This window comes from Apium graveolens, chromosome 2 (genome assembly GCF_009905375.1).
Source record: "Apium graveolens cultivar Ventura chromosome 2, ASM990537v1, whole genome shotgun sequence".
In the NCBI taxonomy this organism is placed as follows: Eukaryota; Viridiplantae; Streptophyta; class Magnoliopsida; order Apiales; family Apiaceae; genus Apium; species Apium graveolens.
In genome coordinates this window covers 10,711,122-10,850,012 of record NC_133648.1, presented here as the reverse complement: position 1 = coordinate 10,850,012, position 138,891 = coordinate 10,711,122, and the positions used below count along the sequence as shown (strand labels likewise).

Sequence of the window (138,891 nt, the reverse complement as noted above, 5' to 3'; positions counted from 1 at the left end):
ATATCCTCGATACCAATTCTACCAAAACGATAACAATCCCTACTCATACTTATATGTACTACTGTAATACAATAACACACATAACAGTCAGGGTTCACGTTCTCGAGAAATCGGTTCGGTGTTCGTTTTCAGAAAATACGTATACTCGTCATTTTACGAAATTAGGGTTATTGAATTTTAACAAAACATTCACCACAACATACAATCACGTTCCGCACAGAACATATGCACATACTTATTTATACTTGTTCGACGTTCCGATAATTACAGGGTATGTCCCGAATTTCTGAATTTAATTTACAAAAATTCTGGCAGCACCTCCACTGTTTATCGGCCTACCGTCGAACAACTCGACGTCAAATTATAACAACAAACAATCCAACAATTCATTCCACCAATACAACCGAAATCCGTCTCATAAATCCCAAACACCAATTTAACCAACTAATTATTATTACATCTTATACTCATACTCACATTTATTTATTAATTTGTAGGACTCAGAACAACGTCATCACCGTCCACCGTCGGCTCGCCGAGGCTCATCGCCGACGGCGGCAAAAATTCGCGGGTACCCGTATAAATTGGGTTTCCATCACGAATTTTCACCGTTTAATTGTAACTTTCGAAATATAACTCGAGTAATTATGGTAATTTATTCAAAGTATTATTCCAAATAATATATCTACTTCAAATCTTTAGAAATTAATTGAATAAATCACCAAAATACACTCGAATTTCATCACTGCAATTCATCATAAAATCAGAAAATAATAAAAAAAATTATGTCATCACAAATGACACACGCACACGCGTGTATCAATAACACATGAAACCCGAACATGGACATAAACGAAATGAAGCAGCTGCCTGGAGTACAATCACAACCGGAAACATAGAACATCAGTACCCAGCTGTACATACACACATATATATACAGCACAAAAACCCACTGAAACCATACCACATCAATAACTCCGCCGAAAAACGGGAAAAGGCAGCGGCGGAGAAAGACACAGGCGACACAGAGGAATCGCAACCAACCTCCACCCTCCTCGCGGATGATACACACACATACATGTATATGTTCGTGTGTATGTCAGCCAAGCAGAGGTCGGACAAGGAATCACAAACGAAGGGGCAGTCGGCGTTTAGCCGGAATTAGGCGGCGATGAAACAAACAAGACAGAGAGGAGAGATTACTGAAAATACAGGGATAAAAGAATTGTATCTATTTGTTATTTGTTTTTTTTTCTTTTCAACACTCCTGCTGCTTACACGTGTCTGAGGGAGTTATAAAAATTAGACACGTAGCCCGCTACTCGATATAATCCTCTTGTTGCCCCGCTTCTGATTCGTTTTCCCCAATTTAACACATAAAGGCACAATTAAATAAAACCCGTAAAATTACGAAAACAATTTTAAAATATTACAAATATCTCGGAATAAATAAAAACATAAATTTTGTAGAGTTAAAATAATTTCTGAAATTGGATTTATACCCGGTTTTATCAAATAAACGAATCTACACGCGTTTGAAATTAATTCCGAAAATTTTCAAAATAATTTTAAAATTCTCGGCATATTCCCAATTTAAATAAATATGAGTTTCATAATTTTTGAAGAATTCTAGAATTAAATACGGATTTTACAAATAAAGGCACTCAGAAAATCATACAGGGCTAAATAATTGATAAAATATTTATTTCTAAATTTTATAAAATCCCAAAAATAATTATTGTAATTATGAAACCATAAAAACAACTTCAGAGATATTTCAAATATTTATGCAAATAAATTTGCACTAAATTCACTTTTAAAAGTGAAAACGACTCAATACAACTCAATAGTTAATTACGCAAACAACCCGGTACACCCTAATTTACACAGAGATCATTATAAAACAACACATAGCGATCGAAACCAATACACATATTTTATTTAACCATTTATTTAATAATTACACTTTTAAATAATATAAAAGTATATGAGTCGTTATAGTCTGCTCATTTGCATTTTTACAGACTTTAAGTGTTACAAGTACAAAATACAGATTAAGATAACAATACAACTTACTTAGGGTTGACAAATTGTCTTAGTCTTATTAAAGTACATGCATGTCTTTCACAACAATCTCCCCCAATTTGTGAGAAGATTGCTTCACATAAATTCATGCCTGTTAACAAAACTAACCCCAAGTTTAAAATTGATGGAAGATAAAATTAAAACATAAAGCTTGATAGGATTACAGCTTGTACAACATAAGAGTCACCAGGTTCCAAGATTACAAGAATCAGGTAAAGACAGTTTTTACGTCTGTTTCTTCTCTAAGTTTATCCTTCAAGTGATCAAGAATTTCAAGTTCTTCTATGATGAGTGTTCCACTTAGAGATTCCACAAGTTTTTGCCTTGCTGCCTTAGGGTAACCCTGGTCCAGATACTCTAAGCTGAATCTTGAGAATCCACCAATTTTGATGTTTAGAAATCTACCATCTTTAGAAATTCTGCTCATTCCTTTTACTTTCAAATCTTCTAATCTTTTTATAAACATATATATTTCTTCATCATGTATCCTTATTCTTTCTTCAGCTTCAGCCTTATCTCTTTTCTTTATTTCCTCCCTTTCAATCAACCATTCAGCCAAAGATGATCTCCAAGTCCTTGTAACAGTGTCCTTGCCTTTTAACAAACTTAACACTCTCTTAATTTCTGCAGGAGTCAAAGAATCCATTAAGTTTTTATTTAGAAGAGTGAATGTACCATCCTTAAGATAGACTCTAACTTCTCTCAGGGATACAACCCAGATTTTAACAATTTCCTCAGCTGGATGTTGGAAATGGTCTTCATCTGAGGTGCACCAATTTAGAGGTAGAAAGTCAGATTCTTTAAAGCAATTACAGATGGCCCTTTCAGTGACTTCCACTTCCTTTACAGGTTTGACTTTCTTAGTCTTTCTCCCAACGGATTTGAGCTTGAATTTTAGTGAAGGTTTGGCTAAAGGTAGGGTTGTTAATTTCTTGAGATTTGTGAGGCTTGAGGTGATTGGAAATTATAGGAAGGAGTTGTCAGTTTGTCTATAAAGAAATTTTAGCTTAGATGTTTGGGAAGGTTTGATGTTAGAGATAGTTGATGTTGTGGGTTGAGCTAAGGTTTGAGATGGTTGTATTTGGATTTTTAGGGTTGTTTGAGTTCCTGAATCATCATAAGGTTTTATGCTCTTCTTCTCCCCTCTCCCCTTCTTCTCTTCATCTTTCTTGTCATCCTCCTTCTTCTTCTCTCCACCCTTGCTACCAGATGGCTTACTACACTGACTACACTGATTCGGATTTGAGCCAGAAGGATTCTGATCACACTTCTTGTGCTCATCATCATCCAAGTCATCATTGTTAAACTGAGTTTTGGGCAAGTTGACTTCTGCATTATCCAGATATCTCCTTAGTAGCTTTATCATTTCCAAATCATCATAGTTCTTATTTTTCTTAGCTTTTAAGATCGTTCCTAGGATCATGATAAGCTTCTCATTGCTCCTGACACATTGTTTAGGGATATTGAAAAATCTGAATTGTTTAGTGATTGGACAGATATATGCTATACCCTTGCTCGGCTGAAGGTATGCTTCAGGAAAGGTAGCTACATGAGCATCTTTCAGTACAGTTAGTAGCTTGGTATCTTCACGAGTTATAACTCTAACTTTGATGATAAAGATATCCAACTCAGATGCCCTCCTTGAGACAAGGCAATTGAGGGACACCTGCATACATCTGTCTGTCCCTGAGTCATTTGCATTAACCACTATCTTGTCTTCCAGAAAGTTGTCCTTGTTGACTTTGATCACTCTTATGAAATTTATTGTCTTTTCCAGGGCCCTTTTATATGTGAAGTGATTGTTGTTGAGAGAAGCTTTTAAGGCATTGAGTAGTTCTTCAAACTCTCTGTTCAAACTAGGTCCTTCAGCAGACCTAATAAGTCTCTCTTTGTCAAGATCAACTTCTTTAGTTTTCTTTCCAGCACCCTGAACTTGATGTTGAGATGACCTTGATTATGCCAACCTAGCATCTATCTCCCCCTTAGTCTTGTTGACAGACATGAGAAGGGGAGTAGGGATTTCAGGCCTTACTTGTTCAGGCAAAGAAGGTAGTGGTATGTTGAGTTTACCCATGATGTCTCCCAAAGCTATAAAATTCTGCATTTGAAGATGCTTATGGGAATCCACCAGAGTTTGGATATCTGTTTGTTGGCTTTTGACAAGAGATGTCAAAGCCTCTACTTGTGCAGTGAGAGAGGAGTTGGAGTTTTGCAATGCTGTGACTTGACCTTGTCGAGACTGAATTTGCAGATTTGTTGAAGTGGATCTAGGCTGATAAGAGCTGCTAGACGTGCCAAAGTGTTCTTCTATAGCCTCTTTGATCCCTTCCATTAGCAAAGCTGAGGGTTTAAATCTGCTCTGGTGAAGTTGATCCAGCTGAACCTTGGTCTCATTTGAATGAGTAATTTGTTTCTGGATCATTTCATGGAGATTGGTGAACGATTGTTTAAGGTTTTTGACTTCCTTCTCAATGGAGGCAAGATCCATCCTGGTCATTTGCTCAGAATTTTTTTTGAATTTAGAGGAGATCTGCTCTTGAGATGGTATGATCTTGTCCATTTTCTCATTCACCAGTTTCCTGATCTTGTCTTCATGGCCAGTAAGTTTGATTTCAAGAGCCTTTCCAAACAGAAGAAATGCTTTGAGCTGAGCTTTGTATACATATGTAATGGCATCATAGACAACTTCTGGATTCAAGTCTCTTGCATTGCTGCTCAGAATAGTAACATAATCTTCTCGAAATCTGGCCAGAACTTGATTCATCTCTAAGGCAAAGTCATCAGACAGCCATGCATCCACATTCTCATCTAGTTCAGCATCATTAACAATTTTCTCCTTTTTCTCCTCAACCTCTTCATTGTAAGAAAGCATGATAGCTTGATTGTCTTGGTTGCTCATGTCTGAAGTTAGAAGATGCTGTGAGATGTTGGCCAGTCCAGAGATATGTTCTATTAGTAGATCACCTACAGAAGTTGGTTGAGAGGAAGATTCTTGTAGCCACTGAGAGAGTATGTGAGGTTGTTGAGGTTGAGAGGTTGATGGTTCATCAGAAACTCATGTGACTGAGATCACAGTTTGACTCACAGATTGCTCTGTGGTTTTGACAGTGTATTATCCTCCACTTATAGTGGGCACCTCCAATTGAATTAGAGGGGATTTGACTGGGTTACTGTCATGTGCACCAGCCTCAAACCCTTGTGTGTCTTGCAAGACACTGGCACTTGAATGTGCTATGCTTGCCTCCCCTATAACAGGATCACGGGAAAGTGTACTCCTAGCTTCAACTGCAGAGACAATTTCTGCTAGGATTATAAGGGGAGTTGTTCCTTTATAAGGAACCTCCAATAGAATTGGAGAGGATTTAGATAGCTCCCCCTCAGGAGTACTACCCTCAAACCTTTTAGTCTGTGAAGACTGTTTCGCACATGAAGGTGCATTAGAGGTATCCATGGGGTCTTCAGTAAAGACTGATGAATCCCCCATATTTGTGATGGTGTCATTAAGGTCTACCCCAGCATGTAGTCTTTCACCATCTAAATGAGGTGTCTGGGTGGTGAGCAAAGCTTCTTGAGCTAAGTCACTTGATTTTTGGTGCACTGGAGAAATGGATTCAAGTGGAATTGGAATAGAATAGATATTAGATAGAAGAGATTGTTGCTCAGTTGTGAGTGTTGGCAGCTCCCCCTGAATAGATGAGGGAGTTTCAAGAGATGTGCTCTCACAATGTGTGCCTTCCTTATTTCTCCTACCATACACTTGAATTGCTTCTTGTGCAGGCTGTGCAGACTCACTCCTGGTTGTTTTTACAACTGCATCCTGTTGACAGGATGTAGAGGAGGATAGAGTGGTCAGCTCAGTTTGTTTACTCCTTTTGGATCTTTTGACCAGAGGTGGTTCTTTTTCAGCTCTCTCCTCACCACTCTCAGTTATCACAACTAGGTTTATCCCATTTCTCTTCCTTTTACTGACCTCACCTCTTTGGGAAGATGAGGTAGTTGGTTTCCTAGCTTCTAAAGGTTGTGAAAGAATGGTTGCAGCTTGGGAAGATCCCTGTTGGTAATCCTGTGTTTGTGCTTCCACAGGTTCAGGAATCATAGTTGTACTAGATTGTGCATTAGATCTCATGTCAGGCATATGATAAGGATAAGTCCTAAATCTCTCCAACACAAATGGAGTAATTTGCAGACTTACATTCACCGTATTCTTTGTAGTGAGCCAAATATTATTTTGGACACTTGCTTACAGTTGCCAATTTTAGTACTATCTATACCATTCAGTAGGTGAATGTCAGCTACTTTATTATTTAAAGTGGACATAATAAATCTAGGAAAGAAAATTTCCTTACCTCTAGCTGTCAGAGGCATAATCAGCCTGGTTGCAAGTTCTTCCTGGATCAGTAGACCAACATTCAGGTGTCCGTTGTGGGCAATTGAATACACCAGCTTTTGCACAACACTTGAGATATTGTCATATCCTGTTTTTCTGCAAGTAAAGGCCCTCACTACAGAGTCAAAGATGAATGACCACTCCTTCCTTAGATTGGTTCTGTTTAAGCTTGACAGGTTGATTCTCCCATCATAATTGATGAAGTCCATGAACTCAGTCAGCTCATCAGGAGTTGGTACCTCAACCACATTCTCAGTTGGCAGCCCCAAGGCTCTATTCACATCTTGGTCATTGAATTTTATTCGTTGGCCTCCAATTGTGCATGCCACCACCAAAGAAAGAAAGTTGTTAACATTAGTCCTCACTATAGCTGTAGTCCAGAATTCATGCAGCACGTCTAGATACAGTACGGGATTTGCAGTCAAAGCACCTGCAAGATAGGATTCAGACAGCAGCTTTACAAACCCCTTGAAGCTATCAGGAGCTTGATTTGCATCAGTGAAAGCAAGATATTTGGTTCTTTTCTCTGGGACAAATGTACTAACAACATTTTGGGCCATGGTTTATTGATGAAAATGAATGGGTAAGAGAAATTTATGAGAATGAATGAAAAATGAGAGAGAAAACGATTTCGGATTGAAAGCTAGGTCACTTTAGATCTCGAAAGTTGTAAGTAAGAGTATGTATCGAGAAGTCTGGGTATTTATAGTAAAAGAAGATGACTTGTCGAGAACTCAAAAATAGACATTTGGAGTTTGTCTATTGAGAAGTCATTTAGAGAAGTGAAGTACATATCGAGAAGTAATTTTAAATTACTCTTATAGAGAACTAAAACCTGACTCATTGAAATGTTAAATAAATACCCAGTTTGTCCAAAAGATGGACTGAATTAATTCTAACTTTTTTTGAATAAATTCAAAATAAAATTAGAATAAATTTTCCAAAAGTATTTTACCAAAATAATTTATCAATTTAAATTATCTCAGTTCTGAGTTATTGATAAGTCAAGAATTTTACTTGTAGAGAACTCTGTGAATGAACACTATTAGAGAACTCTACAAGGACGTATCGATAAGTCATTTTAAACCTATCGAGAAGTCACTCGAGAAGCCAGTAAATTGACTTATCGAGGACTCGCTCGAGAAGTCCTAAAATTACTTATCGAGAAGTCAATTTATACTTATCGAGAACTCAGTTATCTAAATACTTTTGGTTATTGTAATTCTACCTTGAGTTAATTTTACATATTAAGGATATAAATTAACAACTAAGCAGTTTACTTCAGAATTTGAAAAATTCCAAGTTAATTGAATTTGAAAAACAAATATACAGAGATTTCTGAAATATTTTATAATTCATATTTCAGCTAATTTCCAATTTAATCAAATCAATTTTGATTTACTGGAGATTAATCTGTTGCAAAAAATTAGCTCAGTTCTTGCCTTAGGATGAATAATTGAGCATTCCAATTTCACTTACAAGTCTAGTGAAAGTTGCTTCATCCAAAGGTTTAGTAAAAATGTCAGCTAATTGTTTTTATGTTGGTACAAAAATGAGCTTCTTTACAGTATCTGAAGACTCTCTTTCTTCCCCTGAGGTTGTGCAATCAAACTCAGGTAAATGTGATGAGCTTCCATTTCCATGATTCTCTTGTTGAGTAGTTTCTTCATTACCTGAGTCTGGCAAACTTCACTGACTTCAACTTGAGCAAGCTCCATCTTAGGCATGTCTCTTACCAACTCCTTTTTGACAAGGTGTTAATTTTCTAGAAAATCAAGTGAGACAGATTTTTAAGCCAGAGCTTGTTTATTTCTCCTGATATCTTGGCGTAGAAGTAACAAATACCATCCTTATTTATCGAGTCAAAATCTTCAACAAACAAGCTTCCTTTCTTTGCTCCCTTCAGAGCAACTTCACTGGTTTTCATGTTGATAACAGTGCAATCTTCTTGTTGAATATGACTTGAGACTATTCTCTACAATATGCTAATTCTGAAAAGATTCACTTCAAGGTCAGCTACCAGTGCTACATCATTTAAAGACAACATTTTCAGAACAATCTTGTCATATCCCATTTTGAACCCTTTGCTGTTGTTTCCAAAGGTCACCAATGGGCCAGCTTTCTCCGCAAACTGTGATAGTAGGGCTCTACCACCAGTCATATGCCTGGAACATCCACTGTCTATGATTCAGATGACTTTCTTCACTTGCCCTGCACACAATGAGTCTTAAGTGTGTTTGGAAACCCAAGCAGTGTTGGGTAGTTTCTTCTTGGTAACTTGTTCAGTAGAGGTAGAATGAGTAATTTTAGAGGAAACATAATTCAGTGATTGTTGTGCATGTTTTCCTTCTGATGTAGACTCATTTCTTGATTCTTTAAGGTCTACTCTCAGATTGTGGCAACTCTTCATTACCTTCATGTTGCAAGGAATGTAGTCAAACTTGTCACAGAATGAATAGGGATCATTAGAATTTGCTTCATTGCATTTACAAGTTCCTTCAGCTGGCTTGCTAACAACCTTTTTACAAAGGTGAGTTAGATGATTTGAAGAGCCATATTTTTCACACTTATTTCTAGGAGCATTTGCAACATAAGCAAAATTATTGCTTTTGTTTATCCCTATTTTCCCATTTCTATTTTTCTTTCTCTTTCTTGCATCTTCAGTTTTGGTTTCTTGAACAGGAGTCTTGGGACTTTGTTTGTTCATGAGTTTATCTTCAGTATTGGAAGACTGAACTGATTCTTCAGTTTTCTTCTCTTTATCTTTATTAGCAATTTCTTGCTTGATACTCAATTCTTCTTCACTGAAGTTGACTACACATGCTTTGAATATAGGTGCATTAACCTCTTTCAAAAAGGTTGGAGCATTCTTAGTCTTCTTGGCTTTTCCTTTGTCACCTACAGTTTTCTTTCTGTCACTCATGTCATCATAGTCAAGTCCAATAGCAATGTTTGCACATGGCTTATTCTTCTCATGATACTGTTCGACCAGTTCAGATGCATTTCTGAAAGATTTCATCATTACTTCATTCTTTTCTAGCTTCTCCCTTAACACTACTTCAATTTCATTTGCACACTTGAGCTTGTTCTTGAGATAAGCATTTTCTTGTTTTAAAGCTTCAAGCTCAACTAGCAACAGTTCAGTTTCTTGCTTCTCACTCTCGAGCTTCTTATTTATCTTTGTTAATCTGCTAACTTCTTCATTAGCAGCAACCATACTTGTGTGAATGTGAAATATTTATGTGCTCATCTTCTCAACAATTTCCTTGTATTAATTCATGTTTAAATCAGTAGTGGTAAGAGTTGGTGTCTGTGCTTTTGATGAGGATGATTCACCTTGCTCCAAAGCCATTAGAGCATAGTTTCCAACTTCCTCATCTTCATCATTATCTGAATCATCCCAACTCTTTCCCTCCGCAATATAAGCTTTGCTCTGTTGCTTTTTCATAAGATCTTCATACTTTGCTTCCAGTTCAAGATAAGCTTTGTCTTTCTTTGCCTTCTTGGGTTTCCTGCATTCTATAGCAAAGTGGCCTAGTTCATCACAATTGAAGCACCTTATATTAGATCTGTCAACAGATCCAGTTTTGTAACCACTCTTGCTGTCAGAATTGTATTTCCCTTTCTCTTTCCAGCTGTTGTCTTTGTCGAAGGATTGTCCTTTATTTCTGAAGTACCTTGGCTTCTTTACTCTAATGTTAGAGAATTTTCTAGCTAGATAAGCCATTGACTGATCTAGCTCATCCAGTTCTTCAAGAGTGTAGAACTCATTTTTTTCCAACTCTAGTATGACTTGCTCCTGTGAATCATTTATTCTCTGCTCACTTGTTGAGGCAATTGAAGTTTGGGATCTAAGTTCATCATTGAAGGAGTGGCTTTCATTTACAATTAAAGCACTTGAGCCATCCACAACATGTCCTTGACCAGACCTCAACGATTGCCTTTGAATCATCTCTAGTTTATATGTTTTGAGAATTCCATATAAAACCTCCAGAGTTATTCTGCTCAAGTCTCTCCCTTCCCTGATTGCTGCGATTTTCTGTTCCAAATAGTCAGGGAGAGTAAGCAAGAACTTTAGATTCACTTATTATTCTTCATAGTATTTTTCATGAAGCTCCAAGTCATTTATTAGCTTATTGAATCTTTCAAACACATCAGTTATACTTCCCTTAGGCTTAGCCATGAAACCATCATACTGTGAAATCAGTATCCTTTTTTGATTAGATCTGACTGTTAGGCACAAAGCATGCGCTAAATAATTCACACAAGTATACGCGTTCGCAAGTAATATAGAATGATTTCTAGTTCATTCCCACAGAGACTCTGATTAATTATATTTAATTAACACTTACTCACCAATGTATGATTATTCTTCAATGTCAAGATAATTAATAATTAAGATTGGTTAACTAATATTAACTACGAGAATTAAACACTTGAATTAACAATATTAAACACACATGAGATCCTAACTTCATTACTACTTCATTCAATAGTTATTATTATTACCCTTAGCATGTAATGGTGATGATATTAATCGAACAACACGAAACTGATAAATGCCAACTTTCTTTGTACGAATACCATTCTACCAAGCATCCACAATTAAGATAGAAGTTGAATAGGCATCAATTATGTTGAGACCCTATATGTCTACAGAATTTGACAATATAATGATTTAAGCACAAGTTATTCATGATGATTACACAGGGCAAGTAAAACGGTTAGAGTTACCCACTAATCATGCATACAATACACGAACCTATGCTAGCATGGCAAGTTCTAAATCTCAAGATTCATTGTCGCTTCACAAGAGATTAACAGGCTATCTTACATGTTCGAGACGCACATAAGACGAATAAGCACAACCTATGCTAGATATCATACAATCACCACATACCAAGGTATTAAATAATTAACTAAAGAAATCCATAGTAATTCCGCTAGGATCCCATGATCACGATTAGCCCATAATAGAACTCATCATCACCATGGGTTCATATGAAAGCATGATAATAACACAACAATATAAAGTAATAAAAATACTTAATAAATAATGAAGTACGTCACAAGAGTATTAAGGTTCAAAGGATAAAGAAAACTAGCATCCACTGTTATAACGAATTAAAAAAATCACAAGATAAACGTATGCTTCCTCTTCTTCGTTGTTGCGTGCTAAAACGGTCTTCTCGATCTTCTTGCCTTCGCTCTCGATAAAGAAAACGTCTTCCCATAAGGTTTATATAATAACCCAAAAGAACTAGCATCAACAGAAGCCCAATCGTACTCGAATTATAAAATCCAGATTCTAATTTTCCGCACACAGGCGGCCGCCTGCATCCTCCACGCGGGCGCCTGCTAGCAGGCGGTCGCCTACTCCAATCAGGCGGGCGCCTGCAACCTTTCTGGAAAAATCCTTAGTTTGCTTCTGTTTTTTCTGATTTCTTCGCTCATCACCCCTAGACTGATTCCAAGCACTTCCTTAAGCTTTATTCGATGAAAACCACATATCTAAGCAAGTTATACCCTGAAAAGTAAAAACACTCGAAAACGCGTCAAATACATAAAATACTTGAGTCCAAGACACCAATTCAAGCCGTTATGAGACGCTCTAAGTGGTATAAAATGCCACTTATCACACCCCCAAACTTAAATCGATGTTTGTCCTCAAGCACCTCAGACTCAAACTCAGAATAAAACATGCATGCATGCAAATTATATGAATGCAGTGATCCCCATCGCGATGACTAAACCAACCAATACATGACATATCAACAAATGCAATTAGGCGACTAAAGATCGATGAAATCACGCAAGCTAACATACAACTAGAAATGTGGTGTATGCGAATGCTTAACAGATATGCTTCGAAACTAGATCAATCACCATAACTTAATTATCCTCAAGGCAATCACAAGCTTATACGAAGAATATATTCAAGACACAAAATGACTTATAACACTACAAGATTATTGGAGTTTATTACGGAATCATGCTTTTATTCAACACATAAAACATATGCTTATTTGACCGTGCAATGAGTGAGGTCCACAAAAGACTTATACAATGGTACCCATTTAGGGAGCGTTAGGTTAACGGATCCCAGACTATAAAAACCTTAGGTCACTAGGCTCAAAGTCCCCTAAGAACTTAATAACTCGAATACCAAAGAGCCCACTCGTGATCAATTGTGCATTAAACCATATTTTTTTTCTTTCTTTTCTTTTTTTTTCTTTCATTCTTTTTCTTCTTTTTTTTCAATTTCTGAGCAAGTACGTTTCGCACCATCTTGCTCAACCCTACACTACTCGTATACAATACGAGCCGACTACTAGCCATTTGTCCCCTAGCCACAACTAGCAATGAATTCCAATTTTTTTTCCAATTTTTATCTTTTCATGTCTTTTATCATTAAGAGTCTATCATGCATTCTAAGCATAAGCAATAGATTAACCTCAAAAACCATCAAACCATGACAACAATCTAGTCCTTAAGCATACTCTAAGACTTAGTGAAATTACAAGTGTTTCTAGCATGAATGTCAACCTAACAAAATTCAACATCACTCTAACGCTATCACTACACTCGCATCAATATCACATATTAATCGATAAAGCAACACAAAGGGATCATGATATATGCACGAGCTATATGACATGATAAATAAAGCTTATAAAATAAAATAAAATAAAAAAACTATATATATATATAAACTATATGCCAAAAATATGCAACTATATGAACTAAACTAACATGAAAATGCAACTACATGACACACACACAAATATGTTCCTTAACTACCACCCCCAAACTTAAAATCATCACTGTCCCCCAGTGAAGGTAATAGAAAGGAACACAGGGTATACCTACTCAGACGAATCATCATCATCATCACCCTCAGAGGGTGGGGTGTCAGAAGGTGGCTAAGTAGAATCCTCACCATAGACGGGCCACTGGATGTTAGCTCTAAGGCCTCTAAATGCAGTCCCAAGTGCTTGGGTGAGCTCCTGCGCAAACCGACTCTGCGACTCATACATCGCATCCATCCTCCTGGAAAGCCTCATGTACTGGACATCAGCCAATCCCGAACCATCTCCTCCCTGGGCTCTCGAAGAACCTTCCTCTCCCTGAGCCTGACTAGGCCTAGCCATGGTAGCACCAGCTGCTGGAACTCCTCCTGGAAGCTGATATCCCAAACCCTGTGACTCGGGCTCTCCACCCATCCACTCCTGCATCGCATTTAACATCGATGAATTAATAGGAGTGGCCGGCATCTGTAGCTGCTCATAAGAAGGCCACTGGACTCCACATGACTTACAAAGCTTCGTGACAATAGAGGTATACGGGATAGAGTACTGCGATTTCCCCCTCAAAAACTTCAAAATCCCTTGGTAGATGTACTCACCAAGGTCCACATAATACTCATCATTCAGAATCCCCTATAACAACCTCGCCCTCTCTACTGTAACCTCATGTGCATGCGAAGAAGGAAGAATATTAACACATATAAACGCATTCCAAGCATGAGCATACCTGTTCATCACGATAGCAGGGAAAGAACGATAATCGTTGGATCCCCTTTTAAACTTCCACACTGTGCCCGACTAACAGAAAGTAGCAATAATCAAGTCCGAATCAAAATCTTCAGGGGCCTTTGCATTCCAATTCTCCTCCTGTGGTTTCCTTTGTCGATGTCCAATTACACGGCGAATCGCCTCGGGTTGATAATTAACAGTAAGCCCACGAACAACAGAATACCCATTCTTGTCGGCCTTGGAGTTCGCATAGAACTCGCGAACAACACTCATCGGTACCGCCTTAGGTGACTCGCAGAATGTAATCCATCCCTTCTCAGCAATCATCGGTAACAACACACCGTCCCTCCCTGATGGCAAAAACCCCCTCTCCTTCATAATCGGCTTAGTAAGAAGCATGGTATACTCTTCTTCAGCAGCCTTATCCAACAATCGGGGCCTCGCAACAGTATTCCTCGAAGAATCAGTAGCAGTCGGATTGGTGCTGCTGCTACCCACAGTTCGTGATCTCTTTGGGGCCATGAAAACTGAGAATAAGAGTTAGAAAGTTTGTGTTTGGTGTGTAGGAGAGATTTTGTAGAGTTGAAAGTGTATGGGATGTGTATGGAGAGGTTGTATGTATATATATAGCAAGATTAGGGGTTGAATTTGATTAGGAGTGGGGATTGTGGCTAATATTGGGGAAGAAATCGTGGGTTAATGGGGTAATGGGTGTTGTGGTTATTATTTTTTTTGGTTTTTTGTGTTTTTTTTATATAGGCTGAAAATGATTTTTCAAAATTCAGGGGCACAGGCGGTCGCCTGGCACCAGCAGGCGGGCGCCTGCTAGCACGCGGCCGCCTAATCCTCGCAGGCGGGCGCCTGCAAGGCTTCTGGAAAAATATTTTTCTGCCAACATTTTTCTGAGTTTTTTGGGTTTTTGGATAAAGTACTAAATTCTAAGGTGTCCTATAGTCTCATATCTTGGGTTGCCTCCCAAGAAGCGCTTCTTTTACGTCATTAGCTTGACGTAGAGTAATGCGATCAAGTTGACAATAAAATGGCGCTAACCACTTCACGGTTTGCCGTATCCCCATAATAATGCTTCTATTTATGACCATTTACTTTAAATGCTTGGCCCGGATCATTCTCAAAATCTCCACCGCTCCATGTGGAAACACAGTTTTGATGATAAATGTCCAGACCACCTTGATTTCAACTTTCCAGAAAAAGTCGGAGACGAGAGTTGAATAGAAGAACTTGTTGCCCCGACACGAATGACTTAGGCGATAGCTTCCTGTCATGCCACCTTTTCACCTTTTCCTTGTACATTTGTTGTTTTCGTACGCTTGAAGTCGAAATTCATCAAGTTCATTTAACTGAAGCATTCGCTTCTTCCCAGCTGCATCTAGATCAAGGTTTAATTCTTCAATGCCTAATAAGCCTTATGCTCAAGCTCCGCAGGTAAATCACATCCCTTACCATAGACAAGTTGAAATAGGGACATCCCAAGTGGAGTCTTGTATACTGTTCTATAAGCCCAAACAGTTTCATCGAGCTTCAAAGACCAATCTTTCCTTGACGGACAAACGACTTTCTCTAGAATGCGCTTGATTTCTCTATTAGACACTTCAGCTTGACCATTAGTTTGCGGATAATAGGCAGTAGCAATGCGATGATTCACATTGTATTGTTGCATCATAGAAGTGAACTTACGATTGCGGAAATGCGACCCTTCATCACTTATGATAACTCGTGGTGTTCCAAACCTTGTGAATATCTGCTTATGAAGAAAAATCAACACTACCTTTGCATCATTAGTCGGTAGAGCCTTGACTTTTACCCATTTCGAGACATAGTCAACTGCCAGTAAGATGTACTGATTATTGCAGGATGGAATAAATGGTCCCATGAAATCGATTCCCCAAACATCGAAGACCTCAACTTCAAGCATCATATTTAAAGGCATCTCATCCTTTCTGGTAAGATTCCAAACTCTTTGGCAACGATCACACCTTAAAATGAACTGATGTGCATCCTTAAACAACGTAGGCCAGAAAAAACCTGCTTGAAGAATACGAGTTGCTGTCTTTTCACCACCATAATGTCCACCATAAGCTGTGGAATGACAGTCTAGTAATATCCCCTCCGTCTCACAGAATGGGATACATCTCCTGATGATCTGGTCAGCTCCTTGTATAAATAAATATGGTTCATCCCACATGTACCACTTCATCTCATGCAGAAACTTCTTCTTTTGAGCCGCATTCATATTAGGAGGTATTATATTGCTAACAAGATAGTTCACAATGTCTGCGAACCATGGCTCTTCCTCTTGAATTGCGAACAACTGCTCATCTGGAAAAGATTCATTGATCAATGTCTTATCATGTGAAGTAGACTCGGGATTCTCCAATCTAGAGAGATGGTCAGCTACTTGATTTTCAATACATTTTCGATCCTTGATCTCTAACTCGAATTTATATAGCAAGAGAACCCAACGAATAAGTCTAGGCTTCGAATCCTTCTTTGAGACCAGATAGTGGATGGCAGCGTGATCAGTGAACACTGTCACCTTTGTCCCAAGTAGATAAGATCGAAATTTTTCAAAACCAAAAACTATAGCCAAGAGCTCTTTCTCAGTAGTGGTGTAGTTCAGTTGGGCTCCATTTAGCGTCTTACTAGCATAGTAGACCACATGAAAGATATTAGTCTTTCGCTGCCCAAGAACTGCTCCCACTGCATAATCACTTGCATCACACATCATCTCAAAAGGTTCTCTCCAATCAGGTCTCGTAATAACTGGTGCAGTGATTAAACTCTTCTTGAGAGTCTCGAATGCTGCCAAACATTCATCATCAAATTTGAAAGGCACATCTTTCTCGAGCAAGTTGCACAACGGCTTAGATATCTTAGAGAAGTCCTGGATGAAATGTCGATAAAAACCCGCATGACCGAGAAAGCTACGGATTCCTTTCACAGAAATAGGTGGCGGAAGATTTTCAATGGCGCCCACCTTGGCTTTATCCACCTCAAGACCTTTACTGGAGACCTTATGCCCAAGAATGATGCCCTGTTGCACCATGAAGTGACATTTTTCCCAATTGAGCACCAGATTGGTTTCCACACACCTTTTGAGCACCAAACGGAGATTATTCAAGCATTCATCATACGAATGTCCAAAGACGGAGAAGTCGTCCATGAACACTACGACATTATTTCCAATCATATCGGAGAATATGGCCATCATGCAACTCAGAAAAGTGGCAGGTGCACCACACAAGCCAAAACAAACTCTGCAAAAAGCAAACGTGCCAAATGGACAAGTGAAAGTAGTCTTTTTTTGATCTTCAGGTGCAATGCAAATCTGATTGTATCCCGAATAGTCATCCAGAAGATGATAATACTCATGACCCGCCAACCTGTCAAGCATCTGATCAATGAATGGAAGAGGGAAGTGATCCTTCCTCGTGGCTTTATTCAATTTTCTGTAGTCCATGCATACCCTCCATCCTGTGACTGTTCGAGTGGGGATGAGCTCGTTCTTCTCATTTGCTACCACAGTAATACCTCATTTCTTAGGTACACATTGCACGGGGCTCACCCAAGAACTGTGAGAAATAGGATATATGATTCCTGCATCAAGCCACTTTAGAATTTCTTTCTTCACCACTTCTTTCATGATAGGATTAAGCCTTCGCTGTTGCTCAACAATCGGCTTGATACCTTCCTCTAGCAGAATTTTATGCATGCAGTACGAAGGGCTGATCCCTTTTATATCTGCTATAGTCCATCCGATGGACGATTTGAATTCTCTCAAAATCCTCAAGAGCTTGTCCTCATCACTACTTGAAAGGTCAGATGCAATAATAACATGCAAAGTAGATGCATCACTTAAAAAAGCATACCTCAAGTGTTCAGGCAATGGTTTAAGCTCCAAAGTAGGTGCTGTTAGGAATATATGTGCATTAGTTTGATGATATGTTTAACAAAACACTTAAGTAGAAATCTAGTGTTTGTAGCCTCAACGGATAAGACCATTTTGGCTATCCGTTGATGGTGTAGCTTTACTTAGAAATAAGTCTAGTGTTGTAGCACATTTCAGTCTCTGAATTTGAGATATAACTCTTAAATGTTGAGGGAAATTATAAGTCATGTTGACTACTAGAGGATATGCAGATAGGAAGGCCAATTGTAAATATTTCATGCCTTGTAATTTTGTATAAATGAAATGGTGTCAACGGATAACTTAAAGACCTTCAACGGATGAGAAACAAAGCTTCAACGGATGTCTCTAAAGCTTCAATGGATAACATCCTTCAACGGATGAGTGCATCAACGGATAGAGCTTCAACTGCTAACACATCAACGGATAAAGCCATCAATGGATGAAGGCTTCAACGGATGTTCTGTTAAATAGCAGTTGACAAGTGGTAGTTGTACCTACAAACAGAGGCACATGGGTTGACAGAGACAACTGAGATGTGGTAGCCTATTTCAGGAACATCAGAAAAAGCAACCGTTCTACTCTAGTATAAAGAGGCAATAGTCAACAATGCACTGGAGTAAAATGGAGAAGAAACAAGTGGAGAACTTATTTTATTATTATACTTTTTATCTTTGTCTTCACTTGTAAACTTGGTGATATATAAACCAAGTAGCAGCTAGTAATTAGATAAGAATTTTTCTAGAGCTGTTTAGAAAAATCTTGAGAGAAAAATTATCTAGTTTGTACTAGGACGCAGCTGTGATCAACTTCTTGAATCACAGATTTTCTGAAATACCATCTCTGGTGGAACAACAATCCACCAGAAAAGTTTTTAAGGTCTGTTGTGTTCTGTACATTAGTGTTTGAATATATATCTGTCTGTATTAGCTTAAAGCAATTCATACACTTGTTTATCTTAAACACATAGCCTTTGAAACTGCTCAAAACTTGAAAAAGTTTTGAGATTTACATTCAACCCCCCTTCTGTAAATCTCGTTGTTAGTTCATTAGGAATAACAATTGGTATCAGAGCAAGCTCTTGACACACAAAGAGTTTAAAGATCTTGGAAACTAACAAAGATGAGTAAGAAGGATATTGGAGTAAAAATCCCAGTTCTTGACAAAGACAGTTATCACCATTGGAAGGTGAAAATGCACCTTCATCTACTCTCCCAAGATGAAGGTTATATAAACTGCATTGAGAATGGTCCTCACATTCCCCACAAAGTAGCCACAGTTGCTACAGCCACAATTGCTGTTGGTCAATCCATTCCAAAACCTAGAGCAGAATGGACAATGGAAGACACAGAAGAAGTCCACAAGGATAAGAAGGCTATGAACATTTTGTTTAATGGTCTTGACAAGGATATGTTTGATAATGTGATAAATTGCACAACTGCCAAAGAGGTTTGGGACACAGTTCAGCTACTGTGTGAAGGTACAGAACAAGTAAAAGAAAACAAAATACAGCTTCTCATTCAACAGTTTGAGTATTTTCATTTTGAAGAAAATGAATCTTTAAATGACACATTCAATAGATTCCAAAAGCTGTTGAATGGACTGAAGCTGTATGGTAGAGTGTACCAGGTGAAGGATTCAAATCTTAAATTTTTAAGATCCTTGCCAAAGGAATGGAAACCCATGACTGTCTCCTTGAGAAACTCTCAAGATTATAAGGACTTCACTCTTGAAAGATTATATGGAATCTTGAAGACTTATGAACTAGAGCTGGAACAGGATGAGGTATTGGAGAAGGGAAGAAAGAAAGGAGGTTCAGTTGCCTTGGTAGCTGAAAATGAGAAAGAATGCAGACAAGAAACTGTGAGATCAACATTAAACTCCAAAGATGACACAAGCAAATCAGAATCAAGCAAGGGTAAGGAGCAAGTTGCTGAGAATGAAGACAACTCCAGCCAAGATGACTCTGATGGTATTAATGAGCATCTTGCATTTCTGTCCAAAAGATTTGCAAAGATGAAATTTAGGAAAAACACTAGAGCCACTAAACCTCATAAGAACATGGAGGACAAATCCAAGTTCAAGTGTTTCAATTGTGGTATAAGTGGACACTTTGCAAGTAAGTGCAGAAAGCCAACTTCTGAAAAGAAGAAATTTGACCAAGTAGATTACAAAAAGAAATATTTTGATCTGCTCAAGCAAAAGGAGAGGGCTTTCATTACTCAAGAAAAAGACTGGGAAGCTGATGGAGAAGAAGAGGATGAAGATGTGGAATATGTCAACTTGGCTCTCATGGCTGATTCTGAGGAAAATGAAGTTAGTTCATCAAGCAACCAGGTAATCACTACTGATTTAACACAGCTTACTAAAGAAGAGTGCAATGATGCTTTTAATGACATGTCTACTGAACTGTATCATTTGCGTGTGTCTCTTAAATCTCTTGCTAAAGAAAATAGTAGGATTAAAGAGAATAATTTGTTTTTAAGTGATAGAAATGTTGTGTTAGAAGATAAGTTGATTGACCTAGAGAAAACTAAGCTACATTGTATATCTGTTGAAAATGAACTAGCTGAATCTGTTAAGAAAGTAGAAATACTTTCTAATCAATTAGAGAGAGAGCAAGAGGTGATTAAAGCCTGGAAGACATCTAGGGATGTTAGTGCTCAAATTGCCAAGGTCCAATGAATTGAATCATTCTGTGAGACTGCCTGGGATAAAAACAAAAAGAAAATGGAATTAATTGATGGGCTGTCAACGGATGTGGAATCAACGGATGATGAAAATTATCCGTTGAAGGAAGAAAAGGAGCATCCATTGAAGGTTCCTCAATTAAAACAGACAGATGTTTCTAAAAGTGAAAATCTAAAGAAACTCAACAAAAAGTTTGGTTCAACTTCCAAGAACTTTGTCAAAGAAGAAGCAAGCACATCCAAAGATTTCAGTAAGGTGAATATAGGACACATGACCTTAGAACAGTTAAAGAATAGGCTCAAAGTAGTTGAGGATAAAAAGGAAACTAAAAGGAAATCTAATAGAAATGGGAATGTAGGGGTTAACAAACATAACAATTACACACCTGATAAGTATGCTCCTAGAAAAAGCTGTGTGCATTGTAGTAGTGTTAATCATCTATCTGCTAATTACAAATCTATTAAGAAAACTCCCATACCTGTGCCCTCTTCCATGCCTAATATGTCTGCATCACCTCTGCATGCTATGCCTGTTATGTCTCAACAGAATCCTTATGCACATTTTGCAAACATGCCATATTTTAACAATCCTTATCTTGCTGCATTTAGTATGCCTCAAATGCCATACAATATGCCAATATGGAATAACATGCTTGCACAATCCATGCCTTATCAAATTCCAAATGTGCTAAATGATTCTGTGACTAACCCTACACCTCAACCAACTACATCTAAGATCAAGGTTGACTCAAAGTTACCTAAGTCTAAAGATGCAGGAGGAATGAAGTCTAGGAGAAAGGCTAACAAGAATGGACCCAAGGAAACTTGGGTACCAAAATCAACTTGATTGATTTTATGGTGTGCAGGGAAAAAGAAGAAATCTATGGTACTTGGACAGTGGTTGTTCAAGATACATGACAGGAGATTTCTCCCTGCTCACAGAGTTTAAGGAGAGAGCTGACCCTAGCATAACCTTTGGAGATGACAGCAAAGGGTTTACTATGGGATATGGCTTGATTTCAACAAGGAATGTCATAATTGATGAAGTTGCATTAGTTGATGGTCTCAAGCACAACTTACTGAGCATCAGTCAACTATGTGATAGAGGGAATACAATTTCCTTCAATTCAGAAGCTTGTGTTGTCACCAGTAAGAAAGACAACAAAGTGGTTCTAACTGGAGTTAGAAAAGGAAATGTGTACTTAGCTGACTTCAACTCTACAGATGCAGAATCTATTACTTGTCTCTTCAGCAAAGCAAGTTCAGCTGAAAGTTGGCTATGGCACAAGAAGCTATCCCATTTGAATTTCAAGACAATGAATGATCTAGTCAAAAAGGACTTAGTTAGAGGAATTCCTCTTGTTGAATTCTCAAGGGATGGTTTGTGTGATGCTTGTCAGAAAGGCAAACAAAGGAAAGCATCATTCAAAAAGAAGCTTGAAACAACAATTGATGAACCATTACAGCTGCTACATATGGATTTGTTTGGACCAGTCAATGTATTGTCAATTGCAAGAAAAAGATATTGCTTGGTGATTTAGATGATTTCTCAAAGTTTTCATGGGTCTATTTTCTTGGATCAAAGGATGAAGCAAGTGAAATCATTATCAATCACATCAGGCAAGTCAATAATCATCCTGACTTGAAGGTTAGGAATATCAGGAGTGACAATGGAACTGAGTTCAAGAATTTGACAATGAGGCTGTTCTGTGAAGAAAATAGAATCATGCATGAGTTCTCAGCTCCAAGAACACCTCAGCAAAATGGGGTAGTTGAAAGAAAGAACAGATCTTTAATTGAGGCTGCTAGAACAATGCTTGAAGAATCAAAGTTACCAACATATTTCTGGGCTGAAGCTGTTAATTGTGCCTGCTACACTCAGAATATTTCTTTGATCAATCAAGCTAAATGCATGACTCCTTATCAGTTGTTCAAGAGAAGAAAACCAACTCTAAACTTTCTTCATGTCTTTGGATGTAAATGCTTTATACTGAGAAATCAATCTGACCATAAAGGGAAGTTTGATGCAAAGGCTGATGAAGGGATATTTGTTGGTTACTCAGCTGGAAAATCTTATAGGGTCTACAATCTAAGAACCAACATTGTTATGGAATCTGTGCATGTTGTGTTTGATGATAAAAAGATTGATGGACTAACAGATGAGGGACACCATGAGAGACTCAAATTTGACAACATTGAGATATATTGTGATGATAGTGAAGAGGAGATTGATGGAGATGACACTTCAAAAGGGATTCAAAATATGCCCTTGGATAATGCACAGAATTCTGCATCCGTTGAAAGAGGCAATGCAGTATCCGTTGAAAGACATAGTGCATCATCCGTTGAAGTACATAATGAAGCATCCGTTGATCATAGTTCATCAACGGATAATCGATTTACATCATCAGTTGATAGAACTCCAAGTTTCCTGCAAAGGACCAACAACTCAGGGGGAGTTTCAACTGATCAACACTCTGTCTCACATCATGACAATACTGAGGCCACCTCATCTAGAGCACATCTTCCACCTCAAAGGAAATGGACCAAGAATCATCCCTTTGAACTGATCATTGGTGATGCATCATCTAAAGTGCAAACAAGAAGAGCTACTCAAAATGAATGTCTGTATAATAGTTTTCTATCTCAGGAGGAACCTAAGAAAGTGGAAGAAGCCTTAATGGATCCAGATTGGATATTAGCTATGCAGGAAGAGCTGAACCAATTTGAGAGAAACAAAGTTTGAAAGCTGGTACCCAAGCCAAAGAACAAGAGTTCCATTGACACAAAATGGGTATTCAGAAACAAGATAGATGAAAATGGCATTGTCATAAGGAATAAAGCCAGATTGGTTGCTAAAGGCTATTCTCAACAAAAAGGAATAGATTTTGATGAAACATTTGCTCCAGTTGCAAGACTTGAAGCCATCAGAATCTTTCTAGCCTATGCAGCTAATGCCAATTTCAAAGTCTATCAGATGGATGTCAAGAGTGCATTTCTAAATGGGGAATTGGAGGAAGAAGTTTATGTAAGCCAACCTCTAGGTTTTGAAGATCAAAATTTTCCAGACCATGTGTATTATCAATTGAAAGCACTCTATGGACTAAAGCAAGCACCTAGAGCCTGGTATGAGACTTTGTCAAAGTTCCTTCTAGATAATCATTTCACAAGAGGTACTGTTGACAAAACTCTCTTCTTTAGAAATGTTAATGGCTCTAAGATACTTGTACAAATTTATGTAGATGATATTATATTTGGATCTACAGATGATAAGCTTTGTAAAAAGTTTGCTAAATTAATGCAGAATAAATATGAAATGAGCATGATGGGAGAGCTAACTTACTTTCTTGGGTTACAAGTTAAACAAGTTAGTGGTGGAATTTTCATTAGTCAAACTAAATATATTTATGATCTTTTAAAGAAGTTTGACTTAATGGATTGTTCACCTGCAAAAACTTCCATGGCCACTGCCACTAAGCTTGAATTAAACAAGGCTGAAAAGTCTGTGGATATTACAAGTTATAGAGGCATGGTTGGCTCACTTTTATATTTAACTGCTAGTAGACCTGATATAATGTTTTCTACATGTCTCTGTACTAGATTTCAAGCTGACCCTAAAGAATCTCACTTAGTGGCTATTAAAAGAATTTTCAGATATCTCAAGGGAACTCCAAATCTAGGAATTTGGTACCCTAGAGAGTCTGGTTTTGATCTAATTGGCTACTCAGATGCAGATTATGCAGGTTGCAAAATAGACAGGAAAAGCACAACAGGCACCTGTCAATTTCTAGGGAACAAGCTTGTATCATGGTTCAGCAAGAAGCAGAATTCTGTTTCCACATCAACAGCTGAAGCTGAGTACATTGCAGCTGGTAGTTGCTGTGCACAAATACTATGGATGAGGAACCAGTTATTTGACTATGGTATGACTGTTGACAAAATTCCAATATTTTGTGACAACACAAGTGCCATTGCCATTACTGAAAATCCAGTGCAGCACTCAAGAACCAAGCACATTGATATCAAGTACCACTTCATTAGGGAATATGTGATGAAAGGTACAGTGGAACTTCATTTTGTTCCAAGTGAACAATAAATTGCAGACATATTTACCAAGCCACTTGATGAATCAACATTCACAAGATTGGTAAGTGAGCTAGGTATGCTTAATTACTCTTAAAATTCATGTCCTTATTGCAATTTGAATTGAAGCCTGAAATGTATTAGCTGCTAGAACAAATTTGATTTTTAACACAGATTATTCCATCAACGGATATTCCCTATCCGTTGAAAGTCAAAATTGTTCTGTCAACGGATGTTCATTATCCGTTGAAAGACATATACATTTCTGGAATTTTTATCCGTCAACGGATAAAACTGAAGTGCTCTTCAACGGATGACAGTTTACCTTATCCGTTGAAATATCACATCAGTCGATTCAGGTGTTTCACAGCCGTTGATTCTATTGTATTAACCGTTGATACTCATACATACGGCTGTATGTATTTGTTTTAAAGGTAGTTTTTAGAATAATTACAGTTTATTCTTAAACGGCTAAAATTCACTTACATATATTTATTGTTTAATCTTTTATTTATGCTTTTTAATTTGAGAAAGTATATAAGCCCTTCTGATTTTTCATTTTTTACTTTACGCTTTCTTGAAATTTCAAAGCTTTTACCATTTTCTCTCTGCAAAACCTTCAAGTTATTCTCTGCAATTTCTACTCACAACAATGGCACCAGTAGTAAAGATTATGTCTCAATCTGGATTCATCTATGAGAAGAACAATTTCATAGCTTTGGTAGAAAAGAATGAAGCCCACTCCGATTATCACAAAATGATGGACTTCATCAAAAACTGTAAACTTAGCTATGCAATGCTGAAAGCCCCAACGATTTACTGTGAAGTAGTTGAGGAGATTTGGACAACTGCTGAGTTCAATTCAATAGATATGACTATCTCCTTCACCCTCAAAGGTAAAAATCACTGTGTTAACTGTGATGATTTACTAGCATGTTTTAAATTACCTGAGAACAATGCCATGACACCACACACTGATAATGATGTATCCAGCATGTTAGATTCCATAGGTTATTCTCTTAACTCTGCTAGTTTAGGGAGTATTAAAAGAAAAGGCCTTAGAAAAGAATGGAGTTTTCTTGGGGATGCCTTTATCAAGGTTTTCTCTGGGAAAATTAGCAATTTTGATTCCATAACTTCATCTCTTGTTAATATGCTCTATATGCTTGTTTCTGATAGGTATTTTAATTTTAGCAACTATGTTATGCTAGAATTGGGTACTAGATTAGGTAACAAAGCTAATAGATCTAATAACATCTATTATGCTAGATTCTTTATGTTATTGGCTAACCATGTTGCTGAAGGTTTGGTCATAACCAATGAGAATAATAAACTCAAGTGCTGGGCACAAGAGAAGAGAGTTCTTGCAGATTTATTGAGAATGGATCTCAACAGCAGTGTGCCATTGGTATATTTACCAATTATGAATGCACCTCAGGTAAGTGAGGTAATTATTTCTACAACTCCTATTTCTTCCAACCCCTCTATTTCTTTATCTTCTAGTGTGGCCATGGAATCTGTGACAATGCCCCAACAGATTCCTACCAAGGTCACCAAAACTAAACTTTCAAAATCAAAGACAAAGAAAACTACCTCTGTTGTTTCTCAAAAGACAACAGTTGTAACATCTACCATTAACCCTGAGGGGAGTGAACAGGGTGTGAGTGGTGAGGGGAGGGGTGAACATCAAAGAAACCCCCAGGATAAGGAAGGAGAGATAAGTGCTTCCCAAGCTAGCCAAGCCACAGTTTCTCAAAAAGCTGTGGTGGTTGAAAGGGTTACTAGCATATCCCTAGCTGCATCCTCCCAAAAGGATGTAACTATTGAAAATAGTTCCCAACCAGGAACACAGAACAAACGAGGGAGGGACAATAAAGCCAAACACTCACCAACAAAAGCCTTTATTAGAAGAAAGAGAGCCAGAACCCAATCTTCTACACAGGGTGCACACACTGCACAGATACATCCATCTGTATCTATGCCTTCTCAAACTCAGTTTGATGTGGCTCCAACAAATGTGGAGTCACAGCCCCATTCTCTCATAATTAACACACATCAATCACCACACACTTCTTCACCATCTCTAGATGTGGATATGTTATTCCCATCAATTCCTGATTCTCCCTCTTTACAACTCAGGGAGGAGCCCCACTCAAATACAGGTGATCATCATCTTTTAGATGATTTGTTGGATCACCCACAAATTCTTTCAGGTGTAATTGAAGGATCTGTGTCACCAAAACTCATATCAATCTACACAGATTCAACAGTTATATCACTTTCAATTTCAACTTCTTTTCCTTCTTCAACGGATATCACTCATCCGTTGACAAGTGGTTGTTCTTCAACGGATAAGCTTAACAGCAGTTATCCGTTGATACCATCAGTTTCACCTTCAACGACTATTCTGCATCCGTTGATAGTCTCTACACACACAACTGAAACAATTCCAAGTGTAGAAGACTTGATTACTGTACAATCACTTCTAGGACTGAGGGAAGGGAGTGACAATTTGAGTGAGAGGCTGGGTTGCTCCCAGGCAAAAGGAGAGATTGAGAGCTCAAATATGCATGCTATTTCTTCCAGCATGGCAAAAGTAAGTGAGAGGAGTACCACCTTAGTAGGTGAAGGTGAGGGAGTGAGTTGTGTGAGCCAGGGGGAGCCCCTGATGCAAGAACATAGAGAAAATGAGAGAAAGACAGGTACAGCTGATATAAGGATGGATCCAACCATTGCTAGTGAGTCAATGATTGTGAATGATGCTGAAAAGGAAAGACAATTTCAGCAACATTACAAAGCTGTAATTGATAACATTTCCTTGGATGCTGACACTTTTACTCATCCTGTTTCAGCCTATCAATTGTTGGCTGCACAGGGCAATGTGGAGGCAGAAAAGACACTACATCTAGTACATACAACAACATCTCTTCAAAGGGACAAAGCTGCTATTAACAAGATGCCTTCAAAAGCTGGTGAGTCATCTGAAGAATTTGGAGTAAATTCTGATGATGATGACTTTGTTTCTTCAGATGGAAGCATGAACTTAGGGGGAGATGAAGGCCCTAGTTCTATTCCAAATCTACCTGAATGGGCCTTAACAAAGGAGTCTACAACAGGGCAATTCAATGTCTCCTTAGTCAAACAAATTAATACTATCCAACAGGCCATTCAGAAAACTTCTCATGCTGGTACAAAGGCTATCCTTACAGCTCACTTGGACTCACTGCATCTCATGAAGTTGCAGCAAGTAAGACAGAATCTGAGTGTGGATGAACTCAGAAAGGATATTGCTGACTTGAAATCGTACAATTCTGAAAAATTGGATTCAGTCATGCCCTATGGTACAATGCAGGACATTTTGTTGAGATTGAAAAGGAATCACATACTGAAAAGAGGCTGGCCAAATTAGAAGACAGAGTTCAAGTTATTGAAGATTCTGTGGCCACCATTCTTCACAACCAACAATCTCAAACAAATCTACTTATGCAGCTGGCAAAAGCACAGGGCTTGACCCCTCTCCTTGATGATAACAAAAAGGGGGAGAGTAAAAGGGAAGGGGAAGGAGAGCCATCTACAAAAATCCAAATATCTAAAGTGCTAGTTCCTGTCATCACTACTTCTCCAATCATTCAAAACAAAGGAAAGCCTGATGGAATTGATTTAATCCAGCTAGCAGCAGCTGAAATTCAAGTGAAAGAGCAAAGGAGGAGAATTGATGAAAGGGTGCAACAGTTGTTTGGCTCTACACAAGATAAATCAATATATGTGAAACATAGCACAAAGGTTGAACCAATCAATATGGAGCACAAGCCAGAAAGGAGAAATAAGGTTGGAGAGACTTCTTTCAAGAATCTAAAACCTATGGTTCTCAAGCCCAACACTAGATCCAGCAAGGATTCCACAAAGAACCCTTTAGACTTTGCTCAGATGAAAGAAGTGGACTTTCCTCTTTCAAAGCCTGATGAAGACAAAGTTTTGGGTACTAGCATCATAAAACACAAGGAGACCATGGATGAGGCAGTAAGGAGAAACATGGCTATTATCTTTAGAGAGGGAAAGAGCATATGTGTGATGCAAGGACATCCCAAATTCTCAATAGCCAAGAGGGAAGAAACCAAAAGGTTAAAGAAAGAAGCTGAAAAACTCAAGGCTGACAAAAGAGCACAAGCAAAGCTTGAACAAAAGCTAAAGTCAAGTCTAGTTGAAAATGAGAAAGGAATTGAAGTCAGGGGTGAAGACAAGATTGCAAACTTAGATGAGGTTTTTGGGAGTATATTTGGTGAAAGTATGGAGGAAAAAGAGGAATGGCAGAAGGGAAACAGAAGAAAGGCCAAGGCACATAGAAGGAGTGAAGGCAACACTGAAGAAACTAAATCTCTACCTTCCATACCTGAACCCTTTGTTGCTGATCCCACTATAAACATCCATGGTGAACCAATCATCCCAAAAGAGGAACCTATTGATTGGGACACCATCAATTTGCCTACCTTTTTAACCACTCTTCCACTACCAAAGAAACAGAAAAGAAAATCCAAATCTACACCTCCCCTAAACTCTAAGAAATTCACTCAAAAACATAAACCTAACCCTAAGCCACCCATTTCTAAAGATGATTATGTTCACATCTGTGACATAAAAGAAATTTCAGACATTGAACTCTATCTGGATGAGCTGGAGGATGTAAGGGGAATTGCTGCCTACAGACAGCTACCAGAGAGATTGGTGTTCAGATACAAAGGAGTTGGGGAAAGAACATGGCCTCTCTACAGGATTCTGAATGAAGGCTACTCTACCTTGATCAGAGTCTTTTCAGCCATACAAAAGGATTCTGGCTTTACCAGGACTGCCAAGACTGAAATTCTCAACAAGATTGCCAACATAAGGAAAACTTGGAGGGAGCCCAATGCTTTGCCCAGAACCTTACTCATTCAAGAAAGGGGAACTACTATTCACAAATCACCTCATTGGTTGATGGAATTCAGAGATGATAAAGGAGTCAGAAGATTTTTCAGACTTGAAGACCAACTCAAGATTGCCATCAATGAAACTCTCAAAGAAATGCAATCTAAGTTGGATATCAGTGATGAAGATGAAGCTGAATTCTTCAGACAACTCCAACTCCAAATTGAGGAAAATGACAAAGGGCTAGGAAAGAAAACCAGGGATCAAAGAAGAAAAAGATGATTTGCTCAGGCTAGAGGAGCACCCTTGGAAATACTGTAAATCTTCAATTACCTTCTAGTACATACACTTTTGCAGCACTTTTAAATTTCTACTTAGTTTCAGTTCATATATTTGTTAAGTGTTTTGTTATCATCAAGTTAACCTTGAATTTATGTCTACAATTCTTATAGACATAAATAGGGGGAGATTGTTAGGAATATATGTGCATTAGTTTGATGATATGTTTAACAAAACACTTAAGTAGAAATCTAGTGTTTGTAGCCTCAACGGATAAGACCATTTTGGCTATCCGTTGATGGTGTAGCTTTACTTAGAAATAAGTCTAGTGTTGTAGCACATTTCAGTCTCTGAATTTGAGATATAACTCTTAAATGTTGAGGGAAATTATAAGTCATGTTGACTACTAGAGGATATGCAGATAGGAAGGCCAATTGTAAATATTTCATGCCTTGTAATTTTGTATAAATGAAATGGTGTCAACGGATAACTTAAAGACCTTCAACGGATGAGAAACAAAGCTTCAACGGATGTCTTTAAAGCTTCAACGGATAACATCCTTCAACGGATGAGTGCATCAACGGATAGAGCTTCAACTGCTAACACATCAACGGATAAAGCCATCAACGGATGAAGGCTTCAACGAATGTTCTGTTAAATAGCAGTTGACAAGTGGTAGTTGTACCTACAAACAGAGGCACATGGGTTGACAGAGACAACTGAGATGTGGTAGCCTATTTCAGGAACATCAAAAAAAGCAGTCGTTCTACTCTAGTATAAAGAGGCAATAGTCAACAATGCACTGGAGTAAAATGGAGAAGAAACAAGTGGAGAACTTATTTTATTATTATACTTTTTATCTTTGTCTTCACTTGTAAACTTGGTGATATATAAACCAAGTAGCAGCTAGTAATTAGATAAGAATTTTTCTAGAGCTGTTTAGAAAAATCTTGAAAATTATCTAGTTTGTACTAGGATGCAGCTGTGATCAACTTCTTGAATCATAGATTTTCTGAAATACCATCTCTGGTGGAACAACAATCCACCAGAAAAGTTTTTAAGGTCTGTTGTGTTCTGTACATTAGTGTTTGAATATATATCTGTCTGTATTAGCTTAAAGCAATTCATACACTTGTTTATCTTAAACACATAGCCTTTGAAACTGCTCAAAACTTGAAAAAGTTTTGAGATTTACATTCAACCCCCCTTCTGTAAATCTCATTGTTAGTTCATTAGGAATAACAGGTGCTTCATCAATAGATGGTTTGAGCTTTCCCTCAGCATTCTTGAGATCAGTACTACCAAGAGATTCAAATGACATTTCTAGCTTTCGTTTCCAAGGAGAAGCATTCAAATATTGTAACTGATCATTGCCTTCATCATCTTCACTGTCAAAATCCCCCAATAAGGCTTTTTCTAAGGCATCAGACCTTAGCACATGATCAAGTTCTGAAGTAACTGCAGAATCGACCAAATCCACCTTGAAGCACTCCTCATCTTCCGTAGGAAATTTCATTGCATTGAACACATTGAATGCCACATCTTGATCTTGCACCCTCATAGTGAGTTCACCTTTTTGCACATCTATCAAGGTACGGCCTGTAGCCAAGAAAGGTCTTCCCAAGATTATGGGAATCTTCTTATCTTCCTCGAAATCCAGAATGACAAAATCTGCAGGAAAGATGAGCTTGTCCACCTTCACTAGCACGTCCTCCACGATGCCTCGTGGGTATGTAATCGAACGATCAGCCAATTGTAAAGACATGTAGATAGGCTTCAGATTCGGCAAATTCAGCTTTTTGAAGATAGACAATGACATCCGATTGATGCTTACTCCCAAATCGCAAAGGCACTTGTCAAATGACAACTTGCCAATGGTGCAAGGAATGGTGAAGCTACCTGGATCCTTAAGCTTTGGAGGTAACTTTTGCTGCAGCACGGCACTGCACTCTTCCGTCAGAGTAACGGTATCAAGATCATCCAGTTTCACCTTCCTTGAAAGAATACCTTTCATGAATTTCGCATAACTAGGCATTTGCTCGAGAGCCTCAGCGAAAGGTATGTTGATGTGAAGTTTCTTGAACATCTCCAAAAACTTACCAAATTGCTTGTCCAGCTTTTGTTTTTACAATCACTTAGGAAAATGTGGTGGAGGATAAAGTTGTTTCTATCCTGTATTACCCTCAGGTATAGTGTGTTCAACAGTAGTCTTCCTTGGTTCCCCCTCTTTCTCCTTTTACTTTTCTTCTTCATCCTCAACTTCAACTTCTACCTCTTTTGCTTTTTCAGCATCAGCAACTTTTCCAGACCTTAAGGTGATAGCTTTGACTTGCTCTTTAGCTTCCTTCCTGCCTGGCACTTCGGTATCGCTGGGAAGTGTGCCAGGTTGATGATTGAGCAAGGCATTGGCTATTTGTCCAATTTGATTTTCCAAGGTCTTGATAGAAACAGCCTGACTTTTGCACAACAGCTTTAACTCCTCAAAATCAGCACTAGAAGGTGGAGCAACACCTCCTTGTTGAGGATATGATTGCCTTTGAGCAAATTGCTGAGGTTGCTGGAATCCAGGTGGATTAAACTGTTTACTTGCAGCTTGCTGATATGTTTGCTGAACATCATTCTGATTATTGCTCCAGCTGAAATTGGGATGATTTATGTTATTAGGATGATAAGTAGCGGGCACAGGCTGCTGCTGCGGTCGCTGAAAATTGTTCATATACTGAACAGACTCATTAACAAGAGAACACTGATCCGTAGCATGAGAGCCTGCACAAAGCTCACAGACACTAGCTATTTGATTTACTCCATAGTTGGCTAAAGAATCGACCTTCATAGACAGCGCCTGAAGCTGCGCTGCAATAGTTGTAGCTGCATCAACTTCCAGAATACCTGCTACCTTCCCAGACATCATCCTTTAAGTTGGGTTTTGATACTAGTTTGTAGCCATAGTTTCAATGAGATTATAGGCCTCATTATAGCTTTTGGCCCACAAGGCGCCTCCAGAAGCTGCATCGCGCATGGGCCGAGATTGGGCCCCCAAACCATTGTAGAAACCAGTGATCACCATCCAGTCAGGCATACCATGATGTGGACACTTTCTCAACATCTCCTTGTAGCACTCCCAAGCCTCGCACATAGATTCTCCTTGTTGCTGCGCAAACTGAGTAAGAGCACTCCTCATAGCTGCAGTTTTGGCCATTGGATAGAACTTTACCAGGAACTTTTGTGCAAGATCTTGCCAAGTAGTGATGGACCTAGCTGGTAAAGAATATAACCAGTCCTTAGCTTTGTCCCTCATAGAGAATGGGAAAAGCCTCAGCTTGAAGCCTCATCAGTGACACCATTATATTTGAAAGTACTACAGATCTCGACAAAATCCTGATATGCATGTTGGGATCTTCACTCGCAACACTTCCGAAACAAACAGAATTTTGCACCATCTGAATAGTGCCCGACTTGATTTCAAAAGTATTGGCCTGAATAGCCGGATGAATGATGCTTGACTGAATGTCATCAATTTTAGGCCGAGAAAAGTCCATAAGAGCTGGATCAGCTTGAGCTAGACGATCACCCATTGTTTCAGGTTCTTTCTTTTCACTCTCTTTATCCGAATCTTCAAAAACTATCTTCTCCGGAAAGTCAAGAGTTGTATCTGTCTCCTCAGCTTTATCCAGATTCCACTTGCGAGTGCGAGAACGTGTTTGCATAAACGCTCGCTAGGGTATCTGAAACAAAACTGAAAGCAGTAAGTAACAAGTCTTAATCAATGAATCCTAATGACCAATGATGGTAAGTATATAAACTAAACAAATTAACATCGAGTCCCCGGCAGCGGCGCCAAAAACTTGTTAGGCACAAAGCATGCGCTAAATAATTCACGCAAGTATACGCTTTCGCAAGTAATATATAATGATTTCTAGTTCGTTCCCAAAGAGACTGATTAATTATATTTAATTAACACTTACTCACCAATGTATGATTATTCTTCAATGTCAAGACAATTAACAATTAAGATTGGTTAACTAATATTAACTACGAGAATTAAACACTTGAATTAACAATATTAAACACACATGAGATCCTAACTTCATTACTACTTCATTCAATAGTTATTGTTATTACCCTTAGCAAGTAATGGTGATGATATTAATCGAACAACACGAAACTGATAAACGGCAACTTTCGTTGTACGAATACCATTCTACCAAGCATCCACAATTAAGATAGAAGTTGAATAGGCATCAATTATATTGAGACCCTATATATCTACATAATTTGACAACATAACAATTTAAGCGCAAGTTATTCATGATGATTACACAGGGCAAGTAAAACGGTTCGAGTTACCCACTAATCATGCATACAATACACGAACCTATGCTAGCATGGCAAGTTCTAAATCTCAAGATTCACTGTCGCTTCACAAGAGATTAACAGGCTATCTTACATGTTCGCAACGCACATAAGACGAATAAGCACAACCTATGCTAGATATCATACAATCACCACATACCAAGGTATTAAACAATTAACTAAAGAAATCCATAGTAATTCCACTAGGATCCCATGATCACGATTAGCCCATAATAGAACTCATCGTCACCATGGGTTCATATGAAAGCATGATAATAACACAACAATATAAAGTAATAAAAATACTTAATAAATAATAAAGTAAGTCACAAGAGTATTAAGGTTCAAAGCATAAAGAAAACTAGCATCCACTGTTACAACGAATTAAAAGAATCACAAGATAAACGTATGCTTCCTCTTCTTCATTGTTGCGTGCTAAAACGGTCTTCTCGATCTTCTTACCTTCGCTCTCGATAAAGAAAACGTCTTCCCATAAGGTTTATATAATAACCCAAAAGAACCAGCGTCAACAGAAGCCCAATCGTACTCGAATTATAAAATCCAGATTCTAATTTTCCGCACACAGGCAGCCGTCTGCATCCTCCACGCGGGCGCCTGCTAGCAGGCGGTCGCCTACTCCCATCAGGCGGGCGCCTGCAACCTTTATGGAAAAATTCTTGGTTTGCTTCTGTTTTTGCTGATTTCTTCGCTCATCACCCCTAGACTAATTCCAAGCACTTCCTTAAGCTTTATTCGATGGAAACCACCTATCTAAGCAAGTTATACCCTAAAATGCAAAAACATTCGAAAACGCGTCAAATACATAAAATACTTGAGTCGAAGACACCAATTCAAGCCGTTATGAGACGCTCTAAGTGGTATAAAATGCCGCTTATCACTAACCTCCTCAGTTCCTTCACATAGTATCTCAATCTTTTTCCATATCTGCTTGGCAGTGTCACAGTTGACAATATTGTTGTACATCACATTGTCAAGTGACTCAATAAATATCATTTGCAAGCTGCTATCTTGGGAAATTTCTCCTTTTCAGGATCAGAATACTCAGTAGGATCTTTTGGAGCATAATGAGCTTGTATGACCATGTCTCCATCTGTAGATTCCTTACCTCTTACTATAGGAATGAAGGGTCCATTCTTGAGAATCTAAATATAGAATGGATTGACCATCTTGATAAACAGCATCATTTTCTTTTTCCAAAGAGTGTAGTTAGCTTTGTCAGAGGTAGAAATTTTGATGCTACTGATTTTCTGTGTATTCATTTTTCCAAGATCTTGAATCTGTTTACTTTCAGATTTAGCTCTAATACCACTTGTTAGGTAATGAATCACACACATAGGGGGGTGAATGTGTTTTTCTGATTTTAGGTTTTTCTTGAAACTTAATGGTTGAACAAAGTAAATTAAATCTTGTATAGAAAAGTGTTCATGCAGAATTTAAACTTGCATAAAATAAGGAACACAAATCTTCAAAACTCACTTAATTTTTATATTAAAAATTAAGACTGTTTTGTTACAAAATTTCTAAGCTCTTTGATGTTAAAGAGCTCAGCTTCTTCTTGAGAGTGATACAAGAGATTTGATCTAAATTGTTACATCTAACTAGAGGACCAGTGTTAACTTTATAACTCAGTTAACTACTGGTTTACACAGTGGATAATAAACATGCTATTAGCTTTTCTAAACTGTCACTTGTCATTTCTATTTATAGAAAAGTAAATCTTCCATTTTTGGCTTAGCATATCTTTAGCATCCCGTGTTTACTTTAATCTTCCTCTGTCAGTTAATCTTTGTCATTGATCTTGCACACTCTTCAAGCTGCATTTTATAGACTTGTCAATCCATCTGTTGGATTGTTTGTTGATTGTTTATCTTTGATATTGAACTGATCGGCAATTCTATACTTTGAGACCGTACTTCGAGATCTCCAGTTTGAATTAATAGAACACTTGACATCTCGATAAGTACATAGGCTAATCGAGATCTCTAGCATTCCATATAGGGTTTGACTTGTAGAGGTCTTCCGCTTGTCGAGATCTCTAGTCTTCACATCTTCACTATGACTTATCGAAAACTTTGAGTTCTCTAGTGAAGGAATGACTTGTCGATATCTCCAATCTTCAATTCTTTAAATTGGCTTGTCGATATCTTCTTGAGTTCTCGAGTAGCTTTCCTGACTTCTCCACTCCCGGTGGATATTGCTCATCCGTCGAGTAGATATATAGCTCATCCGTCGAGTAGATATATAGCTCATTCGTCGAGTAGATATTGCTCATCCATCGAGTAGATATTACTCATCAATCGAATAGATATTGCTTATCCGTCGGGTACTCTCTGGAGTTCTCGAATGACTTCTCTATAACATTAAATCTGTGACTTGTAGAGATCTTGACTTATAATCTTTTTCTCCAAAGAGATTTATTCAACTCCAAGCTTCTTCAAAATTCTTCCGAGACATGATCTTTTTGATCTTCTTCCAGATAGAATCCTTAGGCTTGATACTGTTTTAGGAAAAAGACTCCAGTCTGCTCTTTTGCATTTTTAAAGACTTCAAGTGTTACAAGTACAAAATACAGATTAAGATAACAATACAACTTACTTAGGGTTGATAAATTGTCTTAGTCTTGTTAAAGTACAGGCATGTCTTTTACAACATAATGTGTGTGTATATATATATTAGTTATATATATATGATTTTCCCCGAGATATGAATATGTATAAAATGTGTGTACAATGTACATAGAGAATTCAGACCGTTAAAATTAGATATAAATATTAATTTTTAATATCTTTTCATTTGTTATGTTTTATGTATAAAATACTTGATAAAAAAGAGGTACATTAATATTATTTGAAGTATCCCAAAAAATAGATTTTTCAAATCCTTTATTATTCTATTATCTCGACTTGTATTAAATAATTTTCATTAAATGGATAAAAAAGTGCTAATTTAAAAAATTGAAAATATTAAATTAATGAGTCCTTGACTTCTTGGAACCAAACAAGCAATAATTTTATTTACAAGTACAACACTAACATATGACTATATAAATTTGAAAAAATGATCAAACTACACCACTTTTCACCTTCTACCGGCCAAAATGCCGCCTAGATGCGCGCGAACCGCCCAAAATACCCACATAATACGTATTTCAGGGATGCGTATTCAACCTTCTAAAATTTAACAATGAATACGCATGTTAAACATGCGTATTCACTTTTTGATTTTACAAAGAATACGCATGTCACAAAAAAAAATGAATATGTATGTTCAACATGTTTTAAAATCTGAATCCGCATCCACCACATGCGTATTCAGTGGGTAAAAAGGGCGGAACATCCCGCCAATAGGCATTTTGGGCAAATCTCCCAAATAGTGGGTATTTTAGTTTTTCACCCATATAAATTAAAGGAGATATTAGGGGCACAAATTGATGAATGAAAATGAACTCCCTTCGTTCATGTCAATAATATGAAATAAAATATTAAATAAGACATATCAAAATGTTAGTCATTTTGTAATATTTATTTGGTTTTTTTATACTTTTTGCATTACTTTAATTTAAATTTTGTCTTCCTATTAAATTTGTCCACAATACATATGCTAATAAATTTATACTATACTATAATAATCGGAATGAACTATAATTTGATTTAACGGTTATTCCCTAATTGCTAAACTTCTAAATTATTAAAATACTAAACATAGTCCACCTATTCTACTAAACTACTACCAGTTTATCCTATTACTTTTATTATAAATATATATAAATATTATATATTTATATAAATATATTAAAATTATAAAACGAAGATGATGAAAACAATAGTACGTAAAATCTAAATTATGAATGCCAAAAATCCTGCAAATAAAATAAAGTTAAATTAAAAACTACCATAAATCTTTTAGACGTCCAAGAACTAAACAATAGAACAACGGTATTTCTAATGAATGCACAAGGGCATACATTAGTTACTAACTTTAATAAAAATAAGCTCTTTTTATTGGTGGAATTGATATGAATGCAGAGGTCATTAACATTTATTAAATTGATGTGAATGCAAGGATCATTAACATTTAATATACAACCACCACCAATAAGAAGAACCATATATGAGAGTTAGTGACTATTGTGTACCGTAGAAAATCACATAAAACAAAAAAAAAACAATTACTACCATATTTTTGTTTTATCTCTAAAATATATTTTTAGCGAAGACAAGAAGTGAACCCAAGGTTTTGGCAAAAGTAGGGTTTCTGCGGATCTTTGTGAAGTTGAGTTCTGTTCTTTTACCCCTTAAATCTACACATCACATATGTATCTGTCTATAAATACACACATTTCATTACATTTCTTGCACATAAACCTAATTTTCTTGAATTTAATTTTCTTGAATTTCAGAACAATGCCTCTATATGATTGTATGCTGTTATTGAAGCCACACATAAAAAAGCCTGATATAATGGATCTTGTTTCTCGTGTGGGCAAGCATATTTACCAAAGAAATGGTGTTCTTACTGATATGAAGTCTATGGGCACTGTTCAATTGGGATATGGCATCAAGAAACTTGATGGTAGACACTTTCAGGTAATACCATTTTCGTGTTTGTGTTTATTTGTGTGTATCGTTTTCGGGTTTTGGTTATTTTTGTTAAAGTTTGGTTCTTTATTGGATTTTGTATTGTTTCGTGAAGGAGGTGGCTTTGGGAGATTTTAGTGTGATTTTTGTTAGGGGATTTCATATTTTTTTATGATTTGTTGCCGGATTTATGTTAGGGGAGTTTTTATAGGGGAAGTGTGGTAGTTAGTTGTTATGATAGAAATGTATACTAGCTTGAAATGTGCGAGAAAATATAAAGTTTGTGCGATGCATTGATCAGTATCGTAGTTATCACTTTGATTATTAATTTGGTTGCTTCTCCTGTGTAAATTATTACTATGTGCAAAGGCAAAAAAGAGACATTTTTGTAGGATTCTATTGTGATGTGTGTGTGTGACATTTTCATTGTTAATATATTGTGGGGGGTTTCGACTGGCATTTGATGAAGTTTACTCTTGTTTTATAGGAAGAGATGTGTACTAACTGAAAGTACTTATTTATGCTTATTTGTGTCTATTGTTTTCGGGTTTTGTTTTTTTTTTCAAACTTTGGTGCTTTATGTGTTTTTGTCTAGTTTGAAAAGGAGGTGTCTTTGTGGGATTTTAGTGTGATTTCTATGTGTATATGATTTGGGGGAGTTTTTTACGGGACATGTAGTAGTTGGTTTTATGATAGAAATGTGAAATAGCTTGAAATGTGCGAGAAAATATAAAGATTGTGCTTTGCGTTGATCAGTATCGTAGTTATTACTTTGATTTTAAATTTGGCGGCTTCGTTGTTTTATTTCTACTGTGTAATTTAGTACTATGTGCTAAGGCAAGAGTGCGACTTTTTTTTGTAGGATTCTGTTATGGTGTTTGTGTGGGAGATGTTGAATTGTTAATATCTTGTTGGGGGGGGGATGATTGACTGGTATTCGATGAGGTTTACTCATTTTTTAGTGGAAAAGACGTGTACTTACTGAAAGGTTGAAATTGAATTTTGTATTGAGCACTTGGGAAAAGTTTACTTTACTTTGATAGTTAAGCATTTGGCAGATTTGCTAAAATGAAAATTGAACCGGAACTATATTTATGGAGGGGGCAGGGGTTGATGTGAAAGAAAAACGATTTGGGTTAGAGATTGATCAAAATCTATTCATGCTTTTAAGAAACTCAAGCAGGGCTGACTTTTTTTGGCTTATTATATTATTTTATAAAAATTGTAAAATGGCCAATAAAATAAATTGTTAGATATACAATGTCTATACTCAGTGAGATGCTACTTAATTTATCTTTTACATTTAAGGAACGTGATAAGATGACTCCTATGTGATCTTTTAGTAAGTTATAACTTGCAAATCTACAATTTGGTTTCTATCGTGTCATTGTTTCGTTGACTTTTGGTAGTTTCTTGGTTTAATTTTTTACTTGTATTGAATCGATCTGCATTTGTGTGCAATCAAGTTGATATGGTAGATGTTTGCTTACAGACAAAACATGTGCCACATTGGTATTAATGAGTTATTACCTAGGAATATTATAAAATACATGTACTAGATTACTGTTAGATCTTGGCTCCCCAGGTTTGTTGATTTCCATCTTTTATCAGTTTAGCAGATTTAATATTAAAATTTGACTCAGCACTGATGTACTGTCCTCAGTGTAGAAGCCTTATTTTCATAATATTTTCGATTAGTTTAGGTAATCAGCTTCTTAAGAAGAGCTACAGGATGCATTTTTAATACAGACTCACGAGAACTTGTGAGTTATGTTCAATAGATAGATCAGTCTACCATTTCTCATATCTACAAAATTGTAAATTTTGTTGTCAAAATGTATTCGATCTGGGCTTGAATAAGAAAAGAAAGAAGTTATTGACTGTAGCTATCATGTTTGAAGAGTTCTTTAGTTTCAGCCACCAGTTTAAAATCTGAACTGCATCTTCAATTACTCCCAGATTGTTCTTCATCCACAATCCATTGCTTTTATTAGTGTAACCAGATCTTAACTTTCACGAAGTTAGAATGGAAATAAATATCAATATAAGAGCATATACTGTCTAAAAACACAACACATTCAAAACGTATTCGGATTGTTTAAAAGTTTATGTATTTCATTATTTTATTTGCAACTTTTTGAGCCATTACTATTTAATTCAGAAACAATGCTTTCTTTTAGTGTTTCAATTTTTTTTACATTTAGTCTATACTCTATAGTTGCATGTCACTGCTATGACAGCAAATGGAAACTAGGGTAGGAGATAAAATTGATTATGGTAGGAACTCTTACCTTGCACTAATATGTATTATATATGTAACCTTTGAAACTGTCTATATTCAATTTGCTCTATTAGAATATGAATACTGCCATTCTAATATGAATCTTGTGACTTACTTAGCCACCCCTCACAATGAGAAAATTAAATAACAAGGCGAGGAACTAGTTATTTAAACATTGCAGTACACTTACACAATGTTTATTGCATAGGGACAACTGTTGCAGATGACAATGATGGCTCCACCTAGCATAAATAAAGAGCTACATTATTTGAACAAGGAAGACAGGTTGCTGCGTTGGCTTTTGGTAAAACATAGAGACGTTAAAATTGGGTTGGACATTCTGCAGGAGGACTACACTGGAAAAATGGAGTTAAGCAAGTTCAGGAGCAGACTGTTTGACAATGAAGATAAAGACATGGATTTTGATGACGATGAAGATGACGACGATGATGAGGAATATAATGTGGACGGAATCATGTTAGATGATTGAATTTTATTTTATTATATTAGTGGCGGGAATATGTCGTTCTGTCTTTGGTTGTGACGGTTGTTTGCATTGGAGATCTAGACGCCTGTTGTATTTGGTGAATTATGTTACTCATTCTATCAAGTTAAAATATCTGGCTGATCTATTTTGACCTATGCTTAATAATCAATGGAGTATTATACCTATTAGAAGTGGTATTACTGTGTTATCCATGGCCAGAGTCTCTTAAATAATATTGCCTGTTATGATTGTTAATTGATTTCAATTAGGGCTCACTGGTAGTATGGCACGACAATCTGGTTATGGATCACATGATCCAACACATAAAAAAAAGCGAACAAGGTGGTGTTGGTATAATGGTTGAGCTCTTCTACTTCTGGACATAAATTCATGGAAATCAAAATGCTTTGCAGAAATACATTAGTTAGATTTCAAGAAAATATGAATTTAATCTGACTTGAGTACACTAAAACACCGAAAATATGTTGTTTCCTTCGAAACCACTATTACTTTGCAACAATCAACAGAAAATAATATCCTTGTTAATGAATTGATTGTTATTTTCAAAAGTTAAATTATATTTAAAGGTTAAATAGTAAAGCTATATGTAGGAGTAGAAAATTTACAATAAATGTACTTGTTCCCTCCTATAAGTAAGAAGCAAAATGCACCCGAGCATCTTCTCTACTCTTTCTCCTTCTCATATTGCTCTCTCCGGTAAAAACATATATAACAATCCTCTATATGTAAAAACTTATTCATTTTAACCGAGAGACAACTTCTACATGCAGAGTCTGTCTTAGAAATATCAATCCCTCTGCAGCGAATATGCTGCCAAATCTTACATTCGACACACTCTATCATCCCCTCTCCATGAAAATCGTTGGCTCCACACTTGCATTTCACGAGAACCCTATGATTTCCGCCATTATACATTAACTCAATTTCAAAAGCAAAGTCGATACCGAAGTTCAAACTCTGGTTCATTTGAGGCTCTCGAAAGCAGACATTCACCGCCAGAAAATACACTATGTTATCTCTCCGTCCTGCCATGACATGGTAAGTATCCCTCAGTCCACACTGGGTATATATCTTCAACTCCCCAACTGTGCAGGACTCATAGAGTACAATGTGCTCCCCAGGTGGAAATCCTCTTGTAAATCTCTCTTCCAACTCTTCTGAACTAGGCCTTACCAAACAACTCAGCCAGAGTAGCTTAACAGACTTTGGTACATAGGGCCATTCTTTTACAAATATTTTAGATTCAACTTTTGTCTTAACAGCCAATTCAACCTCTTTAGAATCTATGCAAAACCTCAACTATGTCAGAGATAATGTCATCTCCAGGCACTATGGGCCGTCTTTTGATTGCAGCCAGCGCTGATAAATCCACTCCTCGATCACTCTGCTTGCCTTCCCTAACTATATATTCCTTCCTACGCGTCTGTGGATTCACAGCACAACAAATAATATTATCACCGACAATACCATTGTTCAACAAATTTAGCACATCGTCAACCAAAGCAGTGTCTCCAAAATAGACACAAGCAGCTCGCCATACTTGTTGACTAGTCATTCCCCGTTACAACTTCCACTTTCTGCTGTTCTTTTATTCAATTCTTTAACAACTAGTTTGGCAAATTGCTCCAGTCTCTCCAGTTTCTTCTTGGGCCATCTATCTTTATCTTCTTGCAATCCCTTTTTTCCAGAGGTTCTTGAGAAACTCGATGGTTCAGCATCAGTTGCTACTCGACTTATCTGTCTGTCTTGGATTTTCAAAGTAAGCATGAACTTAAATAGGTCCTCCAGATTGTTAATGATGAGTCTAAAGTTTTGTACCAACTAATTATCCTAAGGGCATCATTCTCCCAAAAGGGAAGATCTTTAAGTTCTATTGATCTTATCATGTTTATAGCCGCTGCATAATCACTTTCAGAGATTCCGAAGCTCCCTTTGCAGAACTTATATTCCCATCTAGCAAACCATGGACGGCCAAATGCAATTTCGTACAGAAACCTAACAGGCAGTCCCCTTTTCCAGGATGGATCCTGCACTGTAATTGCACTTAACAATGACAGAAAGCAAGTTAATTTGATGTCATCACAAAATCGATCACTAAAGAAATCGAATTAATTATTTTCTTATTATCGAAAGTTTGGTTTACCGGGTGTCAAGATAGGTGCAGACTCTATCCCAGAGATACATAACTTTGTCATAGTCCTGCATGAACTCGGTTCTAGCTTCTGTCCCATTGATACAGATGAGATGCCCAAATCCATTACAATGAATGAAGCCATACAAAATATTGGATTGTGAATCAAAGATACTCGAATCTAGGGGCTTATTCTTCCAGTCATCTTGGGGAATAATCAGATGATACCTCTTTTTTGTTATAAAATGGTGACTCCAACCTATGCAAAACAAAACATGCATGTGAAAGAACAATACTACATGCAGTCACGATCAAGATTGGTGAGAGACTAATAAAATTGGTAAGGATGTTCCTTAATGGTTTTAGACTGACTAGAGCTCCGAGCTCGGTTTAGGAGGGATCCCTTCGAATTCTCCCACCCCGTTTGTTTAATTTAAATATTTGTATTGGTATTGGTACATGTCCAGTTATTTTTGTTCAATCGTACATTAAAGGAGTGTTGAAGAGTATAAGAGTACCTGATCGGCAGCAGTAATCACAGCATTCTTTGGTATTTTCTTTAAAAACATAGAGAAACACATCGTTATTGATATGAGCCACTCCAAGGATCCTCACCAAAATACTCTTGATGCTCGTGGCAGCTCTGGCAAATGTAGTTGCTCACAGGTTGCATCAAGTTCAAGCACATAATATGCTGGTAAACGTTACATATGGCACATGGTATCATTAATTTCGAATCATTATCTGAAGCTCCACACTTGCACTTCACAATCTCTTCTCTACCTTGATACATTAGTTCTGCGACGAAGTTGATCTTCTCAGCTGTAAAGGTGACTATAGTTCCAGGTTCAATTTTATCAGACAGCAGTTCTGCATCAGCTTTTTCTCCTTGAAGCTCTATATCATTGATGAGGACACCTTCCATGACAAAATAAGTATCCCTCATTAATTGCTGCACTATGTGCTTAACCTCACTGATTGTTGTCTGCCTAGATACGAGCAGAAGCTCTGCTGGTGGATATCCCCTCGTCAACATTTTTTGCATTTCATTTGAGGTAGGTACAATCCTACGTAGTAAAGCCATTTGATGATCATCACCTTTGATGTCGTGCCACTTCTTAATCAGAATGTTACCTCTAAGGACTGTCTCTATTATGGGACTCAGAATCCTTGTTTCCATCAGGATGCTGGTGTATGTCTGGCTCGACAACACTAAGAGCAGGTTTCTCCGGAGATGGTAAGGTAGCTCCAGGAGAGTTTCGTGTATGCAAATATGGCGGGCGATACCTCAGCATCACTATCAATAGCTCGCCTAAATTACTGATGGGGGAGAGCAAAGTTCTGTACCTACAAATAAGATGGTTCACAAAATCATCATCTACCCAGTCCCTTAGCTCCACCTGTTTCAACAATTTCATTGCCATTCGGTATTCCTTCTCAGTAACACCAAATCTTCCCTTAGCAAAAGCATATCCCCACCAGCCAAACCAAGTATGCCCAAAAGCTACTGTCTCCAACAGTCTCAGATACCTTCCACCCTTTATTTAAATGTCTAGCAAGGAGACTTCTCTGTAACATGGTTCATCTTAGTACAGTTAAATGCTCAAAGTAAAAACCTTAATGCAAAGACATACCTTGTATGTAGGTTTGTGCATATTCTGTCCCAGAGAACCATAATTTCAGTTCCGATCCAAACAAAAAAGCAGAGCCACCTTCCCTCCCATTGACAATTATTAAATGCCCAAAGCCATATAAATGGATACTTGCAGTCAAGACCGTTTGTACATAATCGATTAAGAGTAGGCACATAATGGTTGTTCCAGCCTGTTGTAAAAGAAGACATATGAAGATCTCCCTAAAAAATTAGGCCAAATACAAGATCACAACAATTTTATACAACAGTTAAAAATTGTTGGTAACAGAAACAACAAGAACAAAGAAACCACCGGAACAATAACACTGCACAGTAATATCGTGACAGAAGCAAGAGCCCAACATGGTCCAGTCAAGAAACAAAACACAACCCTAAAACAGCAAACAAACTCGGAATCGAGTTCCATATGAAACAGTAGTATCAAGAATGTTTATTGTAAACTTACAATGTCAATAAAAAAAACACTACATTATGAAAACAAGAGTATCAAGAGTGGAGAGTTCATCAAAATCAAGAATATATATATATGGTACAGTTACGATTACAATAAAAATTATGCTACATTATGATACAAAAGTATCAAGAATAAAGAGGAATTAAGGCCCCATATGTCACTTTTTGGAGTCAAAAGACTTCGATGTCACTTTTTGAATTTTTGGCCTCAAATATCACTTAAAAACGGCGTTTCGGGTGAAATTTTTAAAAATAGACGAAAAACGCAGTCTCGTGTTGAGTTTTTCTATAACAAATTTTTTTAAATAAAAGAAAAACGCAATTTCCTTTCGTGTTTTTCTTGAAAAACGTGGTTTCAAACCGAGTTTTTGCTGAAAACGCAATTTCAGAAATTGTTTCGGTCAAAAACGCAGTCTCGTCTTGAGTTTATGGATATAAAAACGGCGTTTTAAAATGAGTTTTTCGTAAAAACGCAGTTTCTAACCGAGTTTTTCCCAGGATGAAAAAAAAAATCAAAACACAGATCCAAAATGAGTTGATATGAGAAATTCATCCTAAGATTGCGTTTTGCCCCCATAAACACGAATTGAAGTTGCGTTTTCAATTTTTTTTTAAAAAAAAATTGAAAACAGAACATGAAATCGCGTTTTTCATTAATAACAAAAATTTCACCCGAAACTCCATTTTGGAGTGACATTTGGGGTCAATTATTCAAAAAGTGACATTGAGGATCATTTGAATTAAAAAAGTAATATTTGGGGCCAACATTTCAAGAAAGCACGGGAGAAACTTACGGTGACAAGAGTATGAAGAATGCACAAGAATATATCAAGAAACATACCTGCTTCTTGACAGTATAAGCACACCATTGGCGTTGTTTCTTCAACAGCGAACAAATATAAGTTGCGGCCATTATAACGAACCCGGTAGACATTGTTTCCATCAACTTGATACGGTTGCAGTTGCGCAAACCTGCCAAGAAACTCGATCACTGCAATTCGAAACGTAGAAGATGATTTAATCCGTGGAAAAGTACGTAATTCGTACGATTTTTCTGTGTTTGTGGGCACTAAGGCCATGATTAGAGTTCAAGATAAAAAGAGTGTGATCTTGGATTGAATAATAAGAATGTCTGCAATGGAGTATGATGTGATGTGCGTGTATTTTTGTGGATAGAGAGTTGATGAACGAGTAAAGAAAGTCGTTATATGCAGTTTGTAACAGAACTAATATGAGGAGATTTTTCTTCATTATATTTGTATGATGTATAATTACTTCTGTGTTTGATTTTAATAGTTATGTAAGTTGTACAAATGCCGTCTCCAAATGTATAAATGTACAAACTGGGGCTTTCTATTTTTCTAATTTAAGAAAATGATATAATAATAATTGACATACTAATCATGTATACTCCTCCAAATAAATTCATTGAATATGTGACAAAAAAATTAAGATAAGTAATTTTTTTTCTTAATTAAAGATGGAAGATATTTGATAAATATATTTTTGACTTTGAATGGCGGTGTCCATTTTCATTCGCAATAATTATAGATGAATTCACCGGAGAAATTTAGGATGTTATACCATGGTGTATACTTTTTTCCGATGACATAGTTATTATTAAAGATACAAGATCAGTATTTAGTGAGAAGTTAGAACAATGGAGAGTTACATTGGAAAATTTGGACTTACAGGTTAGTCATTCGAAAACTGAATGCTTGTGAGGAAATTTTAGTAATGAACTAGATGAAGAGGGGTTGATGTCAGAATTGGGGAGCATATATTAGTTTCGAAGAAAAATTTCAAGTATTCTATAATTTATAAAGATGGTAAGATCGATGTCGATATTACTTATGGTATTCAATCAGGAGGTTTAAAGTGGAGGATTGTATCAGGAGTAAGTGTGATAAAAAGACCCCTTTAAGATCAAAAGGAAGATTTTATCGGGTGGCGATTGGACCGACTTTGTTGTACGGGATTGAGTGTTGGGCGATGAAGAAGTCACAAGAGCTACGATTAGAGATAGTGGAAATAAGGATGTTACGTTGGATTTGTGGATATACCATGGCTTTTTTCACAAGGCAATTACAAGTTAAATCTATTATAAAAAAGTAATGGAATGTAGTTTGCGCCGATTTGGATATGTTCGGAGTCCAGTGCGGTGTGTGTAAGGTTTAGTGTTGCTGGATACGAGAAGTAAAGAAAAACCGAGAAGAACTTGGGATAACCTACTTTTACTAGATTTGCGTGCATTCAGTTCGGTTAACCGAAAATCGAACCGGATAACCGAAATAATTTCAGTTCGGTTTAACAAATTTCATATTTCGGTTCGATTTTCGGTAAAGAAATTTGTATATTTCGGTTATTCGGTTATTCAGTTATTAACCACGGTTAACCGAATAACCGGATTAATATAATATATAATAAATATTTATTAAAAAGATGAACATATATGCATATACTAATATATTCTCTTTCTGACTTTCTTTACTATCAATTCTCTCAACCTTGGCAATTAAAAAAAATACTTTGTAACGAATACATAACATCATTCAGCACTTCCACACTTCAACATATTGCAATAATACACAACTCAAACTTAAAGCTTGAGATACAGCAATAAACCATTATTCTTTTCAGTTGATTGGTAGCCAAGATGTACAATGCTGCTTTGAATTTGACTATCCAGAAAACAAAAACCTCTTTGTCTAAATAATTCTGATCTAACTATTACATCTCAGCTCATTCGTTAATTCCTTTTTTGTGTTTTTATAGCAAATACCGGAGTGGTAGGTTTGGTGCTACTGGATTTGCCCATCATCGTGGTCTTTGAGAAGCCTTATTATGACAACGCAATATGGAGACATAGACCAAAAAATAGTGGTTCTGATTTTCTAGCATCTTTTTATTAATTCGGTTTTAAAATCCGGTTTTCGGTTATAACCGAATTAATTAGCTCGGTTTCGGTTTAAAACCGAATACAATTCGGTTCGGTTTTCGGTAGAGCTTTTTTCACCATTTCGGTTCCAGTTTACAAAAAAAAAATTAGTTTCGGTTTCGGTTAACCGAATGCACACCCCTACTTGGAGGCGTCGAATTAGAGTGATTGATTGACTTATATGATTGATGGATCTTGTATTTTGAGGTGTAAGTAGCATAAAATGTGAGTTTATTTCTTTATTTTCATTTTATTATTGTGCTTAATTCTGTTATTATTTTATTATGGGATGCATACATCATTGTTACTAATGCTTTTTTGGTAAATAGAATATATTTTCTTTGAATAATTTTTGAATATATAATCATTTGATTTTCAAAACAGAAGTTCCATGCGTATTTTTTTTAAGTAAGATTGAATTCGAGATATCAAACGTGTTATTATGTGAAATAAAAATAACTTCTAACAGTTAATATTTTGTATTGTGTATTGTATCTTATTTATAGTTATATTTTATATTTTCACATATTCACATACAAGTGGGGTCTTTTGTGCAACAATTTATTCATTTTTTTGAATAATGGGAATGTTAAGTATATCATATCATTTTTTTGAATAAAGGGAATGTTAAGTTATCATGTCCTCCCCTACCCTACTTTTTACATGATATATTTGATTTGGATTGATTTGGTTTAGAAAGTCAGCTATTAAGCGTTTTTTTTTGCCATAAGCTATTAAGCGTTAAGCGAGTGGTAAACTAATAATTTCTTAAATTTATAACTGAAACTCAGTAACATTGTATGAAAAATGACCAATTTTAGATCAAATTAATTTATAATAAATTTGATATTTTACTTGGGTGCCCGATTTGATACTTAAACCTTGTTTGTTAATCAGGACCAGTTTTGTTAATCGGACCAGTCTGTTGTGTCTGTGTCAGACTCATTTTGGGAAAGTACAAACACAAACACAACAATCCAGGACCCCTACTTAAATTTATGTGTGTGTTATTTATTCTATGTTTACTGTATTGTCTTGGTTAAACACATTCTATCTTCCTCTAATTTCATCCATCAGAAAAAACAACCCCTAAAAATCTCTCTTCCTTCTCCTCAAACAATTAACATTTGCGTTCTTCATTGCAATCTCTCTTAAATGTACATGCATGCATAGATTATAGATATGTATGACGTGGAATTCGATCCTTTGATCCTAAAAGATATAATGCAGGACATGTCTGTTGTAATATAACAATGACTTCCCCTGAAGAGTCTCGAAAATTGGACAATGTGAAAGGTGGCGGGGCTGATGCAAGTAGTGAGCCTTTTGAGTATTATGGATGGGTTTATCATTTAGGTGTCCATAAAATTGATTTTTTCCACCGTCGTTTCCTGTGGATTCGAGGCACTTTTCTTCAAATGTTCAAACGTGATCCTCATGAACACCCCGGCGCTGTAAGTCTTCTGCCTTATTCTGCCTTGCATTTTGTTGATACTCGATAGAGGAAACTTTAAATTTTATGTATGGTATAATGGTGGTGTTAGCATTAATCTGGCCTAGCTACTAAAAAAAATGCATGACTCTTCTTGATTTAGGACCAGTTTGGTTATCTTAAAAAAAATTACTTTTGTCTTAAAATGAATAAGTGCGTGTCGCATAAATGATAAGTAAATGAATAATTTATAGAGGTGTTTGGATAAATCTACTTATGAAGTTAGTGAAATAAGTTGGGAAAATAGTAAAGTTGTTACCAACTTCTAACTTATCATCATATTAGTTGAAAAGCTCGCCCCCAAGTGATGTCGCCAAACAGAATCGTTATGCTCGTGTTAGCTTTGAGCATATCTAGTTACCCAAACAGGTACTTATGTTGTGTTTGGTTAGGAAGAAAGGAATGGAATGAGTAAAATTAATGGACAACAATGGAGTTTAAAGAGAAGATTTGAAAAAAGTTTGAGTGAGTGCAAATTTGTCCCGATAGATATTGTGAAGAGAATGGGTATAGGAAGGAATAAAGCATTCCTTCTCAAAATGGAATGCTTGAGCTCTAGTATATGTTGTTTTTTTTGCTAAATACTAGTATATGTTGTTATGAATGGAATGGAGGAAAGAATGAAAAATGCGAATAACTACATATATTTTCATTACATTCCTTTCCATTTTATTCATCCTAGCTAAACACAACATTAGTATTTTGGGAATTTTTGCTTTGGATGTGTAATATTAGCAACCTGGTAAGACATATATGTGGTCAAATTGTCGTATTAGTTAATCAATGTACGTAGTTCTGTGTTTTGTTTGTTAATGTTCAAAAATTATAGCAAAGAACTTGTTAAGCATTGAAAATATTGACACTTGGCGTCTTTCTGATCAGAGAACTGTCAATTTTGATTGTTCAACCATTATTTACATCCAACGACCTTTTGGGCGGTGATGAGTGAGATTTTTGTTGTCGTGCTGCAAAAACGATTAACTAAAAAAAAGCGTCTTGTAGAAAAAAATAAATTACATAAATGATGTTCTTTGCTTTCCATATTTCTGGTACTTTGATCTGTAATATATGACCACTGTTATCATACATGCTTCTTGGCAGTTTGATTTGACTATGAACTTCATTTCTGGCTCACATTGGATTTATTGCAAGATATGTAGTTCACCTCACTTTAAGTGCTATGTGAACTTCATACCTCCATCCTGTTTAAAAGAATTTATGAATTTGCTGCTTCTTATAATATTTCTAATGGCAAGTGGATTAGACTCATATGCTAGGACAATCTTGTCGATAATGCACAAACAATATAATGTCTATGTCCCCACTCGAGATTTATTCTTTGTACCTTTGGATGCAGAAACCTACAAGGAGAGGTTATGTAGGTTACACACTAATGGTGGAGGAATTAGGACATCGAAAAATTAACCATGATGTAAGGCAATTTTGTTGATTTAACTTGTATTTGCCTTTTCCTTAAAAGTTATTTAAGATCTTCATTGCCAACAAACGATGCTATTATCTTGTTTTACCCTGTATATTATAGAGCTTGTGATTAACTTCAACGCTTTTCACACTATTTTTTGTTTTTATCTTTCCCTAGGATGCATATGTTCTTAGGTTCTACAATCGCCTGGATGAGTCAAAAAAGGGAGACGTAAGTTCTCTCTTTTGTTGCTGTGATTATGAGTTATGCTATTGTCGTTATTATATTTTAAGTGTCCATTGAATATTATGAAATTAATCACCTGAACCTAAATTAGTATGTTTATATGATGCCCACTCGCTTAATCAGTTTGGTCAACATGTTCTTTCTTGCTGAACATTGTTTATACATTGTTGCAAGATTGCTTGTACTACAGCTGAAGAAGCAAAAAAATGGATGGAAGCATTTGATCGTGCGAAGAGACAGGTATTGCAGAACTATAAATAGCATTTTCACTTCTTTCTTTGGTGTTATTAAGCTTGGTTCACAATTTAGTGTTTCCATCATAACTGGTTTTAGGGTATCCTACAAGTGCTCTTACAATGTGATACATCCTATAATCTTCTAGTGAAATGAATCCTGAAATGATTGGCATTCTTCAGAATCAATGGTTATATATCATAGCGATTATTTTTGGACTGTTTTTCCTTAAGTTGTTTTAATAACTAGGTTTTGCATTTATGTAATTTGACTCTTAGAAACTGGACTAGTGTAACACCCCAGTCTCAGCGTGACCTTTGTTCAGAATATATGCTTCAAGTCCAACTACTAAGTGCACCAACAGATTATGATCTTTGGGATTGGGATTAGATATGAGTTCTCCCAACTACAGTATTGAGTTGAAGGAATCATTTATGTTCTCTTTCTCTTGTATATATGGCACTCATTTAAGGTCATTTTACAGGATGAATTTTCTTTAATGTTCGCTTCTACTTACTTTTATGAACAGGTTGAGTATGACCTTTCAAAAGGCGGTAATGCAAGAAAAAAACTGAATGAGCAGACCGAGTATGTTAAGACTCCTTCTGATGAATTTACATTATAAAATATGTATACATGAATCAAATGCTTTTCTATGTTGATAACATTAAGATTTAACACTTCATTGCATGAAAAAAAAATCTTAAATTGTTATAAATACTAAATAAAGTAAAGAGACTTCGGATTTGAATGACAGCAGCCCTGCTGGGGCAATTCCTTCCACCACTAATAGTAGCTGATGTACTAACCTTGAACTACTGTTAGTAATGGAAGGCTAGTAAAAGCTCTTCAACTACTATAATTATGTAAAGTGCTACTATTTAAATCTCTGATTGTGAGAACAAAGATTAAATATGCTCTGGTGACCCTTTCTTGGTTTGTACAGATAATATCCTTATGTTTTTTTTTTGATAAATGTCAAGTCTCATTTGATTTTTCTTTTAATCAGGATTGATCTACAAAGGCGTCGACGAAGGGTAAGGCGCTATGCACGTGGTTTGAAAAAGCTAATAAGCAGAGGGCAAGGTGAACCAACTTGGTCTCTTTGTGGTGATACTTAGTACTGCATCAAAACATTTTCTTATTTAAAGCGTGTGTCTAGCTAATAAAGATACGATGATTCATTAATTATATCTCAATTCTTTTGTTTTAAAATAAACTTGAGATGGGCCTGGAAAGAGGTGTTTTAGTTTGGTATTCTATACATCAAATGCACATTACGTTGGAATAATTGCATACTTTTCTCCAAAGGGAAAATGATGGGAATGCAAACAAAAAAAAGACACTTTTAGTGTATATTATTGGAGTATGATTGTATTTGTAAAGGAAAGATTTGATTTTAGGCAATTATGGATTCTATAAAAGAATTAATAATTTAGGATTAGAATTATCATTTAGGAGTGTTCTAGAGTAGGCGTATATATAGTTGTCCTACTTTAAGATAGGTTAGATTTTAGTTTATTGATTATTGTGAATTGTTTTTTTTATATAGTGCAATTAGACAAATTCTTCTTTTTGTGGTTAGAACATCATTGGGGTACATAATTTAAAGAATTAATTCACCAAATCTTATTTTTTTTATTATTTTATACTAAATTCTATGTTGGTGATCATTTCCTGCATCATCTTTTTTAAAATTTGATTTTTGTCATTGAGTATAACATGTGCCAGAGCTAAATGTCTGGACTTGAAGCAAATCTGGTGTCCAACCTTGAGATTTGATATCGTGTGTTGAAAATGATTTAAAATTATCTCCTTTTTAAGTTTGTTCAAATTAAATTGTTATTTGCTTTTACATGTGCCTGTATAATTGAAATAGTATGATGTTTAAGTGTCATATGTGGCCAGTTCACCCAGAGTTAAAGATTTTCTCTACGCCGTGTGCAGGTCAAGATTACTTTCTGCGTCCCCCAATGGAATCTTGCTTAAGAGTTACTGGGGACTTTGAGGGAGATGCTGGGGATGTTATTGAAGCACATGCATGGAGATGTGTCCGCACACTTAATGGTGGTAACATTTTCTTCTTTAACCTTATAGATGAATCTCATCATGGTAGGGTATTTCCTTCCCAAGCATCAAATTTGATGCTGTCTGCTGAGGATTTATGTAGCAAATCGCAGCTCGTCTGAGTTTGAGAATGAGTTTATTTGGTTCAACCACTAGTTAATAAGGACCAAAATAGGCCAATAAATTAAATTTATGCATCCTTGTAAATGTTTTTTAGTATTAATATTTTTTGGAAGTAATATTTTACGGCAAACGGGTGTTGGAAAAAATGACATTCTTCAGGAGTTTTTTGTGTATGGTCTATTAGCTCAATTAAGTGTCCGTTATTAATTCCTGAAAGTCCAATGGCTAACTCCATTCCATTGCATTCAACGTGTAGAAGTAGAAGTGACATAGTAATTTCTATTTCTTGTGTTAGCTTGTTGGAATACTTGTTCTGATTGTTTGGTCTCCGTTTTTTTTTTCACATTTCAGGTGTCAGAATCTTTGAGGACGTAGCAGGGCATAAGGTATATTCTAATTGTTATCATGCGAGTAGTTTAGCGCATAGTAGTCATTGTCAGTTCTATATCAATAATGTTATGTTTACCTTCACAGTTAAGCATCCTTGGGTCAGTGATGAGCCCAAATTGTTGCTCGGCAACAGTAAAAACATGTTAAGGAATAAGTAATATGATGCTTCAGACTAATAGTTGTTGAACTGTTCATCAAAATAAGCCTCTTAAAAATACACTAGTCCGTAAAGCATGTATAAAAAAATGCAATCGATGAACAATGAAATTAATTAGAAACCCCATAATGCTTCGCAAACCGGAAAAAATCAGACATATGTACAGGAAGGAAAGGGATGGGATTTTGTGTTGCTCCTTTTTGTTTGTGCACAATGTGAACTTCCACCTTTGTCTGAACCTGAGACAACTGGCTGACTGTTGGCAACATTACCTGTAATATATTACTCAATGAAAAGAAAAGCAGGTCCATAGACTAATCTACTTGGGGCTTCACATGAGTAAGCAGATTTGTATCTTTGCGACTAGACCAGAATAAAAAAATCAGAAACATTTCATTTCCGTTGTATCTGTATCGTTAGACCATGCATTATATCTTAATTTGTATTCATTTTTATTCTCCCTCTAAAGTATATGTATATTCTAATTCTAAATGGCTTTTTAGTTATTAGTTTAATTAAACTGCATAATGCATATTTTGTAGAATGGTAAAGGTGTGCTTGTCAAGGCTGTTGGTGTTATTGATGCAAGTGCAGATTCTGTTTTTGAAGTGGTTTTAAACCTTGATCGAGAACAGAGATACGAGTATGTTACCCTTTATTGCACATACTTAAACTACTTGTATTTATATGACTAATAATCTCTGCAGGTGGGATATTTTGACAGGGGACCTGGAGTTGGTTGATTCTCTAAATGGACATTATGATGTAGTCTATGGAACATATGACCCGAGATATCTAACTAGGTAACTTCTTATATACAAATATTACTCACTGTATAGATTGCTACCATGAGGGGGTTTTCTAATACTAGAGGTGCACAATTGTGGCTATCTGAAGTTAGATTCCTTGATTATAATTAAAAATCCTATCTAGTAATTTATTTAGTTTGATATGTACCTAATTTACTGAATAGCATTTTATTTGATCATTCCCTTTTTTCACAGCCCATTTCTCGTATCTACTTAAAAAGGTTTAGTTATGTATCTTTTGCGAACAGTACTTGAGTTAGGGTTTTGAACACAAAGATTCCATTGGCCTGTAAAAGTATTTTATCCTGAATCTCATTCCTTCTGCGTCCGGCTTACAACTAGATTAGAGAAACTAGAATTCAGATTAAGTTTTATTTAAAAGTAATTTCTTAGAAGCAATCTAAAACCAAATGCAAATGCTATCATTGAAGAAATGATCTTCATCTTCCTGTCAATGTTTTACATCCTTTTTGCTTTTTATTGTTCAAATTAATATTTTAGTAATCCCGTCCCCGTGTTATCTATTTGTGCCTATTTGCATTGTGTAGGTGGACATCAAAGAGAGATTTTGTGTTCTCTAGGCAATGGTTCCGTGGACAAGATGGAACATATAGTAAGTACCCCTACTGTTCACGCCTTATTGAATTATTTGGAAATTTTAATTTCAGCTATTATTGACGGACTGTCAGCTGTTGCTTGAATGCTGTAATAACATCAGAAGTGTAAGATGCTAAGGGACATCTATTTTATCATTTTAGCATCATGTTATGATCTCAACTTTGACTTATGACATGTATAGTGTTCCCTCCTTCTAGTGAGCTTAATGGTTGGTGCTTATTGTATGTTTGGAGAGGGTGAGGCAATATTGTAAATTTGATATTGTACTAAATTATTTACTGTAGTTTAATCTGTTCTAAAGAATTTTTTTGAAGGAAAAAAAAATAGACTGCTATTTTTATGTTACAGATTACATATTGTCATAACAAGCGACACATACATTTGTGCATCAAGAAAAAGAATCGTTGTGGTTGTATATCAAAGCTACATTAATTCTGTTATGTTAACAAATCACCATTAGGATAATCTCTATTCCTATTTGGATAAAAGAAGATTTGAATGTTAATCAAGTATTTGTTAATTTGAGAAGCTAAATAATATTTGAAGTTGTGCACTTGTCCAAGCGTAGAATTTATGTTTCTGTACATTATAGGGAGAAGGTGGCATTATCTAAGTTTTTTAACTTACAAAGTGTTTGGTGTTCCCTGATAAACATTGTGCTTTTGCTGTTGCAGCAATTTTGCACTTCCCAGCTGTGCATAAGAAGCGTCCGCCAAAATCGGGTTATCGCCGCACAAAAATCAATCGTATGAAACACCATTTGCTGATAAAAACATGGCATAGTTTTTTTTTTAATTTAGTTTAAAGAGCATGCAAGTATCTGCAGTTGTTGCTTAGCTTTCTTACTATCCATGTGCAATACTATTTGAATATACTGTGTCTGAAAATAAGTTTCACCAAAAAAGTTAACTTATAAGTTAATAGGATGTTCCAAACATCGTTACTGTAATGGTGCATATTTTTAACCATTCAATGCAGCAAAGTGCAAGATAGTCCTACCATTTTCTGAGCAGCACCTTTATTTGTCGGAGAAGTTTTGACTAGTTTTTCATTTATAATGTCTAAATTTTAGCTGTGCCGAAATATTAACTGGCCTAGAAACTATTTAGTAGATTTTTGCTCATTCTTGCTTGTAGTTAATGTTCATTTATCTCAACTTCTCTTTTGTGAATAAACCCAGGTTCTAACATGGACCATTTATGTGGATATTGGTTTACTCTTTATATTCTCTATTTGAGTAAGAGTAGGTTCTATATTGGAGTATATATCAGGCATATTACTATAAATTAAAATAAATAGTGAGGTTTCCAGATGTGTGTGTACGGCTCACTTACTTGCGAGGGCACACTCAAACCACTTAAAATCGTCTAATTCATTAGTGAGAAAACGGAAAGGGGTTGGGGAGGGTACTGTGATCTGCATATTGCTCGCTGTAGGACCTATCATGCAGAATAATCATCTTAAGGATCTGCAACACATATTTGAAGTAAATTCAAGGTCAATTACCTGTCAAATGTATCGTTGCATGATTAGTAATTTAGTATGAATGACCATGTTATTCTACATGTCCTAATTTATTTATTTTTTAAAAATTCTGGTAAAAGAAAATTTTCTTGTACAGTGTTGAAACATTCCCAATTTGTTGTTTACTTTTAGATATTGTACATAATTAAATTCAATTATTTGAAACTCATATTAACTTATACTTGTACGTATTTCTTATAGTTTTCAAATCTTGCATTGTAGCTTCTACTTGGGAAATCAGAAATATAAACTCATCGTCCGTTCATCCGAGATGTATTGCGACCCAAATGCTAGAGATAAATGCTGAAGGATGGTTTGGGTGGAAGAATAATCAAAGCTCGAAGTTTGAAAAATCTGTTCCTTATGCATTGTTGTGCCAAGTTTCAGGTCAGTTCATTCCTGACATTTTGAGTTCACAGTTTTCGAATTCTGAGATCCCAAAGTAATATGTTCCTTAAAAAATTTAATTCATTATCTGAATGGACTTTCACTTAGTCTCACTGGGAATTGCAGATATGTCGTAGATATCTTTGGACAAATCTATGTTAGCTCCTGTGAGCATGAGACATGTTTTAAAATCTCGCAGTAGCAGTGTGGCCATTGACATTAAGCTAAAAGTTGTTGGCCATTACCCTGAAGTACATGTAACACAGAACTAATTATTAAATTAAAGCTTTGATTGTTAGAATTAGCCTTTTTATTCACATTTAAATTGGGGAAGTTATAGAGAAGTATTGAAATTTGCTGACAAAACTAATTATATTGACAACGAATTTGCCAAGAAACAGAAATTTCATCTTTATCATTCTTTGGGTTGAAGCAAAAATTGTAGTTACTAATTAGTAAGAAGTACGAGGAAGTACAGTCTATTAATCCAATAAAGCCATTAGGAAAATACTTTACTGGATGTCAGATGCTCTTGAACAAATACATCCAGAATGCCAGATCCTGTTGCATTAAAGCTTTCTATCTTCATGCTTTAATAGTGATGATTTTTCAGGTCTCAGGGCATACATTGGAGCAAGATCTGCACATGAAGCAAAAACAGCTGTCATGGATTCAAAAGGTTCTGGTTTGTCTCCACCAAATGGCGAGTTTGTCAATAGAGAAGCGAATGATGAGTTCCATGATGCTGTTGGTACTGATTCATCATTGTCATCGTCATCATCATCATCATCATCAGATGATGATAGTGATAATGAAGTAGAACTTAATAGTAAGGTAACTAAAGCCTGTTTACATGATACACATGATAAATGCGGACAACAATAAAAGCATAGGCCAAGACAAAGGGCTAACAAAAATGGGAAGAACCTGATTGTAGGCCCAAGAGTGTCTAGACCTTTACTTCGATGCTCCTACCAATTTTTTTTATGTCAGTTCAATTCAGGCATTGCTCATTCGAGTTAGTGGTGCATTGAAGTTTAACATCTTCCAGTAAATGAATTGATGTACCACTCTTGAGATTCATTCTCTACAAATTTGGAGATAATTTAATAATAATGTACCCCTATCCCTATTTTACTCTGGGAGTTACTTATATTTTATGATGTCACATTATTAATGGCAGGGCAACACAGTGAATCTGGATACTGATTCAATGTCAATTGCAAAATCGCCTAGAACTTCAGGTAACTGGTTCTTTTTTAAAGATTTGCAGTGTAAGCGGGATCATTTAGAGTAACATGGCTAAGGAATGCCATAATTTACTGCAGTGCACTTACCTGAACTTGTTAGTTTTGAGTTATTGTATCGAGTGTTTCAGTTTACTGTTTGGCACTGCTGCAGATGCCATTAGGGAATTTTATACAAGTGCCGATCCGATTGCTCTTGATCCTCATGACTTTCAAGGTTCCATGCGCCTTAAGAATGATGAGGCTGATAGAGACTGCTGGTCATCTCCCAATGGTTCTGGATTTATGATCAGGGGGAAAACATATAAGAAAGATAATTCCAAGGTGAGAACTTACTGATTATAGATAATAAAAAAATTTAAAGAGATCTGATAAATCTTTGTCCATTATGGCAAGTATTTGAAGATTATTTACCAGCAGTTACTCTTTAAAACTACTAAAGTTTGCAAATATGTCAGAATGAAGTGCACAGTGTAGTCCTTTTTGCTGGAATATTAGCAGATTACCTAACCTTGTTTTGCAAGTCTTACAAAATCATTAATCTGACTTTTGACAGTTTTGACTAATCGATGAGTAAGCTTTGTGATAAGTTTTCTTTCCCTCGGTTAAGATGCATACATTACTGATATGTTGCTTTGAGAATTTCATAACATCCATGATATAACCTCTTTCCAGATAGCAGGAGGAGATCCTCTTCTTAAGCTTATAGCTGTTGACTGGATCAAGATCGATAATCCCGTCAATAACATTGCGTTGCATCCCAGTTCTCTTGTTCAGGTAATCTAAATTCTAAACTTTAATGTGATTGAAAAGCTTTTAACAAATTAATATATTGAATTATGAAACAGTATCAAGATCCAATATCCTTTCCCTTTGCTCTCTGGTTTGGCGTCTTTAGGTCATGTCTAGAATTGTAGGGTTTCTTTTTTAATTAGGCTTGCAAAAGAGACAGGGTCCTTGACACTCTCTCCTCATCTCGTACCCTTTACTCTCTGATACATTTCATTTTCTGTATTTCATTCTCTTTGATATACTTTACCAGGGTGTACTGATGTTTAGTGATCTTATTCAGATTGATGATAACTTTTGAACTGAACTTCAGTCAATTCTTCTCAATTTAAAGATGTTACAGTATGAAATAATGTTACATAAATTGTCGTTCTTATGTAACTTTATCCGTACTAATTACCAGCAAGAAGACCTTATATTAATTCTAATTATTAAGTTTGCTACCCGTTTATATCTTGATCCTTTCCCAGCTGAGCTATCAAGGGTTGTTGGATCTGTTTAATGAACAGGAATCTACTGTAATTTTGAGCCAAAGAAATAAGACGTAAAAATAAACTTAAAATTAATTTTTTGAGCAAAAAGTTGTTATGAATACAGTAATAAGACAGCAATGGTGAATTAACTGCAGATATCAACGATTGAGATGATTTCTTTTACTGCATAGGGTATGAGAAGGTATTATTTGCAGGTGATAACAAGTACTAAATTGAACTCTAGACCTCTTTTAGCATTTGGAGTATTTTCCTAACAAGTGCTGTCTTTATATTTGCTACGCGTGATCTTCTTTTGCTAATTACCAAATACTATCTTCTTTTTTAATGCACAAAACTTTAGCGAAAAAACTATCTTTAATTGCTATAACAAACAATCTTTCTTTATCATGACTTGTGTTGCCCATTAACATCCTTTTTAACTTAAGTTAGAGTTGGAAATTTGGAATGCATATTGTGACTTGAATTCCAGGTATCTGAGTTTTACTTTTATAAGATCTTCTACTGAATCTTACGTTGGTTATAATATTTTTACAGTCAGAAGCTGGAAAAAAACTTCCATTTGTCCTTGTGTTTAACCTTCAGGTATGCATAAAATTTGTTATGCTTCTCTCTTTGCATAATATATATTATGCTTCTCTCTCTCTCTCTGCTAAATTTATTATTTGAAAAATATATTAATTCATGCCTTTTAGTTATAGAGGTTAATGTTATATTAATGGCTCTTGGAAGTTGGAACAAAGATCAAGTACTTGTAGAAGTGTCAAAAAACAGAGAGAATGATGTAGCTTCTTTTATGTAAGTCGATCTAGGTTCTTCAGATGATTAGTAGTGATAGTCGCTGCTCGGAGATAAGCCTAAATGATCAATCTATATATCTCTAGTTCTATCTTCCATCATGAAAAACTTGGATGGAGTTGGGAGGAATACGGAGAGCTGCTTGGTTATTACACATGGCATAGGAACCACCAATTCTATATCTAGCCACATAACTCTGCTTCTTGCTCCACATTATGCAAGATTACCGATTTTTGACCAAAAAAATTTACATCCTGTAGCACCATGTTTATCGGATAGTCAGTGGTGACTGCAAGTCAAGTAGACATGTGCAAACAAACTTTAAGAATAACTACCAATGAGTAATATTGATGGTTATAACTTCAATACATGAACTCAGGTGTTGGAGCAACCATCATATCAAAACCATGAGCATTACTACCAACGACTAATACCAATATCAATTGTGTTTGTATCATGAACAATGTTTCTTTTGTAATTAGCGTTTAACACACAGAACACTCCAAACATACAAAGTTAGCCAGCATACTGAGTAGCGGATAGCCTGGAAAACTTTGTCCGCTTTTTTAATCTAAATAATTAGTAATATGTGTGTCTGAGATAGAGAGAGTCATGTGGTATCATGTTATAGTGTAGACAGAAGAACAGAATTCACACATCAGCTAAACATGTGATATTTGTAGGCCGACAAAATAAACAATTATTTTGCTTTTGGTTTCTTATTGTGCTCTATCAACCTTGATTATAATTTGGCTCTTGATTTATTATAAGTTGTGAAAGTTATTAATAGTTTTAACATATGCAAAGCTCCTTTTACCATTCAATGTAGACAATGTACCAGCAGTAATGGATTGTATTTTTACCCTAACTCTTGGATTGTATTTTCAGGTTCCCGCTAGGCCAAACTATAGTCTGGTTCTCTATTATGCAGCTGAGAGGCCTGTAAAGGAGAACTCTTTGCTGGGTCGATTTGTCGATGGGAGTGATGCGTTCCGTGATTCAAGATTTAAACTTATTCCAAGTATAATTGAGGTAACTCAAGTAGTAACGAAATAAATCCATGATTTCCGTATTTCCGTTTTTTACCACCACGGTACATTTGTACAAAAAGACACCCCCCCCCCTCCAAAATGATGCTTCCTGAAAGTCAAGAACTTGATGCTGCCAGATGCGAGAGAGAAATTCATAAATAGTAAAGTGTAGTAGTACAGATTTTCATTACTAAACATGTTGCTAGTACATCTGAAAATTGGATAAATTATCTTCTCCTGTTGTGACACAATTCAGTATTAATGCAATATCTCCTAACATTTATGACTGTCTCCACTATCAAAACCTTGGTCTCATTCCTGACTTGGTCATTTTACATATGGAATTTGGTCATTTGTGAATTTTCAAAATCCACAAACATTATTCCTTACTTTTTAAAATTATATAAAGGGCATTAATCATTCTATTTATACACTATTCACCAGAGGACCAGAGCCATCCTGTGTATTTAAAAAATTGTTTGATGTGTTAGTTTTTACAATTCCGTTAATTGTGACGTGTGGTATTGATTATTTCATAAAATGAACAGGGATACTGGATGGTTAAGCGTGCTGTTGGAACAAAAGCTTGTTTGCTCGGAAAAGCAGTAACTTGCATATACTTGAGACAGGACAATTTTCTAGAGGTAGTCAAACTTTAGCATGTTCTAGCACTTGTCAGATTCAAGAACTCTGCAAATGTATATCGTATCTTTTGGGTGGCAAGGGCCTTAAGACGAGAGTATCACGTGTGCAGATTGATGTAGATATTGGCTCATCATCCGTAGCAAGGAGCGTCATTGGCCTTGTCCTTGGATATGTAACAAGTCTAATTGTTGATCTTGCAATCTTGATAGAGGTCTTACATTTCCTCTTTGTCCTTCTTTTGCTTGTGCATATACGTTATATCTTGTGTTATTCGTGAAAAAGAGAATTTGAATTGTTCGAGTTTATCACCAATGAATTTTAATGAAGTTCCTAATATGTGATTCCTTTACTACATTTTCTGCAATTACACGAGTGGATAGATGTTTACAACGGCTATTGCATGTGCAGGGACAGGAAGAGGAAGAATTGCCTGAATATATTCTTGGCACTGTAAGGCTTAGTCATGTAACACCTGAGTCTGCTATAACTCTTAAGGATTGAAGGTCAGATAGATATTTTTGACACAAAATTGTATTAGTCCATTGCTGCCCCAGAGCTATATCTTTGTAATCCTATATGCGAGTAGTTGCAGTAATGATTGTTTATGTAATGCCTGAAAATGTTAAATTGTAATTCATGTAAAGAAGAAACAAAGCCTTTATTCCTTGCATCAATTTGTTTAGCTTCTTCCTTACAATTATTCTTGGACTTGGGTGCTCAAAGGATCTTTCTTAATTTTGTAGGAGACTGATTCTACCAGGAGTTTCGATTTATACACAACTAAAACATTTGTTGTTCTATGTTTACATGTTGATAACTTACATTAGTTTATTCTTTGTTTTCTAATATTAGGTTTCATGTGTCTGGATCTGTTTTCGGTTCCTAAACCGTGTAGTTCTGATTTCCGATTTTCACAATCATGCATATTATAGTTATATAATTAATTCTTAGCAAGAAGATTGCTATCTTTCAAATAATCCTTAAAGTAATGAAATTTGATGTTGGATATTGTTGGTGTGCTGTTCTTGTCACTTTGTTGTCTGCAATTTTCAATCAATCTCCATCTTCCCTTCTTTTCCATTTCATCTTTTTGCTAAATTTGCATCACTTTTAAATTATTCACCTACTGCACTGTATTAACAACAACATTTTTGTAGTTTGTCATATTGGTTTATATACAGTGTTCAAAAAGTTGTTAGACATGCATCTGTTAATCCTTTTTCTGCTTGTACTTGGAGAAGAATTAGAGAATATGTTTATTCTCACTCCAAAATGTTTTATTTGTGCTTGTCTTCTTCACATGCAAAATATGTTCCACATTATATAGTTGTTAAATAATTAATGAATTAGTTTTACATTAATGAAAGTTCTTTAGGTACCGTTGTTTATTAATTGAACGTGCTCCTACACTTGTGTTATTTTTGACTAAATTTTCATTATGTGTTAACCGAACGTACTTCTACACTAGCTTTATTCCCGACAAATTTGAACTTCGATTTACTGTAAGGTAATAACCATGAATGCAAACAATAAATTGAATAGATACGTTGCATTCACGGGTACAAAGAGAACACTTGTGACAACAATGAATGCATTGCCTGCTAACAATAGAGAATATATCAGTGTGATTGTGTTTCATTTGAAATGAAAACTTAAGGACAACAGCTTGTGTCCTGTGATAATTATAACTTCTTGGACTGAGCTAATTATTATCGGTGGATTCTTGTCACTGCAAAATTATTAAACTGGTAACTCTATGATTCATTCAAGTTTTGTTATTCTAAAATTATACACTTTACCTTGTATATAATACAAGAGTAGCAGAGTTATCAACTGTAAGTCTGTAAGTTTTTTTGTTGAAAAGAAGGTGATAACATGAACTAAGCTAGCAAAGTAAAAAAGAAACACTTGAAGGTTACTATAAACACTGTTACACTGACAAGCCTCATGTCAGTTTATGATAAAAGGTGATGGCAGTAGAAAAAGTGAACAGCTGCTTTTTTCTGCATCTTTTACCTATCTCATTAACTTCCTTCCCCCAACAAAATTCAAAACTCTAATCTTTCTTCCACATGTTGAGGGTAACTTATATTTGGTTCAGGATACTTAACAAATGCGAGATACTTATATTTGGTTTGGGATACTATATTTGGTTTGGGATACTTGATAAATGATCATTATGACTTTTTATATCGCTATTATCAGCGATAGAGAGTAACACATATTATTTAAATTAATATTATGGGGTTATCTATTGTTATCATGCTTACTTTGCTTCTTATCAATTACAAATATGTTGCAACAATTATTTGTCGGAGGATTTGAGTCCTTGCATATTTAAATATAAAGTTGTATAATCAGTGCTCAATCTCACATTTATTCCTTACTACTGCCAATGATTCAGACACTAATCTTGACTAATAATTACTCTCCAACGTCCACACGAATCACCTTTATTTTTCATTAACTTTGACTAATGATTGTTTAAAGTACGTCCTAAAATATGAGAATTTTCAAGTTGATTAGTGTTTACACTGCTACAAACTTATTGGATTCTCAGTTACAAAAAGTAAGAAAAGAGATGCTTTCAAGAATAAAGAAAAGTTAGTTTATTCTTAATGGCAAACATCATCCAACTACAATATCTAACTCATGGTCCCCTTTTGCTTCCAATAATTTTCTTGAAAATTTACTGTTAGTCAATCCCCTTGATGCCATGATAAGCTTTCTCTATTTCCCATGCATTCTTGTTTACATGTATACAAAAGTTTTAAAAGCTGACATTTTTATCTTGGCTCCAGTTTTATATTTTGATCAGTTTATGCTTCTCTCTTCTTGCTTCTCCTACTGCAAATCCCAATGGAGATACTCCATTTTTCTTACCTCAAATTTCTCTTGTTTTGCTCCATGTTTGTGACCACATTTTCAGTTCTTGATCCCATTTCAGTGTCCCTTTTGAACTTGAAAGCAGAGCTCATTGATGGTTCCAATAGTTTGAGTGATTGGTTTGAGTCTTCTGCTAAAAGCCCACCTGGAAAAATCCATGCTTGTTCATGGACTGGTGTGATATGTAACAGTAACTCTACTGTCATCACTGGTTTAGACCTGTCAATGAAGAATCTTGGTGGTGAGATATCAAGATTGAATTTTGATTTACTCAATGATCTTGTTGAACTTAACATCAGTTACAACTTATTCTCTGGAGAGCTCCCTGAGGGTATTTTTAATCTCACCAATCTAAAAGTCTTGGATGTCAGCAGAAACAATTTTTCTGGTCAGTTTCCAAGTGGGATTTCTAAGCTCAAGAACCTGGTCACTTTTGATGCCTTCAGCAACAGCTTCTCAGGTGAATTACCTGTCGATGTCTCGGAAATTTCAGCACTTAAAGTTCTGAATTTTGCTGGGAGTTATTTCAGTGGACCAATCCCATCTGAATATGGCTCATTTCAGAGCCTTGAGTTTATACATTTAGCTGGAAATTATCTCAGTGGCAGTCTTCCACCAGAACTAGGAAGGCTGAAAACATTGACACATATGGAAATTGGTTACAATTCCTACCAAGGAAGCATTCCATGGCAATTTGGTAACATGAGTGAGCTCCAGTATCTTGATATTGCAGGTGCTAATCTCTCTGGGACACTGCCTAATTATCTCAGCAACCTGACTAAACTTCACACTCTTTTCCTCTTCAGAAACAAGCTCTCAGGTCAAATTCCATATGAATTTGGCAAAATTGAAGCTCTTACAAGCTTGGATCTTTCTGATAACTTGCTATCTGGACCAATTCCAAATAGCTTCTCTGAGCTGAGGAATCTCAGACTGCTAAGTCTAATGTATAATGGCATGAGTGGTTCTGTCCCAGAAGGTTTAGCACAACTCAAGAATCTCGATACTCTTCTTATATGGAACAATTACTTTTCCGGGTCAGTTCCTCAAGATTTGGGAAGATTTTCTAAGCTCAAATGGGTTGATGTTTCCACAAACAATTTAACAGGCCTCATTCCACCTGATATATGTGCTGCAGGACAGTTAACCAAGTTGATTTTGTTTTCGAATAATTTTTCAGGTGGACTGTCTCCATCAATCTCTGATTGCTCCTCGTTAGTTCGCCTTCGTATTGAAGACAATTCATTCTCAGGTGCTATTTCTCTGAATTTTAATAAGCTTTCTGATATCAGTTACATAGATATATCAAGAAATAGGTTCACTGGTGGGATTCCTACTGGTATATCTCAAGCTGTTAATCTTCAGTACTTCAATGTGTCTAATAATTTAGAGTTAGGTGGTACAATTCCTGAAAAAATATGGTCTATGCCACTTATGCAAAATTTCTCTGCTTCCTCTTGCAACATCACAGGCAAGATTCCACCATTCCATTCTTGTAAATCTTTATCTGTTATCGAATTGAATACAAATCGTCTTTCAAGTACTTTACCAACAAGTATACTCAGATGTGGAAGTTTAAAACTTCTTAATGTGTCCTTCAATGATATATCGGGTTCAATTCCTTCAGAAAAGGTCTTTAGATTGATGGATACTAGTTCATTTATTGGAAATCCAAAGCTTTGCGGAGCTCCCTTAAGACAATGTCATAAGAATGAAAGTGGACTGGAACGAGGAAGTAGAAGAACACAGAAGATTGCATGGATTCTTATAACCTGTGCAGTAGTAGTTCTTCTACTTACACTAACATTGTTTGGAATATTGTATCGTAAAAGAGGAAGTCAAGGTCATTGGAAAATGATCTCCTACAGAGGCCTTCCGCAATTCACAGCAAACGATGTTTTAAAGAGTTTTAACTCTACAGAGACCATGGAAATTATGCCAGCACTGTCAGGTTCAATTTGCAAAGCAGTTCTGCCTACTGGAATAACAGTTCTGGTGAAGAAATTAGAATGGGAAACCAAGAGATCGCAGTTTGTGTTGGCGTTTATAGACAGGATAGGAAACACAAGGCACAAGAATCTAACAAGATTGTTAGGCTGCTGTTACAATAACAATCTGGCTTACTTATTGTATGAATACTTGCCAAACGGAAATCTGACTGAAAAAATGATAACGAAGAGAGATTGGGCGTCTAAGTCTAAAATTGTGACCGGGATTGCTAAGGGATTGTGTTTTCTACATCATGATTGTTCACCAGCTGTGTTTCATGGAGATCTCAAGGCAAGTAACATTTTTCTTGATGAAAATATGGAACCGCGTTTGGCTGAATATGGTATCAAACATTTAGCTCAACTGACTGGTGGCTTCAATGCTGCAACAATGTATTGGTTGAAACAAGGTATAACTCATTCACTTATAACAAACTTAAATTTTAGTTGATTGTTTTCATGGAATTCATTTTTTTTGTACATAATCAAATTCTGGAATTGCTGGTGAACATCTAACCATTTTCCTTGAACAGATGAATTCAGCGGAGCCAATAAAGAGGAGTTCTACATCGATATATTCAACTTTGGAGAGATTATTCTGGAAATCATAACAAATGGTAGGATGAAAAATGCAGGAGAGAGCATCCGGAAAAAACAAAAAGAAGCTATTTTGAAAGAGATTTACGACGACAATGAAGCTGCATCCTCAAAGTCACTGCAAGAGGAGATTGATTTGGTCACTGAAATCGCTCTGCGTTGCACCACAACAAGATCATCTGATAGACCATCAATGCAAGATGTTCTGAAACTCCTATCAGGCTTAAAATCATGAAACCATGTCTAGTTTTTTTACATATAGTAATGTTTCAATAGTTGAATAGCTAGTGAGGGTTGTTATTTGCATTAGAGTGGATTTATATATCATGCATTATTGTGTTCATCTTAGTAGAGTGTTTTTTTTATAATACTCCGTCCCTCTCAATTGTTTACAAGAGCGTCCGACACTTATTTTAAAGTGCATATAAAGTATAGTTTTGTAAATTTTTTTAACAATTTTGTTTTTCTGAATAAAAATTAAAACATTTAACTTTTATTCAGAAAAAAAAATTGTAAAAATAAGTTACATAACTATATTTTTTATGCACTTTAAAATACGTACCGGACACTTTTTCAGAAATGTAAATAATTGGTCCCATAATTGGAAGGGACCGAGGGAGTAGCAGCCAATAATGTTCTGGAATCCTTAGAGGACCCAACTTTTTGTAATATTCCATTTTCTTCTTTAATTGCAACCTTTATTCGTTGCAAGTTTTATTCGTTGGTACTCATTGCAATTTATCCAAAAGGCATATAATACTTTTCTTCACTCCAACTCCAAGAATTAAACTTCTGTTAAAAATGCTTTTTGACAAATGAAGCAACACATTATACCATTTCCACTGGTTGAAATTTTGTTGTAGATGATACTTTTCTTCTATCCAACTATGACGAATATAACTTTACTTTAAACTGTTTGATGAAATGAATTTTATATCTTTGATATTTTTTTGTGCATTTACTGTTATTGGCACGTGCAACTAGGCTCATTTTGACCAGTATTTACACGGTATGATTCATCAAATTAAGAATGAAATTCATGGGAAAATTACGATAGCCTATACGATGTTTATTAATTGCAGGTTAATTTAATTTATGGGAAAAGAATTATCAAGCACGTGATGCTGGAAGAAAAATAAAATTACGATAACTTATATGATGATTATATTTCTCGGTTCAGCTACTTGCAAGTTGTTACCACAACACCATTACAAATTAGGATAATGAACGGATATAACCGATTACCTAAACAAACTTCACGAGACTAACCTGTTTATAAAATATGGCAAATTTTAGGCGATCAAATACGTATATGATAACGAAGTAATTAGATTTACGCATCTTCGATTGAAATAATTGATTATACGCATTTCAGGTGAAGGTATTGCAAAATACATAACACAAAATGCGCATTTGGATAGTAGATAGACTTAATATGCATTTGTTAAATGCGTATTCTTATTATTACATATTATTAGTAGTTTATCTACATTCACGAAAAAAATAGGACCGGACAATCCCACGTGAGTACTCACCATGTCCCCACAAATTTTCCGTTTATTATGCCTTTATTTTTTTGCAGTCAGCCGCAGGCACCAGCACAAATGCATAGAAGTAATACGCATTCACCGGTCATGTATTAAATCGGCTATAGTTGGCCATTTTTTTGAAAGTCGCTATTTTGTAAAAAAATTAAGTTATTTTTGTCATTTTTTTTCTACAAATGACTATCACTAATACTTTGAGAACATTGGTCAATTAAAAAGTTTTATCAATTTTTAGTCAACTAAAAGCAAACAAACTCAATATATCTCGATTAGAGCGGGGATCTGTGGAGAGTAATATGAATGTATAACTGCCCCTGCGTTCAAAGTAGGGAGGCTATTTCGTGAACAACTCCGACTTGGTGCATAATACATAAAACAACGTGTGATGTTCAAAATAATACCTAAGCCTCAAACATTATTCAATGTTGATTTTTTTATGAACATGAGATCTAAAATTCATAATTTTTGTTGTGTTAGCACCCACAAAATATTCAAAGGATCTTCAAACTCCATCACCTACAAACTCAAAAGTCATGTTAATGGTTAATTAGACAAATAACAAAAACTATTTTTCATTGCCTAGCTAATATTTTATTGACAATTTTTATAAAATTTCTTGTGAATTTGTAATTTTTTTACATAATATAAGATTATTCTTGCCTTCTCACAAAATCAAGCACTGATACAAGATTTCATCATATTATATCGGCTCCTGCAAATTAAACTAATCATGCTAATATTTATCATATATGTATTGCTTAGTTAATGAACATGTAATACAAATTACAAATCCTTTTAAGAGATACATTTCATCATCTTCGATAACTTATGGAGCATTTCTTCACTGTTTAGTTCAATTAAGAAAATGAAACATGGTTAAATAACGAACTAAACAATGAAGAAAGTGCTCCATAAATTACCAATATGAACATTTTTACAGCGATAACTAGTATTAAAATGGACAAAAAGATGTATATAAAGGTTAAGATACATATTAAGAAATAGAGTGTAAGTAAAATCTAGAGAATGAACAGAGAAGAAAATAATAAACTGAAGTCTGATTTGTATGAGAATTGAACTCAACTATCATGTGTCTATATATACATGTAAAAACGACAGTTACGAATGAATAACTGATATGATATCAGTTACATATGTGTAACTGACAATGTGGCAGTTACATATGTATAACTGACGGTAACACGTGCATAACGCGTGATGACTATATTTTATTTCCATAATTTGAGACATTTAAATATGTATAATCTGCGGTTGCATGTGTAACATGTGATGAGTATATTTTATTTCTATAATGTGCGACAGTTACAAGGAAATAACGCGTGTTGTTGTAACAACTTCCAAGTACTGAACTGAGAAATATAAATGTTGTTTAAGCCATTTTAGTTTTGCTTTTCTTCTAACATCAAGTCATGTAACTCAATATTTTTTCCCATTTTGCAGTAAGATAAAAATATAAGATTTTGGAAATGCCTTCCTCGCTTGAAAGGTTGGTTCTTCCTTAATAATTTTCATGTATTCAAGGTGTACACCATAAAATTAATATGAATAACTTTCTCATATGTTGTCTATGATTTTTCTATTTTAAATATAATTGGCAATTTAAAGAATGTGCATTCATAACTCGTGATAATATGATAGAGTTGTTATCAATCTTGTACGATATAAACATTATTATATATATTGAATATATAACTAATTCACAATAACATTGCTAATTCTTAAATCACATAAGCATATAAGAATTAACAATTAAATTATGAGAGGGGTTTGTGAAAACAAACAGAGATTGAATTTAATTTCGAGTCCTGAAAACTGTCTCCTTAAAGCAGTTTCGCCCCACACCATCCATGTTTAGCGACCTGCTTCCCAGGATAAAACAAGATACTAGTATAATCGATAAATCGAAAATACTCTCAACGAACTTGAACCAAGCCAGGAACTATCACCGGAATATTTGGAAAATTTAAGACTGAAGAGACCGAGAATTAAAGAGACGACTCTTATTTTCTCGACTTAATGAAACTGGTGCCCTAATACTCTATTTATATAAAGAGAGGCTTAAAAGGCCTTATTTTTCTTTTTGATGTGGTACATGGTATTTATAAGAAAAACCGAGTAATAGGTTTGTGCTACTCTCGATTTGGTACAAAATCCACTTTTCACATTAAAAGGTCATACTTTGGAACATCAGTCCTCATTCACCTTTTACTCGTTTTGAGCATGTAAATATGCGTTGGAATCCCCTCGAAGAGGAGAAAAACGTTCTAATAAATACACACCACTAACACATAATGTGTCTCACTCATATAGAGTCTCAAAATGATTCACAACTTAGTCTAAAATACTAAGTTTGTCCAATAATCCCCCACAAATGAGATTGATGGTCCAGTGGCACGCACCACATAGACACACAGACGCGGAGCTTGACTTGGTGATAGTTCTGGCGGTCAGATATAGCATACGATAGGTATAGAATGCTCCTTGAACCGTTGCTCGAATAAGTATATTGACTTTACTGGTAGACAGTATGACGTGATGTCCTTGAACTGTTCGACCGTTTATGTAAACGATGATATACTTATCACTATATCTTTCCTGACTCATTCGGGTCTCATGATTATGTCCATTTTGGCCCTGGAACATCGTCCTGGTTCTGCAAGAGTTTCTAAAGAATTGTGCCTCGCAATTCTCCTTTGAAGCGGCTCCACTTCTTTCTCACATAGATAATCTTTATCTTATAGAGTAACCCGTGTTTACTCAACCGAATTCCATGTATTTAAACTTGAAATCCATTAATTCGTCAAAAATCATTAAAAGGTTAAATTTTAACCTCATACCTTACGGGTATCACTGTTTCATCATCATAGAAATAGGCAAGGGGTTACCCCCACGGTAATTTGGTCATCATGATTTAGTTGTCCCATTGAACCAAGTTCTTGGGATCTCCAGTCAGCAAGGTTGGGTGTCCACCATGACGCGGTTAAGCAATAGGAAAGGCCCATTTCTCTCGATGATTTTACAACTATCTCTCAGTTTAATTAGATTCCCTTGGCTTAAATAGATTCGCTCAGTTTAACCATCTGGTCAGTGGATCCAAACATTATCATTTGACTTTATATAGTCAATCATGATAATTCTCGTTGAGAATAGTTGTTTAATGGTATTATGTCCTCATCATGGATGTGAGACATATCATTGCATACGCAGCACTGTGATCTCCCAATTTGCATATTGATTACACAATATATGCATATTGAAGACACGTTTTCCTTGTCATTTAGGAATATCCTTCCAAAGTGGCTATTCATCCTTTTAACTGCATTTATTTTATGCACTAGACTCGTATTCCATCATGAATCGAGCTAAGTTTTGGATTTCCATGACACAACTGCTAAGTGTGAAATGTATTCTCGAATGACTTTTAAGTTCTTAAAATCTAATATCTAATATACATACTATATTCATATAGTATAATTAGATATATTTTGTATTGCATTCCAAGCTCACGAGCACATATCATACACCTTAAATCTCATTACAATCACTTCCAAGTGACCAATTTTCATTGTACTCGTGCATCTACCCAGTTTACCAACTGTGTAGCCTATGTCTGATTTTGTACAATTTTAAAAAGTACAACAGACTTGTAATCCTTCTTGAGAGATCATTGTTCATCTACGCTTGGATAAATATAAATCCATTCTAGCTATGACAACTTTAGCTTCGTTGATCTCTTCAAGATTCACAACACCAACATGTGACATGTATCATCTAAGACTTTTAAAGTCACGAAGATTGTAATCTTCAAATCAAAATTTTTGAATCTCATCAAGATTTTCAGAGATGATCTTCTTGTCATTACTTCTCGTAATGATCAGATCACTCACATGCAATCAATTATGACTTGCATATCATGTGTAAAATAACACATGTACACTTGTCAATTCTCTGATTTTGAATCAGTTTGACATCTCATATTGACATATTTCACATTTATGAAATAACTTTACTAGTTATTACTCAAGTCTTCCACTTGTTATTGATATTATCAGCTTTTAGCGTCCCAAAAACCAACAATTTCAGTTTGCATCATTACCGAGTTTAAGCGTCCTTAAACTGGAAATCCTTATTCACATGGCAACCAATTTTGAGCGTCCTCAAAATGGCAACCATGTCATTTATTTGAAGCCATTGCTTATCATAGCAATATCAAATTTAATATGCCATTATTTTGTGTCTATGTTATTTCACTCAACATGATCACCGAAAATACAGACTTTCTACTCTTGCTTTATCTAGAGCAACCCTCAGGTTCACGTAAATAGATATTTCCCCAAAAATCTATTTAGAAAGATCGTCTCAATGTTCATTGATGCACTTTTAAATTTCACAATACGATAATTTTAATATCATCTTAATGAACCTTGTTCTCAAAACTCGAGGATAATTCATAAATTATATAAGGTCATCATTTTTTACTATAATATTTTATTATCAATCTGACCTTTTACTTCCTTCAAACCCACATATATTTTCCCAATTTGAAAATTTATTTGGGTCCTAATGCTTCTATCTCGTAAGAAGATCCATATATTTTTAAACAAGATTCTGTCAAACAGAACCACTCTCTCTATTTCTTAATATCCTTTCCCCCACAAAGGACATAGAGAGAACATACACAATCCATTTTCTAGTACACGTGCTAGAAAATCTTGAGTTATTGACTTCTCAATAATAGTCAAATTATCTCTTGATATATCCACTTATCAAGGAATTATACGAGAAGTGCATTGCTCCTATTAAATTTACAGGTTTACCTTCAAGCAAATTTTCAAGACATTCGGGACTAACAATTACCCAAGTCTTTTGCTCTCTACAAGTTCATCCTCACATTCATCGAATAACTTGTAAGTTCATTTAGATTACTTTTAATTACAAATCTATTAGGAACTACTAGCTTATTGCATAACCATTCCTAAACTCTGTAATAGTATTCTTACAATTCTCAAAAATTAGATTCATATATCGGATATTATTAGAATCAAGCATTGTCTATGTATCAATCCAAAATATCTCAATTGATTTCGGATCTCATGCTACCAACAGAGGTATTGGTATCAAGTTTCGAGATACCCCCACATTTCAATTATTTTCAAGAATGTTTCATTACATTCTATTATTCATAAAAAATTCAATAATTTTCTATTCTAGATACCCCCACAATTTTAATATTTCATAGAATGTCAGAAAACATTCCAAAACTTATAGAAAATTTAATTATTTCCTTCTGTGGTATTATGTTTAAGGAATGATTAGCCCTTCGTAACTAATATCCTCAAATTCAGTGATAGTTTGAGCTGATCACAATCGTTTTGCATCTCCCTTAGAGCGCAACTCAAGCCTACATCTACTCCATTTATTTAATGCGAGTAAGGTGCAACGACCTCGTGAATATTCACGTTGCAAACAGAATTCTCCCGGTGATTATTCATTATTAAATTTATTCACTACCATCTTAATTATCTGTATTAAGTTGGTTTTACCCTTGAGCTTATAGAGCACACATCTCTCTATTTAGCTTCAATATTGACTCGATTACGAGTACGAGTGACAAATGTTTTACTATCAAATCAGAAAGTAAACACATATCGTGTCACTACCTCTCATCTGAGCATGTTTTACGTCATTTATTAAAAACCTATAAGATTTTAATATCATGTTTAAAGAACTTCCCGTAGTTCTTATCATTAGAAATTCAATTATTGAATTTCTCTAAAAAAAATTACATGGTTCACACGAACCTACATTTCTGGCTCACCTACTGGTACAACCAGAAAAGGCCCAAGGAAGAACATAAATTTTCAATAAACCCACATTCAGTCATCCTTGATCAACTGATGCGTTAGGGTTAACAACTTTTCGAATTCTCTCCGAAGTTTAGCATAAATAGCTGATATCAATATTCACCATATTAAGTATCACATGGATCACTATAATAGGCTCGTGTGTCACTGCCGCAGCAGACCGACACCAACACGTGAAATTACTATTTAACTGGAGGAAAAATCCAACCAGAAAATATAATTTCTATGCCAACCCATAACCTGTACTCCAGGCCCATTAGGTTTTTTAATGTGGAGAATCCCAGCAATTGTAAATCTAGTTCACTTCAGCCGCACAACTCATCACATTGTTTAACAACAAACATATTACTTCATAATATCTAGTGCAGCACAAGTGAGAATACTAGAACAAATTTTTCCCGTCAAACTATTATTATCTTACGAGACACGTTACATAATAAAACAACTTATGCCTCCTTTAATAGCTCTCCAAAGTCTCCATATAGACTAAAAATATTTTGTTAACAAATAAATCTATTAAAATAAGATGTTTAAAACTATATAGTTTGTATCACGTTTATTGTCACAAACCTATGCTTGTAAACTATTTTCTCCAATTAAATAGATACGCGGTAAGGCCTCTATTTATCCAGTATTATAAGTTTGTGATATAACTCAATTATTAAAGATTAAACAATAATAATTGATGTTTTGTCATCACTCAACAATAATTAAAAATTAATCACCAAATAATTAAGTTCTCACATCTATGTAGCCATATCATTTAATTGCATAACAATATCATGTTATGAACTTGCAAACACACATGTAAACTATAACATATACGATTCTTATATCAGTATACTAATAATTCCGAAATCATTTCATAATTAAGAAACTCTAGCTCATATATATTATCAATCACCATGCTAATTAACCAAAATATAATAAACTATCCATTAATAGTGAGAACATGGACAAATTATAAATTTGGGTGTAATCTACCAATTTATAATGATTAACCCGAGAAACAGAAATCACCAAATATGTCCACTTGAATATAAGTTGATCATAAATCAATAACCATTAACGCATCAATAGGCTTATAAGAAAACCAATTATCCAGTAATTTTGTGCTTACTTTTGCCTCGTACCTGTTATGCTTAAACAAAGCACCACTTAAAATCAAATTTATATTAATTTCAAGCACATAGCAACAAGTGATTAAAGAAATTAATGCAATAAATTTAATTTAGTTAATGAGGCAAATAATGGCCACTTATATCTATACTATACTATAATAACCGGAATGGGGTATAATTTGGTATGCCGTTTTTTGGTTGGTTTGGTTTTCCCCATTTATGACCGTCGGATCTTTTTAACCAAGTGATAAGGACCGTTCGATTCAAATACTAAAAGAATATACACTACTCAAGCTCCCATGTTCGAACCCTGCCAACGACAAATATTTATATTATTATTTATACAATACTAAAACTCTCAAGTTCGAACTCCACGAACAACAAACATTTATATTATTATTTATACACTACCCAAGATTCAGGTTCGAATCCTGCCAACAACAAATATTTATATTATTATTTATAAATATACTAATAAGGTAATGATCCAAATTTTTTTTATTATAATTTAAATAATATAAAAATATTAATGAAGATCCGTGCATCGCACAGGTTGTAAAGCTAGTACCCATAAATATAGTACACCATTTAGAGTCTATCAGTGATAAGTATAAGGTCGTGATCCAATTTAAACAATCAAATTGACTTTGCGTCTACTCACAAAAAAGTATGAATATCGAAGTAAATTGCTTTAAGATTGTTATCAATCTTGTACGATATAGACATTATTATATATATTGAATATATAACTAGTTCACAATAACATTAATAATTTTTAAATCGCATAAGCATATAAGAATTAACAATTAAATTAGGAGAATGATTTTAGAAAACAAACAGAGATTGAATTTAATCTCGAGTCCAGAAAACTGTCTCTTTAAAGCAGTTTCGCCCCAACCATCCATGTTTAGCGACCTGCTTCCTAGGATAAAACGAGATACTAGTATAATCGATAAATCGAAAATACTCTCAGCGAACTTGAACTAAGCACTGGAACTATCACCGGAATATTTAGAAAATTTAAAACTGATACATTATTATCAATTATATTTTTACTGATACATTAAAATAAACATATTTACAGTTTACGAAAATAAGTTCACTATTCGTTCGTTTTCAAATGTTTACATATGTAAATAATTATATCTAAAAATGATTGTATAGTGTATCATTTCAGTTATTAACTTTTCGTTTCTCATATCTGCATATTTCAAACATAATGATAAAAAGATCATTATACAATCTGTAAACATTTAAAAACATAACTTATATCTAACTTTCTTTTAATACAAACGTAATCGTCTGCTACTATTACAATCTTATCTAATTTAAAATAACTAACTCTTTTAACAGGATCATAAGTCTCCGCGTTGTTATAATTATAATTAATTGAAAATGTCTATGTTGTGCCTAAAATCTTGCATTCGCTCAATTTAAGGCTCATAGGGATATTGGATTCAATTGGCATGTATAAGGACATGGTTTGATCCAAAATTAGGCCAAGATTTCTTAGTTTTAGAGGTACTTGCACTGAGGTGCAGAGTCCCTTATGAAATAGCAAGGAGAGGTTCAGGTTTCAGGCATGCATGGTTATGATAGGTGCTGCTAAGCATTAGAAGAAGTCCTGGATGGACATGTGAGGTATTGAAAGTACCTGGATAACTAGATGAAACGGAGAGGTACTGTCGTACTGATGCAGGAGTATCAACGCACTTGGATTGTACCTCCTATAATTAAGGACACGGGTCGTATCATCAATGAATGGATTTCTGATGCATTTTTATCACTACAAACGTGATAAACATTTATAATTAAAGAATGATTACATAGTTTAATGGATATTTACACGAAACTATGGATTGACATGGATATTTAACTTACTTGAAAACTGTTGGATTTACCATGATAACTGATTTGCCTATCGAAAACGTGTATTATTCTCCGAGTAAAGGAGTCCAACCTTAGAAATTTACATAAAGTTTGATTCATATATATCGAGTATTTAGGCGTAGGCAAAGAAGGTCGAATATTCAATTTCATACGCGAATCGACGCGTGTAATCATTGTAATTGTTTTTCGAGCACTTTTGATTGAGAAGGATTTTCTCGGTCATTTATACTTGGTATCTTTGCTAATTCAGCTCAAACTATTATACAATTCCATTTATTCTCTTGCAATTGTACCGTTGTTTATACAACTGTAACATCTGCATTTTACTCGAAAACCAAGGATACTTCATTTAGATAAGCACAATTAATTCGGGTTATTATAATCAAATTTTTCTGAAAACAACCTAAATTTCATTAATACGATTGTAACTGTCTATGACAATTAGAGTTATATTTAATTTAAAATTGACTTGTTGTTTTACTTATATATATGCATCATGATTCTATCATTTTTCTTATATGCTAATTTCAAATAAAATACTTAAATAATCATTATACAATATGTAAATAATTAACAACTCATACCTAACTTTTTACAATGCGATCGTAAATGTCATCAATTATTACCATATATGTAATTACGGATAGCCAACATTTTTGTATATGAACATCTCTAATAATTATGTTAAATTAAAAATACCTAATTTCTTTTTATACGATCATAACCGTCTACAATTATTATACTTATACTCAATCCATCCAAAATTAACTCTCTCTACCATACCCTTCTCCCATATTTAACAAGAAATTTAACTCATTCCTATACTCAATCCATCCAAAATTACCATACTCTTCTCCCATATTTAACAAGAAATTTAACTCATATCATACATATCAAAACATTCTCTCCATTTCCAATTTCCTCAACAAAAGCTTTCACAATACAAATTATCATAAAATGATACTACTACTAATTAGAAAAATAACGAAGGCAAGAAGAGGAGAACTCACTCACACGGGTGACGCTGACGTGTACACTCCCAATCCCTGACCGCCTCTTACGTAAGTCAGTTTTAAAAAAAAACATAAACCCATGTTCTTCATAGTACAAGTGTACATCAGTTTGTATAATCTACTAGTATAAAACATATGTAAATTTGTACGATACGGACCAGATTGCGACTCACGTCCCCGCCTATAAATACAATAAGCCCCCTTAATAATCTTGTATTACTAAATTTGCAGCTTCTGTCTACATTCCTTGCTTCTTGTCGACGCAAAGTGCTTTAAGTCAACACAAGTCAAACCCTCTCTAATCGGTGACATGGCAAATGGGGTTGAGCAAATCGATGATATGTTGAATAGGTTGTCGATTGATGAAGAGGGTCGTCAAGATTTTGATGAGATACAAGAGATAGAGATAGAGATAGAGACAGAGATTAAGAAAGATCCCACATTGATTGCAAGAGGGTTTGTTTTTATTTATTGTTATTTTTTGTTTGTGTGTTTTTTTGATCATGTAGTAGTGATTTGTGTTGATTGTGTATTTGTCATTAATGTTGATTAATGTAGTATTGATTAATGTTGAGTTTATTTGTGTTGGAGGGACTTAATTTTTTTGATTTTGGGGATTTGTGATGAATTGTTTTTGTTTTTGTTTTTTTGTTGTCTGTTTGTGATGATAATAAATGTTTATTCTTGTGGGCCTAGGGGTTGTAGAGAAAAAAGGGCTGTTTTTTTTTCTGAAGGTTTATTTATTTTGTTGTGTTTCTGTTGTGGTGTTTGAATGTTGAAGTGAAGGAATGTGGAGTTGTTATGGTTATATGCTATGAATGTTTTTGTTATATGTGGTGTTTACGTTGTTAGTGGTGTTTACGTTGTTAGTGATGTACCTGCACCGGTGCTTGTGAGTGTTTGGAAATGTAGTTGTTTTGTCTCTGCGCATCTTTTTAATTGTGATTTTTTTTTGGGGAGAAGCTTGTTCTTACCTGGAGTCTTTAAGATATGATGTCGATAAGATTGCGTTGTAATTAATAAGAGAGTGAGAGTGTTGGGACTCTCTTGCACCACCGTTTTACCGTTGTAGTTATTGTTTCGGGGGGGATTCCAAAAAACCTTTTGTGTTGTCTCCTAATGGAACTTTCTCTCAGGTATCAGCTGGATTTATGTCGGAAAGCTTTCAGTGAGAACACTATAGCCTATCTGGGAACGGGCTGTGGAAAGACTCATATTGCTGTTCTACTTATCCATAAAATGCGGCACTTGATAAAGAAACCTCAGAAAGACATATGTGTATGTGTCTTTCTAGCTCCTACAGTTGCTCTCGTTGAGCAGGTGAGCCATTCTTTTTTCTTTTCTTTTTTAATCTTCTTATATGTTTATCAACCAAAGACTGATCCAGATATTAGTATACTGTGTATTTGAAATTCCTTCTGTTTAAACACGAGCTTTTGTGCTGCTTTGATTATTTATTATTTAATGTCTTCATATGTATGTATTTATATATAAAGCAAGCCAAAGTCATCAAGGACTCGATTAACGTTAAAGTTGGGGTCTACTGTGGGAGTTCAAAGAAACTGAAGGACCATGCTAGTTGGGGGAAAGAGTTAGCACAACACGAGGTTTTCTTCATTACTACGTTTGCACATTTTATTGTCCCATTCTTTATTGGAAACGTCCTTTGGAAGTACCTTATAACACAAATTTTTAAGGGGCTTAATAAAAGAAAATGTGGCTGCTTATGTTGTTAAAATGTGATTTTGGCCAGCGAAGATATACAAATAAAATGCTTAACTTGTAATTATGCAAGTGCAGGTTCTTGTGATGACCCCCCAAATACTTCTACAGAGCTTGTCGCACTGCTTTATCAGGATTGAATGGATTGTACTTTTAATATTTGATGAGTGCCATTATGCTCAAGCCGTAAGCAATCATCCTTATGCTGAAATTATGAAGGTAAAAATTATTATCTCTTGATATTTTGCTTCAGCACCTCACACATTTGATAGGAATCTGTACATGTAGTGACTTTTTTCCCAATATGCAGGTATTCTACCATGGTAATGCAACAAAGCTTCCTCGTATATTTGGCATGACAGCATCTCCTATATTCGGAAAAGGTAACCTAATTATGTACCTTGACTTTTTTTTGCATGTTAGGTTGAAGTGGCTTTTCATTAATATTTATTATGGTCAGTGAATATGTTGTTACGTACTCTATCTGCTTCCGGAGTACTCGGAGGTATAACGAAGTGAAATCAAATGGTTTCGCCTGACACAATAATAAAATTTGTATGTAGATTAATGAAGAAATTGTGAAACCTTTTTCTTACCTGTTAGTTCTTCTTGCTAACGTAGATTTCTTCCCTATTGCTGTTTGTCGACTCAGAACGAATGCGTTAATGACTGGGGAGGCTAGCACCGTTTACTTAGAGGTTAATATTATTATATTTTGTCATCTTCACCCTTGTTAATAGACACATCAGGAAAATTCAGAACATAATTTTACTGAAATTCAATGACATTTTTGTTCTGTAGAAGTTGGATTGACATGAGACTAGCAAGGTCAAGGGGATGTGATTTAACTATTTGAATATCTCACATTGAAAATTAAATTAACAATGCTGTCCCATCTGGATACTTATAGCTAGTTGTTAGAAGTGTATTAGGCAAGTGGTAAGGTATTTGGGCAGCATCTTATTTCCGGTAAGCTATATAGTCTCTTTCCTCTATGTCCACTGTGAAAGACTCTCATACTAGTGAAGCTTATAAGCATGATACTAAAAGTCATAACAAGCTCTTGTGTCCCAATTCCATTCTTTTTAAGGAGCTGCTAACTTTTGTTGTCTACTCTCTGTCAAGTAAAACTGTAAAATCATCTTCACCACAGAAGGTAGAAGTGAATTCTTAAAACTTGAAAGGTTACTGTCAACATTACATCAATTACTTTTTTAATTTCTGTTTAAGTAATCAAATATCCATTCATTTCTAGATTCTAATTTGTATTTGAGTATATGCTGATTGCGAGCTGTATCTTCATTGGTCTTCTAATCTTTAAATTAATATTTCCTGATAATGTTTCAGGTGCTTCTGTCAGTGGTCTCGAGTCTTTACTTCGTGCCAAGGTTGGTATCTTTTGAATATGTGGATGTGTTAGGGATTTATGGAGTGATTTGGTTGCTTCTTGTTAGACTTATTTACTAAGTATTATATATATGAAGCATGATGTGAATTGTATGTGTCTGGATTTTACTCCTAAATATCGTATGCTAAATTTGTGGAATAGGTTTATTCTGTTGAAGACAAGGGAGAACTTGAAAGATTTGTGACATCTCCTAAAGTTGGTGTATATTATTATGCTACAGCGGCAGAGAACACAACTCTACTTCCTTATTGTAGGCAATTAGAAGAGATAAAATCTAAGGTATTTATTTGCAATTTTTTAAATTTTTTTGCATGTAATTTCTTTTATAAGAATGCTTTCATGACTTGCCATATATTCTTTTTGTACACACATATGCAGTGTGCATTAACACTGGTAGAGAATATCAGCGACACCGATAGCCGGATAAGCACCAAAAAGATTCTCCAGAAACTGCACTTAAATCTGTGTTTTTGTATAGAGAACCTTGGCGTTTGGGGAGCATTGCAGGTAAACTATCAAATTATTGACAGGATTATTCAAATAAATTTAAAAGGCAGAAAGAGCGAATCTGTTTGGGATTTTTTACCCCTCTTTTATTTTCATGCGAGTAAAGCTTTCCATATACAAAAATATGCCTTGAAATTGATTTTGTTGAGTTTTAGCTGAATGGAACTTATATTTGAGAGCTTAAAAGTCAGACAGGGTTATGTAGAGTCATCCAGACGATACCAAGGACACACTTTGTTTGAAAGGTCAACTGAAGTTGTGTTTGGAAGTTTATATTGTAAAAATAACTAAATTATACATAAGTTAAGCTTTTAAGCAATCCCAGATGCTCTAGACACCAACAAAGACTGACAAATCAACTAACAATAATTCTTTGCTTCTATCACTTTCCTAATGAATGTCCTTATATAGAAGAAGGCTAAGAACCAATAGTATGTATTAATGTCCATACTCTCATCTCAATGTAAATATTTTCATTTTTTTAGGTTTAGGCAGAAAAAGTCAAAGGGAAGTCAGAAATTTTGCATTCATGAATTTTATTCAAGTAACAGTAATAAAATAGATGCTGCTTTTGGAATAATTTCAAACAACTTCAGTATACTATATATAGTCTTCCCAAATAGCAATTACAGTTTGAACTTTAAAGAATTTGTCAGTGCATGTTTTCTGAGTACTAACTAATGTTTTGATTTTGCTTTTATGTAAGGCTGCTCACATTCTCTTAAAAGGGGACTGTGTTGTGCGAAATGAATTAATGGAGATGGAAGGACAGAGTTCTCATGCCTCTATATGCGACACTTATCTTTCTCGAGCTGCCACAATGTTTGCTTCGGATCGCTTTCCAGGTACAGGGATGCCTTAAAATTTTATAATGTGGTTTTATTTATGTATATCGTTTATATTCATGCAAATACAACACCAATTCCCACCTTTTTTGACAATATTAATTTTCCTCGTGTTTACCAGCATATCGCGCCAAAAGGAAGTCGAACTCACTTGAAGTCCTACAGGAGCCTTTTTTCTCCAAAAAGCTCTTGCAACTTATTGACATCCTTTCCAATTTTAGGTTAGTAATATGCTGCTCAAAATCTCATTACTGCAGTGGGTAGTGCATAAACTTGTGACGAAATTCCTTGAAGCAGTATGGAAGCAGTTTATTTACATTGATTAAACAAAGTAACTAGCAAGTTATGGCTGATATCTGTGACTAGGTAGAGATTCAATTAGATGTCCCATGTGTTTTAGAGCTGATCATGTCCCCTCTATTCCGACCCAATTTTATCATAGGGCCGAGATTTCACAAAGTCCTACCTTGAAGTTCAAACTGGATTGGCATCCATATACGTTAGATATTTCATCTCTCTCCTCCACTTTTAGGCACAGAGATGCCTCATAATTTTCTTCCTACGCCCACTATCAGTAATTACAAAATCTGCCTTGTCAAATTTGCTTTTTGCTTATACTTGTGTCCTCTGTTCTAAGCTGGTCGAACAGGTTGGTTGGGTAAATTTGGGATGAATACCTTTGTTCAGTTCAATTAATTATTAAATCTGCATGCTAACCAGTCCTCGACCTTGACAAATAAGAACTATAGTTTAGCATTCAAGCTGATGTTTAACCAGACCACCTGCTTATGTGCTAGCTCATGTATTGATAATGAAGTATTGAAGTATAAATTTTATCAGATACAAGCTTGTTATTGTATAACTATCTCTATTCGTTTTCTGCCTAATCTGCATGTTTGATATTGATCTCCCTCCCTGGTTTGACAGGTTACAACCAAACATGAAATGTATAATATTCGTCAATAGAATTTTGACTGCAAGATCCCTGTCATCTATACTTCAGAGCCTTCAAGTTCTATCTGCTTGGAAATGTGATTTTTTGGTAGGAGTCCACTCTGGACTAAAGAGTGTGTCCAGAAAATCTACCAACGCCATGCTTGATAAATTTTGTTCCGGTGAGGTAATGTTTGCACATTTTCATGGGTTGGTAAGCCATTTTCGTTCAGAAAATATATATCGAAGAATTTCTGATCTATTCTGTAGCTAAATGAATTAAAAGCAAAATGTGAATTTGTATGTCTTTCGGTGCTAATTTGTTATTTCTTGTGTTTCTCAAAGTAAATGCATGGTAATCTATTTATTATGGTGCTTTCTTGTTATCTAAAGTGTATATGGTATATTCGAATAGCAAGTACACATCACATTAGTAAAATGTGATGCAACACAGGAATAGAAAACAAGAATTTTTGGATAAAACAATATGAAGATTAAACTGAGTCAATTAATTGTAGAAAAGAACGGTCCGACCCTTTTTCATCTTTCCACGGAAAATACCCTCGCTGAATGAACAAATATGCAAGTACCTATCAATTCCGTTCACCCGGAAAAAAATGGCAAATAGAGGAGAATCCGCTTAGTCGGGTTGACTGAACTTGTCTGATTATCCAAATCCGGATCTTGTGTAGGGTGGGAAAGTGAAGGTTTGCCCTTGTTCATTATTTTTGGTGGGTTGGCAAGTCAGGGGGTTATTTTTTTTCTTTTTCAATTTCTATATATATATATATATATATATATATAGAGAGAGAGAGAGAGAGAGAGAGAGAGTGTACTGCCGAGCACTTGGTAGCAGAAAAGTGGTGCTACACAATTCCAACCTTATTTGGAAATTGAAATGCTCTTGATAAATTCACAATGTGAATAATTGATGTATGGTTTGTAAATTGATCGTATGTTTATTAACTCTCCTGTTTTTGGCAGCTAAATTTGTTGGTTGCAACCAAAGTTGCAGAGGAAGGACTCGACATTCAGACATGCTGCCTTGTGGTAAGGTTTGATCTCCCGGAAACTGTTGCCAGTTTTATTCAGTCTAGGGGTCGTGCACGCATGCCTCAGTCGGAATACGCATTCTTGGTGGACAGGTACTTTCTTCAAGCATATGTTTATGACTCCTTAATTTGTTTTCGCTCACCTATAAAATAGTAAGAGTAATAATTGTGTCGTACTGTATTTCATAGTGGAAGTGAGAAGGAGTTAAATCTTATAGACAGTTTTACTAGAGCCGAGGAAGAAATGAATGACGAAATTGAATTCAGAACATCTGATGTCGCAGTTCCTGATATAGAGGAAAAGACATACAGAGTGCAATCAACGGGTGCCACAATCAGTTCCGGAAGTAGCATTCCTTTGCTTTATCGTTACTGTTCGAAACTTCCACATGATGAGTACGGTTCTATATTGTTCTGATTGGTTTTTTTATTTCGTTGTCATTTCTTATACATGTAGGAGAACTGAACATTGTGTTCTGGCACATATTATTCATTTTTTCTAATTCATGCAGATTCTTTAAACCCAAGCCGGAGTTCTGGTACTTTGATGAGGCAGATGGAACTGTATGCCAAATAATTCTTCCCTCAAATGCTCCAACTCATCAAGTTTTAGGCGCACCTCAATCTTCCAAGGATGCAGCAAAAAGAGATGCGTGCTTGGAAGCATGTAAACTATTACATCAGTTGGGTGCCCTAACCAACTATCTCCTGCCCGAAAAAGATGATAATGAGGACCTGGAATCCTTATCAGATTCTGATTGCTCTGATGGTGAGCACAGGAGAAAATCCTATAAATGACTTCTCGCTGATCTTTATACTTATACTGCTGCTTGAGTATTAAAACTTCTTTTTTTTAGACGAGGATACAAGAAGAGAACTCCATGAGATGCTTGTTCCCGCTGTCCTCAGAGAGCCATGGAGCAAGGCGGAGAATCATGTCCACCTCAGCTCTTACTTTGTGAAGTTTAGACCGCATCCATTAGATAGAGATTACAAACAATTTGGTCTATTTTTGAAAGTAGCTCTTCCAGGAGAAGCTGAAAGAATGAAACTAGATCTTCATTTGGCTCGTGGTAGATCCGTAGTAACTGAGCTAGTACCGTCCAGTACTATGTTATTTACTAGAGATGAGGTAAGCAAGAATTTTGTAAGGGATTATATAATCGAACCTTTAAATAAAACAATCTCCTGATTTCTTCTAGGATGCGGAGAAGATTAAACAGATGAATTTGAGGGCTTTATGTACCCCTTTTATGGTCCAATTTATGTTAAGAAAAACAGTAGACAACTATTTTGCATCAGTATGTATGAAAAGTAAGTGTTATTTAACTTTTCAATACTTGTTCTCAATTTTGCAGATAACTTTGGCTGAGAAGTTTCAAGAAATGTTCCTCAAGGTCATCCTTGACAGATCAGAGTTCATTTCTGAATATGTTCCCTTGGGGAGAATTGACTTTGATATGTTGGTTCCTAGAACATATTACCTTATGCTTCCTGTAATTTGGCATGAATGCGAGGAAGCAATGATGGTAGATTGGAAGCTGGTCAAGAGATGTTTATCATCTCCGATATTTAGAATGCAAGTAGTTGCAGAATCTAACGTGCTTCCTCAACCGAACAAGCAATTGCATCTTGCTAATGGTCCAAAAAGGGTCCATGATGTTCAAAATAGCCTGATTTATGTTCCGAGCAAGAAATTGTTCTATTTTGTTTCTGATGTTGTGTTAGAGAAGAATGCATACAGTGAATATAAGGCATCAAGAAGTCACGTGCAGCATTACTATGAAAAGTATGTAACGTGCTTTACCTTGCGCTTTTTTGAATGACTCTTTCATAGTATCTTATTGAAATCATGCCTTAAAAGATTGTTGTTTCACTACCTGATCAGAATGGGACCAAAGTTAACCTGATAGCACAAATGGACTTTTCTTTTTTGCATAGATAGTGTCAAAATTATAGTGCCTGTAAAAGAGCATATGATTGAGCAGTAATAGAAAGTCTATTGTTTTGAGAAACAGCAAAAAATGACGATGTTTTTTGTTTTGTTTGAAAGTCTGGGAGGGGCCTAATACCTTTCTTTTGTTTGTTAAAGACTGTGACTTAGGATTTAAGTGTGCATTTTATATTTTTGTATTCAGTCTTAAACATATGTATGCACTATGCTATATGTTAATTTATGGGCCATCCTCAGTAGATTTTCCGTAACAACAGCATGTATGTATACATGTTTTCTTGCTGCGGTGACCAATCTTTCAGTAAATAATAATCTATGTAAAGCAGCGATGCATGTCTTATCACTATTGTGATCAATCTCAACTTGATAATATCTATTCTTGCCGCTGTCAATAATCCTAACTAGGCTTCTCTTTATAGTTTCCAATGCAACGTGCTTATAGTAGTTTTTAGATTCAGTTACTAGTTATTAGTATCAATACTGTGACATTTACTGACCCCTTTCTGGTTTTTGGTGTATTCTATATTTTTATGTATAGGTTCGGCGTTCAACTTTCACACCCAAACCAACCTCTTTTAAAAGCAAAGCAGCTTTTTTGCTTGGACAACTTACTACGAAAGAAAGGAAATTTGGGTATGTTTTAAGTTGGTATGTTGGGTTTGTTTTCTGCAATACGCCTGTCAGTCACAGGACATGTAACCTTCTATTCAACGTGTTATAAAAATTAATGCGCAATATCATGTTCAGAATTACTGATGCCAATATTGAGAAATTTAGTTATTGGTTGTATTCTGTTGTAATATGCAACGTGAGAATGGGATAGCATATACTTGCGTTGCCATCTCTTTAAAGTTAAATTGCAGGATCCTAATAAGCAAGCAATTCAGTAATCCTAGTTCCTAGGCTAGGTAGTGGGCTTTCCCCCCCCTAAGTTGATCCCATGAGCAACAGTTAATCTTTTATGAGTTCATTTGGTTGCACTTACTATACCGATTGAGAGAGTGTTATCGAGTGGAAGATTATTCGCCCTCAAAGGAACTAAAAAGTGATGAAAAATAGTTGGACTTGGAAGGTTTGAGTATTGTAAAGTGAGAGAAAACAATAATTAGTCCCTGTGGATTATAATCCTTGCAAACAAATGTAGCCCTCGATTTTAGATTAATCTGGAAATACATGATGGGACTACAAGAGTTTCGTTAAAGTTTATAAAAGTTTGAAAACATATGACAGTTACAGCTTCGTGCTTCTTTATTTTTGACTGCAATTTACATTATTTGAGTGTACACTACTGATATTATTTCATGCAGAATCACGAGAAAAAGAGGAGCATTTTGTTGAATTGCCTCCCGAAATTTGTGTATTAAAGATAGTCGGGTTTTCGAAAGATATCGGAAGTTCATTATCTTTGTTACCATCAGTCATGCATCGTCTGGAAAGCTTACTTGTCGCGCTGGAGCTAAAGCATGTATTTTCTGTCTCATTTCCGGAGGGAGCTGAAGTATCTGCTTCACGTGTAAGGCTGCTTAGCTCTTAAGTCTTAATCTTATTAGTTTGAGCTCTGATTTTAATTTTTCACAAAAATTAAACTAGTATTTTGACTTGCTTAAACTGAAAGAAAGTGAAAAGTGGAATATAGAATAATTTTTTAGCATTTACAAAGGTTAATTGGTTATATTTGTTTGTGTTCAAACCAAATATATGCTTTTTGAATTTGACTCTATATCTTTTAAAAATTTTGAAGTTCACAAACTTATCTCCTGGAACAAACAAATAACAAATTCATGGTTTTATTTAACAAGCCATGATTATTTGTTATTAACCCATAAATGAGCTTTGATATACTGACGATGATGTTCAGGTCCTTGAAGCACTTACTACTGAGAACTGCAATGAACACTTCTCTCTTGAAAGGCTCGAAGTTCTTGGTGATGCATTCCTCAAATTTGCTGTTGGCAGGCGTCTTTTTCTCTTGCATGATGCCATAGATGAGGGACAGCTTACAAGAAAACGGTCAAATGTTGTAAATAATTCCAACTTACTGAAGCTCGCGACAGCAAGCAGATTACAGGTAACTTTTTTGTTGCATGTTGAACTGATTATTTTGTATACAGATGGTGTTTCAGAGAGAGTCTAATCTCGGTCAATGATATTACAGGACAGTAATTTTATGGTAGCTAAACTATTTTTGTTAACTTTAAAATGATAAATTTTAGGTATACATACGAGATCAATCATTTGACCCTTGCCAATTTTTCGCATTGGGCCGGCCTTGTTTAGTAGTTTGTAGCGTTGAAATGGAAAAGAGTATTCACTTGTCACATAGTGATAAGGTGACAACAAGTACCGATACTGATCTTCGATGCACCAAATCTCACCACTGGTTGCATAAGAAAACCATTGCGGATGTTGTGGAAGCTCTTGTCGGAGCATTCATTGTCGACAGTGGCTTCAAAGGTGCAACTTCTTTTCTTAAATGGGTGGGCATACAAGTGGAATTTGAAGACTCAGAAGTTAGCCGTATCTGTTCAGCAAGTTCAGTCTATTTGCCGCTTGCTGCTCAAATAGATATAGCTGCTCTTGAAGGTTCTATAGGGTATCAATTCAACAATAAAGGTTTGCTTCTGCAAGCTTTTGTCCATCCATCATATAGCTATCATTCCGGAGGCTGTTATCAGGTCTGCAACCAATTTCTGGAAATGAACTCAAACTTCTCATTTTAGTTTTTAAGTTTTGTATTAGCACAAGTTCTAACATATTGTTGCTTAAACAGAGACTGGAGTTTCTAGGAGATGCTGTCCTTGACTATTTAATGACTTCATATCTATATTCGGTTTATCCCAAACTAAAGCCTGGCCAGCTGACTGATTTAAGATCCACATGTGTAAACAATATTTGCTTTGCTAACATTGCAATACATCGGTCGTTTTACAAATTCATTTTCTCCGAGTCCAGTGGCCTCTGCAAGTCAATGGATAAATATATCAAGTTTTCAAGAACACCTCAGCTAAATAGAAATGTCGTTGAACCGCCAGCATGCCCTAAAGTAAATACCGTAACTCTCTTCTCTTCTCTCTCTCTAAAATATGCATTTCTATCATTTACATACATTTCTTTTTTAAAATATTAGACTGGTAGTATAGTTGTCTATTTGTCTTCTTTATCATCAATTGTTTATGTAAATAAAAAGGGACTTAAAGGCTACTGTAAGATTTTGGTTTTGGCGATAGCAATAGTCTGATTTTAAATTAACATGTGTGAATTAACTTTTATCTATCTAGTTTATTAAGAAAATTTGTAGTACTCTCTACGAGAGTTATTTCTTAGGAAGTTGGAAATTTGTTCAATTTTTTTTTTAAAGATTTTTTTTTCTGACAAGCCAATATCATATGTATGTTTTCAGTGCAAGCAAATAATATCCTGCAGTTTTTTTAATTACAAGGAAATTAAAATCATATGCATTTATTTGTTGTTAGCCCAGCACTCTTTTATTGCATGATTTTCTTAATATAAATCTTGTAGCAGAGAAATCTGAGCAAAGAAAATGTAATTGGTCATGACTTTCATATGGAAAATATGGAATTCAGTTTTTCTTTTTCTCGAGTAATATATGAGGTGTTCACTGTCATTTTGTTATAGAATGACAGAGTAAACTATAAATGCTTGGGCATATCACTAAACTAAACTGGGTTAAAACTAAACTCCATACTAGTTGATAATGATAATCTATTATTAACCCAATTTATGATAATGAAAATGAAATGATATTAAAACTAAACTGGATTTCTCACTTGGATTTGACTTGATTTTTTGTTCAGGCACTTGGAGACTTAGTGGAGTCGTGTATCGGTGCTGTTCTTCTGGACACCGGATTTAATTTAAACCATGTTTGGAAGATAATGCTCTCCTTTCTTGATCCTGTCATTAACTTTTCTGGATTACAGCTTAGTCCCATAAGAGAACTTCAAGAGCTTTGTCAGTCCCACAATTTGGAATTGGAATTTGCATCTTCAAAAAAGGATAAGACTTATACAGTTGAAGCAAAAGTGAATGCAAAAGATGTTTCTGAATATTCTAGTGCCAGCAACTTCAGCAAAAAAGCTGCCAAAAGAAACGCTGCGAAACAATTGATTCTGACGTTGAAGGTAAAATTTCAATGTTAATTCATTTTCACCTCTATGTATGTCAATATGTGCTTTTTACACTTTGCAAAGGTTCCTGTTGTTTAAATGCTTCTAGGAGATGTATAAATTGTTCACTTTAAATTAATGTATTATGGTTGTGGAGACCGAAAAATATATATATATATATATATATGTGTGTGTGTGTGTGTATGTGTGTGTATCTTAGAATACAATAGAGAGATTATTAAACCGGCCCGACTTGAAGAAAACTATTTGACAAGAAAACTAATATATTATAGGCGTTCTCCTAGATGCCCAGCTTGTAACATAGTTACAATATTCTAGATGAGCCTAGAAAGTAGAAACTAATAATTAGCTTATTGAAACTTCGAATTGTGTTTATAACTAGTAGTGATGCTATGAACTTCCCCATACTTGTCAACATTAAGCTACAAGTTTTAATGCAAGTAGCACATGTGTGTGTATTTTGTTACAACATTGAAAAACTGTTGCATCGTCAGTTGCATCATTACTACACATCATTACTACATATTGAATATTTATGGACTTTTTACAGGAGCATGGTTACAAACCCAAGAGTAAATCATTAGAAGAAATTCTGAAGTTGACCCATAAGACGGAAGCAAAATTAATAGGTTACAATGAAACACCTACAGATGTTATCATTCCATCTGCCACTGAACTTGATAACTTGAAGGTTCAGGATTCCCATAAAAGTGGTGCTTCATCCTCTAAGGTGCATCCACTTGGTGTACAATTACATACATCTGGAGGCAATAAGATCAAATTGATTAAAGAAATATCTTCTCTTCCTGACCCTCTTGAATGTCAGACAATAGTGGAAGAAGATAATAGCTGCTCTAGAAAATCTCAGACTACAGGTATTGATCGAGCAACTGAGATATAGTTGTATTTGATTATATGTCATATTTCTGACTCTGCAAAGTAATCCCTTAGGTGGTTCATGTAAGAAGTCGGCAAAGTCACGATTGTACGAAATTTGTACTGCCAACTGCTGGAATCCGCCTGTATTTATATGCTGCAAGGAGGAAGGGGCCAGTCACTTGAGAGAGTAAGTGTCCAAGTTTCCTCGCAATTTTTTTCTGTGAATGTTGTAGTTTTACGTTAGGCTCCAACAGATGCTTGCAACAATCTGTTAAAATCTTAATGTAACTCTTTTGGCGATTCTTGCAGGCTAATATATGTGTCTAAGATTACATGTTTACCAAACAAAAGAAAGTACTTGTCAAATTTTATGTACTCTAAATTTCTAATGTTATGTTGCAGAACACTAACCCATGCTTTTTATAATCTGCAAAGAAAAGAAGAAACCATATATTGCTACAGGCTGTGAAGCCTTAGATCGACATTCGACAGTCTCCTTAAAGTTTGTCTACCAAATAGACCAAATAGAGAATATTAGTGGCCAGAAACTAAACATGTTTTTTCATACAAACTGCCTGTAAGACTTGCTTAAAATATTTTCAGTTTTTTATCAGCATCGCTAATAATCATTCTCATTTCAGCAGGTTTACTTATAGGGTGATCGTGAAGCCTGATTGTTTGCCGAAAACTATAGTTGAAGCAACAGGAAGGCCAGCTACCAAGAAGAAAGTTGCTGCAGAGCATGCAGCTGAAGGGGCCATTTGGATCTTGAAAAAAGAATTTTTGTAGGTCAAAAGATATAGAGGCTGTAGCTTAGCCCAGAAAAACATGTACTCTTAGTTTGTATATATGAATCAACTAGTAATACTTTAGAACTAAATGAATCGATTTAGTTATATATATGGAGGGTATGAAAATCCACCTTCCAGCAAGTTTAGAAGTTTAATGCACATTTCTACAATGTAAATACAGAGGGCTTTTTAATGTAAATAAACTAGAGTAAAAGTTTTATGTAACTAGTTTAAATGTAAATATAGAGGGTACATTTATAATTCCATAATTCGGTTAAAAATTAAAATATTACTAATTTTAATTATTAAAATGCATTATGAACCCATGTAAATCTGATATTCATGATGTGTTTTCAGAATATGAAAAGTTAATGGTATTATCCTACTTTGTAATTTACAAAAATAATCATAATCTGATATTCATCTGATGATTATTTTCTGCAATTAACTTTTTTATTTAATTACAAGAAATATATAGTATATACATTTACTACACAAACAGTAAAGACCTAATCTTTAAAGCTTTAATGGTTCTTCTTCATATTTCAACATCCTCCCCGTCGGCGGTTCTTGTCGTCGCCGGCGGATGTTTCCGACGTGGCATTCATTTCAAAACAATCTCGTCATCTTTCTCTACCCAATCTCACAAACCTCTCAGGTCTCTCTCTCTCCCTCTCCCCCCCTCTCTCTCTCTCTCCCTCTTGCGCGCTCTCTCTCTCTCCCTCCCTCTCTCCCTATCTCTCTTCCTCTCCCACCTCCCACTCTCTCTCTCTCATCATTACATCCCTATCCCTCTTTCTCTTTCTCTCCCACCCTCTCTCTTTCTCCATCTCTCTCCCCTCCCTCCCTCTTTCTCTCTCTCTCTCTCTCTCTATATGTATATATATATATCTATGTCATGTGATTGCAAGTTTTAAAATATGTATATGTGTGATTATAATGTGCAGATATGCAGTGCTAGGAGCTGGCTTTGCTGGTTTATCTGTCACTTGGCACTTACTACAAGTACTTCTTCCCTCCCTTCTTTCTAACACATGTGTTTGTGTGCATCTATGTGTATAATTATATCTTATTCTGTGATTCTAGACTTTCTAGGAGTGAACAAGAAATCTTTTAATTAATGCTGAAAAAATTCAAAAAGATTACCAATTTTATACTTTTGGAAAACAAAATGTGTTAAAGGAACTTAATTTGCAGCATTGTCCTAAAGAATCCCATGTTTGCATTGACATTTACGATGATGTTGGAATTGGCGGTGGTGCTTCTGGAGTTTCGGGAGGACTGCTACACCCGTATTCCCCTAAAGGTTTTCCTTTTATCTGACAATTGTAGAAATGTTGGTTTTTTGCTGTAACGACATTTCATTTACTATTGTCTCCTTGTATTATGAATTGAATATTGAGTTGGCGTGTGTTGATAAAGTTGGGTGTAACAGTTAAACCTCTTTGGCGGAGTATGGAGTGCTGGAAAGAAAGCTTGAAGCTTTTAAGCATTGCTGAAGCAGCGGTGGGATACAATAAGTTGAATGACGCAAGTCAAGATTCTGATGATTTCGTAGTCAGGAGAAGGTTAGCGTTTATGATATTGTTCTGTCTAATAATAGCAACAAACACGAATATCTTTATTCTTCGATCTATGTTATTTTTCCATTGCGCACTTATATTAGTGATGTAATTGCAATTCAGAGGTATCATAAGGCCAGCTGTCAGTCTGAAGAATTTGGATCTAATGAAAGAAGTAAGCTTGTGAAATTATAGAATATAATTTGTACTTACTTTGGCTTCACACTGTTTTCATTGTTTCATGTTCTACATTAGTAGAATGCTCAGCACTGCATTGCCAGTTGCAGAGTGGAGTCCATTGATAAGGAGTCTTCTGAAAGACTAGTGCCCAATTTATGTGTACCTTTCAATTTAGCATTCTATATGCCAGAAGCTATAAATGTTCATCCTCAACGATATCTTGAGTTACGTTCCTTACTCTTTTCTCTTTATCTACTTCTCTTTTAAAAATTAGATGCCCATTTAATTTTACCGTACAAATTTTATTCTTAGTTCATATTATTGATTAATTCTGCCTCTTCTGATCATCAGGCCTTATATTCTGCTTGTCAGAATCTAGTGAAAGAGATGTCTGTTTTAGGATTACACAAAAAGGAGCTAAACTTGTACAACAAAGCTGTTAATAATCTCCTTGAACTTTCAGGTAGACTCTTTTACTGCCGATAATTCTTGCAAAGCTTCAACCGGTCATGTACAAGATTGCTTTATTAGGATTCTTAAGAGATTCAATATTATTTTATAGTTAGCTGATTTCAAGTAACCAGAGAAAGCATATAGTACCTATATGAATCCTTGTTACCAAAATGTAATGACATATATGTTTTTAGGGGAATACGACTCCGTGGTTATTTGTTTAGGTGCCAGAGCAGCTTTTCTGCCTGAGTTGTCCGAGAGGCTTCCCTTGAGGACATGTAGAGGTGTCATTGCTCACCTGCAGCTTCCAGATGATAATAGGTTAGAGTCTTGTTACTTTCATGCACTGTTAGCAGTAAGATGTTATTGCACTAAATTTCCGTATAAAGTTGCATTTTCATTCATGTTTGTTCTTCATGCCCAATTGCTTTAGTAAATTCATGGCAATGAAAGTAAGTGGCTTGTAGAATGTTTCAACTATCAAGACGAATCTGAAAACTGTTGTCACATCTATCTTTTCCTTTTTTGGTAGGTTAGCTAATATATCAGTACATGCCCGTGTCTCTTGATGAAGAATAGAGAGTAACCACATGATATGATGATTTATGGAATGTCTATGTGAACTGCATCTTGTCGTTTTTATTTTGTAATTGCGGAATAGTGTTGGACATTGTTCTAAATATTTTCCTTATATGCCAGAGAAAGTTATCCAGAACATGGTGCCTCAATCTTGTCAGATGCATGGATTGCTATCCACGGCCCCCGCAATATACGTATAGGCTCAACGTGGGAATGGAAGTCGAGAAATTATGCCCAGAATGTCGCAGTAGAGGAAGCTTCAAAAGCTCTTGAAGAGCTTCTACCAAAAGCGTCTGCTATATATCCTGGGATAAAGAATTGGAAATACATTTCTGCAAAGGCAGGTCTAAGGGCAATGCCACCACTTACATCTCATGGGTCACTCCCACTTTTAGGTTGTATAGATGATTACCTGATCAGAAAGCAGAAGTGCAAATTTTGGTTATTTACAGGTTTAGGTTCAAGGGGTCTGCTCTATCATGGTTGGCTTGGGAAATTAATGGCACAAGCAGTGGTTTCTTGTGACGAAGAAGTATTACCTTCCGAGCTTGTTGCTTGGAAGAGCAGAATGAAGTAAAGTTGACAATAGCTTTCCTGTTGTATATGTTGCAAACTAAATCAGGGCTTGATAGGAGTTGTGATGTTTTTAACCCGAGTGGATTGTGAAAATCTACTCTTGTTGGCATACTAGGTTCTAATCAATACCTTTTTTGTAGCAAGAAGGCTCCTGGAAGGTGAAATGCAAGCAGAATTTACAGTCCTTTTATGGTTGACAGCAACAATAGCTTCTGGTTTATGAGCAGAAACCTTTCTCAAAGTGTCATACACAGGCCGTACCTGTCATTTGAACTTTGAGGCCATAAGGTTGGTGTTATATGTGCATTAAAATTGATGCTGTTGATCCTACCTTGATGTAAGCTTCATAAAGCTGAAGATTTTCCAGCTAACTCATCCCAAACATAAAGTTTTCCTTGTCCCTCACTAAAATACAAAGATTTCACTTCATTTGGCCTTTGAGAAAGAGTAGTAATACTATGAGCTCCAGAAAATGCCAAATTGAACGTTTCCCCATCCATCATAAGAGCAACGAAATATCTGTTTACACACTAACAAGCATCACCACGGTAAGAATAATACAGTACGAAATCACTTCTTCTCCTTATCAGATACTTCTGTCTGTTTTGTTATTTATCGTTTTGACTCTTGCACACATTTTAGTGTATTTTGACCGGCTATTTAGAATTATCGTTTGTAAAATTTTTCTTTTGTAAATAACAGTAAACAACTTATATTTTAATTCACAAAATTAAAATTTTTAAAATTATATTTCTAACTAATCGGTCAAAACACATTGAAATGCGTGTAATAATTAAAGTGACAAATAAAAAAAATAGAGGATGTAATGAACAAAATTAAGGGTGTAATTTGAGTTAGTCATATTTTGTACTTATCAAATTTTAGTTAAAACTTTTTTATCGAGTCGAGCCAAAAAATAATTGAGACTGGAAATTATGCTCGAACTTGACCACTAAAATAAATGAGCCGAGTATGAGATGTTCGCTAGTTTTCGAGCTTATCGAGTTTTAATGAGTTTTCGAGCTTCCCAAGTTTTAACAAGCTCGAGCTTATCCAATTTTTTAGCGAGTTGATTAATTTATCGAGTTTTCGAGTTAATGGGAATTTTTATTGAGTTTTTGAGTTTTCATTTAGATTTCATAAAAATTATCAGATTATAATTTTTTCAAATTCAACCCATTAATATCTTTTTTCTATTAGAATGATAATAAAATTTCAGAATAACACAGTTAATATTTTCAATAGTAAACTTTTCCGATCAATTAAATGATATTCTAATCTCATCTGTGTACATATTTTATGAATGTACAAACAGAGCATCTTAAATAATATATGATAATATTAACGGTAATAAAATGTGATTTTTTTTGAAGTTCTCAAATTTGATTTTACTTTTTCGAAATTGGCACCACAAATCTAGAATCATTAGTAATTTTATATATTATTTTAGCAGGATATTTTGTCCATAAGTACAACTACGGTCTACGACCAATAAATATACTTATAATTTAATAATAATATTATAATTTGCACATGACAACGTTACCATCTTATAGTCTATATACAATGTATGTCTGAAAAAGTTAACAACAAAACCTAATCGAGTGATTGTAAAAAATATATTTTTGCAAAAAAAAAATAGAATATTAAAAAAATCATAAATTTATACTATTTATCTATTTATTTATATATACTATTTATATCTATCTAACAATTTATACTATTATATTAAAAACAAAACATTAAAAATTTGTTTGTTGGTTGTTGGTTGTTAGTTATTCTATTATATTTAAAATAAGACGCTTAATATTATATTTAAAACAAGATACCTAAAATTACTCGTCTATCAATTCTATAATATTTAAAATATGACACTTATATTATGACACTTCATATTATATTTAAAACATGACACCTAAAATTAATCGCCTATCAATCCTATTATATTTAAAATATGACACTTATATTATATTTCTATCTATAATATTATATTAAAGACGAAATACTGAAAATTTGGTTGTCGATCGTTGTTGACCGTTAGATTTATTCTTAAAAATTAGTATTATTTAAGAGTTATAGGTTCGAATCCTGCCGACAACATATTAAAATTATAAAAAAAATTAATATTTTTTGAGAGTTATAATTAAAATTAGAATTGATAAAAACAATTGTGCATCGGGTTATATCCTAGTTATTATATTATAATAGACAAAATATTGAAAGTTTTTTTTTTGTAAAATTACTTATTTATCCTTATTTAATTATTTTAATTCTAATAAAAAAAAATTCAATCTATAATATAGTAATTACCCGTTACTATCGTCGGCAAAAGAACCATAGTAAGAACTAGAAAGTAGACCTATTTATGCCTTCAATCAACAACTTGAGTACTAGGCTAGAAGGACCAACTTATTTGGGCGCAAAATAAAATGGTACCAAATTATATTAAATATTTATTCTAGGGTTTTATCTATATATTTTATTTATCTATTTATATTATATATTGGTATATATTATTAAATTAAAAACGAAATATTGAAAGTTTTGTTTGTTAGTCGTTTGGTGTATTTATATTTAACATAAAACACTCTGATTAATAGATCAATATTCATAATATAATTTTATAAATATGAATAAACTAAAATTTATATAATGGCCGCGGGCTAAAACATAATAAATAATTATTCACCTGGGCACAAAAAGATTATACTGTTGAACGATTCTAGAACAAATTTAAATTTAAAACTTAATTCATTGGTATATAATGACCATGGATAAAAGAATATATTAAAATAATATAGACTATCCATCCGGTTTTAAACAAAACATATTATTGTTACGGATTAAAGAAATCACTAAAGTTAGTTGGAATATTTGCATGATAAAACAAAATAATAGATATTACTAACATAATTAGACTTTTTTACAATTGAATCAGATTAAAAAAAATAGAATTGAAAGATAATTTATTAGTCAATATAATGACAGTAGGCAACAACAAAAGAATATATAATACTACTTCGTTGAATTAATTAATTATCTTTACTTAATAATTTTATTTTTTTTAAGTAAGACACATTATCTTTTTTATCTTCTCCAACTAAAATACATCTTTTTCCAAAAATATTATGATTTCTATTTAATAAAATATCGTCATTGCACATAACTAATCAATTACCTTGGTCTACAAAAACACATAACCTTTTCTATTTTAAATAAAAACTTTATATTCTTCCGAAAATAACACGACAAATCTATTTATAATTACTAATAACTAACGAGTTACCCTTTTTATCTCAAACACATTATTTTCCACCGATAAAGCAAAATAATATACACTATTCATCTTAGTTAAAACAAAATTATACTAGTCATCATGGCTAAAATAAAAATCAAATAAAACTAAATTTAATTAATGAGGATTTGAATGTAATAATATACTGGATATCGGGCTAAAAAACATAATAAATACGATTGATCTGGCTTAGAATTATACTATTGAATCGGTCTATTATAAAATAGGTGAAAAAATCGCGTTTCGCGCGGTTCGGAAAAAGAAATTATGAAACATGTAAGAACAAATATAATTATTTTAAAAAATATTGTAGTAAATATAAAAATAATGAATTTTAATAGACAATACAAGTATGGACAAAATAAAAAAATGTATCGATTTATATATAAAATTGACTTAAATTTTTATGTTTTTTGAAGATTTGAGGAGCTAAGTCTAAAATTTTGGTAAAAGTGTGAAAGTTTGGACTCATTAGTTAGCTAGTTATGTTGCTGATCTGAAAGTAGCATTCTCATAAAATAGAACTGCATTAACTTTCAATATTAGCCAACAGATAACACTATAATAGAGGGGACAACAAATAAGACTATAATAGAGGGGACACTTTTCTTTATACACTTGAAACCTAAGAAAAGAATGGTTTAAAAAAAACTGAGAAAGGAATAAGATGTATTTATTGACCTTTTTACAAATAACAAAGAAACATGGTTTCAAAAGTTGAAACCATTGATGAATGACTTGGTATGCTTGATTAACCACCAAAGATGCGGCTTCAAGATCCATATTTCACATTTGTCCAAGACTTCCTTTACTATTTTGCCCAACTTCACAGACATATTCATACTCGAACTAATTTAGTTTTGCAGAGAGCAAATATTAACCTGATATTAAATAAAAAAATTAACTTTGATCCAATACAGAGGATTAAGAAAATCTCAAGTTAGAATTCCAAAATCCGTTTTTTTCTTTTACATTTATAGTCATATTTAAAGAAATATGTATATAGGCATGTTTCAAAATTAAAGGTGTACCTATAGCTGATAACATCCGCACCTACACACTCTTCTTTCAATTTAGTATCTACTATAAGCCTCCCACTGCTCCCATTGCTGTCCGTGGCAACAAAATCAACACCATTTTGCCCATACTGCATAGACAGAGCCGTACACGAACTAATTCTGTTTTGCAGAGAGCAAATACTAACCTGATATTAAACAAAAATATTAAATTTGATCCAATATAAAGGATTAAAAAAAATATCAAGTTAGAGTTCCAAAATCCAATTTCTTCTTTTACATTTATAATCATATTTAAAGAAAAATAGATGTAGGCATGTGTCAAGAATAAATGTGCACCTATAGCTGATATTTAATTTTCTTTCTTTTTAGACAAAATTTAATTTTTTCATTTTTGTCAATGTAAGTCTCATCCAAAAGAGGGTCTATGCCTCTATGGGTCCTCTTAATCATATATGCCGTAAATCAAAGCCTAATTCAATATCGGCTTTCCAACTCTCATTCCTGATTCAACATGACAAATAGATTGATACTAAGATTTGATATTTGCGAATCACATCAATATTTAACGCTTGCTTAGTAAAGTTAAAACTATATAGCGCCGAATTTAGGTTGAGTAACCGTAAAATAAGTAGGATAAAGTAAAAATTCTCAAGCTTAGGTGATAATAGGCCTGATGACCAGAATACATATATCTAGGTTCATTATATTGTCTGTCAGATGTCTGGAATTTTTTTTCATAATGGGATAGAGGTAAATGCGAGACTCATGTGCTATATAGTTTAAATCATGAATTAAGAAAATATTAGTTAACTATGACTTAGAGTTTCTAATTAATTTTCTGAATAATATGTATTAAGTTCGAACATAAAAATTATATGTGTCACTACATTACATTGATCACTACATTACATTGATCTATCAGTCTATATAAAATAATAAAGACTATTAGATTTTCCTCGTGAGCAATCTATCACACATGTCGCCATAAATTTTATTGCACTTAATTAAGAGTTCTGAAACACAAGCTAATGACTTTTGCATTAGATATGATGCTTGTCATTTCAGTGTAGTCGCTAAGAATAAAGACTACTTTACGGTGTTAGATCATATATGTCCTTTTCCACCATCTATTGTGCTCCATTTAACATTTACTTAGAAATGTTTCAGCACAATCATGCTTAACAATATAAAGGTTTAAATGTTGGTGATAATAGGTAAATTCTTAGCTAAATAGGCTTGTATTGTTTTTTTAGCATTTACAAATGTAAGGTAACTACAAGTTCAATTTATATAAAAAAATAATCATGCAGCCTAATACTTGAAAGAAAATTAAACTTAATCAAGTCAAGAGGAATGTGCTAATTATGTAAGAGATCAAAGAGTTTTCAATTAGGAAGATAATCATATTTAAGAAACTTGTACCCTCTCTTTCACTGATAGAAAACTCTTACCGGAATCAAATTCTCATGTCGAGCTCAGACCAACTGCTTGATCACCGGCAAGCATGAAATTTCATCCTTACAGCTACCATCTCTCAATAGCCTCAAGACAATGGTTCCTCCATCAGCAAGCTTCGTCTTTTTAACAGTTCCATAGCTCGTCTTCTCAGTGACTTATCCAGTTGTGTTTGTAATCGTGGTGTCCTCCTTTCAATGTGAGCATTATTCGCTGCAGCTTCTCTAACAAATGCGCATGTGAGGACTGATGATGGCTTAAAAATTTATGATGAGATCAATGAAGTCTAAATAACATTATTGTGATCATTTTGATCATTTATCACAAAACATAATATTTCGCTAATTGTTAAGTGATTTGGTTTATAAGAAAAAAGACATTACTTATAAGTGGTTGAATGCCAAATTGGGACGTACCATTATCTGAACTTGTGATTATTATGGGAATTCCAGGATGAAAACAACAACGATAACATTTTCCTAACTCATTGACAAAATATTAAGAATAAAACAATTTACAAATATTGATCCATTAAAAATCCGCATAGAATATTAGAATAATAACTTATTTTGCATATTAGAAAATGATACAACAATTGTAAAGAAAGCTACCTATAAAATTCAACTCCATGAGATTTTTGTTTTGGAAAAATTAAAGTTAAAGAAATAATTCTTTTTGACAGAAGTTAAAGAAATAAATAAGGGGTAGAGCTAAAAATAATAGCAGATATTTGGTAACTTACAAGTGGTATTAGAAGTTGGATCTACCAGATAACACATATAGAGAAAAATTGAATTGCTCGGAGAGACGCAAACTACAAAAATCCCCCAACATTTAGACAAACAGGGCAAAATTTGCACTATGTTGGGCATTCTTTGATAATACAAAAAATTTTCTTGCATTCTGTTTATTCTATTTTTTCCTGGTTCCAAGTCAGGCTAATAGTTAAATATAAGAGAGTTTTTTTTCTTGTGATACTTCTAATCAGGTAACCTTGATTGCTTTTGCTTCTTTTTCCCAAGACAAGATGTTGAATATGTTACATTCAGCTGCTTTGCTTAGTCCTATTGCTTATATGGGTCAAATGTCTTCATTTCTTGCAAGAAGTGCTGCTGATTTATTCCTAGCAGAAGTAAGGCTTAGAAATATTTTCTCTAACCTCTAGGTCCTTGTTTTTATATTTTTTTGTTCACGATGTCCCCCCGCTCAAGCACATTTTTTTTACATCGAGTTTATATATGTTTCCTAGCTCTTTTAACTGATTAATTTTGAAAAAAAATTATAAGGACTTTATGCCATTATACCGTGATTCTACTGAATGGTGCTCACTTGCATATATTCCAAAACTTGAACTTGTAATTTATCTACAGTTACATGTAACAACATGAATTATCAACATGAACAAAATCTTGGCACTGCGTAATACTCTTTTTTGCAGTTCGCTACCCTAAAAACAAATCAAATTATCAAACTACACAAAATTTTGACCACAAATACAAACAACAACCTCAAACCCAAATTTGGGTCAATTACTTTTCTAGATTTAGTTAATCCAGCATCTGTCTACAATAATGAAAAGCAAAAAAAAAAAGAAACAACTTAAAATGTTTACACAATTGGCAACAAGCAATCAATTTTAATATCATATATATACCAAGACATAAATATACATCAACAATCACCGCATATAATTAATTAAAAATCTATATCAATCTAACAAATCATACTGTACTAATCAACATCCTAATAAAGAAAAGACTCACATTCAAAATATGGGAAATCCCTCGAGTCTTAAGAAGCTTGGACCGCGACGCGTTGTCATAGCTATGAATATACAGAAACTCAGGCAAGTTCTCAGAAGGAAAAGCACTATCTTCAACAGAGGTTCCAAGACCATCATCAGGCATACGATGACCACAAATCCCACAATAAAAAGAAACACACCATTAAATCTATTTGTCAAACAGTTGAGGTACTGTGAAAATAAACAAAGAAGCAGGGAACACACCCTTTTTAATAGACTGCTCTGTTAAACTACTCTGTGATTTTGGAAGCCATTATTTATATGCTAATTCTGAGCATATGATGGGCCTCCGTTACAAAAGTTTGCAAGCGGCGAGACCATTTTAATTCGCAGCCAAACAATCGTTAAGGAGACAGAAAGACACAAATCTAATAATGTGAAAGAATAAAACGTAAGCCCGGAAGAAGGAAATTGACAAAATTGGAGAAAAAAGCATTCTCAGATTAGGATTAGGGGAAGCCCCAAGTAGGACACCCGAGTTTTTCCTTTATATAAATATAAGATTAAAATCGAAATATAGATAATGACATTAGGTTAAAATAAAATAATTAATAATATTAATCCGGGTTAAATAAATAAGATATTTAATCAAACTAAAATAAAATTAAAAGAAATTAAATCATATTTCATAAAAAACACTGCATAATGTTCTAAACTAGTAACTTATAAAAAGTGATTTTTTATAATATATTTGACACACATAAAACAGGATATGATTTATTATATCATATATTATGCATTCTTGTATTTTTATATTTTATCTACCAATATGAAACTTAAACTAAAGATTTAAGAATCTCAATTTTTTTAAAATATACAAGTCATTTGAATAAAAACAATCTTCATCTAATGATACCTAATAAACATTATACATGATCAAAATATCATGTTATATTGTCAACCAGACTATGACCCACGCTTAAGTAAAAGAAAAATGTCATAGATCACTACAATTCTATTAAATAAACTATGTTTTATATGTATAACTAACAACATCATTAAAAAAGAATTAAATTGACCTAAATGTAATCAAACAATTAAGCATTATCGTTTAAAACACTGACAATGTAATTATTAAACAAGCCTATTGAAATGAATTGTTTTCGAGGAATAAACAAGTTTCTTAATAAAAGCATGCACGATATAAATATGGTATAAAATCAGTAAAGTTTAAAATTCATTTATTTTAGAATTGAAGCAGTATGTCAACTTTGATCTAATGGAATACGTGAAATATTGTTGGCGAGTGGGTTAAATTTGTGTTGAATCTCTTGTAATAATTTTCTGATTTTCTTACTTGTTTAAAACTGTTTGATGTAGTTTGAATGTGTATGTTATGAAACGAATATGAATCGAAAGTAAAGAACAATAAACTCACTTTAAATCTATTATGTTATTGGAGTTTGTGTCAATTTTTTGCGATAATTTTCAGGGTTTCTTTTTTGTTTGAAATAATTTAATATTGCTTGAATGCGTATATTATAAAATGAATATGAACCGAAAATAAATAACACACAAATTCACTTTGAATCTAACATGTTACTGGATTTAAAATTTTATTACAAGCTGTGAATTCAAAGTGAATTCTCTACTTCGGTTTCCTTGGGAGAGATTACAAGAGTTTATAATGTTGAACATTAAAAAATAAGGAGTGTAATGCCTAGTAAAAGATAAAATTGACTGTCGCATTTGACAATGCTATTTGAAGAAATACCTGATGACATCTGTTTATCTTTTACGTAATGTCAATTTCAATCCTTAATTTTTAACGCATCCATCCAATTTTCCTATTGACATTTTTATGTGCACTGTGCAATATGAGAAAATACACGTGCACATGTTCTTGATTTTTATTTTCTTAAATCTCAAAGTTTTGTTTGTTGTATCAGTTTGAATTTCGTCTAGATCTATACGGTGTAAACTTCTATTTCTCTGCTAGATTATGCGCCGTAGAATATTTCTTCATTAATTGAGACTATACGGTCTGTTTACTGACTTGTCGATGAATAACTTTTGACTAGCCGACATGTATACTTCACGATATCGCATTTTGAAGTTTACCATACGAGGATTTAACGACATGCTCATCAGTAATTGAGACTTCACAATATGACCATCATAGACTCCTCGCTATAACCACCAGGATTTATACTTTATCACACAATTATACCAGAGTTTACTAAATGAGATTCTAACAACACAGCTTTGTGACTTTCCTATATGGTCACTTCTCAGTATAGTTTAAAGACTTTCCTATATAATTTTTTCTGGACTACTTGATATAACTATTTCTGGACATTTCAACCTTTTTTAGACTTCATGATATAACAAATTATGAACTTCTCAATATCATATAAATTTTCACATATCTGCAAATCTATTATATGATAGCCTTCTTCTTTACTCACGACATGATCATATTGATGTTCTTTCAAGCATAATTATATTAGCATAATTACATTCAAGAATTATAAAAAAATGGCCTAATATACTAAGCACATAAATTAATGAACTCAAAAGTAAAAGTTCCCCGATTAAGTTATCATATAAGTATTACAAAATACAATTATACTGTAGACTTGTTATACGATGTATTTATGCATGCTTTTATGACTAACATAATATATGTTATTCGCATTTGTGATGTATTAACAATATGTGATGTCTTAACATGTCAATAATGAATCTCTACCACGTGAACTATGGCTAACTTGATATAATTTCTAATAGTTTGTGAAATCAATTTTTGATATTTATATTAAATATACATATTTATAATAATCGTTATTTTGGGTAGAGGGGGGGGGGCGAGTACACGAAATACAATAATTATGTCATAATGTAAGTTAAAATTTTAGTATACAGTTTTACAGGTCATTCCATGAATTCAAACAATTGTATACTTTGTTAGAGTTGAATTTTATTTTCAGTTTTGATAAAGTCTTTTTGCCCCTCCTCCAAAAAAAAGTAAAATATAAAATATAAATACTAATGTTGGTGAAATTGGACATCGTGTTTTATGTTTTTACAACGATCTTTACTTTATATCTAGTAATATTTTTTTCTAAATAGTTAAAGCTCTGTTTTTATGTTTTTCTGTGCATTTAGTGTTATTAGTACATACAATTTATTTGGATCTTTTTTGACAAGTATTTATGTGTTATTATCCATCAAATTAAGAATGAAATTTTAATTATCCATGAACCTGAACTTTTTAATTATCCATGAACCTGAACTTTTTATAATTGTGAACAAAGTAAATCAAATCTTGTAGTGAAATGTGTTACTGCAGAAATTAAACATGCAATAATAAAGAACACGGATCTTTCAAAACTCACTTAATTTTATATTAAAATTAAGAATGTTTTGCTACAAAATTTCTAGGCTCTTTGTTGATAAAGAGCTTAGCTTCTTCTTGAGAGAATTACAAGATTTTCTATCTAAATTGTTACAACTAACAGAAGGACCAGTGTTAACTTTATAATTCAGTTAACTGTTAGTTTACACAGTGTGCAATAAGACATACTATTAACTTTAGTAAACTGTCACTTGTCATTTCCATTTTAGGAAAAGTGTATCTTCTATTTCTGGCTTAGCATATCCTAGCACCCTGTGATTACTTTGATCTTCCTTTGTCAGTTAATCTTCACCATTGATCTTGCACATCCTTCAAGCTGCTTTTTGTAGACTTGTTAATCCAGCTGCTTGGATTGTTTGTTGATTGTAGATCTTGGATATTGAACTGGTCTGCAATTTGTAGTTTGAGATTTTACCTCGAGATCTCCAGTTAGGCGTATAGAGAACTTGACATCTCGATAAGTATATTGACTTATCGAGATCTCTAATACTTTATAGTAAATTAGACTTGTAGAGGTCTCTGAGTTCTCTATAAGAGAATTTATCTTGTCGAGATCTCTCAGTTTCATGTCTTCACTTTGACTTGTCGATATCTCTGAGATCTCTAGTGACATTTTGACTAGTCGATATCTCAGAGATCTCTAGTGATATTTTGACTTGTCGATATCTCAGAGATCTCTAGTGATATTTTGACTTGTCGATATCTCAGAGATCTCTAGTGATATTTGACTTGTCAATATCTCTAGAGTTCTCTAGTGAAGAAATGACTTGTCGATATCTTCAATCTTCATGTCTTCAATTGGCTTGTCAATATCTCTCTGAGTTCTCTAGTAGCTTTCCTGACTTCTCGATAAGTCAATTGGAGTTCTCAAGTGACTTCTCTATAACACTAAATCTGTGACTTGTAGAGATATTGACTTAGAGTATTTTTATCCAAACAGGTTTATTCAACTCCAAGCTTCTTCAAAATTCTTCTGAGACATGATCTGCCTGATCTTCTTCTAGATAGAATTCTTAAGCTCGATACTGTTTAAACAAAAAGTCTCCAGTATGCTCTTTTATATTTTTTCAGATTTTAAATATTACAAGTACAAATGCAAACTAAGATAACAATACAACTTACTTAGGATTGTCAATTTGACTTAGTCTTGTTAAGGTACATACATGTCTTGCACAACAATCTCCCCCAATTTGTGAGAAGACTGCTTAACACAAATTCATGCCTGTTAACAAGACTAACCCCAAGTTAAAATGGAAAGTAAAGTAATTACATGAAAATTGACACAATTACAACTTTTATACAATAGAAGATTTACAAGGTTCAAGTAGTTACAAGAATCAGGTAAAGACTGTTTTTGCTTCAGTTTCTTCTCTAAGAATATCCCTTAACTAAACAATAATTTCAAGTTCTTCTACAATAGGTGTCCCACTTAGAGCTTCTACAAGCTTGATTCTGTCTTCCTTTGGATAACCACTGTTTAGTAAATCAATTCTAAATCTTGAAAATTGGCCAACTTTGATGTTAAGAAACTTCCCATCTTTAGATATTCTGCTCCTTCCCTTTGCTTTCAGTTCTTCTGACCTTTTCATGAACATTTCAATTTCCTCATCATACTTTCTCGTTCTTTCCTCATATTCAGCTTCATTGCTTTTTCTTCTTTCTTCTCTCACAATCAACCATTCAGCCAGAATTGATCTCAATGCTCTTGTAGCAGAATCCTTATCCTTTAGCAGGCTTATTACTTTCTTGATTTCTGTGGGAGAGAGTGAATCCATTAAAGTGCATCCAAGGAAGGTGAAAGACCCATATTCATAGAAAATTCTAACTTCCCTTAGAGATACAACCCAAACTCTGACTATTTCCTCAGCAAGTTGTTGAAAATAATCTTCATCTGAGATGCACCGATTCAAAGGTAGAAAGTCAGATTGCTTGAAACAATTCCAGATGGCCCTTTCAGTGACTTCTCCTTTATCTGTAGGCTTGGCTTTCTTAGGCTTCCTCCCAACAGATTTGAGATTGACTTTTAGTGAAGGCTTGACTAAAGCTAAGGTTGTGATTTTCTTGAGACTTGTTTGGCTTGTGGTGATTGGAATTTTTAGGAAAGAGTTAGCTGTTTATTTGTATAAGAATTTTAGTTTAGAGGTTAGAAGTGATTTGTTGATTGAGGTTGTTGGTACAGAAGGTTTAGCTAGAGGTTGAGCTAGGGCTGTTTGGATTTTTAGGGTTTGCTGTGGTTCTGAGCCATCATGTCTCCTTTTACTTCTTCTCTCATTAGCTCTCTTCTTCTCATCATTTTTCTTATCATCCTCCTTCTTCTTCTCTCCACCCTTTCTGCCAGATGGCTTACTGGATTGACTTGGATTTGAGCCAGAAGGATTTTGATCATCTTTCTTCTGCTCATCATCATCCAAATCATCCTTGTTGATTTGAGTCTTGGGCAAGTTGGCTTCAGCATTACTCAGGTATCTCCCAAGCAGCTTTATCATCTCTACATCATCATAATTCTTATTCTTTTTTGATTTAAGACCAGTTTCCAGAATCATGATAAACTTCTTGTTGGTCATGACACATTGTTTAGGGATTTGGAAATGTTTGAAGTGTTTGGTGTTTGGATAGATGTATGCTATTCCCTTTCTTGGCTGTAGGTATGCTTCTAGAAAAGCAGCCACTTGTGCATTCTTCAATTCAGTCAGCAACAAGGTATCTTCATGAGTCACAACTCTGACTTTGGTTATCAGAATGTCCAACTCAGGTGCCCTCCTTGAGATCATATAATTGAGAGACACCTGCATACACCTGTCTATCCTAGAGTCATTTGTGTTGATCACTATCCTCTTCTATAGAAAATTGTCTTGATTTACCATGATCATCCTTAAGAAGTTTATTGTCTTGTCCAGGGCCTTTTTGTATGTGAAGTGATTATTATTGAGAGAAGCTTTTAGGGCCTTAAGTAATTCATCAAATTCTCTACTTAGACTTGGTCCTTCAGCAACCCTAATAAGTCTCTCCATGTCAAGATCTACTTCTTGATTTAAATTCTTTTCAGCACCCTGGACTTGTTGAGATGATATGGATTTTGCCAGCCTAGCCTCTATCTCCCCCTTAGTCTTGTTGGCAGGCATGGGGATGAGAATATGAATTTCAGGCCTTATCTATTCTGGAAGGGATGGGAGAGGAATGTTGAGCTTTCCCATGATGGCTCCCAAAGCAACAGAGTTTTGCATTTGAAGGTGCTTTGAGAGTCCACCAGGGTCTTTATATCTGTGTGTTGGCTTTTGACTAGAGAAGTCAAAGCCTGAACTTGAGTGGTGAGAGAAGCATTGAAGTTTTCCAAAGAAGCTACTTGAGTTTTCAGTTTTTGAATGTCTTGAAAAGAAGAGCTTAGTAGAGATTGCAGTAGATTGACCAAAAGTAGCTTGCATAAATTTCTGAATTTCATCCATGACCAAAGGTGAATGAGTGTATCTTGCAGTGTGCATTTGATCCAACTTCAACCTTGTGTCATTGGTTTTACTGATATGATCTTGAACAACTTTGTGCAAGGCTACAATTGATTCCTTGGGTTGATTTAACTTTTATCAATCCCACTGAGATCATACCTAGACATTTGTTCTAAGAAGGTCTTAAATTGGTTTTTGATCTTAGTTTGTGAAGGGATGATTTGGTCCATCTTTTCTCCGGCCATCTTCATTACTTTGTCTTGATGTCCATTCAATGTTATTTGTAGAGCTTTTCCAAAGTTATGGAAAGCCTTGATTTGAGCCTTGTAGACCTCATTGATGACATCATATACCTCCTGTGGAGTGAGGGATCCGACATTGCTTCCTAAGATTTTAATGTACTCCTCTCTGAATTTTGCTATCACACCATCCATATCAATTGTGAATTCCTTGTCCAACCAAGCATCACAATTAGCATCCTGACCAGCTTCATCAACAATCTTTGCTTGATTATCTTCCACATCAGCCTGGTAGGAGAGCATGATAGCTCGGTAGTCTTGGTTGGACATATTGGATGTGAGTAGCTGCTGTGAGATTTGAGCCAGGCCTCCAAGTTGATCAACTCTAAGATCTTCAATAGTAGATGGTTGATTTTCAGTGTCTTGGAGCCATTGAGAGATGAGGTGTGATTGAGAGGTTGAGGGATGTGAATCAGAACCACCTGTGACTGAAGTCACATTTTTACTCACAAATTGCTCTGTGGTTTTGACAAGTTGTTGTTCCTCACATAAAGTGGGAACCTCCAATTGAATTGGAGGGGATTTGACTGGGTTACTGTCATGTGCACCAGTCTCAAACCCTTGTGCTTCTTGCAAAGCACTGTCACTTGAAAGTGATAAACTTGCCTCTCCCATAGCATGGTCATTGGAAATTGTACTCCCAGCTTCAATTGTCAAGGCAATTTTAGCTAGGGTTTTGAGGGGAGTTGTTCCTACATGAGGAACCTCCAATTGAATTGGAGAGGATTTAGATAGCTCCCCCTCAAGATTACTACCCTCAAACCTTTCAGTATATGAAGACTGATTTGCACATGAAGGTACATTTAATATCTCCACGGGGTCTTCAGTAAAGACTGATAAATACCTCATGGTTTTGATGGCGTCATCAAGGTCTACCCCAGCTAGTAGCCTCTCACCATCTGATTGGAGTGTCTGGGTGGTGAGCAAGGTTTCTTGAACCAAGTCACTTGATTTAGCTTGCACTTGAGAATTGAGTTCAACTGCTGTTGGTAGAGAAGAAATTTGAGATATTAGAGATTATTGCTCAGATGTGAGTGTTGGAAGCTCCCCCTGAATGGATGAGGGAGATTCAAAAGATGTGCCATCACTGTGTGTGCCATCCTTATTTCTCCTACCATACACTTGAATTGCTTCAGGTGTAGGCTGTGCAGACTCTGTACAAGGTGCATTGGGGGAATGCTCTTTTCAATAGACACACCCTGTTGAGAGAATGTATCTAGAGTCTGTTTAGTCCCCATTTTTACAACTGCATCCTGTTGGGAGGATACAGAGGTGGCTTGAGTGGTTAGCTCAGATTTCTTACTCTTCTTTGATCTCTTGATCATGGGTGACTCAGCTTCAGTTTGTTCCTCACCACTCTCTTGCAAAACTGTCAAGGTTACCCCCTTTCTCTTCTTTTTACTCATCTCATCCTTTTGAGAGGATGAGGTGGTTGGTTTCCTAGCTCCTACAGGTTTTGAAGGAACAAGCTCAATATGGGTAGGTTCCTGTGGGTGTGCCTGTGTTTGTGCTTCCACAGGCTCAGGAACCATTGTTGCACTAGGTTGACTTGCACTAGTTCTCATATCTGGCATAGAATAAGGGTAAGTCTTAAATCTTTCAGTCATGAAATGTGTTAACTTAAGACTTACTAGAACCTTATTCTTAGTAAGAAGTAATCCAAATAAAATTTTGGATACTTGCCTACAGTTGCCAATTAGTGTCCTGTTTACACCTTCTAGCATATGTATGTCATTAACTTTATAATTAAAAGCTGACATAATAAATCTAGGTAGAAAAATCTCCTTACCTCTTGACTCCAATGGCATTGTGAGCCTGGTGCTTAGCTCCTCCAGTATGTAGTGTTCTACATTTATCTATTTGTTGAGGGCCATTGAGTAGACCAGCTTCTGGACAATACTTGATATGTTGTCAAATCATGACTTCCTGCAGGTGAATGCCCTTATCACAGAGTCAAAAATGAATGACCATTCCCTCCTTAGATACTTCTTATTCATGCTGGCCAGATTGATCCTCTCAGAGTAATTGATGAAGTTCATGAATTCATACAGCTCATCCTGAGTTGGAGCCTCTACCAGCTTGTCAGTAGGAATGCCCAAAGCCTTATTAACATCATCCTCAAGAATCTCCACCTGTTGTCCCTTGATTGTACAGTTTATCATTATGGTTACAGCTTGATTCTCATGCACAACTGTCCTTGTTATTGATGTGTTCCAGAAATCCCCTAACACATCCAAATACAACATAGGATTAGCAGTAAGAGCACCTACAAAGTAGGTCTCAGAAAGGAACTTGACAAAGCATTGAAAAGTTTCAGTTGCTTGGTTTGCATCCAGAAATGCAAGAAAGTTGGTCTCCCTGGGGATAAAGGGTACAAGATTGTTGGCTGCCATTGATATGAGTATGAAGTTTAGTGGGTAAAAGAAATTTGTGAGAAAGGAGTGAAAATGAGAGATAAATCGATTTTTGATTGAAAAGCTAGGTCACTTGAGTTCTCGAAAGCTGTAAGTATGTATATGTATCAGGAAGTCTGGGTATTTATAATAAAAGCTAATGACTTGTCGAGAAGTTAAAAATAGACGTTTGGCATATACTTATCGAGAAGTCATTTTGAAGTGAGAGACATCTCGATAAGTCATTTTATTTATTTTTGTAGAAAATAAATAAAGATTGACTTATAGAGATGTAAAATAAATACCCAGTTTGTCCAAATTGGACTAAAAAGTTTCTAATTTTTATTTGAATAAAGTCAAAATAAAATCAGAATATTTTTGTCAAGAGTATTTTACCAAAAATAATTTATTAGATTAAATTATTTCAGTTTTGAGTTATTGATAAGTCTAAAAATAATACTTGTAGAGAACTCTGTAAGTTAGCACTTGTAGAGAACTCTACAATGACTTATCGATAAGTCATAATAATGCTTGTCGAGAAGTCACTCGAGAAGTCAGTAAATTGACTTGTCGAGAACTCATTCGAGAAGTCTTAAAATGACTTGTCGATAAGTCAGTTAGACTTATCGAGAACTCAGTTCTCTATATACCCCTAATTAATTTAATTATGCCTTGTGTTAATTTTACATATTGAGAATGTAAATTAACAACTTAGCAGTTTACTTAGAATTTGAAAAATTCCAAGTTGAATTTTCATTTTTGAAGAATAAATATGCAGAGATTTCTGAAATATTTATACTTCATATTTCAGTTAATTTCTAAAAAAATCAAATTAATTTATATTTACTGGAAATTAATCAGCTGCAACACATTAGCTGAGTTTTTGCCTTAGGATAAAGAATTTAGCATTCCAATTTCACCTATAAGTCTAGTGAAAGTAGCTTCATCCAAAGGTTTAGTAAAAATGTCAGCTAATTATTTTTCTGTTGGAACAAAAATAAGCTCAATGGTACCATTTGTAGCATGTTCTCTAATAAAATGGTACCTTACATCAATGTGCTTTGTCCTAGAATGATTAACTGGATTAGCCACAATAGATATAACACTAGTATTGTCACACATAATAGGAATTTTCTCTAACACTAGGCCATAGTCAATTAGCTAATTTACAATCAAAAGCACTTGACCACAACAACTTCCAACAACTATGTATTCAGCTTTAACTATGGAAGTTGACACATATTATTATTTCTTGTTATGCCAGGATACAAGTCTTTGTCCAAGAAACTGACAACTCCCACTTGTACTCTTCCTGTCCACCCTGCATCCAGCAAAATCTGCATTTGTGTAACCAACAACTTCAAAACCAGTTCCCTTAGGATACCATAATCCTAAGTTAGGAGTCCCCTTCAAGTATCTGAAAATTCTTTTAACAGCCATCAAATGTGATTCTTTTGGATTGACTTGAAATCTTGCACAAAGACATGTTGCAAACATTATGTCTGGTCTACTTGCAGTCAAGTAAAGCAATGATCCAATCATTCCTCTATAGCTTGAAATATCTACACTTTTGCTTTTTCTGTCTTCATCCAACTTTGTTGCTGTAGACATAGGTGTAGAAGCAGGTGAACAATCAACCATACCAAACTTCTTTAATAAATCCTTGACATACTTAGTTTGGCTGATGAAGATTCCATCATTTCTTTGACTAACTTGAAGTCCAAAAAAGTAACTTAATTCCCCCGTCATGCTCATTTCATATTCACTCTACATAAGCTTAGAAAATCTTTGGCACAACTTTTCATTTACAGAGCCAAAGATAATGTCATCTACATAGATCTGGACTAGAATCATGTCATCACCTTGGTTTTTGTAGAAGAGAGTCTTGTCTATGGTACATCTAGTAAAACCATATTTAAGCAAGAATTCTGACAATGTATCATACCAAGCTCTAGGTGCCTGCTTTAATCCATATAGAGCCTTGAGTAGTATGTACACAAAATTTGAAAATTTTGGATCTTCAAAGCCAGGTGGCTGTTGCACATACACTTCTTCTTCTAACTCACCATTTAAGAAGGCACTCTTAACATCCATTTGATACATTTTGAAATTTGAGTATGCAGAAAATGCTAGAAAAATTCTTATTGCTTCGAGTCTTGCAATTGGAGCAAAAGTTTCATCATAATTAATTCCTTGTTCCTGTGAGTAGCCTTTTGCAACCAACCTTACTTTGTTCCTGGTAACCACACCATTTTCATCCATTTTGTTCCTGAACACCCACTTTGTTCCAATTACACTTCTATTCTTTGGTGCAGAACTAACTCCCAAACTTTGTTTCTTTCAAACTGATTGAGCTCCTCTTGCATAGCAGATCTCCAATCAGGGTCCATTAGAGCTTCTTCGGTTTTCTTGTACTCAACTTGAGATAGAAAGCATGCATGTAGGCACTCATTAGCAGTTGCACTCCTAGTCCTTACACCAGCATTTGGATCACCAATTATGTCATTTGGGTTGTGACTTCTATCCCATTTTCTGGTGTGAGTTTGTTGACTGGTGCCTTCATCATTTTCTTCATTATTGGTATGATTTGTAGATTCTTCTTCTCTTTCTCCCCTTGAGTTTGTGCTATCAAAATCAGGTGTTTGAGATGAGCTTCCATTTTCATGATTCTCTTGTCCTGTAGATTCTTCATTAATTATTTGTTGTGCATTATCTTTAGCTTCTTCATCAGAATCACTATTGATGTTAAGATTTTCAAATACAAGGGCTTCAGCTTCATTCTCATCAAGGCATTCCAAGCCTGGACATTTGTCATCATCAAAAGTCACATCTGTGCTTTTCATGATTTTCTTTTGATCAACCACATAAACTTTGTAGGCAGTTCTCTCCAATGAATATCCCAGAAAAATTGCTTCAAAAACCTTTGAGTCAAATTTTCCCACATATTCAGAGTTGTCTTTTAGAATGTAACACTTGCTTCCAAACACATGAAGATGCTTTACTGTAGGCTTTCTTTTAGACATGATTGAGTAGGTGATTTGCCATGCATTTTGTTGATGAGATATCTGTTTTGAGTGTAGCATGCAGTATTGACAACTTCTTCCCAAAAACTAGTTGGCAAGTTGGCATCCTGTAGCATTGTCCTTGCAGCTTCCACTAATGTTCTATTCTTTCTCTCAACTACACCTTTTTGTTGAGGTGTTCTAGCTGCAGAAAATTCTTGAACAATGCCTTTGCCTTTACAGAATTCACTCAATGTTGCATTCCTGAATTATGTACCATTATCACTCCTCAATCTTTTCACGCAGTTATGATCTTCAGCCTGTTTTTCTATCTTCTTTATGTGCTCAATTATGATGTGTGGAGTTTCATCTTTAGAATGCACAAACTCTACCCAGGTGTATCTTGAGAAATCATCCACCATCACAAGTGCATATTTATTTCTTGAAATTGATAAGACATTTACTAGCCCAAACAAGTCCATGTGAATAAGTTACAAAGGTGCACTTATGGAATTCACAGTTTTTGACTTGTGACTTGATCTTTTCATTTTTCCTTTCTGGAAGGCCTCACAAACTTCAATTTGAGAAAACTCCAGCTTTGACATGTCTCTCACCAACTCTTTCTTAACCAGAGTGTTGATTGACTTGTAGTTTAGATGTGAGAGTCTCTTGTGCCATAGTTTGTTTTGCTCTGTGGATGCCTTGTTGTAGAAGCAACAAATTCCACCCTCATTTGTTGAGTCCAAGTCTGTAACAAACAAGTTTCCTTTCCTTGCTCCTTTTAGAGCAACTTCACCAGTTTTCTTGCTGATAAAAGTGCATTCTTTTTTGTTGAATAAAACTTCAAAACCTTTGTCTGCAAATTGGCTGACACTGAGAAGATTCACTTCAAGACCAGCTACCAGTGCTACATCATCAATGACAATATTTCCAGAAACAATCTTGCCATATCCCATTGTGAATCCTTTGCTGTTGTCTCCAAAGGTCACCAAAGGGCCAGCCTTATCCTCAAATTGTAATAGCAGGGCTTTATCACCTGTCATGTGCCTGGAACATCCACTGTCAATGATCCATATGACCTTCTTCATTTTGCCCTGCACACAATGAGTTTTAAGTGTATTTAACAACCCAAGCAATGTTGGGTACTTTCTTCTTATTAACTGATCTAGCATAAGTAGAGTGAGTTATTTCTGATAAAATAGAATTCAGTGACTGTTGTGCATTTTCCTTGTTAGGTCACACACATTGTAGAAGGGGGTTGAATACAGTGTATAGCACAATCAAATCAAATTCAAATAACACAACAGAAAACAGACTTTATTCAATGCAATAAACTCTGTTACAATATGGAACTGTCCTCTCTCAGTGATGAACAAATATCACGAGAGCTGTTATGGTTACAATGAATAATATTCTCGATAATGATAACACTTATAGTGTAAACCCTATGTCTGTGTTTATATATCACACAGTTATAAGATAATCGCTAATTGATATGGAATATAATTCTGCTTCCTAAAATATATCAATCAGTTATCTTTTCTTCCAAGTATTCCATTCTTCACAGAATTCCTTCATCATGCATATCTCTTCTTACATTTATCTTGATCTTCTTTCCTTTCAATCAGCCGCCTTCCTTATCTAAAAGTTTCCTTTAAGTCCTGATATTATCTTCTGATAAATATCTCCTGAACCTTAAGTACTGATCACTTAAGTTCTGACTTCAGTATAAGTGCTGATTTCAGTTAAGTACTGATTTGTCCTGTTTAAGTAAGATCTGAAAACTAAACATAAATCATATTAGACATGACATTATCAAATATATCTAACAATCTCCCCCAACTTGTAAATTAGCATAATATACAAGTTTAACAGATATTTGATGATGTCAAAAACATTAAGTACAAATGCATGAGAAATTGACTAGATAACTACAACTTACAGTCCTTAAAGCTTTACCAACTTTAACTTCTGATAACAACTTCAGTCTGTATACATATCAGAATTTGAGCAGTTGTAGATCTTGACTTGGCTTCACTTTCTGATCACTTTGATGTCAGGAGTTGTTCTGAGATAGTTCTTTAACAAACATCTCTCAACATATCTGAGTTCATCAATCATCCTCCTTTTAGCATCTTTGAGTTCTGCAGTATCTTCACCAGTTTGGAAGATAGCATATCTGAGATCATTAATTTTTGCTTTTCTCAACTCCTGATCTAGTCTTATGACATAGGCTTTGTCAGACTCTAGTGAATTCAAGTCCCTTAATACCAAGATATGTTCTGATCTGTGCAGTATTAGGCTTCATATCAACAATATCACCCTTGTGATCTCTGTACTTTGGACAATATGTGCTGTCAGACTTTACAGAATAAAGCCTTTTCTTTTCTGAATTTGAGTCTTCAAATAGTTTGCAGCACTTTCTGTTATTCTGTCATTCACTTGAAGTAAGAATAAAACATGTTCTAGTTCTTCAAAATTCTTCAGTGGTATAACATTTTCCCTTATATGGTAAACCCTACCATCTGTCATGAAATATAACAAGATGTCTTCTTTTAAGAAGGTATGGTAAACCATCTGTACAGATTCTAGTTGATTCAATCTTTCAGGAGTTGCTCCAATACCTGGTTCACTTAAGGAAGTCGGATCATTGGTTGTGTTTTGCACTCTTCTTTCATCAGCACTACCCAATCCAGATTTATCTCTTGCTTCCTTTCCAGTAACCACTCTTGCTTCAAAAACACTTGCTGCAGTCTTCAAAGGTTGAGTCTGTTTGGCTTTAGTGAATCCTGGTAGGAGTAACTTTGAGGATTTAATATGAGCAATTTCAGAGGTTTCCTTTGATTTATCTTCTGATATCAAGTCAACTTGAGCCATGTCAGAGGTTGCTTGCTTCATGGTTATATCAGAACTAACTATATCTTGATTCTGAACAACTTGAGCCATGTCAGAGGTTGTCTTAGAAATCTTCCTTGAAGTCAGAGTAAGATCAACATCTTCAACAGAAATTTCTTCATCCATAGGAGGCACATAAACCTTTATAGGTTCACCAACTTTTTCTTTTCTCTTGGACCTTGAATCTATCTGCAATTATGATTTGGCCTTGGTTGCCACAGGATTTGTCCTTTCTTTTATCACAATGCCTTTAGCCGTAGGAAGTTTCTTTTTAACAACAGAAGCTTCAGATTTGGAGTTCACTTTTTCTGACTTAAGCCTAGCTTCTTCTTCCATTAGACTCTCAAAGTCCATTCCTGGATTTTCTTTCAGAAATAACTGTCTTGAAATTTCTTCATCAAGATCCAAAAGTTCATCAGAACTTATCCTTTTACCAGTATCAGAAGTTATTCTTCTCCCAGTATCAAAACTTGTTCTATGACTTGTAGTTCCAGCTCTTCTTGATGTGAGACCTCCACCTTGACCACGACCTCCACCCATTCCAGAGTTTCCCGGGTCATTACCATCATCCTTTTTCTTCAGCGTCTTATCAGGTTTGCATTTGGACTTAATTACTTTCTCCCCCCTTTTTGGCATCAGCAGGTAAAAGAAGAGAGAGAAGCAATTCCACTGAGGATTGGATCTCATTGAGTTGAGATTGCTGAGAAGCTTGATTTTTCAAAATTTCATCAATCTAAGATTGTTGCTTCTCTTGGGTTTTCTCAATGTAGGTAACTCTGTCAAAGGTAGGTTTGAAGAAGTTTTTCTTTTCAAGTTTCATAGTTATTTATTGCTTGAGTAAAGCTTCTTGAATTTTATGCACCTCGGCATGAGTTCTTGAGTGTTGACCTTGAAGATGTCTAGTACTCAAAGCAGTATCTCTCAGCTGTGTTTTGAAATCATCATTAACTAACATCTCATCAGCTTTTGCAAAGTGATCAGCAAGAATCTTTTCAGAAGGAATAAAACTGACTGAGTTCCATTCCTTAGTCCACTCCTGTCCATTAGGAGTCTCACTCCAAGGTACTGGTGCATCTCCTCTAACAAACTTTTTAACTAGTTCAGCTTTTGAAGGAGCTTGTAGAGGTGCATGTCCAGAAGGACCAGCTTCATCAGCATCTGCATTTGTAGCAGCATCACCAGTATCATCAGCATTTGCAGCATCAGAATTACAGAGTCAACATCCTCTGATAAAAGAATAGTATGAGAGGCTATGGAGGCTTCAACATCATCGTCTAAGTGCTGATCTGCGTCCAAGTTCCGATCAACAACCATATTCTGATGCTCACCTATAGTCTGATCTTCAATGTCTAGATGCAGAGAAGGTGTTGTAGACAATTCTGGAGTAACATCAGCATCAGAAATTGGTGTTGTTGATGGATTGATTGGAGCTGGTGGAGCTTCTAAGTAGAGAACCTCAGGCACAATTAGGTTGTGAATATCAATCTCAGCACTTGTGCCTGGGTCTACAGTAGATACTGGTTCATTTACAGGAGACACAGGTGGTGTAGATACTTTATCTTGAGCAGTTTCCTGAGTTGGTGACAATGGAGGTGTAGATGCAGTAGCTTCAACAAATTCTGGCTCTTTTACGATCAGAGATTTCTGATCTCCTTCCTTAGCTGCTGCTTCCTCATCCTCTGAAACTGACTCAGCCCTGTACCTTTGTGCTCTCTGTTTCTTGTATCTCTTTGAAGGTGGAGATTCCTTGGGAGTTTCATCAGAATACATCCTTCTAAGCCTTTTGAGAAGCTTAGAACCCCCAATATCCTTCTGAAAAGAGACCTTCTCAGCTTCTTTGACAACAGGTTCTGACACAGGAACCTGTTCCTCACTGTCTGACTCATCTCTTAGAACAATCCTCCTTCTCTTCTGTTGTGTCCGAGGTACAGTCTTTGTCCTCTTGGGCTTTGAAGATGAAGGCCTCACAGTATGTACTGATGATGAAGGTTGAGATATCTGTGAAGGTTTGAAATATGTTCTGATAGAGGGTTGAGTAGGTTGAGGTGTATATGTGGTATGTTCTGATGGTTCTTGTGGTGTCTGGGTTGTGCTGGTGGGTTGAACATCAGGGTAAACATATCTGTAGGTTTGAGGATCAGCATTTACCAGGATCTATTTTATAGACCGAGGTATCTGTAAGGGTCTAACCACCTTTTTCTTAAGGTCAGCATTTACCAAGTCATTAAAAGCTCATTTTGCAAGCTTAAAGGGTGGAATTAAGTCAGTGGTAGGTTGGGGTTCATCAGTACAACAAAAGTTATAAATAAGCTGACAGAATCTAGCAAAGTACACTACATTCCTATCTTCTGTCATCCTATCCCCTATAAAACCTAGCACAACACTTGCAAAATTAAAATGAGTTTGGTGAATAATAACATACCCGATGTGCTGACTCATAATTGGAATGGCATCAAAGTTGGAACACTTATTGGCGAATGCCTTAGTGATGCAGTCGAAGAAAAAGCTCCATTCCTTCCTGTTATGTGCCCTTTTCAACTGTCCAAGCTTGGCCAAACTCTTCTCATACCCCAAATTGGCCATGAGCTGTTGTAGAACAGGTTCCTCCGCTGTTAAAAAGTGCAGCCTTCTGGTTAGTGGAGAGCTTTACGAACTGCTCCAGGAGTTACCACATGCTCAACATCATTCACTTCAAAAATAATGCTTGGAGTACCAGTAGCACCACCATTATCAAAATGCCCAGTCCGCCAGAATGTCAGAACTTGTTGGCTTGAAATGACTTGAGGTTGGGTCAACGCATACCCAATCTCACTGTGTGCTAGAATATCTTACACAAAGTGCAAATCAGATGGAGCTTCAGCATTGTTCAAGATTGAAGTTGTTGGGTACAAACTTGGCTACATCTATAATCAAATCCTTAGGTGCCATGAGAAAAAATGAGAAATTAGGTTGCCTGTAAGGTGTTTGATAAAATGTCTGTATGAAAAAGCGTCAGTAGATGAGAGAGAATAGAAGTAAAGAGAGAGAGATAAAATGTGAAAGTAAATAAAAGATTTAACAATCTTTTCTCTCTTTTACTTATACACGGTAGAAAAAGTAACCGTTGGGACACCTGTCAGACATGCAGCAGTAAAAGATAATTATTGGGTATGGGAAGTCAGTAATCATTACTTATCACATGCAGTTTTTCAAGGAAAAACCGTTTCACTTACCAAGTAATCCCATTAATCAAGGTAGTTCAGTTTTATTTTAAAATTTAAAACTGTTCCCACTTAATAAATTATTTTCACCGCGAGACCAATATTCTGTAAAAATATGACAAATGAGAGAATAACAAAAAATAAATCAAGTAAATAAATCCTGCCACGTCAGAATCAGAACTTGATTTGTATCAGAGCTAAAAAGGTCATCAGAATATGGGTGAATCAGGATTTAAAAATGCATCAGAATATCAAACGACTCAGAGACAAAATTTTGCATAAATATAAAATTTCATTAATATATTGAGCAAATACATTTCATGAAATTTAAATTACATCACAAAATTACAAGATTGTCCTAAGCTACAAATCCTAACATCAACAACTTTTGTCCTAAGCTAAGAAGCCAGACAAAGCTGATGGTGAAGAGAAACAGGTAGGAGAAATTATTTCTTCTTCCTACTCTCAACAAAAAGAACAGCAAGACGAATAATACGCTCCTGCTGTCAAAGAGCTTCCAGCCGTTCCTCTTCCAGTCGCTCAAGATGGCGATGGTAGTCCATGTAGAAGAACAAGAGGTCTGTGAGGACCTCTTGGGGAACCGAGTCTCAAATCTCATCAGGAATGCCTGTAACATGCCATTCCTGCTGCCATTCTGTACACCTCATGGTAAGAGTAAAAGTATCATAGTTCAGAGCTAAGTCGTAATGAACCATGGTTGTGATGAGAAAAAAAGAAATGAGTTTGAGAGTTTGAGAGAAAATGAGAGATGTGTTGGCTGAGGTGTTGTTTTATATAGCCAAAGAATGCCAAGAGACTTAAGAAAAATTGAATAGTGATAGGTAAAATTAATTCTACCTCGTCTCCCTAGACTGATGAGAAGAAAAACAGCCATTGGAAGTGTAAAACAAGGTTTAATGCGCACAAGAAACAAGTAAAACTGACTGTGCATAGACGTGTACCACTAACCCAAATTATATTGACTGTTAATATCTCACCCAAACATATTCTGATTTTAAATAAGACTGTTTCAGATTTTAATCACAAATTAGTCAAGTAAAGAATCAGAGTGGAATATCAGAACTTAGACTTATATCAGAACTTAACAGTCATCAGAACATGATTTCTTAACTCGAAAAGTGAATGCCTATTTCTGTTATTCTTCACACAAATTCTGATTTCATTTATTTCAGAACTTAATCATCAGAACTTCCATCAGAAATTGTCCTCAGAATTTATGCAACTGACACTTAAACGTTCATCTAAAGCAACATTTATCACCAAAGTAATTTTCATCATTCATATGGAGTGTATGTGTGTGCAGTAAGGTAAATATCAGATAAAGATTAAAGTCTGATTCACTTCAGTACATCTTAGAAATAAGTCATAACTAAGAACTTTGCTCAAAATCTGTCATGATTCTAAAGTCTACTTTAGAATGAGTTCATGCATGAGTTCACCTCAACTACTTTGTGCTCATTTTATGCATCTTTTGAAATTCCATTTTACAGTGGCTTTTCAGTGTAAGTGAGTCACAACTGCTTATCAGAATTTATGTTATAATCAGAGTATTTCTCCAGTAATCATAGAGTGTGAAAAGTCACCAAGAAAAATATTTATTTTTGCTTTTCTGATGCGTATTACTTAATACCAGCAATGCACTTGGGTCTTCCCTTCCACAGTTTTTACTCTAGATCTCAAAGGAGTACCTGATATTTATTCTTTTTCTTTTTCTTTTCTTTTGATAAGTGAGGCTTATCAGCACTTAGTAAATTCACCAGATTTAATAACATCAGAACTTAACAGATGAGAAGCACTATTCTAGTTGTTGACTTAGTAATAAGATAAACAAAGTAAACTTAACTAAGCCCAATATCAGAATTTGCTTGTGTCAATAGCTTTCCACATAAATAATTACTTCTAACATGGGATTTGTTAGTATATTAAAGACTACCAGGTCATCATCTAGCATAGTTATCCTCATTGGATTGAACAATCACAGAAACATTCATATCACTGTCAGAGTTTAGAAATTCACATCAGACAACAATCAGTACTTAAGCAATTTTCAATTAAGCACATAATACACAAAGATAGTAATATCTGTAAATACTAATCATAAAATCTGATGCATCAGAACAAAAGCTAAGCAGATTTAGAGAAAGAACCTGAAACCATTCCAAGTTCATTTACCAATCTTGTAAAAGTAGCTTCACATAGTGGTTTTGTGAAGATATCTGCTAGTTGTTGATCTGTTGGAACAAAGTGCAATTCCACTGTACCTTTATCCAAATGTTCCCTGCTGAAGTGGTACCTTATGCTGATGTGCTTTGTCATTGAGTGTTGAACTGGATTACCTGTCATAGCAATAACACTTTGATTATCACATTAAATAGGGATTTTAAAATATGTTAACCCATAATCCAATAACTGATTCTTCATCCAAAGAATCTGTGCACAACAGTTTCCTGCAGCAATGTACTCTGCTTCTGCAGTTGAAGTGGAAATTGACTTTTGTTTCTTGCTAAACCAAGAAACCAATCTGCCTCCAAGAAATTGGCAGCTTCCACTTGTGCTTTTCCTGTCAATTTTACAACCTGCAAAATCTGCATCTGAGTAACCTATTAGTTTAAAGTCTGATTCTCTAGGATACCATAATCCCAGATCAACTGTTCCTTTAAGATACTTGAAAATTCTTTTCACAGCTGTTAAGTGAGGTTCTCTTGGATCTGCTTGAAATCTTGTACCAAGACAGGTAGCATACATGATATCAGGTCTACTAGCAGTTAGATATGTTGGATTTTAAACGCAGCGGGGGCATGGCAAAACACTTTTACACATATAAAATCCAAATAAAAGCATACAGATCATGAATAAAAATTCGAGGGATCGAATCTAACCTTTAAAAATAATTCGGAGACAACGATCAGAGATCCTTAGCAGTTGCTCCTCAAGTGTGAAACACTCCACCGGTATCCACCAAGAAAACGATGTTAAGGAGGAGGAAGGAGGTAGAGAGAATTGGGTTTTCCAAATTTTTTGGGTTTTGTGTGGGTTAAAATAAAATTAGGGTCTATAATAGTGTATTTATAGGCAAAATTTTCAGCTGAAATTTTCCCATAAATATTATTATTATTATCCCATTTATTATTCTCATTAATAATTAAAACACCTTTTAATCATTAATCCTTTTTCTAAACACTTTAGAAATAATTCTCTCTCTTGATTTAATTTCCAAAAATTAAATTCTTTAATTAATAATATTAAGAACTTTTCTTAATTAATTTATAATCAATTAAATCTCATTTAATCAATTATTAAATTTGCCAATTAATTATTTATTTCATAAATAAATAATTATTAGCCATTATTAATTAATTTCTCCACCATTAAATCATTCCCTTTTTATGGTGTGACCCTGTAGGTTCAATATTAAGCCGGTAGTAGAAATAAATAATAATAAAACTATTTTATCATTATTTATATAAATTCTCTAATTTATTAAATATGATTAATTAATTAATCACATTTATTCTACATCGTGAGTGATGCTTCTCAACATATCGCGACTATCCGGATAATATGAATCCACTGCTTAGAATACCAAGAACCTGTCAGTGAATAGTTACCGTACAATAAACTCCTTCTACCCTACAATGTCCCGATTAAATACAAGGCATGGATCTCGTGTCAAGCCTATCTAATTCAATCACTTGCTTACCATTTACTATGCGTAGTTCTATGCAAATTAAAAACTCTTTTCTAATTTCATTCACTCTGGCCAGAGATTCCTGAACTAGCATAAGTGGATCAGCCTTGAACATTCGCTTCCTTCACTGGAAGGGGTAGATCCTTTATTGATCATACACTATCTTCGTGTACAAATTCCTATACCCAGAAGAGCCCTAATAATTGTCCCTGGAGACTAAGAACTAAACCAAAGCATAGTTCAGTGTACACAAGATGACTATGATGACCTCAAGTCTAAGGATACTTGTACAACTATCACTATGTAAACAACTGCTGACACGTGAGTGAACTCCATCAGTTGTTCAGCTGTGCGAGTCATGTTTAGTGAACTTATTCTATAATAAGCACCTACATACTAGCTATAGTGTCACCACACAAATGTCTATGAGAACAGACATCCTTCATAATGAAGCAAACATAGTATGTACCGATCTTTGCGGATTATTAATTACCAGTTAGTAATCCTATGATCAGGAACTATTTAAGTTTAGAGTTATCATCTTTTTAGGTCTCACTATTATGATCTCATCATAATCCATAAAAAGCTTTACTCTAAACTATGGTATATCTTATTTAAACACTTAAATAGATAAAGCCCGTAATAAAAACAAAACAAGTCTTTTATTAATATCAATGAAATCAAAACAGATTACATAAAAGTTATTCCTAAATCCTTATACATGATTGGACTTAGGACATATTCCTTTCAATCTCCCACTTGTACTAAAGCCAATCACTCTGGTATCTAATACCCATCTTGTCTTTATGACGATCAAAGTGACTTTCATAAAGTAGCTTTGTGAGTGGGTCTGCTATGTTGTTATGTGTGTCAACTCTAATTCAATACAATACAAGAAATGTTACCGCACTCCCACTAACCCTTTTGTAGACGCATGGTTCATCTATGTTTTTTGATAAAATCAAACTCTTTGATTATCTCATCAAAACGAATGTTCCATCTTTCGAGAAGCTTGCTTTAAACTACATATGGTTCGCAGCAGCTTACACACTAGGTTTTCATTTCCCTTGGAAAGAAAACCATCTGGCTATTTGCCAGATCACATAGTCGTAGTAAGCAGCATTCGCAAGCAAAATCCGAACTGATTTTAACAGGGCTGCAGGTAAAAGGTTTCATCAAAGTCAATCCATTGCCTTTGTTTGAATCCTTTTCCCAAAAGCCTGGCCTTAAAGGTCTCCACCTGTCCATCTGCTATAATCTATCTTTTGTATACCGTATACATAGATTCCATTCTGGATTTCATGGCACTATGCCATTTCTCTGAGTCAACACTACTCATAGCCTCATTATAGGTCACAGGGTCGTCATCATTAATGATCGACAACTCATTGTCATTCTCAATGACAAGGCCATATTACCTCTCAGGTTGGCGAGACACTCTCCCTGATCTATGAATGGGCTGTTCCACAAAAGGTTGTTCAGTCAGAACAAGGTGTTTCCACTTGATCCGTAGTAGTTTGTGCTTCTTGAACTTTATCAAGTTCAATTTTGCTCCCACTGTTTCCTTCAAGGATAAACTCCTTTTCCAAGAAGGTAGAATGTCTGGAGACAAACACCCGATGATCGGTGTAAAAGTAATACCCTAAAGTCTCTTTAGGATATCCCACAAAACTACATTTTACGGATCGATATTCCAGCTTATCTGGGTCAACTTTCTTGACATAAGCTGGACATCCCCAAATCTTAACGTGTTTAAGACTCGGTTTCCTTTCTTTCCATATCTCATACGGAGTTTGAGGAACAGATTTGGAAGGCACCTTATTCAGTAAATATGCTGAGGTTTCCAATGCATAACCCCATAGGAATACTGGAAGATTTGCATAGCTCATCATGGACCGAACTATGTCTAACAAAGTTCGATTTCTCCTTTCAGATACTAATCTGGAGGAGTCCACTGGGAGACTATACCATTTACTTTGAGATAATCCAGAAACTCTCCGTTCAAGTATTCACCACCTCGATCTAATCGAAGAGTTATAATACTATGTTTGGTTGTTTCTCCACTTCATACTTATATTCTTTGAACTTTTCAAAGGCCTCAGACTTGTGTTTCATCAAACACATATCCGAATCCAGATCTATCATCTATGAAAGTAATGAAGTATGAAAATCCACCCATGGCTTGCGTAGACATTGGTCCACATACATCTGTGTGTACCATTCCTAGCAAATTTGCAGCCCTCTCTCCATGTCTACTAAATGGAGACTGCAATGCCACTATAAAGTGAGATTTTCATCATCCCTTTTCTTTTATTAGTTTGTTCAATCTGAAATAAATTATGTCACATACATACAGACCATTATTTAAAGCACCACGTCCATAAAGAATATTATCTCTAAGAATAGAACATTCATTATTCTCAATAATAAATGAAAATCCAGCCAAGTCTAATATGGGAATAATATTCCTCACAATCGAGGGAATAAAATAACAATTATTTCAAACAATAGTCTTGCCCGTAGGCCTATGTAAATGAAATGATTCTACATCTTCAGCAGCAACTCTTGCTCCATTTCCATCAGTAGAATCACCTCCTCTTCCTCAAGAGTCCTACTTCTCCTTGGTCCCTGCAACAAATTGCAGATTTGAGAACCACAGGCGGTATATAATACCCAAGTAGAAATTTGATTTAATGACATATTAATTTCTATCATGAACATACCTGAATCAGAAGCGGTAGTCTCACTACCCTTCTTCTTCTTCAATTCTGCAAGGTAAACCTTGCAGTTCCTCTTCCAGTGCCCCACCTTGTTACAGTGAAAGCAAACAACTTTGCTCTTGGGGTCTTCAGCTTTTGGTGGAACCGGCGTTTTCTCACCTACTTTCTTCTTCTTGGAAGGGTTCCTCTTCCTTTTCTTAGGATTGGAACCTTCACCAATTAGAAGAACATAACTCTTCTTAGGGGGAAAATTTGATTCCGCAGTCTTCAACATGTTGTGGAGTTCAGGCAGGCTGACATCCAACTTATTCATGTGAAAGTTCACAACAAACTGCGAGAACGAACTCGGAAGCAATTGCAAGACCAGGTCTTGGCTCAGCTCCCCATCCATGACAAAACCAAGTTGTCCAAGGCGTTCAATCAAATTGATCATCTTAAGTACATGGTCATTCACATATGATCCCTCAGACATCCTACAACCGAACAGCTCCTTCGATATCTTATATTGAGCTGTCCTCCCCGCCACATCATACAACTCTTGTAGATGCATGAGGATAGTGTGAGCATCTATATGCTCATGTTGCTTATGTAGCTCAATGTTCATGGAAGCTAGCATGATGCATTGAGCAACATTTGCATCATCTATCCACTAACGATACACAACATGTTCATCATTATGTGCATCACTAGCAGGTTCAGTAGGCTTAGGTGAGTCAATCACGTATTCCAGCTTCTCAATCCTGAGAACAATTCTCAAGTTTCGAAGCCAGTCAACATAATTAGGACCAGTCAATTTGTGAGCATCTAGTATGCTCCTGAGTGATAGTGCAGAAGACATAACGTACAAAGTAAATCTGTAAATGATAAACACATAACAACACTTAGCAAATATTCGATTTCATTTCAAAACACTATATGAATCGGGTCTTTATTCATAAGTGTGGCTCCCACTAGTTTTCCTAATTTATTCAACCCCCTACATGAAAAATTAAGCATTTATAATGCTAGTGGGAATAGGGATCCTACATTCCATTACACAACCCCGGCTGTGGCACGAAACGCCATGTAATGTTCAATAGGCAGACAACTCTTGTCAATTACATCTAATGTTATTCCCTAATCAAACTTTAGCCTCTTGAATAATTGAGTCACGGCTGTGGCATGACAAACTCAATATTTTAAGTCAAGTCTAACCCAACATTCCATACAATTGAATCAGTCCCCAAAGGCCCACGGCTGTGGCACATAACGACCTTTAGATTCTTATTCAATGTACACATCTCTATGTAATAGACAAGTATTTCTTATTTCGAAATCAAAGCCCTCAGCTGTAGCACGAACCGACAATGATTCAAAAATAAGAACTACTTTTCTATCATGTTGGAAGGCTATGACTGACACAAGCCCGTTGTATCATTGGCCAATTACTACTTGATATTATTTAATTTTAGAGGGATTATATTACGTTACAATCATAATCATATTATAAAGAGATTCTTCCTTTTAAATTAAATATTTCAAATCAATAATCAATAATCAGATGATTCCCAGATCGGGTGGAGCATTGTCAAGAGGCGTCACTTAATAACCCTTTCTTACAGATAGAAATCTGTTGTTGACAGAATCATCCTTTCTCTCATATCGAAAATTCATATTCAATTATGTGTTTCATAAACACAAGAATCTCATGATTGTATTCATAATATTATTAATAAGGTTATGAAACAATTTTACTATACTAGGTTGTCTAACAAACGCCTTATGTTCATTTAAGTTCACATAAATCTATCATCACATGATAAACTAAGCATATATCACATATATCAACATGAATAAACATCAAGGTAGGCATGTTATATCATCTAACACATTAGTCTAATCATTATACATCTCTATGTATCACATGAAGCATTTAAAATCAATTCAAACGATCAAAAACAGCTTTAAAACACTTCATGGAAATATAAACAGTTCAAAACTTTTATATAAACTAAAATTGATCACTCCATTAGATCCGTCTCGGAAAAACGAATCCAACGGTATATTGCACGCCCAAAACGGAGTTACGAAACTCCCAGAAAATCAATTTTAATATGGACAGTCGGGCTGTAACGCATTACAGGAACGCGTTACTAGACCTGTAACGCATTCCGGTGATGCGTTACACCCCTTTTAAGCCATTAAAAGATGTAACGCATTCCGTGAATGCGCCACAGGTGTGTAACGCATTCCCGGAATGCGTTACACCCCTATTTTTTTTTTTTGTTTTTCAGCAGCCGACAGCTTTCTTTCTCGGAATCCGCGCCGCCTGACAGAACCCGTCTTCTTTCTGTTCTTCTCCGTACAGCAGACATCACAGACAAATAGCAGTACAAACCACAGATGTATATAGATATATATACATACTTATAAACAATTTATATATATATATGATTTATTTAATACGAATTTTAATTGAAACAACTTCAAAAATTCATAATAAAAAATCTATACATCATAAAATTATGAAAAAAATACCCAGACGATCTACAACACTTGTAGAACCCAGATCAACATTCAAAATTATTCTGAGAAACGATTTCTCATCAGAAAAAATTAATCCATAATATAACTTGTAAAAATCATAATTAATTCATACAAGCACATAAAATTCTGAAATTTTTACCACAGATCTATATGCATACAACCTATGCTCTGATACCATTGTTGGATTTTAAACGCAACGGGGGCATGGAAAAACACTTTAACACATATAAAATCCAAATAAAAGCATACAGATCATGAATAAAAATTCGAGGGATCGAATCTAACCTTTAAAAATAATTCGAAGACAACGATCAGAGATCCTTAGCAGTTGCTCCTCAAGTGTGAAGCCTCCACCGGTATCCACCAAGAAAACGATGTAAAGGAGGAGGAAGGAGGTGGAGAGAATTGGGTTTTCCAAACTTTTTGGGTTTTGTATGGGTTAAAATAAAATTAGGGTCTATAATAGTGTATTTATAGGCAAAATTTTCAGCTGAAATTTTCCCATAAATATTATTATCATTATTATCCCATTTATTATTCTCATTAATAATTAAAACACCTTTTAATCATTAATCCTTTTTCTAAACACTTTAGAAATAATTCTCTCTCTTGATTTAATTTCCAAAAATTAAATCCTTTAATTAATAATATTAAGAACTTTTCTTAATTAATTTATAATCAATTAAATCTCATTTAATCAATTATTAAATTTGCCAATTAATTATTTATTTCATAAATAAATAATTATTAGCCATTATTAATTAATTCCTCCACCATTAAATCATTCTCTTTTTATGGTGTGACCCTGTAGGTTCAATATTAAGCCGGTAGTAGAAATAAATAATAATAAAACTATTTTATCATTATTTATATAAATTCTCTAATTTATTAAATATGATTAATTAATTAATCACATTTATTCTACATCGTGAGTGATGCTTCTCAACATATCGCGACTATCTGGATAATATGAATTCACTGCTTAGAATACCAAGAACCTGTCAGTGAATAGTTACCGTACAATAAACTTCTTCTACCCTACAATGTCCCGATTAAATACAAGGCATGGATCTCGTGTCAAGCCTATCTAATTCAATCACTTGCTTACCATTTACTATGCGTAGTTCTATGCAAATTAGAAACTCCTTTCTAATTTCATTCACTCTGGCCAGAGATTCCTGAACTAGCATAAGTGGATCAGCCTTGAACATTCGCTTCCTTCACTGGAAGGGGTAGATCCTTTATTGATCATACACTATCTTCGTGTAGAAATTCCTATACCCAGAAGAGCCCTAATAATTGTCCCCGGAGACTAAGAACTAAACCAAAGCATAGTTCAGTGTACACAAGATGACTATGATGACCTCAAGTCTAAGGATACTTGTACAACTATCACTATGTAAACAACTGCTGACATGTGAGTGAACTCCATCAGTTGTTCAGCTGTGCGAGTCATGTTCAGTGAACTTATTCTATAATAAGCACCTACATACTAGCTATAGTGTCACCACACAAATGTCTATGAGAACAGACATCCTTCATAATGAAGCAAACATAGTATGTACCGATCTTTGCGGATTATTAATTACCAGTTAGTAATCCTATGACCAGGAACTATTTAAGTTTAGAGTTATCATCTTTTTAGGTCTCACTATTATGATCTCATCATAATCCATAAAAAGCTTTACTCTAAACTATGGTATATCTTATTTAAATACTTAAATAGATAAAGCCCGTAATAAAAAACAAAACAAGTCTTTTATTAATATCAATGAAATCAAAACAGATTACATAAAAGTTATTCCTAAATCCTTATACATGATTGGACTTAGGACATATTCCTTTCAAGATAGAGTAGAGAGCCAATCATACCTCTGTAATCAGTAATATCTACTGATTTACCAGTATCCTTATTCAATTTTGTTGCAGTGGTCATGGGAGTGGATGCACTTGCACAATCTTGCATTCCAAATTTCTTCAGCAAATTTCTGGTGTACTTGGTTTGACAAATAAAAGTGCCTTCTTCATTCTGTTTGACTTGAAGGCCCAGAAAATAGCTAAGTTCCCCATCATACTCATTTGATATCTTGACTGCATTAGTTTGACAAACTTCTTGCAAAGTTTGTCATTTGTAGAACCAAAGATGATATCATCAACATATATCTGAACCAAAAGTAAGCCCTTTCCATGGTTGAGGTAGAATAGTGTTTTGTCTATAGTTCCTCTGTTAAATCCACTTTCCAGAAGAAACTGAGCTAAAGTCTCATACCATGCTCTTGGAGCTTGCTTAAGGCCATAAAGTGCTTTATCAAGCCTGTAGACATGATTTGGATATTTGGGATTTACAAAGCCTGGAGGTTGTTCAAGATATACTTCCTCTTCCAATTCTCCATTGAGAAAAGCACTTTTCACATCCATTTGAAAGACAGTAAACTTTTTGTGAGCAGCATAAGCCAAAAATATCCTTATGGCTTCCAATCTAGCAACTGGTGCAAATATTTCATCATAATCAATTCCCTCCTATTGAGAATATCCTTTTGCAACCAACCTTGCTTTATTCCTTGTAGTTATGCCATCACTATCAGTTTTGTTTCTGAACACCCATTTTGTACCAACAACAGATCTGTTCTTTGGTCTTGGCACTAGGGTCCATACTTTGTTTCTTTCAAATTCATTTAACTCTTCCTGCATTGCTTGCACCCAATCAGCATCTTGAAGAGCTTTTTCCACTTTCTTTGGTTCAGTCTGAGAAAGAAAAGAATTATAGAGACATTCACTTGAAGTAGTTGTTCTAGTTCTGACACCTGCATCAGGATTTCCAATAATTAAGTCAGGTGTATGTGATTTAGTCCACTTCCTTACAGATGGAAGGTTTTTTCTAGAACTGGATGCTCCCCCATGATCCATGCTATCTTCATCAACATTTTCTGATGCTCCCCCTGAAACTATGCTCTCTGAGTTGGATCCTTCAGAATTTAAGTTTTCAGAACTATCAGAACTTGGCTTATCAGAACTTGATGAATCAGAACTTGAAGAGCCAGTTGTATGTTCAGATGCGTCTTGAGATGTGGTTGTATCTTCAGTATGCTCCCCCTGCACAGGTGCATCTTCCTTTGACGTAGTCACCATAGTTTCAATAACATCAGAATTTAATCCATCAGAGTTTGCAGTATCAGGATTTTCAGTATCAAAGTTTAAGTCTTCATTTTCAAATCTCAGCTGATCATGATCATTGAAATCTTCAAGTCCAGTAATCTTCTTATCATCAAAGGAGACATTGATAGATTCCATGACAACCCTTGTTTGTAAATTGTAGACTCTGAAGGCTTTTATGGAAAGTGGATATCCAACAAAAATTCCTTCATCAACTTTTAAGTCAAATTTGGATAGCTGTTCAGGGTGAGTCTTAAGAACAAAACACTTACATCCAAATACATGAAAATACTTCAGATTTGACTTCTTTTTCTTCACCATCTCATATGGTGTCTTTCCATGCTTGTTAATGAGTGTTGCATTCTGAGTAAAATAAGCAGTCTGCACAGCTTCAGCCCAAAAATAGGTTGGTAGCTTTGCTTCATCAAGCATAATTCGTGCAGCTTCAATAAGAGTTCTATTCTTTCTTTCAACAACTCTATTTTGCTGTGGAGTTCCAGGGGCAGAAAATTCATGCTTGATTCCATTATCTTTGCAGAACTCTTCCATTGTCAAATTCTTGAACTCAGTGCCATTATCACTTCTTATGATCTTCACAGAATCTTTGACCAAATTATCCAGTTGCTTGACATGATCAGTCAAGATAGATGTAGTTTCACTTTTTGTGTGCAAGAAATACACTCATGTGTATCTGGTGAACTCATCCACTATGACCATAGCATATTTCTTCTTTGCAATTGACATGGCATTCACTGGACCAAATAGATCTACATGAAGTAGGTGATAAGGTTCAAAAATTGATGATTCAGTCTTGCTCTTGAATGAAGATTTTCTTTGTTTAGTCTTCTGACATGAATCACAGAGGCCATCAGGAGCAAATACTGATTTTGGCAGTCCTCTCACAAGATCTTTCTTGACCAGTTCATTTATATTGTTGAAATTTAAATGAGAGAGTTTCTTGTGCCAATTCCAGCTCTCTTCAATTGATGCTCTACTCATCAGACAGATTGCAGAACCATCAGTACTTGTTGAAAGCTTGGCTTCATAAATGTTACCATGCCTGTATCCTTTCAAGACAACTTTGCCTGTAGATTTGCTTACAACTTCACAGTGTTCTTTAAAGAAATCCACATGATAACCTCTGTCACAGATTTGAATAACACTCAGGAGATTGTGTTTAAGTCCTGAGACCAGAGCTACTTCTTTAATGATGACATTCCCAAGATTGATATTGCCATATCCCAATATTTTTCCAATGTTGCCATCTCCATAAGAAACACTTGGGCCAGCCTTCTCCACAAAGTCTGATAGCAGGGCTTTATTTCCAGTAATATGTCCCGAACATCCACTGTCCAGAACTAGGATGTTTTTCCTGTTGCCCTGCAATCACAAAGACCACTAATGATTGGTTTTAAGGACCCAGACTTGCTTGGATCCTGTGGCCTTATTAAGTTTGTTAACATTTGCAGCGGATTTAGCATCAGAGTTTATGTTAACATTTTTTTATCAACATTTATACTATCAGACTTTGTATCAGAACTTACACTAGAAGGAACAATGCTAACTTTCTTTAAAGAAGGTTTTATTTGATAATAATCATAGTACAAACTATGATATTCCTTACAAGTATAAATGGAATGCCATAAACTACCACAATAAAAACAAGGATTTTGTGGCCTATATCTAATAGACTGACTCTTAACTCCTTTCTTTGAGGGTAAGGAGTTTATGTTCTTATTCTTCCTGTAAAAAGAAGCCAGATGGTTAGAACTTCCACAGTTATGACATGTTTTTCTAGGAGCATTAGGAACAGGCTTATAATCATTGCTTTTATTCACACCTTCCTTTCCATTCCTATTTTTCCTAGGTGATTTTACCTTGTTTATATTCTTTACATCTTTCAGCTTATGCTTAAGCTGCTTCTTTGTCATTAAGCCTACGTTTACTTCAGTTGTCTTTTCCTGTTTTAGTTTGTCAGAAGTTAATTCCTCTTTAACTTCCGATTTCTCAGTTTCAGACTTTACAGCTACAAACTTAACAGGTTTTAACTTTGGTTTTTGTTTAACAACTATAGGCTTAATTTCTACAGTTCCTTTATCATTCTTATCATCTCCATAACCTAAGCCCTCTTTCCAGTTTCCACTACTTAACAAATTTTGAGTTGTTCTGCCAGAGTTAGTCCAAGTCCTGATAATCTCTCTTTCCTTTTCCAACTCAGTTTTTAGAGATTCATTCATTTTAAGTACTTCATCCCTAACATAGAAAGCATCATCTCTATCTTTCTGAGTTTGATGGAACATGACTAACTCTTTTTCTAAATAATCATTCCTCTTTTTACAAGCAAGATTTTCAGAAGTTAATCTTTCACATGTTAAAGTTTGATCTCTATAACTAATGAACATGGTTTAAGATATCTTCTCAACTCATTAATATCATCAGTATGAAAGGCATAAGTAGTTTGAGGTACCTATAACTCAGCAGCTTTAGGACTGCTATCAGCATTTGTCATATCAGCATTTGCCATCAAGGTATAGTTCTCCTCACTTTCAGAATCTGAAGTGTCTGTCCAGCTGTTCTTCTTTGTGACAAGAGCCTTGCCTTTGTCACTCTTCACTTTCTTGCAATCAGGAGATATGTGGCCTTTCTCACCACAGTTGTAGCATTTGACATTTGTGTAATCTCCTCTGTCAGACTTCCCTCCTTTGCCTTCAGATTTTCTGAAATTCTTCTTATCAGAACTTGCACCTTTCCTGGAAAACTTCTTTCCCTTCCTGAACTTTCTGTATGCAATCCTTGTGATTCCTTTCACCATAAGAGCACACAGCTTCATCATC

General features: G+C 35.0%; 5 protein-coding genes, 1 long non-coding RNA gene and 1 other non-coding gene across 15 annotated transcripts; 6 read left to right on the top strand and 1 right to left on the bottom strand.

Annotated features, from left to right (window-relative positions):
- The first annotated feature begins 32,963 nt into the window (after positions 1-32,963).
- Positions 32,964-33,070, top strand: LOC141709834 (small nucleolar RNA R71). Its single transcript, XR_012570391.1, has one exon. It is a non-coding gene; the product is annotated as a small nucleolar RNA R71 (small nucleolar RNA).
- A 5,342-nt stretch (positions 33,071-38,412) lies between these two features.
- Positions 38,413-41,813, top strand: LOC141706929 (small ribosomal subunit protein bS6m). Of its 3 annotated transcripts, none has more exons than XM_074509824.1 (3): positions 38,413-38,531; positions 38,660-38,846; positions 41,327-41,813. In XM_074509824.1, the coding sequence occupies exons 2-3, from the start codon at positions 38,664-38,666 to the stop codon at positions 41,606-41,608; spliced, it is 465 nt and encodes a 154-aa protein (XP_074365925.1). In that variant the 5' UTR covers positions 38,413-38,531; positions 38,660-38,663; the 3' UTR covers positions 41,609-41,813. The 3 variants fall into 3 exon arrangements, with proteins under 3 accessions (XP_074365925.1, XP_074365926.1, XP_074365924.1); XM_074509825.1 differs by having other exon boundaries at positions 38,413-38,536; XM_074509823.1 differs by lacking the exon at positions 38,413-38,531 and having other exon boundaries at positions 38,553-38,846.
- Positions 41,814-49,989: 8,176 nt separating this feature from the next.
- Positions 49,990-64,073, top strand: LOC141705807 (protein ENHANCED DISEASE RESISTANCE 2-like). 2 transcript variants are annotated; one of them, XM_074508697.1, is made up of 22 exons: positions 49,990-50,256; positions 51,652-51,726; positions 51,895-51,948; positions 52,138-52,203; positions 52,727-52,785; positions 53,207-53,283; positions 54,145-54,264; positions 54,739-54,773; positions 55,477-55,577; positions 55,642-55,737; positions 56,292-56,356; positions 57,036-57,107; positions 58,108-58,272; positions 58,886-59,106; positions 59,456-59,516; positions 59,674-59,843; positions 60,195-60,296; positions 61,337-61,384; positions 62,486-62,629; positions 63,177-63,272; positions 63,383-63,484; positions 63,682-64,073. In XM_074508697.1, the coding sequence occupies exons 1-22, from the start codon at positions 50,056-50,058 to the stop codon at positions 63,772-63,774; spliced, it is 2,223 nt and encodes a 740-aa protein (XP_074364798.1). In that variant the 5' UTR covers positions 49,990-50,055; the 3' UTR covers positions 63,775-64,073. The 2 variants fall into 2 exon arrangements, with proteins under 2 accessions (XP_074364798.1, XP_074364797.1); XM_074508696.1 differs by having other exon boundaries at positions 54,145-54,267.
- Positions 64,074-65,933: 1,860 nt separating this feature from the next.
- LOC141706928 (uncharacterized) lies at positions 65,934-69,087 on the top strand. The gene is made up of 2 exons (XM_074509822.1): positions 65,934-68,557; positions 68,681-69,087. The coding sequence occupies exons 1-2, from the start codon at positions 66,133-66,135 to the stop codon at positions 68,977-68,979; spliced, it is 2,724 nt and encodes a 907-aa protein (XP_074365923.1). The 5' UTR covers positions 65,934-66,132; the 3' UTR covers positions 68,980-69,087.
- Positions 69,088-80,129: 11,042 nt separating this feature from the next.
- LOC141706927 (dicer-like protein 4) lies at positions 80,130-94,664 on the top strand. Of its 3 annotated transcripts, XM_074509820.1 has the most exons (26): positions 80,130-80,248; positions 80,432-80,656; positions 81,337-81,520; positions 81,697-81,807; positions 82,001-82,141; positions 82,233-82,305; positions 83,270-83,310; positions 83,472-83,609; positions 83,709-83,837; positions 84,544-84,682; positions 84,804-84,903; positions 85,610-85,802; positions 86,600-86,760; positions 86,857-87,063; positions 87,180-87,436; positions 87,525-87,799; positions 88,026-88,456; positions 89,160-89,254; positions 89,929-90,134; positions 90,480-90,689; positions 90,835-91,296; positions 91,392-91,664; positions 92,437-92,763; positions 93,320-93,644; positions 93,721-93,835; positions 94,290-94,664. In XM_074509820.1, the coding sequence occupies exons 2-26, from the start codon at positions 80,511-80,513 to the stop codon at positions 94,435-94,437; spliced, it is 4,887 nt and encodes a 1,628-aa protein (XP_074365921.1). In that variant the 5' UTR covers positions 80,130-80,248; positions 80,432-80,510; the 3' UTR covers positions 94,438-94,664. The 3 variants fall into 3 exon arrangements, with proteins under 3 accessions (XP_074365921.1, XP_074365922.1, XP_074365920.1); XM_074509821.1 differs by lacking the exon at positions 80,130-80,248 and having other exon boundaries at positions 80,332-80,656; positions 94,293-94,664; XM_074509819.1 differs by lacking the exon at positions 80,130-80,248 and having other exon boundaries at positions 80,332-80,656.
- Positions 94,665-94,948: 284 nt separating this feature from the next.
- Positions 94,949-98,218, top strand: LOC141706926 (uncharacterized). Of its 3 annotated transcripts, XM_074509815.1 has the most exons (10): positions 94,949-95,097; positions 95,387-95,444; positions 95,637-95,745; positions 95,875-96,007; positions 96,125-96,176; positions 96,260-96,406; positions 96,533-96,644; positions 96,829-96,955; positions 97,334-97,786; positions 97,930-98,218. In XM_074509815.1, exons 1-10 carry the CDS (start codon positions 94,967-94,969, stop codon positions 97,949-97,951), a joined length of 1,344 nt encoding a protein of 447 aa, XP_074365916.1. In that variant the 5' UTR covers positions 94,949-94,966; the 3' UTR covers positions 97,952-98,218. The 3 variants fall into 3 exon arrangements, with proteins under 3 accessions (XP_074365916.1, XP_074365918.1, XP_074365919.1); XM_074509817.1 differs by having other exon boundaries at positions 97,334-98,218; XM_074509818.1 differs by lacking the exon at positions 94,949-95,097 and having other exon boundaries at positions 95,430-95,444; positions 95,862-96,007.
- A 3,268-nt stretch (positions 98,219-101,486) lies between these two features.
- On the bottom strand, positions 101,487-105,803 carry LOC141706925 (uncharacterized). 2 transcript variants are annotated; one of them, XR_012568932.1, is made up of 4 exons: positions 105,322-105,803; positions 103,555-103,777; positions 102,116-102,288; positions 101,487-101,965 (listed from the first exon to the last, which is right to left on the bottom strand). It is a non-coding gene; the product is annotated as an uncharacterized LOC141706925 (long non-coding RNA). The 2 variants fall into 2 exon arrangements; XR_012568931.1 differs by having other exon boundaries at positions 101,488-101,965; positions 103,555-103,782; positions 105,322-105,802.
- Positions 105,804-138,891: the final 33,088 nt, after the last annotated feature.

Excerpts from the sequence above, each read along its gene's own strand:
- LOC141706929 (XM_074509823.1), top strand. The coding sequence starts at position 38,574 with ATGTATCTGTCTATAAATACACACATTTCATTACATTTCTTGCACATA. Across the intron at positions 38,847-41,326 it reads TTGATGGTAGACACTTTCAG|GGACAACTGTTGCAGATGAC; the intron begins GTAATACCATTT and ends TTTATTGCATAG.
- LOC141705807 (XM_074508696.1), top strand. The coding sequence starts at position 50,056 with ATGACTTCCCCTGAAGAGTCTCGAAAATTGGACAATGTGAAAGGTGGC. Across the intron at positions 52,204-52,726 it reads TTGATCGTGCGAAGAGACAG|GTTGAGTATGACCTTTCAAA; the intron begins GTATTGCAGAAC and ends TTTTATGAACAG. Across the intron at positions 54,268-54,738 it reads TGTCCGCACACTTAATGGTG|GTGTCAGAATCTTTGAGGAC; the intron begins GTAACATTTTCT and ends TTCACATTTCAG.
- LOC141706928 (XM_074509822.1), top strand. The coding sequence starts at position 66,133 with ATGGAGATACTCCATTTTTCTTACCTCAAATTTCTCTTGTTTTGCTCC. Across the intron at positions 68,558-68,680 it reads AATGTATTGGTTGAAACAAG|ATGAATTCAGCGGAGCCAAT; the intron begins GTATAACTCATT and ends TTCCTTGAACAG.
- LOC141706927 (XM_074509820.1), top strand. The coding sequence starts at position 80,511 with ATGGCAAATGGGGTTGAGCAAATCGATGATATGTTGAATAGGTTGTCG. Across the intron at positions 80,657-81,336 it reads CCCACATTGATTGCAAGAGG|GTATCAGCTGGATTTATGTC; the intron begins GTTTGTTTTTAT and ends ACTTTCTCTCAG. Across the intron at positions 83,610-83,708 it reads TAGAAGAGATAAAATCTAAG|TGTGCATTAACACTGGTAGA; the intron begins GTATTTATTTGC and ends ACACATATGCAG.
- LOC141706926 (XM_074509815.1), top strand. The coding sequence starts at position 94,967 with ATGGTTCTTCTTCATATTTCAACATCCTCCCCGTCGGCGGTTCTTGTC. Across the intron at positions 95,746-95,874 it reads ACACCCGTATTCCCCTAAAG|TTAAACCTCTTTGGCGGAGT; the intron begins GTTTTCCTTTTA and ends TGGGTGTAACAG. Across the intron at positions 96,956-97,333 it reads CAGCTTCCAGATGATAATAG|AGAAAGTTATCCAGAACATG; the intron begins GTTAGAGTCTTG and ends CTTATATGCCAG.